The sequence below is a fragment of the Bos grunniens genome, chromosome 11 (genome assembly GCF_055505025.1).
Source record: "Bos grunniens cultivar Pamir isolate PY7600 chromosome 11, Bosgru_T2T1.0, whole genome shotgun sequence".
NCBI classification, from domain to species: domain Eukaryota; kingdom Metazoa; phylum Chordata; class Mammalia; order Artiodactyla; family Bovidae; genus Bos; species Bos grunniens.
The window spans coordinates 77,044,675-77,188,853 of NC_141175.1; the positions used below are offsets into that span (position 1 = coordinate 77,044,675).

Consider the following 144,179-nt stretch of genomic DNA (forward strand, 5'->3'; position numbering starts at 1 on the left):
TCCCTGGGATTCTCCACTGGAGTGGGGCGCCATTTCCTTCTCCAGTTCATGAAAGTGAAAAGTGAAAGTGAAGTCGCTCAGTCATGTCCAACTCTTTGAGACCCCATGGGCTGTAGCCCACCAGGCTCCTTGTCTTCCCAGGTGGCTCTGTTGTAAAGAATCTGCCTGCCAATGCAGAAGATACAGGAAATACAGGTTCGATCCCTAAGTCGGGAAGATCCCCTGGAGGAGGAAATGGAAACCCACTCCAGTATTCTTGCCTGGAGAATCACACTGGACAGAGCCTGGCGGGCTACAGTTCATGGGGTCACAGAAGAGTTGGATGCAACTTAGCGACTGAACACAGCAACAACAACATTAATCTCATGATGTGATGTAAGAATTAAATGAAATAAGCTATCTAAATGTTTGATTTAGTACTTGCCAAGTCTGTCAAGCAGAAAATAGTAAGTAGTTGTAACATTTCAGGTAATACCCTTCATAGATTACTAAATCAGATTCAGGTAGCTCTTAAAAAAAATTAAAAAGCCATTGAACTCCCAGCAAGTGATTTTCCATACCCACCCAACCCTCCCCAGAGAATATCTTTCTCTCCAATCTATCTCATATTCTGTAGGGGACCCACCTGTCTGATTTGAAGGGTTTTTATTCAACTCTCAGCTCTGAAGCTGTTGAATTTAACTTCTCATTTGCTCCTTACTAACAAATTTTTATTAGCTCCCTTACTCTGCAGTTCAAATAGGACAACTTATTTTTGGTTTGCAAAAAAGAAATTAGAATGTCAAGGAGCTTTTCTCTTGAAACTGTATGTTTCTTAGCTCTCACTCCACCCACCCTGCCTGCCTGCCAGTCGGAGGTATATGGATCTACTTTCTGTCACTATAGATTCCATTGCTATTGTTCAGTCTTTAAGTCGTGTCTGACTCTTTGGCACTCCATGGACTGTAGCCCACCAGGCTTCTCTGTCCGTGGAGTTCTGCAGGAAAGAACACTGGAATGGGTTGCATTTCTTTCTCCAGGGGGTCTTCCTGGACCAGAGACTGAAGTCACATCTCCTGTGTTGGCAGGTGGATTCTTTACCACTGAGCCACCAAGGAAGCCAATTACTTTTTTCTAAAGTTCCATGTAAATGGAATCACATAGTGTGTATTCTTTTGAGACTATTTTCATCTACACTGTTACTAGTATCAGCAGTTTGTTTCTTTTTATTTCTGGGTAGTGCTCTATTGCAGGAACTCATACTATATAAATATTTACCTATTGATGGACATTTGCATTGTTTCCCATTTTTGGAGCTTTTTTGAATATGACTGCTATGCAAGCTTACTGCCATGAATATTTAGGAAAAAATCTTTTATTTCTCTTGGGGGTAACACCTAAGAACAAAATTTCTGAGTGTTACAGGCTAAACTGGGCCCCCCTCCCAAATTCTTATCTTGAAGCACTAACCCCTAGTACCTCAGAATGACTGTATTTGGACATAGGGTCTTTACAAAGGGAATTAACCTAAAACGAGACCATTGGAGATGGGTCCTAACCCAATCTGACTGGTGTCCTTGTGAGATGAAATTTGGACAAAAAGGGAGAGCCAGGGATTCAAGTGCAAGGAGGAAAGGCCACGTGGGGTACAGTGAGAAGGCAGCATCTGCAGGCCAAGGAGAGGGGCCTCAAAAGGAACCACACCTTGCTCTTGGACTTCCTGCCCACACCTTGATCTTGGACTTCCTGCCTCCAGAATTGTAAGAAAATAAAATTTTGTTTCTAAGCCATCCAGTCAGTGGCATTGTATTGTAGCAAACAGCCCTAGCCGACTAGTACATTGGGCTATATAAGTGTATATTGAACTTTATGAGAAACTGCCAAACTGTTTTTCAAAGTGTTGGTGCCATTTTATACTCCTGCCAGCAACTACGAAGTTTATACTGGTTTTGTATTTTTAAATACACTTGGTGTTGTCCATCCTTCTAATTTTAGACCTTCTATTGGATGTGTAGCAGTATCTCATTGGGGTTTTAGTATGCATTTCTCTTATAGCTAATGATGTTGAGCATGTTTCCATGGTCTTATTGGCTGTTCATATGTATCTTTGGTTAACAGTGTGTTCAAATCTTTACCCATTCTTTACTCTATGTCTATTTTTTTTCTTCTTCTTTTTTTTCCTCTATGTCTCTTTAATATTAGGTTGTAGGAACTTCTTATATATCCTGAATACAATCCTTTGTCAGATATGCTTGTCGTATCTTCTCCCAGTGTGTTGTTTGCCGTTCCATTTCCTTAATGGTGTCTTTTGGAGAGCAAGTTTTCAATTTTGATGATCAGCCGACTTAGCAGAGCAGAGCAGCAGAGTTTATAAACCTTTCGTCCTCTTGTGGTTTGTATGTTCTAAATCTTTGCTTGTTCTGAGAGGTCAAAAAAGTTTTCTGTTTTAAAAAAAAAACGCTTCTAAATTTTACACTGTTAGCTTTAACATTTAGGTCAGTAATACTGATTTTAATAGATTTTCATGTATGGTGAGAGATGAGTTGAGATTCACCATTTTCTACGTGTATATCCAACTGTCCAGCACGATTTGTTAAAAAACAATTATCCTTAGTCCTTTCAGCACCTTTGTCAAAAATCAACTGCCCCCTGGATGGGAAGGGAGTCTGGGGGAGAATGGATACGTGTGTAAGTACAGCTGAGTCCCTCCACCGTTGACGTGAAACTATCACAGCATTGTTAATCGGCTTTCCTTGTTTCGCTCAGTTGTGTCTGACTCTCTGTGACCCCATGGACTGTAGCCCGCCATGCCCCCGTCCATGGGATTCTCCGGACAAGAATACTGGAATGGGTATACCCCAATACAAAATAAAATGTTTTTATAAAAAAACCAACTGCCTCTATATATGTGGATTTTGTTTCTGGACTATCCTGTTTCACTGAAATATATTAAAGCATACTCTTTATTATCATACCTTTAAAATCAGGTAGTATAAGCCATTCAACTTTTTAAAATGCATTTGGCTATTCTAAGTTATTTACATTTCCATATATTTTTATAATCAGCTTTCCATTTGCCTCAAAAAAGCCTACTAGATTTTGACTGGTATTGAATTGAATGTATATTGAATGTATAGGTGAATTTGGAGAGAACTGACATCGTAACAATATTTAAGTCTTTGGATCCATAAACACAGTGTATCTATCCACTTATTTAGATGTCCTTAGCTCTCTCAACTTGGCTTTATAGTTTTTATTGCACAGGTCTTGCACATTTCATTACATTTGCTCCTTCATTTCTTGCATACTAATGTAAATAGTATTTTTAAAAACTTCATTTTCCAAAATTTTGTTGCTACTATATTGAAATACAATTGATTTTTATCAATCACTGGACCTAGTATCCTGAGAGCTTGCTCAATTATTAGTTCTAGTAGCCTTTTGCAGATTCTTTAGGAATTTTTACATCTACAATCATGTTGTCTGTACAAAGCTGGCTTCATTTCTTCCTTTCCAAACACTATGCCCTTTATCCCACCTTCTTCTTCCTCCCCCTTATTTTCTCACCTTACCAAATTGGCAAAGAGGTCCAGTAAAACATAGTAGTATGAGAGGGGACACGCTTGGCTTATGCATAATTAGAGGGGACATGGTTAGCCTCTCACCGTTCAATATGATGTTTGCGGTAAATTTTTCACAGATGCCTTTTATCAGACCCAAGAATGTCAAGAACTGTTAAGGATGGGACTTTCATGGTGATCCAGGGGTCGAGTCCACCTGCCAATGCAGGGGACATGGGTTCCATCCCTGGTCCAGGAAGATTCCAAATACTGCAGGGCAACTAAGCTCGTGTGCCACAGCTAGCGAGTCCGCGAGCTGCGACTACTGAACCTGCGGGACCTGTAGCCCGTGCTTCCAGAGAAGCCCATGCGCTGCAACTAGAGTAGACCCCACTCGTTGCAACTAGCCCACGCACAGCAATCAAGACCTAGCACAACCAAAAATAAATAAATGGAAAAAAAAAGAATGGATTATTAAAAAAAAAAAAACACAACTGTGAAGGATGTGAGCTTTTACAGTACTTTCATGCCAACAAGCTTGTTTGCTACAGTTTCATGGAAGCTTGCAGAAAACATGACTCCTGGGTTAGAGACAAAGGAATTTATTACTCACAGCAAGCAACATGAGCTTCACACTCAGGGTTTGGGTCTGTTTTCCCATGGGGATGTGCAGAGCAGCCCAGTTGAATGCTGCTTAGGAAACCCTAATATTTTATAAAGGCTGCAAGCAAATGTGTCTGACTTTGCCCCAGAGGGAGCCATTATCTTTATTATACTGGACTGCAAACAAACCTGTCCTCCATTCTGAAGAAAGACACTTTATTTTCCACAGTTATTTACCATACATATATTCTTGAAAATAAAGTCTACAAGAAAATACTGCAATGCCTCTGCTTGCAAGACATGCAAAAGTGTGACACACCCTACTTCACCCCCATTAGGATGATTTAGGATGACTATTATAAAGGGAGAGAGGGAGAAAGGAAGAAAAGAACAAGTGCTGGAAAGGATATGGAGAAATTGGAACATTTGTACATTGCTGTGGCAATGTGCAGCTGCTTTAGAAAACTTTATTGTGGTTCCACAAACACACAAAAAAAACCCAAAACTGAACACAGAATTATCGTTATCATCTGGTAATTTTACTTCTAGGTGTCTACCCAAAAGAACTGAAAGTAGGGATTTAAACAGATACTTGTACACCAATGTTCACAGCCCCGTTATGTACAAGACCCAAAGGACAGAAACAACTGAAATGTTTATCAATAGATGAATAGGTAAGCAAAAGAAAAAAAGAAGAACAAACAAAACCCAAAGTCAGTAGAAAAAAAGAAATAAAGATCATAGCACAAATAAATGAAACAGAGACTAAAAAACAATAGAAAAGATCTAAAACTAAGATCTGGTTCTTTGGAAAACAATACTTTCAAAAAATAGCCTTTAAAAACATTCTGAAATTAAAACTTTTATCCTTCATCGGTATGATTCCAGCTTTGTAACACTGGAGGGGAAAGTGTATGTGTGTAGGAGTATGAAACCACCTACATCTGTATTACCAACCCCCAAAAGACAGAGAAAGCACAAAAATGTTATAAAACAACATTTATTCTGTAATACTTTATCAGAGTGAATTGCATCTCTTTGGTAAAAATAAACTTTATAAACAATTTAATAATCAGAGATTAGATACAAAAACTAAACGTTTGTTAAGTTGTTTTTAATATGAGCAAAGACTGGCAACTAAGAAGTGGTTCACTTGGACTTGTCATCTACTTACTGGCAGTTATAACTCAAACTCAGGGGGATTTTTATGCTACATTAGAAAAAAGGATAAGGACACAATTTAATAACTCAAATTTCTTAAATCAGAAACCTTCTTACACTTTCACTTAAAAATAAATAATAGTTACAATGAATTGGCAATTACACATTTTTATACACTATTTAATGGCAACATAATACTTTAAAATTAAGCACTTAATAAGAAATGTACAACAATTTTGACATTGGCACTGGCAGTCAGAAGCAAAAAAAATTGTGTGATTTAAGAAAAAATGGCAGGTATAACATCAAAATACTTTGTTTTTCAGAAAATAAATATTCTGACATCATTAACATATTGAAGCAAACTGTTTAAATCAAAGGTATATAACATTTCAAACCAAAAAAAAAACTATAATATATATATATGTAAACCAGAAAGCCTTAAAGTTTCTTAATTAAATGCTATGGTCTTCACAAAAGGTTGTTAAGCTACTGTAGTATTTAAGACAATAGTCTTTACAGCTTTGTGAAGTATTCACAACCATTGCTTAAATTGCTGAGAAAGGCCTCCTGGTCTACCAAGACACACACACACACACACACACACACACACACACACACACTCTCACACTCCCCCCTTAACACTTTTCTCTAGCTTTGAATTTGTGCTAACATATATTTAACTGACCACCTAGTATGATCCTTTACACAATGCCTCAGAGAATAGGAAAAGAAAGAAACATGTATATTCTAAACTTTACTATATACAAAGAAATCAAAGTTAAGAAACGCCATGTTGGTTATAAGGAGGATAGGAAAGGCTCAAGGGTGGAAAAAAGGAGGTGATCCATCAATTCATTTTCCATGTAATATTTTCTTTCTCTGAATTTGAAAAGTAAAATAAAACATGAACTAATTGAGTTATATATTGCACAAATAAATTTCAAAAATATATATTCATGAAACACTGATTCTATTTGGGATGGGAAAGATGAAGATAAATTGTTAAAACTTCTACTAGGGATCTGTCATAAACTGAGAGTGGCTGTTAACAATTTATATTGATGCAAGGCAAATTATACGTTAGCTTAAGTCACAATTTTAAAAGACAGAACCTTTCCAGGATTTCCAAGTTGTTTTTTATTACAGTAAAATTTGCTAGTAATATATTCTTAGAAATACAATTTCCAGTCCATAGGACTAGAAATGACTTCCCTTAATTGGGTGGTTATTAGCCATGTTTTTATCTCAATACACCTGAGGAATAGGATTATGTCTATGGAAGTAATTAAGGGGGATGGTAATTAAAAAGGTTCCTCCCCTTAAAAATAACTGCCTGGGTAAGTCAGCACACGGAAAGTGATACAGTGAATTCTATATAAGAATTCAATAAAGCATCCTGTAACTTATTCCTGTTAGCATTTAGTGTGAAAGTTCATTGACTTTGCTAGTGATGAATATAACTTTTAAATTTGTGGTAAGAGTACATGAAGAGGGAAAGAAAATCAAGTTTAAAAGTTATTGCTATTTATATTGACAAAAATAACTTTAAAGATCTTTATTTGAACTGAGAATGACTTTCTCCCTTCCTTATATCTTAGATCATTTTCCTTTACTTACAAAGACTAATGATCTAATGGACAAGAACCAGAGAGAACATTTGTAGTTCAGAATTTCAGTTAACAAAATAAATTGGAACCAGATCATTAAAACACTGTTAATAAGGTCTATCCAGAGGACCACAGTAAACAGCTTAAAAATATTTTGTTATTAAATGATTTTTATAATCTGTGTACTATTTGTGTGTATGTGCATGTGTCTGTGTGCTAGTCTCTCAGTTGTATTTGACTCTGCAACCCCATAGGCTGTAGCCCACCGGGCTCTTCTGTCCATAGAATTACCCAGGCAAAAATAATGGAGTGGGTAGTCACTCCCTTCTCCAAAGGATTTTCCCAACCCAGGGAGTGAAGCTGGGCCTCCTGCATAGAAGGCAGATTCTTTACCACTGAGCCACCAGGGAAGCCCCGTGTACTATTTATACTGTGATAAAACAATTTAACAATTTTTGGTGTTATATTCACTGTGTATAATAAAAGATGTTAACTTAGGTTAGCAATTTTATGCAGCAGATGTGATACATATGAAGAACAAAAAATTTAATACCTCATCCTGCATACATATTATCAACAAATTGGAAGATTATTATTTTCAACAGCAGCAATTCTATCATTGTGGCTATCCAGGTTCAACTACAGTTAACATGGAAACAGGACAGATAAAGTTGTTATCCCTGGCTTAATGTCTTGACAACTGAAAAAGACATTTTCATTAGGCTTCTCATTTGACAGTTTTGCTCAAATAAACTCTACAAGTTAAAAGAAAATTGTCTTTTTTTTTTAAATGCTTTATCATCATAGAAACAGCTGAAAGTAACAAACCAAAATCATAAGCTTATGTGTATATGTATATATGAAATCATCAGAAAATAAAAACAAGGTCATTGTCTATGAAACAAGATGCAGCATGAGCTAAGACTGAACTTTTAGAAAGCTGCTTTTGCCATTGTAAAAAATACATTATGAATAAGTTTAACTTTATTAGTATCCTTTGTCCTTTTTGAATGATATAGTCAAGCTATACAAATGATATGAAAAAATGTGTATCATATAAGCAGATTTGTTCAAATACTGAAAAAGGCCTTGGGCAATACACATTTGGAAGAGTAACAAAATCTTTTAGGATGGATTTAATGGCACGTAATTACACTGCCTCCTTAAAAGGATTTATAAAATTTTATACAAATTTTAAAATTCATGAAGGCATTTTGTCTCTATAATTTTGTTAAATCCTTTAACTTAACTGGGTGCACATACAATTTAATTCATACAAAGCTTGAATAGAAGTTTTTTCCTAAATGATCTACCTTTATTTATGATGACATAAATAACACATATTCAAATGTTTATATTAGATTACACTCCATTCATGTAATTTTCAGAATGCAGTACATTTAACAAGCCAATGAAAGATCCTCTTATTGCAAAAGTGTGCCTAAATGAGACTCCATGGCTATATCCTTTCATTGGATACTTTCTCCTCAGCAAAGACAGCTAGTGGCTAAAATCAAAATAATGGTTGCAAAGCACTTTGGCTGCAATAAATGGCTCCAATAAACACTATGGAATATCTCGGAAGTTAAAAAATTTGAAAAAAATAATATTGTAACAGAAACTGAAGTTCTTAGAATAAATTACATCACAAAATTGCCTTTTCTAAATCTTAGAACTTTTTGCTATCTCTTTGCCGATTATGCAAAAGGAACTTTCTGGACATTTAGGATCTTTTCCAACTTACATTCAACTTTGTTCATGTGTCAACAAAAAATAATTAAAAACAAAAATTAAGACAAAATAAAATATTCAAATCTCATCCTACTGGATTACACGTGTCAAGAGAGGAGTATGGGAGAAAGAAAGCAGCAAAATTTCTAGCTGGATTGGCAACTATAGTTAATTACAGATAGGAAAAGAAAATGAAAAAAAAAGTTAGAGTTGCCAGTTCTTACACTTGGACATATTAACAGAACAAAAGACTTCCCTACAAGTTTAAGACAGAGGCTTGGGACCTTTTTTTTTTTTTAACATAAAATTTCCAATCTTGAAGACACTTATCACAAAAATTATGCATTTAGGATTTCACATCATATTGATGATTGGGCATGATCCTAACAGCAACTATTTAATAAAAATTCAAAAAACAAAAATATTTTGAAATAAACAATTAGCACCCCTCCCCCACCCTAAACCAAAAGAAGTCCATTATGGCTTTGATATCCCTTGTAAAGAATTAAGTAGAAGAGTATTGCCACATTTAAAAATAATTTCACACTAGTAAGTATTTCTATTTTTTCCGCTGCTTTTGATTCTGTGTCTTTGCAGTACTTATTAGAGAACCTAGACATGTACGAATACCAGCAAGGTGAAGCAGAGATCCAGCTGCCTCTTTGAGCTCCTCATCAATTTCTTGACATGCTTGTTTTCGCATCTTTTTGTCTGGCTGCCCCTTTTCAGTGGTATCTGCACAAGCCTGCGATGCATAGCCACTGTCTCCAAGTGGATCATCTTCATAATCAACGTCTGTGTCTTCTTCACTGCGAAATCCTTCACTGCCATCACTTCCTACATGGCTACTCTTTGGGATAAATTCATACACCTCATCCACAGAAGACAGAGAAGACACACTAGACCTGGACGCACAACGCTGTGCTGCCATGCTACTTGCACTGTAATTGTGGTCTTCTTTTGGGTCAATGCTGGTGGCTAAAGAATCACTCTCATGTAATCGCATAGCACTGGAATGATTGAATGCATTGCTATAACTCCTCTTTTTTTGCATTGCTGTTTTAAGAGGCAGAGGCTTCTCACCTGTGGAAAATAAAGCTTCCATCAGTAAATCAAATGCATCTGACTGCAGAAACAGGCCATTTAAAACTATTATATCACTCCTGAATAAGTGCTTTAGACTGGTGATGTTTCGTGGGTCTTTAAATTTTATGCAGACCATCATCCTGTAGGAATCAATCTAAAATATTTTTAAACCATTTAATGGTATGTCTTGACCTTCCCATGGAAAATACAATTATTTCAAGCTGCTTGTAGAAAATGCCTCAATATTAATGTGTCACTGGTTAGCTAACAATTTACTTGTTGATATTTAGGTTGTTGCCAGTTTTTAACTATTACAAGTAATACTGCAATGAAAATCCTCTACATGCTTTTTCTTACACATATGGAATTTTTCTAGGAGAGATAAAAAGAAACAGAATTACTAAGTAAAAAATACATACATTTTAAATTTTAGTTGGTGTTTCCAAATTACCTTCCAAAATAGTTGTATTAATTTATATCCTTTGTGTGACAACACCCAGTTCCTATACTTAACCTCTAATATTATCAATCGTTTTAATTTTTCATAATCTTATGACAAAAAGATATTATCTCAATATTGTTTCATTTTGCATCTCCTTGATTTCTAGAGAAGCTGTATCTTTTCAAATGTGTGCTATCCATCTGTATATTTCCTCCTCTGAGGCCTAGCTATTCATATATTTTATTGAACCGTTTCCTTATTTCTTACCTACAGAATCTTTTTATGTTGTGCACATATGTATACTCAACATTATTCCTTTGTCTGCTATATACAGTGAAGAAATATGTCATCCCAGTACTATGCTTGTGTTACTTTTCTTACAGGTATCTGCTGTCGTCAGAACTCTAAATAAGAGTTTGATGTCTAATTAAATTTACACAAGCTTTTATGGATTTTGCACTTTGTATGTCAAAGATAGCTTTTCTCATTTCAAGGTTATAAGCATACTATGTTTTCTTATTCATAGCTTCATTTTTACTTTTATTCATTTCTTAAAAATATTTATTTTTATGTATTTATTTGGCTGCACCAGGTCTTAGCTGCAGAATGTGGGATCTTCAGCCTTTCGTTGCGGCATGTGAGATCTTTTGTTGCAGCATATGGGATCTAGTTCCCTAACCAGGGATTGAACCTGGGTCCCCTGCACTGGGAGCAGAGTCTTGTCCACTGGACCACCAGGGACATCTCCATCTTCACTTTTAAATCTTTAAGCTTAATTTCTAAACATGATATTTATTTCTTCATTTCTTGGTCAATGTAACAAGAAGTATCATAGCATTAACCTCAATTTCACAACTCCTCACATAAATTAAAAGAAAATAAAACAGAAACTAAGTTATTCAGATGAAAATACGACCTAGTTAGAAAGAAGTAATTTTGCCTGTCCTAAATGACATGTGAAAGGTGCTCACAAAAAAGAAAAGCATGATTTCTTACATTCCAAAATTCCTTGTTCTATAGAAGTGTTTAAAAGCATCATTGCAGTGGCAGCATCAATATCAGATTCTAAAAAAGGAAAAGAGTGATAATATTAATGTTCTTTATAAAAAAGAGGCTATTATAGTATATGCATGTACCCAAAGGTAACCAACATTAAGGTTTTGGTGTATTTTCTACTTACAAAAAAATGCATAATGTATATAACATATGTAAATTATACACACACATATATATAGATATCATATATATACAAAGACACAAACACATACAAATAAATGTACAAAACAAGACTTATTATTTTGTTATCTACTTTTGTTCATTTAAAATTATGAACAATATTTTATAAAGGAGAATTGAGAGGCACTAGAGATAATGAGAAGGCGATGGCACCCCACTCCAGTACTCTTTCCTGGAAAATCCCATGGACGGAGGAGCCTGGTAGGCTGCAGTCCATGGGGTCGCTAAGAGTTGGACACGACTGAGCGACTTCACTTTCACTTTTCACTTTCCTGTACTGGAGAAGGAAATGGCAACCCACTCCAGTGTTCTTGCCTGGAGAATCCCAGGGACAGAGGAGCCTGGTAGGCTGCCATCTCTGGGGTCGCACAGAGTCAGACACGACTGAAGCGACTTAGCAGCAGCAGCAGCAGCAGCAGCAGAGATAATGAAAGTTTTCCTCTTTAATTATTCACAATGAAAATAAGAACCCGACCTGCATTTCAATAAGGACTGCCCTTAAACAGATTAAATTAGCTAAGAACACACATAAATATTAGCACTGTCTTTAGTCATAATCACATGCAAGCCTATAAGTACTACAATTATGGATATTCCATTAGAAAAATGGATTTTAATAGGCTGGTAAAACCAGCAGGTTCTATTCCAGAGGTCATTACGCTCTCATATCTACTTTTGCACTAGCAGTTCCTCTACATCCTGGCAATCTGTTAGCCTTTATAACCGTAATCGAATAAAAGTAAAATGGTACAATCTAAAATGTGAAGGAAAAGTTAGAAAATGTTTACAAATTTTAAAAGATAGGTTATAAAGGATAATTTATATAATTTATATATCCTTTAATTATAAAGGATAGGTTTAAAACAAGACTCAAAAACATTCCATTTCTGCCTCAAAGTTGGAAAATTTTTATTATCCCCAAATCTTATTTTATTTATAATATCTAATTATAAAATTGTCTTAGATAATAAAGCCATATGGATAGTGACTTGTTTCCTCCTCATCTTGACCACAAACTCTGTAAAGGCAGGAAATGTTATGACCTTAAAAAATAGGTTTAAGTAAATCAGAAGATTGTTGCTATGAGAAAGCACATATTCTTCTCCCTTGAATAAAGTGCAATCTCATTAATCAGAGTTTCTATATGAATTATTTCCAATTAGACTGTCAGCTCCCTTAAGGTAAGAATCATGTCTTATTCTCTATATTCCATAATACCTGGAACAAACAGTAGTTCCCTGATAAATGAGTGAAGAATATATTGTATCTCTGCCAAATCTCCTTTCTTTAGATTAAGCTGATTATCACCAAATTACTAAACCCTTGACATGTTCTAAGTATTATTAACTCATCTCACTCTCATAAGTTTATGATGTGGTACTATTAGTATTTCCATCTTAAAGATGAGAAAATGGACAAAGAGGGATCTCTAGGAACGATAGAGATGGGATTTAAACCTGTGCAGTCTACCTCCAGAATCTAGGCCTTCGATTTGTAATCTCATCATCCCTCAAAATTTACCAAGTATCTATAATTAGAGTAGGAAATTTTGCAGGAAATTATTGAGTATAACGGAAATTCTCTATTTTGTTACTCATTCAATAAATTGAGTGTCCTATCTCACACTCCAGGCTGAAAACAAAACAGGAAAATCCCTGACTCTCAGAACACAAAGAAATACAACTTCTGAGAGATAAACACTAGGGAGAAGAAAATTGGAGGGAAGGAAGACAGAGAATGTGGGGAAAGGTAGTTGCAACTTTAAATACAGAGGTTAGGGAAGGCCTCAAGGAAAGGTAATAGTTGAGCAAAAACCTCAGGAAGGTGAAAGAAAGGAAACCATGAAGATATTCAAAGATAAAGCATTTCAGGCAGAAAAAAAAAAAAAAAAAGAAATCAAGTTAAGAAGAACTTGAATCAATGATTCCCACATGCCACAGCCATAGACGCTAATAAAACAAAGACCTCTCCAATTCCCATCTTTTAGAATGAGACTTGATTATGATAGAGTTCAGTATTCTAACATGTCTTTAAAGAAAAAAAGCTAGTAGAGCTCTAGCCCATATTGTATCTCTGTGTGAACTGGAAAAAAAGCAACTGGCCTGCAGGTGAATGCTTCGTAAACCAGGGCACACAGCTTGAGGACTGGGTGTGGTCCAGTCCTTCCGAAATCAGCCCATCACTGTCTCAGCCGGGTGTCCAGTGTGCAGGGCGCAACCTGCCTGGCATGATACTAACAGAGAGACTTCTGCTCCATGGAATGATTTTGTTTTCTTTCAATAAAAAACAAAAAACCTTTTTTTTTTTTTTTTAAAAGGGGGAATGGTGGTGAGGGAAAGAATCTAATACTGAAATGCATTATAACAAGTAAACAATTTCAGGAAATTTATTAATCTTGTAAATGAAGCACCTATAAAAGATTTTTAACTTTAAAAATTAGTATATCTTTATAGTGTGTATAGGGGCTTCTCTGGTGGCTCAGAAGGTTAAGAATCTTGCCCACAATGCAGGAGATTGGGTTTCGATCCCTGGGTTGGAAAGATCCCTTGGAGAAGGGAAAGGTAACCCACTCCATATTCTTGCCTGGAGAATTCCATGGACAGAGGAGCCTGGAGGGCGATAGTCCATGGGGTCTCAAAGAGTCAGATACAATTGAGCAACTAATACTTTCACTTTCTGTAACAGTAGAAATGACAGGAAAATTGTTCTTTGAATACAAATTCTTATAGGAATTTGTTAAGCCAAATTAGTTTGAATAGTCCAACATGAAATTACTTCTTTGCGAAAGGATTTTATCTACATCTGACTTTGTTTGATTTAGAACATTCGCTAAATATGCTTCCCACAACATCTTCTCAATTACCTCAAAAAAAGTTTAACTTCAATGTTAAAATAAGCACTAGAGAAATGATTCCATCTGGTAATCAAAAACACCTGATTATCCAACATGGTATTGGAAGTGTGAACCACTTCCAATACCATGAACCACCAGGGAAGTCTCCTATCCAACACTGTAAATCAACTATACTTCAATAAACACCACTACCACCTAATTATCAATGATTTGTCCAAAGTACATTCTTGAACTTCCTGGAACAAAAGCAACAAAACTGTGTAGATTTTACAATTCTTATTTATAGTACCAAATCAGTTTTGGTATTACAATTAAACTTAAGACTTACTTATTGTCACAGCTGAAAACACTTTATAATGTTTTTCTTATATTGTTTATAATGTTTATGTTTATAATTTTTTTTCATTAATAAGTATAGGGTTGGTTTGTTCAGGTTTTTCCATAACATCTTACTGAAAAATCCAAAAAAACTTTTTGGTCAACTCAATACCTTTTGCGATTTTAAAGATGGCTCTGTGTTCTCAATAAACATATTATTAGCTGTATTATCTAACATATTCAGAATGAAAATTTCATTTTTTTATAAAGTCTTTTGTATATATTTTCTCTGACACTATTTAATCCAATAATTCACTTCCAGCTTAAAGTCATTTGTCATTAGAGCCATGAGAGCCATCCAAACAGTAAGTTAAATAATAACAAAAATAACCTGTTATAAGTCATATTAAACAGCATTAAATAGTTCCCTTTTTATCCTTCATAGTTCTGACTGCTGCTGCTGCTGCTGCTGCTAAGTCACTTCAGTCATGTCCGATTCTGTGCGACCCCAGAGGCGGCAACCCACCAGGCTCCCCCATCCCTGGGATTCTCCAGGCAAGAACACTGGAGTGGGATGCCATTTCCTTCTCCAATGCATGAAAGTGAAAAGTGAAAGTGAAGTTGCTCAGTCATGTCTGACTCTCAGAGACCCCATGGACTGTAGCCCACCAGGCTCCTCCATCCATGGGATTTTCCAGGCAAGAGTACTGGAGTGGGGTGCCATTGCCTTCTCCAATAGTTCTGACTAGAGTTCAAAATATGCTACTGATTTAATAACTGGTTCAAATAAATCTCTGTCAAAACTGTTAACTTGTTCTTCCTAGTTTATATTTTCTTAGCCTTGATGCTAAGAAATTATTAACAATAATTGAGAGAAAATTAAAAAGACATCAGTTTTAACTATGTGAAAGTAAGAGTTATAATAAGACAAGTTTCTATTACCTGATTCTCAGTCCATTTGCTTAAGGAACGATATAAGAACCACAGTGGCAGAATTTAAATGATTATAAGCCAAGTATCAACTACAGCAGGATTTACTGCCTTTATCAAAACCAGTATACACAATTACAGAGCATCCAAACAAGGAAGCTGTTTCTCATGATTCTTAAAAGTAGGAGAGTGATTTCAATAAATTACTAGTACCTGAAGCTGTCTGAAGTACCAGTTTACTTTCACTTTAATTAAGATACAAATTGTGCAAATTTGTAAACTTAAATTTGAACTTAGATTTGCATTTAGTTCCTACCTTCATCATTAACTATCTGAATTTTATACTTGCTTGTAATACGCTACATATACTTTAGTGCTTAAGTATAAATACTAAAATTTACTAATTAGAATATGGTTCCATTTTTGTCTTCTTTGTTCACTGATGCATCCTTGGTGCCTAGAGCAGTGACTAGCATACAAGTGCACTCAATAAATATTTTTCAACACATGAATTTACTACAAACCCACACCAAATCAAAATATTGACCAAAAAAAGTTTTGTTCTGCTATCTCAGTATGAGATTTCTCTGCCTCCTGCTGCCTGTTATACAATACTGTAACATTGCTATTGGCCAGATGAGCAAAACAGAGGAGACTTTAAAAAGGATAATTCTATGAAGTGACAGATGAATTTTATATCGACTCTTGGGCTCCAAAGTCACTGTGGACAGTGACTGCAGCCAAGAAATTAAAGGACGCTTGCTCCTTGGAAGAAAAGCTATGACCAACCTAGACAGCATATTAAAAAGCAGAGATATTACTTTGTCGACAAAGGTCCATATAGTCAAAGCTATGGTTTTTCCAGTAGTCATGTACCAATGTGAGAGTTGGACCATAAAGAAGGCTGAGTGCTGAAGAACTGATGCTTTCAAACTGTGGTGTTGGAGAAGACTCTTGAGAATCCCTTGGACTGCAAGGAGATCCAACCAGTCAATCCTAAAGGAAATCAGTCCTGAATTTTCATTGGAAGGACTGACGCTGAAGCTGAAGCTCCAATACTTTGGCCACCTGATGTGAAGAACTGACTCATTTGAAAAGACTCTGATGCTGGGAAATACTGAAGGCAGGAGGAGAAGAGGATGACAGAGGATGAGATGGTTGGATGGCATCACTGACTCAATGAACATGATTTGGGCAAACTCTGAGAAATGGAGAAGGACAGGGAAGCCTAGCATGCAGCAGTCCAGGGGGTCGCAGAGTTGGATATGGCTGAGCAACTGAACAACAACAACAAAGTTAGAGCCAACAGTGAAATTTCAGTGATATTTACAAAACACAAAACTGACAATGTCACCTTATTCTTTAAAGACCTTCAGTAGTTCCCCTAACTTCTCATATCTGGTAGGAGTGCAGGCTCTGAAATCAGAGTTCCTTCTATACCATTTACTAGTTGTGTAACCTTAAGAAAGTTACTTAATCTCTCCAAAGTTCACTTTCTTTATTTGTAAAAGAGGGTAACAAAACCTCAAAGAGTTGTTGTAAGAATTAAATGAAATAATGCAAGCAAAACACCATAGTCAGGAACTCAATGTAAACTAATGTTACAGTTACAGGAAGAAGTTCCAACTCATTATACTAAAGAAGCTCTGCTTGATTTGGCTGCTGTTGCTGCTAAGTCACTTCAGTCGTGTCCGACTCTGTGCAACCCCAAAGATGGCAGCCCACCAGGCTCCGTCGTCCTTGGGATTCTCCAGGCAAGAACAGTGGAGTGGGTTGCCATTTCCTTCTCCATTGATTTGGCTAATGCCTGCTTAAACTTTTTCATTTGCCTTGCCCATGCTAAACGATCACATCTATAGCTACAGGACCAAGGCTACTTAGTCTTCTGTGCTCTTAGGTTTCAGCCATGCTTACCAACCTGCAGTTCCTAGCAACTGTCCCAGACCAAACCTCTAACCAAGGTTAAGTATCTGTCCAACTTTTGAGGCCCAGAGCTCAGGCATCACACTTTCTTCTCAAAGAGGCCTTTTCCGTCCTACCTCTAAGCTTAATTTGCCACCCACTTCCTTTTCTCCCAGTGTATTCTGTACAATTCTAATCAATTAAACATGAATTAATTCTTCAATTAGACAGTATATTTTCTGAGACTAGGGCCTGGGTCTCTTTCTGCATATCCCAAGGCACCCAGAATTCAGTGATTAGCAAAATGGATGAATTCAACAAGTACTTGAAAGTTTAATCAATTTATTGCTATATTTTTTCAAACTTTTTCCCTAGAAAAAAGATATCAAGAGTTAAGAAAAAGCAAATTTCCTCAGAGTCTATGTATATGTGCTAAATCAACCTGATTTAAATATAAAATTTCTTAAAGTTTTTGTGTGGTACAGTATTTCATTTTTCTCCTAAAACATTTGTATGAGAGATGATGGATAATACATACAACTCATTAGATGAAAAAATACCTATGCTCTCCTTGTGGAAGCTGATCCCCAAAGGAAGAAGCAGAATTTGGATGGAATAGAACAAGAACCAGAAGAAATTCTAAATAAACCCCAGAATTCAAGACAGAAAATGTTCTCAAAATGTGCATATGAGCTAAAGCTTAAAAGACTAAGGGTCAGAATTTACTGAAGTAATAAAAAGAAAAAGGAAGTATCAGCAATACCAAAACATAAAGAGAGCACATTTACTCATGTAGGTAACAGGAAAATGGGTACTTGCCTTATGTTCAGTCACAATATTATCTGAAGCAGACTAATTCCATTAACTTCTCTGCAGAGTTCTCTTAAGCTTTTCACATTCTTTCCCTCCCTTATTTTTACAGACCATCATCATATGTTTCCTAGGCTTGGCTTAGTGTAGTTTTAAAGAGCCAAATGTCTCTGATACACAGAGAGGCTTTTCATCTGATAATTTTTATTTTTATAGGTCAGAGTAACATCTGCAAGCTCCAAAGCAGCAATGTGAGGAAAACTTTTGTTAGTATATCACTAACCTATAATATTAACTTTGAGTAGAGGAAAAAACAACTAATTCAAAATTTTTATCTACTTTTTAAATGTCAGCCAAGTTCAAAAGTTAGTTTTGAAAGCTTACTGCTTTCTTCCTAAATTATAGTTCTTTCCACCTAATCTTGGAGAAGGCAATGGCACCCCACTCCAGCACTCTTGCCTGGAAAAATCCCATGGACGGAGGAGCCTGGTGGGCTGCAGTCCATGGGGTCGCTAAGAGTCGGACACGACTGAGCGACTTCACTTTCACTTTTCACTTTCATGCATTGGAGGAGGAAATGGCAACCCACTCCAGTGTTCTTGCCTGGAGAATCCCAGGGACGGGGAAGCCTGGTGGGCTGCTGTCTCTGGGGTAGCACAGAGTTGGACACGACTGACGCAACTTAGAAGTAGCAGCAGCAGTACACCTAATCTATAAAATAATTATGTAAAGCCATCCCTAACTCCAAGGCCATAACAGAAAGAGTGGCAGCCAGACTTGGCCACGGGCCATAGTCTGTCAACTATTCTAGTCCGACAGACTTGAAAAGATGATTTGGTACTTACTGCATTACTAAGAAATATTTCCCTATTTTCAAGGAAAAGTATACAATAAAAGGAAATGAAAACAGGGATATGAAATAGTATACACAGTATAATCCAAGTACCTGGAGAAAGAGTGTGTTTGGGAGGTGGTGGGTGGTATGTGCATGTATGGGCATGCATACAAACATATCTACTCTCGTGTAAGGCATAAAAAGGACCAAAGCAATCATATTAAAAATGTTAACAGCAGAGGGGCAAGATAGATAGGGTAAGAGATTAAGAGGTATAAACTACTATGTAAAAAATAACTAAGCTTCAAGAACATACTGTACAACACACGGAATACAGTCGATATTTTATAATTATAAATGGGGTATAACCTGAAAAACTGTGAATAACTATGTTGTACACCTGAAACATACAATATTGTACATCCAGTATAGCCCAATTAAAAAGTTAACAGCAGAATAAAGGGTAAGTTTTAGTTTCTTTTTTATAAATGTTTTTTATTTTCTAAACCTTCTATAATAAACAGGCAATATTTTTATAATTAAAAAATAATTAAATAAAAATTCTGATTTTAACCTGAGTTCTTATGATTTAAAATACTGATCTTTCACATACCTTTGAGAGTTCGCACCTGGTTCTGCTTGAGTACAGAGCTTAAGTAATGAGGTGATAAAGAACCACTGAAAAAAGAGATAAGACAAGCATACTTATTAAAAAAAAACTTTATTTCACATTTTATAAAACTTAGTTACAAATACAACTAGTTTGTACAATAAAAAAGTTTTTACCTTGTTTTCTTTGCTAATACTATTCAGTTTAGCAAGAGTCTGCCAAAGCAGAAAGAGTATAAGATCCAAGTTTAAATCACAACTATTTGGGCGTTCTTAGGCAAAATAATTAACCCTTTAGTTTCTTCATCTGTAAAACAGGAATAATTAAAACTCCCACATAGGGTTGTTGTGATAATTAAATAAGAACATTAAACTTAAAATGCCCAGAACAACAGACAATACATAATAGTTACTGTTTGATTCTACACTGGATGCTTAAGTTTGATAAGATATTAATATAGGTGTTACTACAGAAATGAAAGTGTTTATCAAAACAATGTTTAAAGAAGACTGTATGGTAATGACAAAAAAAAAAAAGTTCCTGATTTAATTAAAAATATCAATTACAAATCAAAATTTCTATATTTATGAAAAAGAGACCAGCAGTTTCTTTTTTTTAATTTCAAAAATTTTTAAATATTTTTGGAACAAACTTTCCTCTTCTTTGGAATTTGTGATAGTATTTAAAAAAAAAAATCTGTTTGGCTAACTAAATTAGTCTATTTCTTAGTCACAGTTTCATATACACTATATAGTTCATTCTCTTCCTCAGACTTAACCAATTATGGCATGAAAGGGCTACACAAAGGCATGTCAGATGGAACTGTCATTCTGTCCAACAATAACAAAGAGAAAATATTTCTAAAAATATTTTAAAGTCGAAGATTACAACCTCTATGCTGCTGTTTACCTGTTTTTAAGCCACAAAATCATCTTTAACATTTAAACATATAAAAAATGAAAACATGAAAATATATCATATCAAAGGCACAGAAAAGTGTATTTTTGATGGTATACAAAAAAAGTGTGCCAATTCTCCCATTTAATTTTTAATAAAAAATAGCATTGCTAAATAAAACATAAAAGCAGTATCAACAGAACTTACCATTAATTTCCCAACTACTGTTCTTTTAAACTAGGACATCTCATAAGCACCAATACTAAAGAAAGTATCAACTCCCAAACAATGAGAATATAAACTCTGATAACATCTTTTCAGAGTTTCATTTCATAAGGATAAACTAGTTCTTGTCACAATGATCCTTCTAATCTACTAATATGGTAAATAAGCTTAAATCTCAATAAGTATGTATGTATATATATTGCTGAAATTTCAACTTTAGGCTAATTTTTAAAACTTATCAGCTACAAACACTCCTCTAAAAGTTATATAATTTAATTCCTTAAACACTACATGAAATGTTAGTAACTGCTGCAAATGGGAGTTCACTCTTCTACTTTTGTGAATGTTTCAAATTTTTCAATTATTTTACTAAAAAGCTTTAAAAAACTTTTTATAGACTACCCTTAAAAGTATTTTGACAAAACTGTCATTTTCAACTCAAATGAATATATATAATAGAATTTAAAAATAAAGATTCTAAAGGCTTCTTTCAAAGGCAATAGTCAGATTTAAAGTCATCATTTTCAGATTTGACTTAAAATGGGAAAGCTTTAAGATCAATTTAATGATGACTGAGAAAACAAAAGGCCAAGGAAAAGTATATTTGCCAACAGAAACAAATCAAATAAAAATCCAAAGCATTATTTTACTTGACATTTAAAAATTTGAGACTTGAACATAATTTTCAAATATTAAACATGCTATGAAGGGAAAAAATCTTAAAATAGAAAAATGAATATAAGTGTATATATAAATGCTGCAAACAAACTACCTTATTTCAAAAATTTTAAATATACTTCTATTTTCTTGTGTCTTTAGGTCAGTATTAGTACTGCAGACAATGTAAATGATCTAATCTTTACAAAAAGGTTTCAGGTTATACCTGAATTCATATTATCACTATCTTCAGAGTTTAGTTAGAATACATTATTAATTATTAATACATTTTGCAGAATTTATGCTCTCAATTACCCAACATCTTGGTTCCTAATAAGTAAAAATGCCTTAGTCTAATGTCTTATCAGTAAATAATTCTCTATGTAATTCGAAAAAAAAAAAAAAGATGAAAAAAACCCCACAACTTTAAGTTATTCCATCTCATATAATGAAATCTTACATATTGCCACTGACATTTACATCTTAGATCTTGTACCTTTGTGGTGACGCAGGAGGGCTGTAAAATGTGGATTTTGAGGAGAAAGGTTGCTTCTTCAGTGCCTGCATAAGGTTGGGTTTATATTCTGGATCAACACACCATAAGGAACCTTTTCCATTAACCTAAAATAAATTACATAAGAATTAGTAATCTGGAATCAGACACAAAAAGTGTCTGAATGTCTTTCATAAATGTGTGGGGACACAAAACCCAATAGCACCTTTTGAATACAATGCAAACACTTAAGTAAACTTGCCAGCAATGAACTGTGTGATTAAAAGCCCTGGAGGCAGACAGCCTGGGTTCCTATCTCCAGCTCTGCCATTTACCCGCTGCGTAACTTTAGGAAGGTTAACTAACTTCTATTTCTCTGGGTCATTATTCCCGTATTTGGAAGGTACGGATAATAATAGTAGCTACCTCACAGGGTTGTTCCATAGATTTAATTACACGTAGAGTACTCTGCACAGTGCATGGTGCATAGGGCCACAAGACCACAACACTCTAGGACACACCATTCACATTTGCATCACAGTTTGTGAGAATGATACAACACCAAGCTATGCAGAGAACAGCATGAAGGGCTATGCATGATGGCCCTTCAATTAGGTGGTCATTCCCCCCAAAGTGCTAAACAATATGATACTGGGTGATGCATCCAAAAATAATTATTTTTATGGCATTAACACTAGTATTTATTTTCCCATTTAAACTGCTTAAATTCAAAGCAAACAATTTAATGAAGAGATGGCAAAAGTCTCAAAGAGTAAAATAAAAAACTGAGGGATGGAAAAGACTCTTGTAAAAGGTAAAAAAGAGGAATAAGTACCATCCCTATCCTCAATATGGTTAAGTTACAACATTTGAGGGCCTTTTGGATAATAAGGTAAAGGGTACACAAGCCCAGATTTCATGGAAATAGTCATAAGAATCTAAAAATAATAGAAATGTATGTTTATTGGAAACTAGAGAAAATATAAAGAGAAGTGCCCACTAAATGGCAAATGAGAGATGACTCAAAGAATGGCTTGCCTGCTCCACAGTTCCTCTAATATGAAGGAACAGCTCACCAGGAAGGTAAGCAGACAATATACCTGAAGAATATCACTAAAATGATCTAATGTGCAGGGGAAAGGCCAGACCAGGAGATAATTCCTTCAAAGAGGTTTGAAAAATGCTGCATGTTTTACCTCCTTTCTTCTTAGAAGGTCACACTACATATTAGCAGATCGATGGTGGTTTAGTTGCTAAGTCATGTCCGACTCTTGGGACCCCATGGACTGTAGCCTGACAGGGTCCTCTGTCCATGGGGATTCTTCAGGCCAGAACACTGGAGCGGGTTGCCATTTCCTTCTCCAGGGGATCTTCCCAACCCAGGAATCGAACCTGGGTCTTCTGCATTGCAGGCAGATTCTTTACTGATTGAGCTATGAGGGGGTTCTAAATAGTCTTGCTTTATTTAAACCTGTTTTGTATTAAAAACACTGATGTAACTGATGAATTCTTACAGAATATACTTTCCTAATGTTAACACTGAGAAATGTGGTTTTTTTTTGGTAGAAAAAACTACAAACATTGATTAGACCATGAAGAAAAATAAATCTTATTTAAAGGTCACTCTAGTGCAAAAAGGAAAAAAAAAAAAAAAACCCAACTGCAAAATTCTCTGACCACTTGGAAATTTACAAATGCTCTTGAATTTAAAAAGATATCCAAACTATAATTACAGATTGCAAAGGGCATAAGAAAAACATAAAAACTAAGTGGATGTGGTCAAATGCACAGACATTAGTTGAGCTAGTTAAATGAAATAACTGAAGGATTTCAGGAGCTGTAACATCACCTGCTAACTCTTCCTTAAGGATACATCTATCCTGTTTCTTTAGCTGAACATCCATCCCTATCTACCAACCTGAACAGTTTGACTAGAAGAACATCCCTACAAATGTACCACATGGACCCACAGCTTACATATAGAAGCCCACAGTCATGCAAGGAGGAGGTTCAACTGCAAACTCATCCCACTTCCCCAGAGCTAAACACCACTTGCACAGAAGTTAAGAGTACAAGCCTTGAAGAAGAGTACAATACCTACCTTTGGAAACCTGGCTCTGTCACTTAACAGCTGTGTAACCTTTAGAAAAATATCTATGGTTCTCTGTGTATTAGTATGCTCAAAATACATATAAAACAGTACCTTCTGGACATAAGCCCTTAATACCAAATACTACAATTGTTATGTTTTATGTTCATTTTCTTTGCAGTTTTAAAAACTGTTCCTCTTTCTTCCAGTCTAATATCATTGTTTTATTCTCCAATAATTTGTTTTTCTGCTTCTATTCCACTAGATACTGACATTAAATTTTAATAAATATTTTTGAAGATATTTAATCTTTTGAAGATATAAATATCAAAAGTTAAATATAAGGTATAACCTGAACCCTTCTCACCATGGTGTACAAAATTTCCTCACAAGATTAGTGAGATTCAAACTGCTACTAATTTTTGTTTTTACATCTTTTCTATTTCAAAAACCCCTTCTGAAAATTTGAATTATACCTCACAACATTAACAATTATCTAGACAACAGTAAAACTGACCCCTGCTCCTTTCTGCTTGTATAAAATCCCATATGATGTAAGCTATTATGATTGCTGAAGATTTAATATGATGAATTCCAGGGTGCTTCCATTTCCTGAACTGTTTTCAAAGTAACATTAGTCTATTACTGAGGTTTTTTTTTAATCTCTGAATATCATGTCATAACTACTATAGCAGAACAGTATAATGAAAGAATGGTTTCACAGGTTTTAAAAGTGAAATATTAAAACACTGCTTACTGACTGGCTACTGACATTGGACTAATAATTTAATCTCTATCTGTCCTCTAATTCATATTTTATCTGTAAAAAAACAGACCACTTCACTGAGTTGTGATGAGATTCAAATAAGAAAATTTTTATGTAAGTGACAGAGCTGCAAAGTAAATGAATACAAGAGGTTATACTGAAAATGGCAGAAAGTCAGTTTATGTTCCTATTCTTTTCTTCTAAGAGATGAAGGACTTTTAAAAACATAAACAATAAGAACAAAAATTAATTAATTTTGAAATGAGACAAAAGTTAGAAATAAACAAGAATTAAACTGATAAGGGAAAAACACTTTCGTGTGAGGAAAAGTATGGTAATTGAGTGTAAGGCAGTTTTTAACATCCCAGCAACTTAAATATATTGGACAAGAAAAACCATGGTGTCATATCATACTGTAATACAGAAAGTAACGTACCATACTATCAGATGAAACTTTTTCTGGCCTGTGGCAGCAAGATATCACATGAACTACATTGAAATTTTAAGTTTTTTCCAAAGGAAGTCAAATTTCTACCCATGTATTTTAGAATTAAGTGATGGACCATCCCATCTTAAATTAGATGTAATTCCAATCACTTGGCCTAAGTGGTAAGTGTATTCTGAAGATAGAGAAATAAAACTTTAAAAGTGATAGCACCCACAACATCCTTTGTCCCCAAACCACTTCAGTTTCATATAGAAAAGAAATACATAAATTATTTTTCATATATAGACTAAGACAATTATTTTAATGATTCTAACCATGTTCTATCTTGGTATTCCTGAGATTATACTCCTAGAAACTGTTTGGTTCATAAATCTACTTTTAAAATTCTATTGTGAGAGAACTGCAAATTGTTTTGATCACAGAAGAATTGGTATTTCCTTGAAACAGCAAATTGGAAGCACTAGTACTGAAAACTTGCAGTTCAGGGCATTTAAGTATCTTGAGTAAGGTCTCCAAATAACCGTCTGTTTTGTGTTACCATGGCAGCACTTCCGTTCACTGAGCCTGTTCACAAACTATCAGTAACAAGATAGAATTATGTATTTGCTAATCTATGTTTTAGAGTCTAAAGCAAAAAACTTATTTTTAAATCTAAGTCTCAGTTAAAAACTATGTCTCTTTATTGTTGTGCTTAGATGATAGAACACAAATACTAAAGAGTTTAAGAAGTATTATTTTAAAGTGAATATGACTATTACAAGAAATGCTTTTTTGTGCAGTGGAAACAGGAAATGTGCATTCTCTCATGTACTATTTTGCATTTTGAAACTCTAAGGCTTTTGGACATATTTGGTAAAGAACCACTGAAGGTTCTGAAGAAATAAGGAATATACTGAGACTTGAACTTTTAAGATTTATCTTAATGGAAGTTGTAAAGAACATTGGAAGAAACAAAGTTCACTATTCCTGGAATGTTTTCATGTACCTGCACTGTACATTTTAATATTTCCCCCCCTTGACTACCTTTTTCAGTGGTTTTTAGAACCACTGAATTTAAAAGGGCATTCATAATTCTTGCTCATAGTGTGAATTTTCAATGGTGGCTTGCACGACTTCATTTCTTGGGATTCAGCTATTGAAGCAAATCACACTACGAAAATGTACAGCCTGAAATTGTACAGGCAAAACTTATGATTTCACGTTCCCCAGCTAAATTCTCACATTAAATATTTTAGTCTGGCTTTTATAACAAAGTTCGAAAAGCAGATTTTAAGACTTCAATGTTAATGTTCAAAACATAAAAACAAAACAAAAACACCTTGTCTAGCTTTTCTGATTTTAAAATTCATAAATAACAAGCCAAGATTCTTAGGCCTATCTTTTGAGAGTGGTAACTACGGTATGGATGAGGGCAGGGAGCTAAGCAGCAGCCATAGCAGGTGACTAAGTATCTGTATCAACCTGTGGTTTGACCTGGACCTTTGTCATCTTGCTTTCTTTTTTGAGATTATCATCTCCAGACAATTATTCATCAGAAAAAGTGCTTTTCAAGGTTGCCAAACCTAATGGAAGTGAGTATAACTTACTTGCCTTTTGCACGTTGAAAAAGGAAAAAAATCAGTATTTTGAGGTACTGATTCAAGCAGTAGTTTATTAAAAAAATAAAATAAAAACAAACCACAAGCACTCCCAATCTCACTTGAATTTATCACTTTTTGTCCAAATTTTGCACTTAATGACATAATGTTGGCAGCTTGAAAATGGCCACGATAGAAATATTTATATCATGGAAATTGGCAAAAGTGATACCTTCACCCTCACCCAATTGTTAAATATTTAGCAATACACCACTGTTCATATATTTTTAATTCTAATCTTTTGGCTGCTACTTGATGCTAATCAAGTTTTTTTCTTCTTTCTTTTGGCTGTGAGATGCAGCACGTGGGATCTTAGTTCCCTGACCCATATCAGACCTGCACTCCCTGCAGTGGAAGTGTGGAGTTTTAACCCCTGGACTGCCAGGGATATCCCCATTTTCAAGTTTTTTTTTTTTTTGCAACATTTGACACTGTTGCTCATTCACACTTAAACTTACCCTCACTGGCTTCCATTATACCATACTTTCCTTAGACCCTTCTACTAAAAACCAATGCTGATGACTAGTTTCTTTTATATCTTGCCATAAGCATAAATACAATAGGTCTAAAACTAGAAAAGAATTAACTGATACAGTTCAAAAAATAAAATCTAATGATGCATAGTAGAAAGAATACATACAAAATTTTCAACACTTTCAGTCATTTGAAAGGAGAGCCTGACTGATAGGGGAATGCGTTTCCAAAATGACTTACTCATATGTATATTGAGTCTGATTTCCTTGCCATACGGGTCTCTCCACAGGGCTATTTAAATGTCCTTATGATATAGCAGTTGACTTCCCATATAGCTAACTGGCCAAGAACCCAAGATGGAAGCCATGTCTTTTATGACCTGGATTCAAAAGGCACACTCCATTTCCATAATATCCTCTTGGTTACACAAACCAGCCAAATTCCATAGTGAAGGGGGACTCTGCTGCTGCTGCTAAGTTGCTTCAGTTGTGTCCAACTCTGTGCGACCCCATAGACAGCAGCCCATCAGGCTCCCCTGTCCCTGGGATTCTCTAGGCGAGAACACTGGAGTGGGTTGCCATTTCCTTCTCCAATGCATAAAAGTAAAAAGTGAAAGTGAAATCGCTCAGTCGTGTCCGACTCTTTGCGACCCCATGGACTGCAGCCTACCAGGCTCCTCCATCCGTGGGATTTTCCAGGCAAGAGTACTGGAGTGGGGTACCATCGCCTTCTCTGAAGGAGGACTCTACAAGGGCACAGATACTGGAAGGCAGGGCTCATTTGGGGGCTACCTTGGAGGCTAGCTATAACCGACTGATCCTTAAAAATTGCTGAGGCTTTTTAATGGCTGAGCACATAGCTGGCCTTCATAAATATTCCATGTGTAGTAAAGAATGTGTTAAATAGCAATTTATTACATAGCAGTAGATAACTAATACAATCTCCTTTAATCGTAAGAAAATGATGTGTCCAAATGCCTTGCTACCCAGGGTGTCTCATGGATTAGAGGCATCAGGATCACCTCAGAGCCTGTTAGAAATTAGAAAGCCTCAGTCTCCATCCTAGATTTGCTGAAGAAGAATGTGTATTTTAACAAGATCCCCAGATGATCAGTAGATACTTTCAAGTCTGAACAGCACTGTCCTATGAAATCCTTCAGTTATCTAAAGATTTAATTACTTGCTTTTTAAACTTTTATTCCAGAATTTTTATATCAGAACTTTCTGCTGCCACTTGGGTTACAGAAAACTACAAAAGAACAACACTCCTAGATTAACAAGAAAAAAACCAAAATAATCTACAAAACCATAATTTTTTATGAGCCTGAGAATTTAGACTGCAAGAAGAATTGATTTTGAGGTGTGACAGGATCCGTGAGGAGGGATGAAACATAAGAGCTGTTTCACTTTTGGTACAGCATGGAAAAAGTGGCAGTTACGATAAAAAGTAAGAAAACAAAATACTCAAGGAGACCTAAGGAAGACACCCTTGGAGATGGAAATAGATGTGTTGAGCCGACTATGGTCTGTGGTTAGAGCAAGGATATCAGGCATAGCTCATTCATGCTCCAGGCCCTGAGTGAGTATAAGGTAAGATCAGGTGTCCCTCTGGGAGATGCACTAAACCTGCCTAAACCCTGGACAAAGCAAACAAGAAGCAAAAGCTGTCTGCCACTGAGAGAGAGAAAAAGTACCCTCCCTCACCCCAGTCACCAGCAAAAGACAGCTACTGTTGGAAGAAAAGTACAAAACCCAGTTATCCTCACACTTTACTGATACTAGGCAATGCAGTATACATCATGTGGAGAAAGACAGGAAATTAGCTCATGCTCAAATGCTCCAAAGATACAAAGCAGAGATCTGCTGCCACTGGGAAATGGTCACTCACTTGTACCCAGAACTTCCCACTGATATTAGGTAACATTTACTTACCATGATGGGAGTGGACAAGAAACTGGCCTGAATGCTGGAACAGTGCTGTTCAAAAGGAACTTATACAATGACAAAGTATCCTATATTTGTTCTCTCCAGTATACCAACCACTAGCCACATGGAGGTCTCTGGCTATTGATAAGTGCAGCTCTGGACTTCACTGGGTGGATGGGAGTCTGCTCATGGAAGAGACAGGGCGTCCCACACTTGAGGCACGGGCATACAATAAGCCTGCCTGACACTAAAACTGGAGAAGAACCAAGAAACCTATCCTGTTCACACCAAGAACCTTGCACCAAGTAACAAGGAAGAACGATCTACTGCTAAGGGAGGAGTAAGCTTACAGAGAGAAATATTTAACTCCCCTCCCACTTCTAAGCTAAATGTGTCACAAACTGACAGATAAAGGTGGAGCACAAAAGCTAAGAAAAATCACCTGACATTCCAGGCCTCACACTAAATACAAAGTATCAGCAGTCTCTCCATAGTAATGTAAAGACTATGGTATATCAAAGGTAACTATGACAACCACAAAACCCACCCAACTCAACTATTAACTAGATTGATCAATACCTGTCCATACTAACAACCTGACAGGAGTAGAGTCATATCTATTTCTTGATAGAAATATTCTTTACTCCAGTTTCTACCATTTTTTAACAAGCAATGTCTGATATTTAATGCAAAATTATGTGACACACAAAAGCAGGAAACAAAACAATTAACAAAACCAGACTCAGAGATGGTCCAAATATTGAAATTATCAGACAGACACTGTGACTATGATTAATTTGTTTAACAGACCTAGTGGGAAATTTTTAGCAGAAAGTTGGAGACTTTTTAAAGGAAAATGAAAATACTTAAAAAAAAAAATGAAGATTTTATTAGGCTGATCAGCAGAATGGATACAAGAAAGAAAAAAACTGTACAAAGATCAATAGAAATTATCCAAACTGAAACAAAGAAAAAAGAGTAGGAAGAGGGATAGAGCAATCAAGAGGTGAGACAACAGCAAATGGTCTAACATATTTTCATTGTAGGTGGTGAATCACAAGAAATATTTGAAGAGATAATGAGGAAACAAATTTCTAAGTTTAATGAATGACAACAAACCACAGATCCAAGAATGTCAGAATAACCAAGGCAGGATAAAATAAAGAAAAACACACTTAGGCACATCATAGTCAAATTGCTAAAAAGTAGTGATAAAGATAAAAATCTTGAGGACAGTAAGGAAAAAAAAACTACAAACAAAAGAACAAAGAAAAGAATGCCAACAGACTTCTCATCACAAACTATGCTACCCAGAAGACAAGAGAATAATGTCTTAAAAGTATTTAAATAATGCAATAACAGATTTAAATCCAACTGTATCAATTACACTAATGTAAAAGATCCACATTCCAATTTTAAGGCAGACACTGTCATATTGAACAAATAAGAATTTATAAATACAGCAACAAGAACATTACAGAAACTAAAAACAGAAAGTTGGGATATTAAAAAAACTAATTAATTATAATCGAACCACTTTTTTGTATACCTGAAACTAATGCAACATTGTAAATTAACTATACTTCAATTTTTAAAAGTTAAAGAAAATAAAAAGGAAATAATAAACTCCTAATTTATACCTAATTTGTACCTTTAGTAGACTGAACATAATTCTGCTAGATTTATATCAATACTGAAGAAACTTAAAAACATCTGAGATGAAAGCAAATGGTGAATAAAATTAAGTTCAAACTGAAGTAATCTGACTTGACTATTTTTTTGTCTTCCTTTGACTTCCTCATATTTTAAGATCTCCGTCCTATTTTCCCCCACCTCCCTAAATATAGCAACATTCATAAACACTGACCTTGCCATGGCTTCTTTCCACTTTCTGAAAACATTTATTCAGGGACAGATTATGTCGAACAGAATTCTTCCAGCCAGTTGGTGCAGTTGCAAAATATGGGAAGCGGTTCAGAATCCAGCTATAAATTTCTTTGACTGGCAAACACTTATTTGGAGAGTGTTCAATAGCCATATAAATGAGAAGACTAAAGGAGTATGGGGGCTTTGAAGTTGCTGATTTTTTTTCTTGGCTCTGATAGCACGACGGTCCAAAGGATGGCACATCATCTCCTTCTATGTCATACAATGGACTAACAATTGGAAGACCTTCGCTTCCAAAGCTGAAGTTTGTTAGGAGATTAGTACTTTCGTGAAGCCAGTTCAAGTTTGTGAGTTCATCATCTGCTGACTCATTGTCCACTAGAGTGGCCTTTGGCCTGGCAGCATCAACAGCTTCAGGCAAGCTTCCCATTTTGTAAATCTGGCTCAATCCTGCAACCTTTTCAGCTCCTGGAGTTTCAGCTCTCTTTTCTGGAGTCATTCCAATTACTGGACCCATTTACTCTTACAGTTCTGTAACAAAAGAAACAATTATCAACCAATGTTATACTTAAGATTCATAAGCACATGGAAAAAGGAAACACAAATTTAAATATCCCCAAATCAGAGAAATTTTATAATCAATATCCCATATAATATTTAAGTATATTTGCATAACAAATGCTAAAGGTTATAATACAGAATTTATTTCATGTTATTTGAAATGGCTATAAATAAAATGCCCCACTATAGCACAATATGTACAGGTGATATTAATAAAGCTGAATGTATTCTGAATACTTATTACAGTCCCTAGCCCATAATAACTGCCTAATAAGTAATGTGTGCTATTACTAAAAATGAATAATTATATCTTTGAATTCTAAAATTCTATAATCTATTCATCTATAATTTCACTATAATTACAGTGAAATTAACAGTCATACATAAGGCTCAAAATAGATAATAAATTTAAAATAAGCTCAAACAGTAATTCCAAATAAACTTTCCTCAAATATGATTATAATACTATAAAGAAATAATTTCTAATATTTTTATAGTATATCATACTAAAAAGATAACATTTCTTAATCACTAAATTCATTACTAGCAAAATCATATTTACTACAGATTTATTATTATAAATTCCAGTATTTCAGAGAGCTGAAACTCCAGTATTTATTATTGTAAATTCCAGTATTTTAACTCTTCCTTCTATATACTATCTCATCAAGTACTGATGGTGAAAGGTTGACATTCTTAGTCAAGTTTGAACTGTCACTGTATTTTCAAGGGGAGGAAAAAAAGCTGTTTCTAAGCTATCCTTTTTTATTTCTATTCTCTCAATGATTTTTTTTTTTACTTCTGAAACATACTTCAATTCAAACATCTTACTACGGAAGAATAACTGACCAAAAGGGAAAGTGGCAGAACTGAAGTGCCATTTAATTCATTTTCCATGGTTCATCAAGGTAACTCACTTCCGAGTTCTGTGAAAAACCCTCTACGTATACTATTATTCTAGTCAAACTTCTTATATTTATGTAAGTGAAATAAGAGAAGCAACCCCGGGATTTTATTTTATTTAAAACATAGCTGGCAGGTTTCTCTAATTATGAAAACTGGTCAATGTTGGATATAAAACAATCTGGATTCTTGTAGCTATTAGATGTAATCTCAGAATACCCAATTATCAGTAACATCCATCAGCTAATATTTGGGGTGTAAGCCATTGTACTAAATACTACATATTGTATCTTAAATGACTATCAATTAAAATGCATAAATTTTATTTACACTATTACTTAGTTCTACATATGGTCCTTTTCCTCCCACTGTGAATCCCATGATAAGAGTCTTTAATACATCGTAACAAAACATTGGGCATAAGGAAGCACTCAAATTATAATTTCAAATTGAAATGAACTTATAAGCAACAAATACCAAGTGCTGTGCTACCTGCTTTTAAAAGTTACTTTATTTTTGAAACAAACCATTAATGCTAGGAAATATCCCCACTAGTTACAATAAGAAAGTTGAAAATCCCTGTTATGGAAGCCAAGTAAGTAAACTGCCTATGTTCTAAAGCTAACAAAAAGTGAGGCCAAAATTACAAACTACGCTGAGTTCAAGATTCAAGCTTCTTTGTCCATTCGAGTACACTCAATTTCTTCAGGAACGTTCATTTTTAGCAACACTACTTAAAACAGATACTGTTGACAGTCTCATCAGAAACTAATTCAAATGGTTGCAAATATGTCATCCTCTGAATCACAAGTTTAGAATGAAATCCCATTACTTTAAGATGCAAGACAATACTATGGCAGCAAACATGCCAAAGATTACATAAAGCATTGCTTGCTTGGTTACTTTGCCTCAGTTGTGTTCAACTCTTTGCCAGCCAGGACTGCAGCCTGCCAAGCTCCTCTGTCCATGGGATTCTCCAGGTAAGAATACTGGAGTGGGTTGCCATTTCCTTCTCCAAGGGATCTTCCCCACCCAGGGACTGAACCTGCATTTCTTATGTCTCCTGCATTGGCAGGTCGGTTCTTTACCACTAGCACCACATATAGCCAAGCAAAGTTAAAAAATCAAGTTGAAAGACTGACATCCTCTTAGTTAGGTTTCAGTTGTTACTGTATTTTCAAGGAAAGAAAAAAAGCTGTTTTTAAACTATCCTTGACGAGTACTTTAGAACACCAAGTCCACCAAAATAAATAGGCAAATGACCTTTCCCTACAAATAAGTACATAAATAACAAACATATGTATTAGAAAATATTCAACTTCACTGATTATTAAAAAATACAAAACAAAAATGTGACATTAAGTATGATAATGTACTTAGAGTAGTGTCTGATAAACACAAATAATTAGTAACATTATACAAGTTTTGTTGCCTAATGTCAATGGTTTCATGCTAATGCTCAGTTGTTCACTTTTTGTGAACTCGTGGACTATAGTCCACCAGGCTCCTCTGTCCATGGGATTTTCAGGCAAGAATACTGGAGGAGGTTGCCACTTCCTTCTCCAGAGGATTTTTCCACGACCCAGGGATCAAACTTGCGTCTCCTGCATTGGCAAGTGGATTCTTTACTACTGAGCCACCTGGGAAGCCCTATCACCAACCAATTAAAAAAATTTGTAATAACACAATTTTGGGCAAGGACTTGGGGCCATTTTGAAAAACAAGATGGCAATATGCACCAAGAATCATTAAAAATGTCATATTCTTTGATTCAATGCTTCCACTTATGAGTTACTCCAGTGAAATAATCCTAAATCAGAGAAAATATTCTCTCCTTATCTTTTACACACACACAAACACACGCACGCACACAGATGTTTATCCAGGAATTATGAAAAAGAGGAAAACTATAAAGTTTATATATTTTATTACAGAGAAATAGCTAAGTAAATGAAAGCGCATCTATTTAATATTTAGCAGTCATTAAAAATGAAAATTATGAAGTAAAAACTGAAGATTGTGAAGTAAACAAAAAAGCTTACTAAAAACTGGCAAAAAAAAAGTAGGAAATATACAAGAAGCTAACAGTGGTTTATACAGTGGAAGTGAGAAATAGATTTAAGGGCCTAGATCTGATAGATAGAGTACCTGATCAACTATGGAATGAGGTTTGTGACATTGTACAGGAGACAGGGATCAAGACCATCCCCATGGAAAAGAAATGCAAAAAAGCAAAATGGCTGTCTGGGGAGGCCTTACAAATAGCTGTGAAAAGAAGAGAAGCGAAAAGCAAAGGAGAAAAGGAAAGATATAAACATCTGAATGCAGAGTTCCAAAGAATAGCAAGAAACGATAAGAAAGCCTTCTTCAGCGATCAATGCAAAGAAATAGAGGAAAACAACAGAATGGGAAAGACTAGGGATCTCTTCAAGAAAATCAGAGATACCAAAGGAACATTTCATGCAAAGATGAGCTCGATAAAGGACAGAAATGGTATGGACCTAACAGAAGCAGAAGATATTAAGAAGAGATGGCAAGAATACACAGAAGAACTGTACAAAAAAGATCTTCACGACCCAGATAATCATGATGGTGTGATCACTGACCTAGAGCCAGACATCCTGAAATGTGAAGTCAAGTGGGCCTTAGAAAGCATCACTATGAACAAAGCTAGTGGAGGTGATGGAATTCCAGTTGAGCTATTCCAAATCCTGAAAGATGATGCTGTGGAAGTGCTGCACTCAATATGCCAGCAAATTTGGAAAACTCAGCAGTGGCCATAGGACTGGAAAGGTCAGTTTTCATTCCAATCCCAAAGAAAGGCAATGCCAGAGAATGCTCAAACTACCACACAATTGCACACATCTCACACGCTAGTAAAGTAATGCTCAAAATTCTCCAAGCCAGGCTTCAGCAATATGTGAACCGTGAACTTCCTGATGTTCAAGCTGGTTTTAGAAAAGGCAGAGGAACCAGAGATCAAATTGCCAACATCCACTGGATCATGGAAAAAGCAAGAGAGTTCCAGAAAAACATCTATTTCTGCTTTGACTATGCCAAAGCCTTTGACTGTGTGGATCACAATAAACTGTGGAAAATTCTGAAAGAGATGGGAATACCAGACCACCTGATCTGCCTCTTGAGAAATTTGTATGCAGGTCAGAACAGTTAGAACTGGACCTGGAACAACAGACTGGTTCCAAATAGGAAAAGGAGTTCGTCAAGGCTGTATATTGTCACCCTGTTTATTTAACTTATATGCAGAGTACATCATGAGAAACGCTGGACTGGAAGAAACACAAGCTGGAATCAAGATTGCCTGGAGAAATATCAATAACCTCAGATATGCAGATGACACCAGCCTTAGGGCAGAAAGTGAAGAGGAACTAAAAAGCCTCCTGATGAAAGTGAAAGTGGAGAGTGAAAAAGTTGGCTTAAAGCTCAACATTCAGAAAACGAAGATCATGGCATCCGGTCCCATCACTTCATTGGAAATAGATGGAGAAACAGTGGAAACAGTGTCAGACTTTATTTTTCTGGGCTCCAAAATCACTACAGATGGTGACTGCAACCATGAAATTAAAAGACGCTTACTCCTTGGAAGCGGAGAAGGCAATGGCACCCCACTCCAGTACTCTTGCCTGGAAAATCCCATGGACAGAGGAGCCTGGTGGGCTGCAGTCCAGGGGGTCACTAAGAGTTGGACACGACTGAGCGACTTCACTTTCACGCATTGGAGAAGGAAATGGCAACCCACTCCAGTGTTCTTGCCTGGAGAATCCCAGGGATGGGGGAGCCTGGTGGGCTGCCGTCTATGGGGTCGCACAGAGTCGGACACGACTGAAGTGACTTAGCAGCACTCCTTGAAAGGAAAGTTATGACCAACCTAGATAGCATATTCAAAAACAGAGACATTACTTTGCCAACAAAGGTTCGTCTAGTCAAGGCTGTGGTTTTTCCTGTGGTCATGTATGGATGTGAGAGTTGGACTGTGAAGAAGGCTGAGCGCCGAAGAATTAATGCTTTTGAACTGTGGTGTTGGAGAAGACTCTTGAGAGTCCCTTGGACTGCAAGGAGATCCAACCAGTCCATTCTGAAGGAGATCAGCCCTGGGATTTCTTTGGAAGGAATGATGCTAAAGCTGAAACTCCAGTATTTTGGCCACCTCATGGGAAGAGTTGACTCATTGGAAAAGACTCTGATGCTGGGAGGGATTGGGGGCAGGAGGAGAAGGGGACGACAGAGGATGAGATGGCTGGATGGCATCACTGACTCGATGGACATGAGTCTGAGTGAACTCTGGGAGTTGGTGATGGATAGGGAGGCCTGGCGTGCTGCGATTCATGGGGTCGCAAAGAGTCGGACACGACTGAGCGACTGATCTGATCTGAACAGTGGTTTATATAATAACTTGGTAATTTTTTTCTTTGTTATATTTTCCAGTGTTTAAGATGTTTATTACTTTTATAGTTTAAAATTAAAACAATATACTCAAGGCAGAAAAGGTTGTGTTAGATTATTTTTAGTTGTATTTCCATTTCACACAAAACAAAATCACAAAACAGTCAGTCTGATCAAAGGCCTCTAGTCAAGAAACAGAAGCTACCTCTCATATTCTTAGTACAGTTTACTTTGTTACTAAGCTTTTCTGTAACACAATTTAGCTCACTGGTATGTGGGTAAAAGATTTTAGTACAATGTGAGAATCACATAGGTTTGTACATGATTTTTCTCAGCCTATGTCTTTACACTACTAACTAATAAAAGCTAAACCTGAAATAAGCTAACATAGTGGAAAGCAGTAAGCTGCTGATGATACAGAACTGTACACAATTCTCTTTCAACCCATTTTCCTCCTCTTGGCACAGCTTGGCCACATGCATTTTCTAGAAAATACTTAATGAAATCTCCTCTCCAGATCTTTATGCATTTTACTGCCTCCATAACCCTGTAGCTTCAATCTTTCCTTGCACACCCTTCAATCAGGCTATCTTAGTTTTTTTTTTTTTAAATCTCAGGTTGACTGTAATATTTCTTTACTTGTAATAGATTTAATGTATTTTTTAAAATATTCTAGCATTCTTATTAAGATTTACTTCTGTTAGTGTTCTGGTTACAAAGCTTTGCAAGTTTTGGGTGTGACCCATATCACCTGCCCATAGTGTTTTCAGAAATATGTAATATGTAACACTGTAACAAAAGGTCTATATATTCTACACCAAAATCAAGAAAACTTTTAGCTTTAAGTTTTTATGAAACTACTTCTTAAAATGAACTGAAAATATTCAGTAGCAGATAATAATATGCATGGAAGTTTGATTCATAAAGCAAAATAAGTACAGAAATAAAAGGAAATCTGGACTAGTGATGTAATACTTCCTTTCAGTAATCTTTTAAGAACAATACTTCAATCAACCAAATATAATTGTTATACATAATAAATGTCACTCAAAATAGGCAGTTAAGCCTAGAAAATGTGGGATTTGAAAAATATATCCTAGGCTTCCCCTGGTGGCTCAGGGAAAGAGTGGTTAACAGTCTACATGCCAGTGCAGGAGACAGGGGTTTGATCCCTGACCTGGGAGGATCCCACATGTCTTAAGGAGCAACTTAAGGCCGTATGCCAAAACTACTGAGCCTGTGCTCTGGAGTCTTGGAGCTGCCAACTACTTAGCCCATGTGCTGCAGCTACTGAAGCCTGCATGCCCTACAGCCCATGCTCAGCAACAAGAGAAGCCTCTGCAATGAGAAGCCTGCCTGCACACCACACTAGAGAGTAGTCCCTGCTTGCCAAAACTAGAGAAACCCTGCGTGCAGCAATGAAGATGCCGCACAGCCAAAAAGAAAGAAAAATGTATCCTAATTTATTAGGTGTGGAACTAACATAACTCAAATAATGAATACATTCACTATCCGATTTCTAAAACCAAGACACTGCTACAAAAAAAAAAAAAGGAAGTAAATGTACAAGACAATTTAGCAAAATACACATTTCTGACTCTAAATCTACACTTCAGGAAAGAACAGAATTTTCTCTCACAAGGACAATTTTTAAAGTGGAGAGTTCAAATAATCCCAGTATTATTTGAGCCCCTGCCTAGAGTTTCACTGTGTATCGGTCATGCAGTATCTTGAGAAGAGGGCTCAGTATTAAAATGCACCACATTTTTTTCAACTATGCAGCTCATACATCTCTAAAGGTGTCTAACAGGGAACTGCATGTCTGCATATCGTGTTCAATGATACAGTGATACTCAACTTCAGGGCAAGAAAAATAAGATTTCATATTGAAATTCTTAGATCACATCTCAAAATGTTAGAGGAGAGCACTTTTGCTTAGGTTTGTATTATTAATAATACTTGTCTGAGAGGAAATGCTTGACAGAGAATAAATAAGGGAAACCGAGGCAGTGAATTTTCAGTGTTACAAGATGCTGAATTAAAGGTATTAGAGATCACACTGAGAGCTTTTTTGTTGCCCAAAATAACTAAGAAACCTCCTAAACGTACAGTGTTGTTTAAAACCACGTAGATTTTTATGACTTAATCTGTTCACATTTTAATTGACTGTATCAAAGACAAAGCAAATGAAATTTTTTTCCTTTATAATTAGAATCCTTGAATATTTATTACTTAGCCCTCTAAATTTTTCACACATCTTACAAAATTGAGTTGTACTGAAGCTTGTTTTCCTGTCCACCAAATTCATTAACATTACTGCAGCAGTAATTCATTCATTTTTTTTACAGATGACTTACATTCTACTTTATGAATATACCACAATTTATTACACTCTTTAGACATTTATGTTTATGTTCGGGGCTATTACAAGTAGTATTGCTAAAGAATGAAACTGGACCACTTTCTAACACCATACACAAAAATAAACTCAAAATGGATTAAAGATCTAAACGTAAGACCAGAAACTATAAAACTCCTAGAGGAGAACATAGGCAAAACACTCTCCGACATACATCACAGCAGGATCCTCTATGACCCACCTCCCAGAATATTGGAAATAAAAGCAAAAATAAACAAATGGGACCTAATTAACCTTAAAAGCTTCTGCACATCAAAGGAAACTATTAGCAAGGTGAAAAGACAGCCTTCAGAATGGGAGAAAATAATAGCAAATGAAGCAACCGACAAACAACTAATCTCAAAAATATACAAGCAACTCCTACAGCTCAACTCCAGAAAAATAAACGACCCAATCAAAAAATGGGCTAAAGAACTAAATAGACATTTCTCCAAAAAAGACATACAGATGGCTAACAAACACATGAAAAGATGCTCAACATCACTCATTATCAGAGAAATGCAAATCAAAACCACTATGAGGTACCATTTCACACCAGTCAGAATGGCTGCTATACAAAAGTCTACAAATAATAAATGCTGGAGAGGGTGTGGAGAAAAGGGAACCCTCTTACACTGTTGGTGGGAATGCAAACTAGTACAGCCACTATGGAGAACAGTGTGGAGATTCCTTAAAAAACTGGAAATAGAACTGCCTTATGATCCAGCAACCCCACTGCTGGGCATACACACTGAGAAAACCAGAAGGGAAAGAGACACGTGTACCCCAATGTTCATCGCAGCACTGTTTATAATAGCCAAGACATGGAAGCAACCTAGATGTCCATCAGCAGATGAATGGATAAGAAAGCTGTGGTACATATACACAATGGAGTATTACTCAGCCATTAAAAAGAATACATTTGAATCAGTTCTAATGAGGTGGATGAAACTGGAGCCTATTATACAGAGTGAAGTAAGCCAGAAGGAAAAACATAAATACAGTATACTAACGCATATATATGGAATTTAGAAAGATGGTAACAATAACCCGGTGTACGAGACAGCAAAAGAGACACTGATGTATAGAACGGTCTTATGGACTCTGTGGGAGAGGGAGAGGGTGGGAAGATTTGGGAGAATGGCAATGAAACATGTAAAGTATCATGTGGGAAATGAGTTGCCAGTCCAGGTTCGATGCATGATGCTGGATGCTTGGGGCTGGTGCACTGGGACGGCCCAGAGGGATGGTATGGGGAGGGAGGAGGGAGGAGGGTTCGGGATGGGGAACACATGTATACCTGTGGCGGATTCATTTTGATATTTGGCAAAACTAATACAATTATGTAAAGTTTAAAAATAAAATAAAATTGGAGAAAAAACCAAAAAAATAAAATAAAATAAAATGCAAAAAAAAAAAAAAAAAAAACAAGTAGTATTGCTATAGACATCCTTGTTTATATCCCTTGGAACACAACTGTAAACAAGTTTTCTGAAATTCTAAAAGCACAATACATGTGAAGCAGCAGAGTCACTGGGTCAGAGTATTCTTTTCTTCAACTTTAACTGCTAAGGACAGATTACTACCAGGAATGTACAAGTATACTGTTTGCTCCATGAACCCATCAAAAAAAATTTTTGCCAACCTGATGACTGTGAATTTGTATCTCCTTGTGGTATAATTTGCATTGCCCATATTATTAATGGAGTTGACTATCTCTTCACATACAAAAGAAACCTAGAAGGCAAACGTGTGTGTGTGTGTGTGTGTGTATATATATATATATATATATATATATATATATATATATAAAATTTTTGTGTGTGTGCCCCTTTCCATTAAGTGTCTACTGAAGCCATTTGTATTGTTTGGATACTAATTTTTATATGTAATGCAAATATCTTTCCCTATTTATATGGCTTGTCTTTTTGTTGCCTATTAATGAAAAGGTTCTCAACTTTAACAGGGTGAATTAACTCTTTTCTTTATATAGTTACTATAGTGTTTCTCATTTAAGAATTTCTTCTGTATACAAAATTCATAGAAGTTTTATCCCATACTGTCTTCTATATGTATTATAGCTTTTACCTTTCACATTTAAGTCTTCAGTTTCACCCCCAAAATGTATGGATGTATTTTTTTAAATTCAATTTCATTTTTTACATATGAATACACAATTGTTCCAGCATCATTTACTAAAAATTTTGTCTTTTCTGTTGGGAGAACCAACCCATCATTGGCTCTTAGCACTCTAACATTCTCACTAGGCATGCCAAGAATGAAAGACCTTTATGTGACCCATTTCTCAGGATTGTGTTTGCCACACGCAAAATTGAGGAATGACTTAACACTTTCTAGACAAAGGGCAGCAAGAGTTCCATTAACATTTCCTTTTTCATATGTAAGTTATTTAACAGAATATATTTTAATTTCCATGGGATTTTTTTTCTTATTGATTTCTAACTTTAATGATTTATAGCATACTAACCCTCTGAAATTTGTTGAAACTTGCTTGATGGTCCAGTAGGTGTTGATTTTCATGATGATTCAGCTGATGTTTCTACAGTGATTGGATGCAATATATGTCCATTGGATCAAGCTTGTTAACTACATTGTTTAAGTTTTCTATATTCCTGATTTTTTTTGGGGGGGGGGGCGGTTTGCTCTCTTTACCAATTAATGAGTTAGATATATTACAATCTCCCACTACACTGGTGAAATTTGTCAATTTTTCCTTGTGGTATTAATATATTTTATTTGTGGTTTTCAGTATTAGTTGCATACAAATTTAAAACTTCTATATATTGATGGAGAAGTGAAACATATACTGTTGTGTATCAACTCTTTTATCTCTAGTAATTCTACTTGCCTTAAAAGTCTATTTCAAATGACATCCCCGTTTTCATTTCATTAATATTTGCCTGGAGAAGGCAATGGCACCCCACTCCAGTACTCTTGCCTGGAAAATCCCATGGATGGAGGAGCCTGGTGGGCTGCAGTCCATGCGGTCGCTAAGAGTCGGACACGACTGAGCAACTTCACTTTCACTTTTCACTTTCATGCTTTTGGAGAAGGAAATGACAACCCACTCCAGTGTTCTTGCCTGGAGAATCCCAGGGATGGGGCAGCCTGGTGGGCTGCCATCTATGGGGCTGCACAGAGTCGGACACGACCGAAGTGACTTAGCAGCAGCAGCAGCAGCAGCAATATTTGCCTGGTATATCTTTTTCCATCATTTTACCTACAACATGTTTTCCTTTTGTTTCTTTGTTGTTTAGTCACTAAGTCATGTCTGATTCTTTGCAACCCCATGGACTGTAGCCCACCAGGCTCCTCTGTCCATGTGTCTCTCCAGGCAAGAATATTGGAGTGGGTTGCCATTTCCTTCTTCATTGTTTCTTTGTAGTCTGTACTAACTCCCATATAGCTAAACATTTTAAAATGTAAGGCACTGATATGAGATTTACTTGTATCATCTTATTATTGCATTCTGTTTTCTTCTCTCTTATCCCGCTTGCCTTCTTTGGGATTATTTTTTTCTGGTTCCATCTTTTCATCATCTACTAGTTTGGAAGTTATGTATTTCTATTACTTAAGTGTTACTTAAAATTTTCTACCACACATACTTATCAAAATCCAAAGTTACTTTTAATCTTCTCCTCAGTAATAAAAAGATCTTTTGAATACTAGCTCAAATCACCTCCTCCCAGTTTATAAAATAACTGGCATTTAGTAGATAACTAAAATAACTGCTGTTTTCGTTCTAGCTTTTTTTAACCCCATCAGTTCAGTTCAGTTCAGTCGCTCAGTCGTGTCCGACTCTTTGCAATCCCATGAATCGCAGCACGCCAGGCCTCCCTGTCCATCACCAACTCCCGGAGTTCACTCAGACTCAACGTCCATCGAGTCCGTGATGCCATCCAGCCATCTCATCCTCTGTCGTCCCCTTCTCCTCCTGCCCCCAATCCCTCCCAGCATCAGAGTCTTTTCCAATGAGTCAACTCTTCCCATGAGGTGGCCAAAATACTGGAGTTTCAGCTTTAGCATCATTCCTTCCAAAGAAATCCCAGGGCTGATCTTCTTCAGAATGGACTGGTTGGATCTCCTTGCAGTCCAAGGGACTCTCAAGAGTCTTCTCCAACACCACACTTCAAAAGCATCAATTCTTGGGCGCTCAGCCTTCTTCACAGTCCAACTCTCACATCCATACATGACCACAGGAAAAACCACAGCCTTGACTAGACGAACCTTTGTTGGCAAAGTAATGTCTCTGCTTTTGAATATGCTATTTAGGTTGGTCATAACTTTCCTTCCAAGGAGTAAGCGTCTTTTAAGACACTATTATTGTTGTTTATACAAGTTTTGAAAATTAAATTACACTTCTTTAACATACAGTTACCACTGTCCTTTGATCATCATTCCTTCCTGAATCTCAGACTTTCAATGACCATTTTCCTTCTATTTTAAATGGTCTGCTAGGGAGGTGGGGGAGGGACAGCATGAGAGTTTGGATTTAGCAGACACAAATGATTATATACAGAATGGATAAACAAGGTCCTATTTTATCACACAGGCAACTATATTCAATATCCTTTCATAAACCATAATGGAAAAGAAAATGAAAAAGAATATACATATATGTACACCTGAATCACTTTGCTAAAAAGCAGAAATTAACACTGAATCAATCATACTTCAATCTAAAAAAAAAAAGCGGTCTGCTAGTGATCTTTCAAATTTCTCTGAGCATGTCTTTACTTGGCCCTTGTTCTCAAAAGTTATTTTTTTTGCTAGCTATAGAATTCTGGGTTGAATTAGAGTAGTTCAATGGCAACCCACTCCAGTATTCTTGCCTGAAGAATCCATGAACAGAGGAGCCTGGCAGGCTACAATCCATGGGGTCGCAAAGAGTTGGAAATAACTGAGGGAGTAACACTTTCACTTCAGTTTCAGAGTAGGTCAGTTTCTAGATTTATTTTCACTGAGTTTATTAGTTTCATGGTCTCTATTTCCATTATTGCTATCGAAAACTGATAATCCTTTCAAAGCGCTCCATGTTTTCTCAAATATTTCCCCTTTACTAACCTCTTTTATAATTTTCATTTTCTTGTCTCTCTGTATTTCTTCAGGTTTATCTTTTGTTATATCATTTTTTTCTCCAATGGGGTCTATTTGCTTTTATCTATCCCTTGTATTCTAATTTCAGTTACTATATATTTCCATTTCTAGAACTTCTGATTCTTTTACAAAATGTTTGCTCTTTTCCTCATTGAACATATTAGATATACTTCTTTTATATTTTATATCTGATAACCCCAAGACATGATCTAACTGTAGGTCTGAATACAGATTCTCTTACATTGTGCCCTATTTCCTTAGATGGTTTGTAAACTTTTATTTTAAGCATCTCATTTTTTCATTAAAACTTTACCAACAGGAATTCTTTCACGATTATGATTTGTGCTACTTCTGTCAGGCCCCTGGGAGTAGCAACAATCCAGGATCAGTTAAAATTCTTAGCTTGCGGTCAAATGTGAATTCAAGCTGCAAACAAGTGTCAGGGCTGGTTTGTGGTAACAAATTTTCAGTAGAGATTTATTTTTCCTGTTCACAGCAATATTCTAGAAAGATAACTTTCTTTGTTGGGAAAGAATTTCTAGATCACTCTTATACCTATGGTAAAGCGCTATTACCGGGGAAGACCTAAATGTTTTTACTTTAGCTGGCTCTGGGTTTTGATTCATGATCCCTGAGCCCCCACAAGGCCATGAAAACAGAAGCTCACTTGACTTGGTAAATACCTTCAAGGCAACAGCCAGCTTCAGTACTCAGCTTACCTCACTGGGTTTCCAATTAATATTTGGTTTAAACAGTCTTTACTTTTGGGCATGAGCACTGATGAATTTGATCCAGCATTTTAGGTTGTTTTCAGCAGAAAGGCTGCTCCAGGTACTTAGTTCGCCATGTCGCTGGAAACACATGTTAACATTAGTTTCTGATGGAAATATCTCTGAAGTAAATTATCCCATATTTCAGAGCACTGGTTCTTAAGTTTCTTCTGCTTCCCTACATTTGGGAACTTTGACTTACTATCACTAAGAGTTGCTCGTAATGACAGTGATTGCCAGCTGGTCGTAGGTAGAAGACAGTTCCCTGGAGGTGAAAGGTAGTAATTAAAAGTCAGGTGTACATTTTTTGTTCAAGAGGGTGCTTCTTCTCATCCCCTTTAAAAATCATACTTTTTAAATATAGGAAAAACATTTTGACCCCTTAACTATGATTCACGCTGGGGGCCCGATCCTCACTGGGGCCCCCACTGGCAGGTCTTGACTCAGTCTACCTTTGTGTCCTTTCCTCTAATGTCCCTCATAGTTGAGGCAGATCTAGAAGCCTTAGGAGTCAAAGGGAAAATGTGGTTCCAAGTGGAAGGTGAGGTTTAAGCCCCACTTCAATGTTTGTATTGTTTCCATGGCAGCAGGTCACAGAACACCAAAGCGAACAGGGGCCAAGAGATATACTCCAACCCTTTCATTTTACTGTGGAAGAAAGAGCCTCAGAACCAGTGATTTTGCCAAAACCATTTCCTGTGAGGCAGTGCATCCAGGACAACACCTGCGTTTTCCGAAGCCCACTCTCTCCATCCCAACCCTGCTCCACTTTCCTCTCACCTCTTCATCCAAGTGCCAGGCTGTCTGGCACATAGCAAAAACACTCAAAGTGTTCAGAAATGCTTGGTGGCTTGCAAGAAAAATCTTAGCCTTCCCAACTCCACTAATGTTTGTATATCTCCTAGTTGCATATATGAAGGGCTTCTCCCGTGGCTCAGCAGTAAAGAATCTGCCTGCAATGCAGGAGCCACAGAAGATGCAGGTTTGATCCCTGGGTTGGGAGACTCCCTGGAGGAGGGCATGACGACCCACTGCAGTATTTTTGCCTGGAGAATCCCATGGACAGAGGAGCCTGGTGGGCTATAGTCCATAGGGTCACAAAGACTCGGACCCAACTGAAGCGACTTAACACATACATGATTCAAGCTATTGTAAACAAAGATTTGGCAAAGAATAATACTCACAGGGATTGTTCAAGTATATAGGACTATTTGCCACTTTCTCAGTATTTCTCAATTAGTATGCGCCATGGATAAACTCTCGGGGACACAAGTTTTAAAAATTTTCATTTTGTGCTTTCATTTCAGAAGCAATATAAAGGAAAAAAAGACAAAAATAAACTTACTTCAGATACTAAAGTCAGTGATTCTAAAAATGGAATCTATAATTATTTTCTTTAAAAGAGATCTATGTATTATTCCAGTTACAAACACTGCTTTACACTGAAAGGTCTCACATTTGCTATGCTTGAGTTACTGGACTAATCTTAGTTCTATATGCTAGTTCTCAGTTGTACTGTAGTCACTGTATCTGATTACACAGGTATATGATCCCTTATCTAATATCCTTGAAGGCAGATATATTTCAGAATTTATAGAGTATTTTGGATTTTAGAAAGAGACTACGATGTATATGTGATATGTTATACGACGTGTCATTGAGGTCTGAGACAGGACCCCATAAGAAAGATGTTAATATTTCTGCAGAAAAATGTATATTCACACTAAGAAGGGAGTAAATAAAGACCATCAATAGTCTTCTATCAGTTCATATTATGTTTTACCACTCAATGGGTTAAAAGAAAATTTGGCTTTCAGAGCATTCTATTAAAAACATGGAAATACAATTATAGAAACATTATCTGCTATAGACTGGAAAGCCAGCTAAGTTTCATTAGAATTTCATACAGATTTGATAAGGGCAAAGAGTCCACATTAAGGTACATGAATTTAGTGCATAAACTTTGAAAGTTTCTTCCCAACTACTTAGGAGACCCTTTTTGTCTACTTATAATTTAACAGTTGAGGATACAGAATAAATAATCTCCTGTTAAGCAGGAAATATACTATAATATGAACTTTAAAATGCCAGAAATACCTAAATGCATATAGGAATTTTAAATATATTCCAAAGATAACATATTAGCTATATTGGATTATGAGTATAATGTCTTTACATAAAGTAATGTGATAAAAGAGAAAAAGAGAGGTATAAAAGTTATACTATTCAGAATGATCTCTCCTGGTCCTTCAAGAAGAAACCTTTTATTCCTACTACACTCACAGGTCTGTTGTCACAGTTGTTAGTTATATGGTAAAATAGTGTACAACTATACAATGAAAGGCTTCTTCCTTGAGAAAGGAATAAATGTATGTAATACTAGAAAATAATGAATAGAAACGTGAGGAGGCAGTACATTTGAAGTTAAAATTGTGAAAGATAAGACAATTTCATATTATAAGTCATAAAATAGAAATCATTATTATTAATATTAGAATCTGGTGGCAGTGAAGCAGAGGGTTTAAGAGGAAGCATGAGTTGTGAAGAGATACTCCTGGGTTCAAATCCAGCTCTGCTACTCAACAGACTAGAAGACCTATCAATGTAGAATTCTAACAGTACCTACTTTCATAAGATTGTCAGTACAAACTAAATGAGAATATAAAGGACTTAGAACAGAGGTAGAGAGTAAGGACACAATGAATACTAGCTGGTAATTAATACTAGATGCTTTACTGTCTGAGCCACCAGGAAAGTCTAATTATTATTACTATGATTAATTTTTAAACTATTATTAGCTTTCTTTCTAAAGCAGTATATATATATAAATGTTGTATCTCTCAAATTTAAAAAGTAGAGTATAAGATCCATAACAATATTTTATGTTCTAAAGTTTAGAAGTTTTAAAAAAGTTCTAGCATTAAGGAGGGCCTCCTTCTAAACTAATGACACCCGCTGGTATGGCACAAATTAGGACTTCTCAGAAGAGTGCTGCAATAACAGTTTCATCATGTTCTTTATGATGTGACTTTCACTTCCTTTTACTGTTTCCATGAACTCTGTTATGTCAATCTTTTACCAATCGTGCCGCATGACAGAATCTTTCTTCAAATCTTTCTAGTTTAATAATCTAAAAGAATTTAAACCATATATAAACTTTCAGAACTTTTTAAAGTTGATTGCTATTAATAGCCCCTGAAGAGTTTACGTTCCTTTATTAACAGCTCTGCCTAATGCTAACATTCTAATACACAATAATTTATATATAAAAACAAACAAACCAAGTACACTACCTATGAAATGAAGTATGCTAAGCTTTCACTAGTAATGACATTCTGAATAATAAAAGAGGCAGTGGCAATATAATGCTATAATCAAACAGGACAATAATATACATACATACATGTCGTTGTTTAGTCGGTAAGTCATGTCCAACTCATGCAGTCCCGTGGACCATAGCCCATCAGGCTCCTCTGTCCATGGGATTTCCCAGGCAAGAATACTGGAGTGGATTGCCATTTCCTTCTTCAGGTATCTTCCTGACCCAGGGATCAAACCTGGGTCTTTGGTATTGGCAGGTGGATTCTTTATTACTGAGCCACCAGGGAAGCCCCATCTACATACATAGCTTTATTTATATCCAACTAGTTCAGAATCTACTATCCTGAATCGACAGAATTCTCACCAAGTTAAAATATACAAAATAATTTCTTTCAAGATATTACTATATTGTAAGTTTCTGGATAATATCTATAGTACCTTAAAAATATGGACTCATGTATATAAAATTAAACAACCCCCAAAATCAGGCTCTCAGTCCAGCAATTCCCATGAACATAAAAGCTTTTTCATGTATACCTTATTAAAATAAATCCATGGCAAATAAGGACTTAATTGCAATTAATTCAGTTCTATAAATGTGTTTAATAATTTTTAAAAGTCCTTTTCAAATTATTCTAGAGTTTCATGTTACATTTTTCAATTTTAATTAAGTTTTTATCTTACCTATATCATAGTTCTTAGAACCCTATATCTGTAAGTTGTTTGTAAGACAATTTTTAATTGTAAATTTATATTTAATTCATTATATCATATAATAATTGTTTTTAGGAAATGAAGAGTAGTATTGAAAAAAGATATCAAAAAATAGCTAATTTTTGATGTGCATTTGTGTTAGTTGCTCAGCCATGTCTGACTCTTTGTGACCCCCATGTACTATGCCAGGCTCCTCTGTCCATGGAATTCTCCAGACAAGATAATTGAAGTAGGTAGTCATTCCCTTCTCCAGGGGCTCTTCCTGACCCAGGCATCAAACCTGGGTCTCCTGCATTGCAGGCAGATTCTTTACCATCTGAACCACCAGGAAGCAAATTTATCACAATTTATTTTTTTCTTATACCCCTGAACATCACTGAATATTTCTTTCCTCATTATACAGAAAGGATAAATGAGAAAAATCATTTTGCTGTTTCTAAAAAACTTTTACTACACTGGAGTGAAAAGGAACCACGCCATCTGTTATGTTCTACTAGAAATGGAAAGAAGTTGAAACCCTCTTGAGCAATCATACCAAGAGGCCCTGAAGAAGGCTTCCAGTCAGTCCCATGCTTAAAGCAAGGGATGGATAATCTCAAGCTATATGGCAGCATCTGAACTACAAACAAAGCTGTTTCTCACCATTTTCACCCTACTAGTCTAGCTTCCTATTTAAAATCAGTCTCACTATAAACATTTTAAACATCCAAATTGCTAAAACTTGTGACAAATGAGTATAATATTTGGTTATATTTAATTTTATACACGTACAATCTCTAATTATGTCTTTTTACATGCTCTTAAGACATTTGGAAACATGTCTATTGACTTGTCATTTTACCTCTCACCAAGAACTTATTGTTACCAGTAAATTAAACAATCTTAGAAGTGTCAAAAGAGCAAACAGAGAGTAGGCCCCTTCTCAGACTTGTGGCTTTTCCATCCAATCACCTTAAGGTAACCAATATAAAACATCATCTGACAGGCTATGGTAACCCTAGCAAGGGGAAACAAGCTGTCATTCACTTAGCTCAGATGACTAAACAATGCTTTCCACAGAAAACATATACCACAGAGTTAAGGTATAACACAGAAATCCAAGATGTTTATGAATTTTATCAGAATTGCCTGGCAGTTACTTCAGTTATTTACTGTGATTTAAGCTTGGTCTCTGATTAAGATATGCTATATAATAAAAGGAATTTCCATTCAATTTCCCCTCCTTTCCTCATCTTCATCTCCTTAGGAATAAACCATTTTTATTAATTAGCTATAAAATGTACCACTACTCAAGACTGGAAGCCATAGTACTACATTTACTAGATTGACTCAGCAATACAATAAGCTTACAACAAGCTCATCATTAAATATTTTAGCAGTTTACAGATACTATTTTCAAAATCTCAAGTTCATCATTTTTAAATCACGAAAACAATTTTTTTGCTAATTTACCACACTGGTAGTAATAATACTGTAACACTTATTGAGCACATACTATTTGCAAGGCATTGTGTAACAAATACAATGCTAAAAACTTTAATATTCTACTAGCTCACAATATCTGATAACTTTGGTAACTCTTAGGTAAGAAAAAAAAATAAGCCATATTGAAGGAACTCACAACCTTTTCCTACAATACATTCTTTGTTTTAAAGGTTCTCTGTTATAGACTGAGCGACTGAACTGAACTGATCCTGTAAAATCCAATATTGAGAGTAGAGGATAGGTTCAAATCCCTAAAGTATGACTGCAAAAAGACGCATGTTTGATTATAATGCTACATGATGTCACATATCCAGGACAACTGAAGCATTTCGGTCTCTGAGGGATAAAACTGCCTCTTGGTCATAGATTTAGGTGACACAGCATGTGATCCATTGTCTCTAAACAAAAAATGTGTGCAGCTGCATTTTCCAGTCAAGAAAGGGAAAGGGAGGGGAGGACACAGAATACAAAAGGGTCAAACATTTGTCTCATAGGGAAACTTTTTCAAATAGGGATTAAAAAAAAAAGAAAATTGAATGAGGGAAAAACCTTTGACCAACTCATGCTAAATAAATGGCAGAAAACACTAAAATCAGGGAGGGGAGGGGGAACTGTTGTGGTAATCTTCCACCAAATCCACTTATCCCCTAAATCAACTTGCCCAGATACACTGCGTAAACCATGGTTCAAATGCCACTTCTATCTGAACAATTCTGTGCTATCTGCACACAGTATAGAGTTTCCATACACACTGTTGCAGCACTTATCTTTAAAACATTAAAAAGGGTCTCAGTTGTTCATTTCTTTCTTGAAGATGTTAAAATGAAGCAATAGCTTTATAAGTTAAAAAAAAAAAAAAAGAAAGAAAGGTGTTAGCTTCTAACCAGTAAAGAAACCTGATATTCTCTGTATAAAGACCAAATTACCCTTTTTTTTAAATGAACCCTAGCATATAACCCGCCTTTCACAGAGAAACACTGGTTTCAAAAAATAGTTCCACAATTGATCTAAGTTGAGTGAAAATTTTCTCTGTTGAGAAAAATAGGTATTTCTAACCCTTGGACTGCAAGGAGGTCCAACCAGTCCATTCTAAAGGAGATCAGTCCTGGGTGTTCTTTGGAAAGACTGATGCTAAAGCTGAAACTCCAATACTTTGGCCACCTCATGCGAAGAGTTGACTCACTGGAAAAGGCTCTGATGCTGGGAGGGACTGGGGGCAGGAAGAAAAGGGGACGACAGAGGATGAGATGGCATCACTGACTCGACGGATGTGAGTTTGAGTGAACTCTGGGAGTTGGTGATGGACAGGGAGGCCTGGCATGCTGCAATTCACAGGGTCGCAAAGAGTCAGACACGACTGAGTGACTGAACTGAACTGAACTGAATAAATGCTTTTAAAGGCTTCCCTGGTGGCTCAGATGGTAAAGAATCTGCCTGCAATGCAAGAGGCCCGGGTTTGACCCCTCATTTGGGAAAATCCCCTGGAGAAGGGAAGGCTACCTACTCCAGAATTCTCACCTGGAGAATTCCATGGACAGTTGTAGCCTGGTGGGACTGTGAGTCCCAGTCCACGGGGTTGAAAAGAATCAGATAAGGTGATGACAAAATAATTTGTAACTTCTATTAGTATCTAAAACACAGCACAAGTGTATCTTACATGTTATGAAACATGATAGAAAAAAAGCACTACTAGCTTTTGGTGTAAATCTAGCTTGGAAGACCCATCTTCTCAACCTTTGAGATGACGATCAATGTCACGTCTGAAGAAAAGTGCATTAGAAGCTGAAAAAAACAGTACAGAAAAGTAAATAAAACACAAATGGAAGGAAATACCTTTACCATGTAGAATGAGAAGTAATATCACCATATTGTAACCAGGAAGCCAACAGGCACTTCAGCTTTTCGATAGCACTATAACTGTACTTGAAAAGCTATTTTGAAAGGAACAAAGTTTCAGAAACCTGAAAAATCAACAGATCAAACATCCTAAAGTAAAAAGATAAATTTGGTTGGCATGGGAATACAAACAGGTGGTAATCTTTGTCACCAAAATTTATTTATGGGTAATATGGCTTTCAGTGCTTTGAATATAAGCCATAATTAGTCAGCCATGCAGTAAGTATACAGTAAGTTAAATTGTTCCACTGAAAATAAGCATCTTTTAAAAGCACATTCATGATCAAAATAAATTTAATAAAGGCAAACAGTGATATCTTACATTACTAATGCCCCCATAACAAATTTGGAAAGCAAAATTAGAACTTAAAGACTGTATATGGCTGATTTGATATACTGATTTTTTTATGTAATTCTAAAAACAATACAGGGGCTCCCCTGGCGGTTCAGTGGTAAAGAATTTGCCTACCAGTGCAGGAGACATAGGTTCAATCCCTGATCCAGGAAGATCCCACGCACACAACTAAGCTCGTGTACCACAACTGCCTTAGCCCGTCCTGGAGTGCTGGGAGCCTCAACTACTGAGCCCACATGCAGTAGCTGCTGGTGCTCGGGCTCCCCAGAGCCTGTGCTCCACAAGAGACGCCACTGCAGTAAGAAGCCCGCACACCACAGCCAGAGAGTAGCCCCTGTTTGCCACAACTGAAGAAAAGTCCATGGAGCATCGAAGACCCAGCAGTTAAAAATAAATAGGTAAATAAAAACAAACACCCCCACAAGAGTAATAGTAAGTTAACATAAAATTAAGTCCTCTTTAAAATAGGACTAAACTAAGCTTATATGAACACTTACTAAAGTCAGATATATTTATGCTAAATTATTAAAGATACACATTATTAAATAGAATCTTTCTCTTGCAACATCTGGATTGTTTACCCTCCCTACCACTATTCAGTCAAAACCCTAATGTTTATGGCCTCATTTAATGACAATTCCTCCATGTAATTCCCACCTGAACTTCTCTTAGGGATTTTCAGTCTCTCTTACAATGTTCTAAATGTGTTTATACGTCCTCTTTTTACAGTAGTTATTTGTGTCAACAGTGCAAAAGAAATAATCAACATGAAATCCCTTTATAAACACTGAAGTTCTATGTTATAAAGTAAATAAAAAACTAATAGAACCCAGAAGAGACTAGGAACTAATGGGCTCAACACACCTAAGAATACTTCAAGCAAGTACAACTTGGTTCTAACTTGCTGCCACTAGACAAGAAACACAAAGCTAAAATTATATTTAAATTATACTGCAATGATAATATTACGTTAGATACTATGTTCCACTATGCTCTGTGATCTTTTCACTTCCTAAATTTCACTTCTCTACTTAAGAAATTTTATCACAAAAGAAAACTTTAAGACATCAATTATTTTAATTCCATGTGAACAATATGCTATTTTGAAGTTGCAATTAAAGGAAGCTTACTGTTAATCCATTTGTATAAAGAACTACCAAAGGAAAAGTCTGACAAAATAGGGAAAATGAGTTATTAAAGGTACTGACACAGCATTAATAAACCCCCATTATGACTATAAAACCCACCTCACTCAATCCCATTCCTTGGGGAAAGTTCTTACTCTGTGTTTCCACAGCACTAGAATCTATGTCTAGAAGCGCATGTCTCATACTGCAATTATTTACTTACATGCATCTGATTCTTAGTATTTAACCCAATTTTTGCTCCATAATTTAAGAATGGTTCTAGGCATATCACTGTATGGTAACCTAAATGTAGGTTAGCTTTTAAATATTGGAAAAAGCTAAAGCATTAAAAGTCAAAGCACAAACACTTGTACATGTACAACAGAAAGACAAGCCCATGACCCTGTCACAATTTCCCAAAGGATCTTTAATAGATTCTTAAAGGTTCTCTTAATTACAAAGAAATAATCAGGGCAAAACAACAGGTTCAGAATTTCGTGACATGTACCTACAATCAGTGGACAGTATTAAGTGGCAATAATTTCAGAAGAAATGAAAGTTTTTTGTTAAGATTCGAGGGGAAAAAGACATGTGCACTCCCCAAATTAAATTAGGAAAAGGATTTTGAGAAGATGTTAACTTTGGTGGTAACAAATTTTGATTCCTTGAAAATCTTCACATAAAAACAGAGTGAGCAACTAGAGAGCAAACCCCAAACCCACAGGTAATACGGATATCTACAAAACTATGTTTAACAAAGTCTCCCCACCAACCGCAAAATACAAAGGGCCTAAACAAATCACCAACAGTCCACAGTCTTACTTTCTGTCAGTGTCTAGGTGAGAGAAGACAGAGGGAAGCAAGGAGGGACTTGAGAACAAAACAACAAAATAGCCAGTATTTGCTGGAAACTACTGACGGGCAGTTTGTACTGAACGAAAGCTGAAACTATTTCAAAAGTAGGTAAATGCAAGGAGACCACAGTAAGGCTACAGTTCCTATAAGCATGGAACAATGTAGTCCCTTTGAGCATTCAAAACTTGACATTTGGGGCTCTCTTCTAAGACAAACTCTAAGCTTAAGAGGAAGTACTAGGAATGGCAAAAAAATTAAGCAGGATAGGGAAAAAAGAGATAAAAGAGAGTCCAGACAGAATACCAGAGTAGAACAGAGCCGGGAAATCTCAGAAAGCCATTCACCATTTTTAAAATCATGAACAACAACAACAAAAAACACAGGACTGTGAAGTTAAAAGAGGTATTAGAACCAAGCCTCCTCCCAGAAGTTCAAGAAAACTAGTTTCATGTAAAGAAATGATGAAAAGCATTGAGAAAGAATATCACACAAAGTTACAATAAGAGAAACAGAAAAATAGTTAAATTCAGAAGCAGGGGGGAAACAGGGACCATCGGTAAAAGTTTCCAGCACACAAGATGAATACGTTCAATACTAGAGATGTGCTGTACAACAGAGTTCCTATAGTTAACAATACTGTATTGTACACTTAAAATTTTAAGACAGTAGATCTCATGTTAAATGTTCTTACTACAGTACAAATACAAAAATGAGCTTAAAAAATTACATAAGACATGAAAAAAAACATATATCAGAATTAGAAAAGCTCAGAAATAAAACAGAGCTCAAGAATCTGAAATAAAAGAAGGGGAAAAAAACCTGTTTCAGAAATGAAGTAAAGAAATACGAGAAAAAATAAACAAACAAAGCCTTAAGAGAAACAGAGGATGAAAAGGAAGAAAAGTTAATCAGAAAGAAATAAAGAGGAAGCAGGCTACCCATACTGTATAAGAATACATAGTTGGGAAACTTAAGTGATTTTCAGAAAAGCTAGAATACTGGTTACTCTTTGAAGAAAGAGAGTTATGCTTTGGAATAGGCATGTAAAAGGGCATCTAAAGTGGCTGGCAAAATTCTATTCCTTAACGTGAAAGATGTTGGCCTTAGAATAATTCACTAAGCCACACATTTCTTTGGTGGTTTTTAGCATGTACATTTTAACAGTAAAAAGCATTAAAAATTTTAGAAAATAAAAAACTATCAGTTCAGTTGCTCAGTCATGTTTCTTTGCGACCCCATGGACCACAGCATGCCAGGCTTCCCTGTCAATCACCATCTCCCAGAGCTTGCTTAAACTCATGTCCATCGAGTCAGTGATGCCATTCAACCATCTCATCCTTTGTCATCCCCTTCTCCTCCTGCCTTCGATCTTTCCCAGCATCAGGGTCTTTTCCAATGAGTCAGTTCTTCGCGTCAGGTGGCCGAAGTACTGGAGTTTCAGCTTCAGCATCAGTCTTTCCAATGAACATTTAGGACTGATTTCATTTAGGATGGACTGGTTGGATCTCCTTGGTGTCCGAGGGACTCTCAAGAGTCTTCTCCAACACCACAGTTCAAAAGCATCAATTCTTCAGTGCTCAGCTTTCTTTATGGTCCAACTCTCACATCCATACATGACTACTGGAAAAACCATAGCTTTGACTAGACGGACCTTTGTCAGCAAAGTGATGTCTCTGCTTTTTTTAACATGCTGTCTAGGTTGGTCATAGCTTTTCTTCCAAGGAGCAAGCATCTTTTAATTTCATGGCTGCAGTCGCCATCTGCAGTGATTTTAGAGCCCAAGAAAATAAAGTCTGTCACTGTTTCCACTGTTGCCCCATCTATTTGCCATGAAGTGATGGGACCAGATGCCATGATCCAATGCCATGCATTGGAGAAGGAAATGGCAACCCACTCCAGTGTTCTTGCCTGGAGAATCCCAGGGACGGGGGAGCCTGGTGGGCTACCGTCCATGGGGTCGCACAGATTCGGACACAACTGAAGCGACTTAGCAGCAGCAGCCATAATCTTTGTTTTTATATTACTACTTCTAGCTATCAGTACAAAACATAGTAACAACAACATCTTGGAATAACCTTCAAAATGACTTAATAAAATTACAGGACAAACCAAGAGACAGGCTTCCCAGTGTTTCATCCTGATGTTTGGCAACCAGGACAATGAATTAAAAAGTCCACCATCTTATTATACAGAACTGATGTGATCTGTTTTTTACATGTAACACATGCTCTAAAAGTATTTGACATTTACTCATTCTTAGGATAAACTGCAATACTTAAAACATGCAAAAGATTTTTTCCATTGAGAGATACTCTAAAACTGCCAAGAAAACTCACCTTTGAGAAAAACAAACATGGTAATTTAAAAAATAAACATAATTAAATTCAACAAGCATTCACTCAGCATGTGCTATGTGCGCATGTGTGCTAAGTCACTTCAGTCACGTCTGAATCTTTGTGACCCTATGGACTGTAGCCCGCCCAGCTCCTCGGACCATGGGATTCTCCAGGCAAGAATCCTGGAGTGGGTTGCCATGACCTCTTCCAGGGGATCTTCCCCACCCAGGGATGGAACTAGTGTCTCCTGCATTGGCAGGCAGGTTCTTTACCGCGAGTGCCACCTGCGACGCCCATGTTATGTATGAGGTGTTTACAATTCAGTTGAAGAAATAAGCAACACAGATAAGAGAAAGCTATATACAGTAAGTGCTTTGAGAAAGGTACAAAGTACTATGGGAGAAAAGGACAGAAGAAGAAAAGGACATCCCGCCTGCTTAGTATTTTAACCAGATGCCTCTCATACTCCTCCAATTCATCTTCCCCAATACTGGCAGAATGATCTTTCAAAGACCCCAAATCCTCTTTTAAAAAGAGGATTTTTTTCCCCCTTTTTAAAAGGGATTTCACAAAATAACAGTACACAGCAGACAATTCAAAAGCCTTACAAGAACCAGGCAGGCAACAAACTGTAAAGCTGGTCTTCTGTAAGAAAGATGGAGACTGCCAAAAGAGGGCAGTTACTTATAAGTTTCAGCCAATCAAAACTATGAAACCAATGCTGCCACAATATTCGTTTTTTCCAAGGGACAAAAGAACTCTAGATTTTTGTGTGAAATGCACCAACATTTAAATATTGGCAAATAGGCGGGAAAAAGGTGTTTTGTTTTGTTTTGTTTTTTTAATATTTCAAGCCCAACAAAACACAGCTGGAGGTAAAGGTTGCAAACTTTGGCTTACAGAAATGATACTAACATTCCAATAAAGGGCCCCTACTGTCCTCAAAATTGAATTATGGTTGTCTTCAAATTCAAAGGAAACAATGAACAATTTTCTCATAACGTTTTCTTCAAACTTTAGCACCTGCTTCCATTAGTCTGCTGGCAATAGCAAAAATGCAAGAAAAAATAGAAAAGGAACGTTTGATAGTCACCTCAAAACTGCTTCACCATTTTTTGGTTGTGATCAACAGTTGTGCTCACACCATTTTATACTATATACCTGTTACATGGTCAAATTTTCTGTTCCTAAAATTGTTTCTAGATTATATGATAGAATCAAATATATTAATCTATCTGTTCTTTAGCAAAAGAATGCCATGAGACTTCAGAAAAACCACGGGCCTAATAAAATCTAAAATCTTTAGCATGGTGGCTGACAATTCCATACAAAATTTGGCTTCTGTCTGCACCTATTTCACACCACCCAAGCTTCCTGAATATCCAGTGTTCTCTTTATTCCTTTATGTCTTAAGATGTATTTCAGGCTCTCCACCCTAAGTTCTCTCTCTAGCAGCCTTCCTTGAATTATTTAATTTTTCCAATCGTGCTTCCTCAGCATCCTATTTAGAGTCCTATTACAGAACTTGGGCTTCCCTGGTGGCTCAGACATATAGAACTTACTTGCTACTTCTGATTATTCACCATTATTATTCAGGCACTAGACCAGTTTTCAAACTTTTGATGCTATCCCACAATAAGAAATACATTTTTATAAGAGAACCATGACATGCTTGCATATATAACTGAAACAAAATGAAATAACACTTTTACCCTTACCACATACAACACACTGACATTTTCTATTTGATTGTATTTTTTTAAGAAATATTGGTCACAATTTACTATATTGATTCTCTATCATCCATTTAAGAAATGCTGTACTAGAATATAAATCCTTGGAGGCAGAACAAAAATACATTCATTTTTATGCTCTGCCACACACCATAACATTTAGTAAGCAAATGTTTAAATGAGTAAATAAAGCAGTATTCTGTACTAGAAAAGTAAAAGAGTAATAAGGCTTTGAAGTCAAGCAGACCCATCACCTACCAACTTACTTATGCAGTCTCTGACAAATGACTTCACCCCTTACATCCCAAGGAATAACACTACTTATTTAATTCACTATGAGAACAAAGTAGTGGCCTTCATGTCACAGAATGTGCTAAGTCACTTCATTCCTGTTTGATTCTGTGTGACCCTACGGGCTGTAGCCCATCAGGCTCCTCTGTCCATGGGATTCTCTAGGCAAGAATACTGGAGTGGGTTGCCATGCCCTCCTCCAGGGGCTTTTCGCAATCCAGGGATGGAACCTGTGTCTCCTGCATTGGAAGGCAGGTTCTTTTATCACTGGAGCCACCTGGGCACAGAATAAGCATTGTATAAATATTAGTTTGCCTGTATTCTTCCTTATTTTCCTGGGAAAGAAACATCTATCTCTTCCTGGCAAACATCCATTTTTCAAAGACCTAGGGTCACAGCACAAAGAATATGAAATTTTAAAATCTGACAGACCTGGGTTCAAACACCCAGCTCGGTATTTACTTAACTTCTGTTTCTTTATAAGAATAAAATATGTCCTACCCAGTCATTATGGATAATTATATATTCATGTGTCTAATATAATACCATGTCAGAATATAGCAGGCACTTGATAAAAGGTAGGAACTGTTGCTATGATTATTAGTAAGTGTTGCTCACTCAGCACAGATGAAGAATTTAACCTGAACTTTTACAGAAGAATTGGACAGAAACTTAGGGCAGACAGACAGAACAGTAAAATCTCAATTCACAAAAAATCTCTTCCTTTTTTCCTATATTTCCTCTTTTAAGACAAATAAACCACAAGGATGTAAAGTCCATCAATTTCCTCCATTTTCTACTTCTAAGGTTATATAAAAAATTCAAAATAACTACTCTGTGTCAAAATTCTAATTTAAATAATAAATTATACTCAGTCAGCTGAACATTGTAAAATGTGAAAAGTGTAAATGTATTAGCAATGCATTTTAGAGAATTTCAATAATGTAAAAATGCTTTCAGTTAACCCAGTTAAGTAGTAAAAATTAACTGAAATTCTTATTTAACATTATCTTTCAAATCACTTCTGAGAGGGAAAAAAAAACCTCTAAGTAGCAAAAGCAGCAAATATCTATGAAAATACAATCAAGAAGTCAAGAATTTTCTTATACAATGTGCAAACTTGAAAAGATATGAAGATAATAATAATAAAACTATTCTGCTAACTTAACAGTACTACACCTACTTGGAGACAGTCAAAATATTTTTCCATTATTCATGTTGGTAGCAAAAAGATGGGTATTTTAATAGTATACATATTTAACTTTTACAATAGCAGCATATTTCTACATGGCTACTTAGCTTTATTTAGCCGTTTAGGCTTACAATAATACTATGTTTACAACTGTCAATGAAATAAGACCTATATAGGTGAGCAGATATATTCTATTTTATGTTCACATCAGGCTGACTCCAAAAGAGTAGAATGATGTCTCTTGTTCACCACAAGAGATATACTTAAATACAGTAGATGCTCGATATACTTAAATACAGCACTTAAATACAGTAGATGCTCGATAAATATCTGTCCAAATTTAATGTTTATTTATGGACAGGAAAATTAGGTTGAAGGAAATAAAAAAATACACAAATCAAAATTAGGTCAAGGCCTTGATCATGAGCCTTGCCTGGCAATTTGACTCCAAACAGCAGAGTATAAATGGGTGGGGAATGAAACCTGACAAAGACCTCAAACAAGCAATCAAAGCCTGTTAACATTTTCAATTTTTTGTTGTCAGTATGTACGCTTGATATGCTGTGATGAGAATGGAATGGCACTTCACCTCTGTGGTCTTCCTCCCTAAAACCCATTACCCATGTCTACTCATGAGGAAAACATCAGGTAATTTTCAATTGAGGGATATTCTATAAGCTTTCTGACTGGTACTCCTAAAAACTCTCACAATCATCAAAAATAAGAAAAATGTGAGATACTAGAATTCTGAAAGAGAAGAAGGACACTTGGGAAAAACTAATGAAATCTGAATTAAGTATGCAATTTAGTTAATAGTAAAGTAGCAACTTTGTTTCCTTAGTTGTGACAACTGTACCATAGTAATGTAAGAAGTTAACAATAGGGTACACTGGGTGAGGTATACTCTACTGTCTGGCTACTTTCTGTAATTGTAAAACTATTCTAAAACCAAAAGTTTATTTAAATTTAAAAAAAGGGCAAGAGAAATAAATATATAAATCAAAATCCTTTGGAAGTGAATGGTGATAAACATTCTTCTGGATCCTTTATATTTGGTAGCACTCTCATACAGTGGAAATTAAGGTTCTGAACAAGTCTACAGTATTAATTATGAAGTCACATATGACCAAAGCAGATGCTCCTTACTTTTGTTTTCCAAAGCATCATTCTTAGGCCTCCATACTTCAATTAGTAACTCTGTAACAAAAAATTGTAACATTAGCTGTCACCTCTATACTGAATGAATTATCTCACACCTCTAATCTCTAGTCATTAAAGGTTATATTCACCTTGATATCCTCTACTCACATTACCCTCTAACTAAACTCACCATCTTCTTGATTATGCTCCCTTTCCAAACCTCATTCTCAAAAGTTATTCCCCTTCTATAGTCAATAACTAGCCTTGCACAACACTGTCAAATGAACCTTCCTCAAATAAGGACTTTATCCCCTCATTCCCAGGCTTAAATGCCATCTTTTTTGGGGGGGGGGGGATTAAACCATGTTTAAATTCAGAAGTGATGTTTGCAAGGCCATCCATAATTGGTTATTCTTTCATACCCTTCATGCACACCTTCAATCCATCTCTCTACCTTGTAAGTGCTGCCTTTCCTTTATTCAGAAAATAATCAGATACTCACTAAGCACCCATCTGGGGGCGGTGGGGGGAAGACTCCTCTGGGTGGTCAAAGACTTTGTAATTTTCTTGGGATGAAAAATAGGGAATCTGTTTTGCAAGGCTGTAGCCTTAGTTCCCATAACAGTGCCTGGCAAATGGTAGGTGCTTGAAAACTATTTATTAAAAAAAAGCACACAAGGTAGTATAGAATGCTACAACCCAAGAGAATAAGACTTTTCCGTTGGAGAGGTGGAAGGCAGGTCTAAAATGATTCCAAGGCTCTCAAGACAATTAACATTTTAACCAAGCCTCAAGTTTGAGTAGATTTTCAGTGGTTAAGAGGATGTGTGTAGGTGCATTTCCAACAGAAAAATGTTGCATTAGCCAAGGGAAAAAGAAGTAAATTGTTATACCATATTGAAGTAGTAAATAATGAACAGTTCCTGTGGAAGATAAGATGGGAGACTAGGTCCAAATTTCAAAAACTCTTGAGAAGAAATTTGATATTACTCTTGATCTAAGAGGTTTTGGTCATTAAAAGTGATATAATCTTTAGGAAGATTAATCTAGGGGGACTAACATGAAGGTAAGGCTTCTGAAAGCAAAAAACTTACTCTATCTAAGAAGTTACTCCTCTGTCTCACTCAAACCTTCTAATTTCCTTCTCAACTCTTACAGTACCTGCATGCATCATACAATTTAACTCCTAATTATATCATCTCACACTGTAAATTTTTTTTCACATGTATTAATCATGTCTCTTCAACCCAAGAATAAGGATCAAATCCTAGAGCACTTTTTCTTCCCTAAGCAATCAACAAAGAATTGGGCCCTTTATTCTGGAGGACCTTTTTGCAAGTATGCAAAATCCAGTTGCGAAAATGACAACAATCCAAAAGCAAGGCACACATATACAAGCTGCCACAAGAACAAGATTAATCCTTGTTTGGATGGCACTTTGTAAAGTTTTATTTGATAGCTACATCCCATAACTATTAATGTAGTTATCTCCCAGCATATGCTTTCAGTGTTTCCTCCATTATATTAAGTACTTTTTCATCTCATTTAGTTTTCTTTCTCAACTATGCATTGGTCTCAGTGGTCACCCCACATATTCACTTCTCAATTGCATTGTCTTTTCTGAACTGAAGCCTCTCCAATCTTTTTAGCTATTAGCTTCCCTGAAAACCATTATTATGGCATATTAAAATTCTAATGAATGGTGCTGCTATAACTTTTCCACATAATTCTAAATTTTTCCTGTGGTTTAGCACTCTTCAAATAAAACTGATGCAAATAAAAATATATGTTACAGAAATAATTCAAATTCGCCAAAACATTTACAAAATTTAACATGATGAAATCAAAGATTGTATGTACTTAAAATTGTATGTATTGATACCTAAATTCTGAAAACTCCAAACTGTCCAAATATCTATCTTCAACATTTTTTAACTTATCTTACTTTAAAATCATTTAATAATATATTTATTTTGCTTTCTGTTATTTTTGATCTTCAGCCCTTGGCCTCTTACTTTTATATATTCTAAAACAGTTTCATTTCTTTTAAATCTGTTGATGTTAACATCTTTACTAGCTGTTAATACTTTCCTAAAAAAAAAAAGTTCCCATGCACAAATCAAACAAAGTATTTTATCTCTGAACAAGTATTTCCACTAGTAATACATCTTTTCAGGTCATAATGAAATTATCAAAAAGAAATCCTGCAGAATGTTATTACTTTTGTTTACATTAGAAATTTATTAACCACTCTGAAATTCAAACGGATTTTTTTCCCCAGAGTTGAGAAACTCCATAATGTACTCTTCTGTTCCCCATCACTCCTTAATGGTACCTAATACTACTTAGATTTTAAATACGAATCATCAAAACAGGAGAAGGCACCTTACACGGACTGCAGGAAAACGGAGAAGTCGACTTGGTTGGAACAGAGATAGAGAAGAACAATTCAGCTTTCTCCACTTCCCCATCTCAGGAAACACCAAAATGTGGGTCCAAAGCAACTGCAGGGCTACAAAGCCCCTGGCTGCCACTGAAGCCTCTGCTCTAGAGGCGCTAGGGCACTCAATGACACTCAGTCGGCCACGTGGCTGTCACAATCAGAAGACAGGATTAACAGTGTAAACTAACCTGGAAATAACAATCGACCTCTTCCCACAACCTCAGAGTTGGGGTGAAAGAAAGAAGTTGTGTGTCATTTCCTTGCACGCTAAGGCTTTTTTTCTATAAACAGAAAACGAAGTACTGGGGCTGCTTTAAAGAGCCTTTAAAGCAGAAATCAGGTCCCAGAAGATTCCCGAGAGTGTGCCCCCAGTGAATTAAGACACGCTAACTCTCGTGAGCGGCGATGGGAAGAGGCATTCTGCAAAGGGGCAATGGGGTGGAGTTTAGTAAAATGGAGCACTACACACATGGGCGGCTTTCCCCTGACTCCCACCTTCTTCCCGGGTTCCAAACTCCCGGCTTTTGCCGCGGGGCGAACTCAGAAGGGCTGAGGGACCTCGCACACGCCCTCACGACCTCTCGCCTTCCCAGTAAAAAGAAATGAAGGGCAGAGATGGAGAGCCCAAGAGAAGCGGCGAACAGGAAGTGTCCATATTGCAGAGCAGAAACACTCCCACCCCGAGATAGCACCCTCGGCGGACCCCCGGGCGCCCGCTGGAGGAAGGGCCAGAGCGTGCCGAGATCGGCCACCCCCACATCCATGACACAGCCCTGCCCACCGCAAAGCTCGGCCGCCCGGCTGTTCGGAGTTCACTGCCGGCCGCGCCCGGCGCCTCCCCGGGCTCTACTTGGCACGGCCCAGCCAGTCCGCCCGGGGCCGGACGAGAACTCCACGCCCGGCACGTCTCGCTGCACTTCAAGCCGGGGGAGGGGGGGGGGGTTCCGGCAATGACTCTCGACGGGCTTGGGGCGCTTCCCTCAACAGTAGATTCGCCCCGAGTCGAGCCCGAAGAGTCCTCGGGGCCACCTCCAAGCCTTTCCGAAGTGCCGGCAACACTAGCCGCGGTTTCCGCCGTGGACACCCGCTCCCGGGCCGTCATTACACCCCTCAAGAAAAACTCCTAACTCCTCACCGGGCCGCACTACCCTCAGTTCGCCGCCCCCCGGGAGCCCACAAACCACCCAGCCACGCGCAAGGGAAGACTCCCCTGGCGGCGCCAATTCATCACGGGACAAAAATGTCCGGGCGCGTCACGGGACAGCCGCCTCCGCGCCCCACGCCCGGCGCCTGCCGCACGCGCTGTCTCCGAGCCCGGGAGCCGCGGCGCGGCTCGGGGCAGGGAGCACGGATGCCGGGCAGCGCCGGCTGGGGAAGGCGCCGCTCCACTCGGGACTCACCGTCAGCTCGGCCGCCGCAGCGGAGGGGCGAGGGATGGGTAGGGGAAGACACAATATGGCAGAGCACCACAGCTGCTCTCGGCCGCTTCCAGTAGCCGCCTCCGGGAAGACGCGGCCACGAGCAGGCAGCGGCAGCTGCGGTGGCGGCCGCAGCAGTACCACATCCCCCTCCCGTTCGCTTCCTCCCCTCCCTCCGCCCTCCCCCCGCTGCCATGGCAACGAGGCGCCAAGGCGATTAGCCCCGCCCCTCCCTCCAGTCCCCGCCTCCAGCGACTCCTCGGAGCGGGGCTCCGCCCTTCCCTCCCACTCCCCTCCCACCTCCTACCCGAGGTCCAGGCCTGGGAACCGGCAGGCTGCTGAGGCGGCGGGAGGCGGAGGAAGGGGGTTGCGGTGTCCGGAAGGGGGGGCTCGCACGCTAGGGAGGGCGGTGATGTTGTGAGCCAGTCAGGTTTCGGGCTGTGGAGGGGCTGGAGAAGGCGGGAAAATGGAAAGGCCTCGCTTGTCCGGGAAGGACCTATAGGAGTCAGGCGGGGCGCGGCGCGGCCGCTGAGTGGCCGAGATGGGGAGAGGGCGGGACGCAGCTGGGCGGGGCGAGGATGGACGCCAGGCTGGACAGTCAGAGAAGCGAGTGCTGTGAGTGCATCGACCGCCCTCTGTAACCCGAACTCTGTGTGTTTCCTCAGGAGCTTTCCGCCATTGGCCAGGCTTTAATTGAAAGAGCTCTAGAAACGGTAAAGCACTAATAGAAATTTACAGTAGTATCACCCTCGCTTAACTGAAAGTTTATGTGGAAACTAAGCTCAAAGTGAGATTAAAAAAAAAAAAAAAAGGGCTTGGGAATCAGACCCAAAATTTAATAAGGAGCTCCAGAACGCGCACTAAGTGCTATGGACTGGGCTAAATTCTTTTCACGGTTACATTGTTGTAACCGTAATGCTAAAATAGTATTGCTAGATAAAATACAAGTGTGTCTAGTTAAAGCCGAATTTCAGCATAAGAATGTTCCATTTGAGAAATACTTCCTACTTTGTTTTGTTTTTATACGAAATCTGCCAACCCTCTCCTAACTCCTAATAATTCCCGCTTTACAGTTAAGGAAACTGAAGCATAGAAAAATAACCTGTCAAAATGGGTAAGTGACATAAGGCTCCATTTTACCGTTACCACTTCGATCCTGATAATTAAAATTATGAATTCCTATACTACATCTTCAAAAACTAGAGTAGCAATACCTACCTCGTAAATGTGTTGAATGCATTTTTTTAGAAGAAGTGAAGTGAAGTCGCTCAGTTGTGTCCGACTCTTTGTGACCCCATGGACTATAGCCTATCAGGCTCCTCCATCCATGGGATTTTCCAGGCAAGAATACTGGAGTGGGTTGTCATTTCCTTCTCCAGGGGATCTTCCCTACCCAGGGATCGAACCCGGGTCTCCTGCATTGTGGGCAGACGCTTTATCCTCTAAGCCACCAGGGAAGCCCAAGGGTATACATGGACAGTAACTGAGGCACAGTAGGTACTAACTGAAGTTCATTTCCTTCCTGAACAATGAATGTTAACAGTATATGAGCCAGGTTCTAAGTATAAAGTGGGCAGAATATAAAACAAGCTGCCTGCTGAAAACAAAACAAGCCAAGCTGTGGGGATGACAGAGATACAGAAGAATTATAGGAATCACCATATATAGTAAAAAATGAAAATGCTCCCCTCATTCCACGGATGAAAACATTTTTTATATGATTTGTTCAGTCATCTACTAGTTCCGCTTGCTTTTGATTACACTGTCCTAGAGGGCCTCTTGGCTGCATTCAGAGTTAAAAGACCACAGGTAAATGTACAGCATGCTTCAGTTGAAGAAATAGTTGCTTCGGTTGCTCCCTTCAGTGCAATCACTGTTGCCCCCTCAAGTGGGCAAATTCAAGGAAGTTTTAGAGGAAGAGTATAGCAGAAAGGGAAGAGAGGTAAGCAGGAAGTTTGAGAGAAGATGGCTTCTGGGGAATGACAATCTTCTCAGACCTCAGTCTTGTTTTATCTCTGCTGGTCATTGTCGTGGTGGCCACTGACATAGGTCTTCATCTCCCTACAGATTATTGTACTAGTGTTTTACTTGAAACATGGGACTTTAGTTTCTCTTTTTCCTTCTAATCTCTTTTAAACCCAGATGACCAAACAATCCTCCTCAACTCCAGGAGAATTACAGAATAAGAACTGGAAGTTATATATACTTTAGAGATATTTCATCTAGGAGCTCAATCTATCATAGATGGGAAAACAAATCCAGAAAAATGATGTAACTTGTTAATGATCAAATAATGAATCTACTGCATCAACATTCAATAAGTTTTCTCTACTTGTCCTCTCTACTGATTGATTCACCCCAGAGAGGCTGGAACATTTAAATAATCTCTGTGGGTGAGGCTCTCTTAGGAACTCTGTCATACTTAGTTCAGAGTCCAGGGACACTTGTATACTTTAGTGGCTATTTTGGAAGGCTTTGAATACCTACCAAGGAAAATCTCTGATTAAAAATAACTATGATTCAGAGTGAGTAGCTTTTCCCCAGGAGCTTACAAGAGTAAAAAGGCTAAGAAACCAGAGCCTAACTCTTTAGGAAAAAGAGAATCTTGGCATTTAAGATCTCCTGGGTGGTGCAGTGGTAACAGGAGACGCAGGCTTGATCCTACCGTCGGGAAGATCCCCTGGAGAAGAAAATGGCAAGCCATTCCAGTATTCTTGCCTGGAAAATTCCATGGACAGAGGAGCCTGGTGGGCTACAGTCCATGGGGTTGCAAAGAGTTGGGCACAACTGAGCAACTGAGCACACAGCACACACAAAGCTTGTATTCTTCTTTCTCCAAAATATTTTACAGGAACATAGTCATTAATAAACTTTACTGAAGACAAATTTTAAAAGTATATTGTTTAAAATGTCCTCATGTTTAGGTTAAAAAGTGACAGTGATCTCGGATGGCCTCAGCCTGCAGCAGCTTGAAGTAGGATTTCAGTTGCTAGCCAGAGTTTGAGGTCAGACAGTGTCAGGGAAAATGCTGAATCCTAGCCACTAGACCACCAGGGACCAGTTTACAATGACAAGCTGTGTAGAAATGAATTTCCACATAGAAATGGAAAGTAGTGAAGCAAGTAAAGAATTTATTAGGAGAAAAGAGAATACAGTATGCTTGGATAGACACATCAGTGGGCTCAGAGAGAGTCGCACTCTTCTGATGGTTTGACTCACTTCTGTGGGGCATATCTAACAGGTTTCCTTTGACCAATTTTCTTGCTTTGCCTGGTTCTGAGTCTGTATTTGGTATATATCAAGGTCCTCCCTGTGTGCACACACACATCTCTAAGCCAAGATGGATTCTAGTGAAGAGGCCCATGAGTAGTTGATGTTACTATGAGGTGACACCCTCTCCCTTTTTGACTTCCAAGGAGTCTTTCTGCACATGCGTAGTTAGGGAGTCTCTTCCTCCATCATCCTGCTTTTATAGGTTTCTCCTATTATGGAATTTCTGTCCACAGAGGAGAAACTGTTCAGCCTGGGGCCCATCTATCTCCTGCCTCAATAGAAACTCAAACATACACGTTTATATTTTAAATGCTTCCCTGATAGCTCAGTTGGTAAAGAATCTGCCTGCAGTGCAGGAGACCCTGTTCCTGGGTTAGGAAGATCCCCTGGAGAAGGGATAGGCTACCCACTACAGTATTCGTGGGCTTCCCTTGTGGGTCAGCTGCAATGCGGGAGACCTGGATTTGATCCCTTGGTTGGGAAGAGTCCCCGAAGAAGGGAAAGGCTACCCTCTCCAGTATTCTGGCCTGGAGAATTCCATCATCTGTATAGTCCAGGGGGTCGCAAAGAGTTGGACATGACTAAGCCACTTTCACTTTCTTTCATTATTACATCATGTATATTTAACAAGAGACTTTTTGATCACGAGTTGATGAGTCCAAAAATAACCAGTTTACCAACAAGGGCTCTAGACTTCAAGCCCCTTGAGGTCAGTTATCTTGTCTTCTTCATCCTTACAATGTAATTTCTTAGAATAGCTTTCAGAACAGAGATGATGTTTAGTAGTGTTTGTCAGTAAAAGAAATAACTTTCCTCAAATGATATCAGAACTAGGATACAACATTGATAAATACTGGTCTGCCACTTTGACTCAAAAGTCAAAGTGAGTGAAATTACAATTGTGAGTGAAAGTCTATTTTTTTTTTCCTTTGAGGATCTTTTTCAATGTACTTCTAAAAGCAACTACCATGGTGGTCCAGTGGTAAAGACTTAGATCTTCCAGTGCAAGGGTTTGATTACTGGTTGGGAAACAAAGATCCCACATGCTGTGCAGTGTATTCAAAAAAACAAAAGCAACTACCTATGTTTAATTATATCTACATTTGTATAAGCCCTGATATTGGCAGTAATTTGGACCAATCCTTTTACTGAGGACACTAGAAAAACTCAGCAAAGTATTTTAAAAAACCAATTCAAAGGCATCAGAGAGCTCACAAGATAGGAATTACCAGGCTATGAATCTGAAGAATGATGGAGACCCAGGGACATCCATTTATCCATTCCATAGAGTGAAGCTAAGAGGATGAGCAGGGATGAGTCAGGGTGTACTAAGGAGGGAGGAGGAGAGCTCTGTTGAAGCTCCTGTTGGACTAGGAATCCAAATGGCTACGCCCTAGAAGTAAAGGGGTGACATCTCATTTTCAAAGCATTTAAATCCTGAGGTTGGATTAAGATAATTCCTTTGCGCTAATGTCCCTAAGCACTTGGTGGAGGCAAACTAAAATCATACTTGGAGTAAAGTAATATGTTAGGCCTGAAGTCATCTCAACAAATAATTTTGCAAATACAGTTTTTAGTACACAATTAAAAGTAAATCATACAAAGAAAGAAAAACAGCAGAAGCAATAAAAAAAAAGTCACAAAAGGGGTTGAGACAGTGAAATTATCAATTAAAAATAACAATGCTTACTATATATAAATAAATAAAACATAAGATTTAAAATTTAGGCAGATAACCAGAAACTTGAAAAAAGAATCAGGAAATACCTGACAGTCCAGTGGCTAGGACTACATGCTCTTATTGTGGAGAACCCAGATTCAATCCCTGGTCGGGGAACTGAAATCCCACAAGCCTGGTTCAGTTCAGTCCAGTCGCTCAGTTGTGTCCAACTCTTTGCGACCCCATGGACTGCAACATATCAGGCTTCCCTGTCCATCACCAGCTCCTGGAGCTGACTCAAACTTATGTCCATTGAGTTGGAGATGCCATCCAACTATCTCATCCTCTGTCATCCCCTTCTCCCAACTTCAATTTTTCCCAGAATCAGGGTCTTTTCAAATGAGTCAGTTCTTCACATCATGTGGCCAAAGTATTGAAGTTTCAGCTTCAGCATCAATCCTTCCAATGAATATTCAGGACTGATTTCATTTAAGATGGACTGGTTGGATCTCCTTGCAGTCCAAGGGACTCTCAAGAATCTTCTCCAACACCACAGTTCAAAAGCATCAATTCTTCAGCACTCAGCTTTCTTTATAGTCCAGCTCTCACATCCATACGTGACTACTGGAAAAACCATAACTTTGGCTAGATGGGCCTTTGTTTAAAGTAATGTTTCTGCTTTTTAGTATGCTGTCTAGGTTGGTCATAGCTTTTCTTCCAAGGAGCAAGCGTCTTTTAATTTCATGGCTGCAATCACCATCTGCAGTGATTTTGGAGCCCCCAAAAATAATGTCTGACACTGTTTCCATTGTTTCCCCATCTATTTGCCATGAAGTGATGGGACCAGATGCCATGATCTTCATTTTCTGAATGTTGAGCCTTAAGCCAACTTTTTCACTCTCTTCTTTCTCTTTCATCAAAAGGCTCTTTAGTTCTTCTTCTCTTTCTGGCATAAGTGTGGTGTCATCTGCCTATCTGAGATTATTGATATTTCTCCCAGCAGTCTTGATTCCAGCTTGTGCTTCGTCCAGCCCAGCATTTCTCATGATTTGAAATAGCTCAACTGGAATTCCATCACCTCCACTAGTTTTGTTCATAGTGATGCTTTCTAAGGCCCACTTGACTTCGCATTTCAGGATGTCTGGCTCTAGGTGAGTGTGAGTGATCACACCATCATGATTATCTGGGTCGTGAAGATCTTTTTTGTACAGTTCTTCTGTGTATTCTTGCCACCTCTTCTTAATATCTTCTGCATCTATAGGTCCATACCATTTCTGTCCTTTATTGTGCCCATCTTTGCATGAAATGTTCCCCTGGTATATCTAATTTTCTTGAAGAGATCTCTAGTCTTTCCCATTCTATTGTTTTCCTCTGTCTTTTTGCATTGATCACTGAGGAAGGCTTTCTTATCTCTCCTTGCTATTCTTTGGAACTCTGCATTCAAATGGATATATCTTTCCTTTTTTCCTTTGCCTGGTAGCGTGACATAAAAAAAAAAAGCAGATGAAAATTTTAGAACCCCCAAATTACCCACTCCAGTACTCCTGCCTGGAAAATCCCATGGATGGAGGAGCCTGATAGGCTGCAGTCCATGGGGTTTCCAGGAGTCTGATACAACTGAGCGACTTCACTTTCACTTTCATGCATTGGAGAAGGAAATGACAACCCACTCCAGTGTTCTTGGCTGGAGAATCCCAGGGACGGGGGAGCCTTGTGGGCTGCTCTCTATGGGGTCGCACAGAGTCAGACACAACTGAAGCGACTTAGCAGCAGCAGTAGAAGCAGCATATTAGCAGAGATATAAAATTAGTGAACTAGAAGATAAGTCAGAAAAAAATATTCATTATGAAGCACAAAGAAAAATAAGAAAGGAAAATGTAGAACACAGAGGAAGAACATAGAAGATACCATAATGAAGTTTAATAAGCATGGAAATGGAATTCTAGAAGGAACAAAAAGACAATATTGAGCACAAATAATATTTCAATGAACGAATCCCTAGCAGGATAAAAAATATTTTTAATTGACACATAAACACATCATGAAAATGTGTGTTTATGTGAGCATTCAAAGACAAATAAAAATCTTAACTGCAGCTAGAGAAAATAAGAATTAACCTTTAAAGAAACAAATTAGACATAACTAACTCTTTAATAGAACTATCTTAATCCAGAAAATGATAGAATGATAACTTCCAAGGATTAAAAGCAAATATTTTAAGAACAAAGGTGAAATTAAGAGTTTTTCAAAATAGAGTATTTGTCTCTATAGAGTATCTGTCTCCAGCAGGTTGAAAATGGCATTCTTCAGGCAGAAGGAAGTGATCCCAGTTGTTAAACAAGAGATACATGAGGAAATAAACATCAACCAAAATAGTAAATATGTGGGTAAATCTATCTGAATATTGATATTGACTATTTATATCGATTGTAGTAATGTCTTCTGTATTTAAACGTACACAAATGGTAAATGAACTTCCCAGGTGGTTCATGGCAAAGAATTCACCTGTCATGCAGGAGATGTGGGTTCAATTCCTGCGTCAGGAAGATCCCCTGGAGAGGAAAATGGCAACTCATTCCAGTATTCTTGCCTGGGCAATCCCATGGACAGAGAAGCCTGGCAGGCTGTAGTCCATGGGCTCACAAAAGAGTAGAACATGGCTAAATGACATAAAATCAGGAGAGGGGAAATGGAATCAAGTGTTCTAAAATCTGTGCATTGTCTAGGCGAATGGGAAAAGGTAAAATTAATAATAGACTAAGTTAAGAATACATTTTGCTATCACTAGAATAATCACTAAGAGAATAAAGAGAATAATACATACTATGTGTATTAGTCAAGTTTCTCCAGAGAGAAAGAACTAACAGAATGTGGGTGGTGGGGAGCGGAGAGAGAGAAAAAGAGAGATATTTATTTTAAGGAACTGGCTCAAGTGATTATGGAGGGGTTTGGAAGTCCAAAATCTGCTGGGTATTCTAGCAGGCTGGAAGCCAAGGATGAGTTGCAGTTTGAGTCCAAAAGCAGTGTGCTGGCAGAATTCCTTCTTGCTCAGAGATCAGTCTTTGTTTTATTAAGGCCTTCAGCTGAATGGATGAAGCTCACCCTTGTTATGGAGGGTAATCTGCTTTACTCAAAGTGCATTAATTTGAATGTTGGTCTTATCCAAGAAACACCTTCACAGAAGCATCTAGAATAATGTTTGATCAACTATCTGGACACTATAGTACAGCCAAAATGACACATAAAATTAATCATCACATCATACAATTTCCAACCTAAAAGGAGAGAGAGAATGGAGTAATAAAAGGTAATCAATCTAAGTGTGAGAAAGGAGAAACATGGTATTATGTAATAGGCACGACAAATAGAAAGTACTTAATAAGATGGTGGATTTAAACTCAAATATCTCACTGATTACATTAAGTGAAAAGAGCTCATAATTTAATGAAAAAGTTTTTTTTGGTTACCTATTGCTGTGTGACAAACTACCCCCAAATTTAGTAACTTTAAACTACCACCATTTTATTATATTTTGTGATTCTATGGGTTGGGATCATGGATAGAACACAAAGGGAATGGCTCATCTCATCTGTGGGTGATTTCTACTGGGGCTAAAACAGCCCAGATAGCTTCACTCTCATGTCTGGTACCTCAGTTAGGACGGACCAGCTTAACTTAGATCATATGTATAGGACACCGGTTCTCACTGTTGATTGGATTCTTTGATTTTTGTATAGTTTCATGACTTCCTTTCCATGTGCTTCTCCAAATAGTCTCTCCTGGGAGAGAGGCAGACTTCTTATATACAAACTCAGGGCTTCCAGAAGGATTAGGCTTGGAACTAGCACACTGGCACTTCTGCCACATTCTACTGGATAAAGTAAATTACAGGTTTATACCAGAGTCAAGGGGAGAGAAATAGTTAAGGACATAAATATTAGGAGGTATGATGAATCTGGGGCCACTGGCCTTGTAACCAGCTAGCACAGACTGTCAGCCTCAACAAAAATTCAAAATCCACCTATGTGCTGTTTAGAAGGGATATAATCTAGACTCTAAAAATGCAAAAGAAAAGGGATGGAAAAAAACTAAACTATGAAATACTACCAAAAGAAAGCTAGAATAGATTAAGTAGACTAAAAAAAAGTAGTACTAGAGATAACGGGAGAGTCTTCATAATGATAAAGATTTAATTGGCCAGGAAGATTTTTTTTAATTCTAAGTTTGTGTTGTTCTAGTAACGTAACCTCATGGCACATAAAGCAGAAATTACAGAATAACAAGGAAGAATAAAAATTTACAATTTTGGTGGAAAAGGGTAACATATTCAGTTACTGATAAAATAGGCAGACAAAAATTTCAGTAAGAGTTTAGATTTGAACACTTTTAGCAAAACTGAGTGTAAGAACATATTGAGGCCATTTCTATAATCCTTTGCATATGAACAAATTCATCACTTACATTATTTCTGTTTGGGCTCCTGAAGCTGGAATGGACATCCAAGGATCCTAAGCCTTTAGACTGATTGGAACGTATCTATATTTTACATATCTGTGTACCAGTGTGTACCTTTACCTCATTAATTAAGTCAACATATAAAGTTGACTTATAAAGTTCTTAGTTGTCGTATACATATAAAGTTCCTACTATATGCCAGGCACCACGCTTAGCACAGAGATGAAAGCTATAGTTAAAATTACAGACAAGCAAATCAAAAAATATGATTTGGTACTAATAAGTGCAGTGATAGAGCTGCACATAAGAAGTAATGGAACTGAGTCCTAACTCAGCCACAGATGATGCCTAAGCAAAGTGACACAAGAAAAGAATATAGAGTAGAAGTGACAGTGTGGGGGTGGCAGTGGCAAACCTGGTTGTACGAGAGATGACTGTGCAAGTCAGAGAATTGCCAGTCATTTGGAATGTCTAGAATATAAAAGACTGATGGAGTTAAGGGTTATCTAGTTGCAAGAAACAGAAATTCATGCCAGCTGGCTAAAGGAAAGGAGGAATGAATATAAAAATAGGCAGGGATTATATGAGACACAACTGTGGGGAGCACAGCCAACTTTGCAAGAACTCTCCTTCCCCACTGCTCTCTCTCATGGTGGTGTTTCTTCACTTGTCTGCTTCTCTCCACAGATTGGCTTCTCTGCTTGTTTTCTGCTTGCATGTGTCCCATGACTGTCTCAAATAGTGATCCCAGTTCTCCAACCCTGGCCCCTTCCCAGTTTGCCCAACTTTACTGCTTAACAACCCAGTTATTACTTAACTCAGCCGCAGGGTTCCAACTCCAAATTCCCAGGGACTGTAATCTGACTGGTACTATCAACAAGCATGTAGATCAGGGGTCAGCAAGCTACAGTCTGAGGCGGGGTTGGGATGGGACGAATCTGTCCTGTCTTGGGCTTTTAAAATGTATATATATTTAATTAATATATTTATTCAGGCTGTGCAGGGTCTTATCACTGTGCCTGGGCTTTCCCTAGTTATGACGAGCAGGGGCTACTCTCAAGTTGTGGTGCGAGGGCTTCTCATTGCCGTGACTTCTCTTGTTGTACAGCACAGGCTCTAAGGGATGCAAGCTTCACTATTTGTGGTGCATGGGCTCAGGAATTGTGGCTCTGAGGCTCTAGAACTTGGGCTCAGTAGTTGTGGTGCACCGGCTTAAGCTGCTCCAAGATATATGGGATCTTCCCGGACAAAAGATCAGACCCCTGTCCCCTGCATTGCAAGGTGGATTCTTAACCACTAGACCACTAGCGAAGCCCCTGTCTTCTGCTTTTAGAACACAGCCAAACATATTCATTTACATGTTGTCTGTGACTGCTTTGGCATTTACAAGGACAGTGTTGGGTAGTTGCAACAGAGAACCTATGGACCACAAATCCCAAAGTGGATACTATCTAATCCTTTCAAGAAAAACTTCTCTGACCTCTGCATCAAACAGTTGGATGTGGAGATACAGGGCTATATAGTGGCTTGAGTGGCACATGGTAGGCGGGGGTGGTCAGCTCTGGTAACAAAGTTCTTCTGAGAGGGGATAATCACCCCCCCACTCCCCACCCCACATGTAGAAAAAGAATAATGTGGAGAAAAAGTAGTCTAAGAAAAATTTGAGAAAAGGACTGTTTAAATGTTCTAGCACAGGAAAGAAAATAATCAGTCTAAGTATGTGCTAAATTTTTTACACAAAGGATGGGAGAGTGCAAGACAGTTACTCCTTAATCTGGAGAAGTTCATTAAGATGCTAAATTTAGAAGAGCATGTCACAGTAACTACCTATATATAACTGGCTTGTGGCAAATTTCCCAGACCCTCCATAGTTAGCTCTTCTTGAGATGAACTGGTTGAGGCACAGTGTGTACATATAACGATTTTAAAATGCATGTCCACAAGGTTATATATTTACCTTTCAAAAGGAGAAAGAGAGAGAAGAGGCACGGAGAGAATGAGACCGATAAATGTAAAGACAGAGGCAGATGGACTGAAGCTTTCAGGGGAGGGGAAGATGAAATCTAGAAAATCAAAATTTACCATTTTGGGAAATGATCTTAAATTTACCATTTAAGATCATTGTGGGGAAAATCTTTCCTAAGCAGTCTTTTGGGTTGAACAGAAAAATTATTTAATATTAGAGGTTAAACCATCTTAGAGCTAATTCTAATCCTTGCAACTCAAAGTGTGATCTGAGCTCACTCAGTATCATTGGCATCACCAGGGAGTTTATAGAAATGGAGAATCTTAAGGTCCCACCCCAGGCCCACTGATTAAGATTATGCATTTTTAAAATATTGCCCAGATGATTCATCTACCTGTTGAAGTATGAGAAGCATTGAATTAGAACAGTAGTTTTTAGACCATTCAAAAAAGAGCAGTTGTAGTTTTGGGTTTGTGTTTTGTTTTTTTTTTTTTTTTTGAGTGAAATCTTACATGGAGCCCAACTCTATCAAATGATCAAAGTATACCTTCTCTGGTTGAAGATGGGTGAATACTGACATGCAGAGAAGGACCAAAAAAGCTCAGGCATTTCCAGCCAATGTACCCCCAGTACACAATTTGAAAACCCACTGATCTAACATAATGAATGGAAGTAATATCCGAATCTTCAGGGCCAAGCTCTATTAAACTCCCAGGCCCTCTTCCACTTCCACCTCACTGAGAACTTCTACTACAATGAATCCCTGTTAGTGATGGAATATGTCCTGCCTTGAGAGAGTTGGAATTTTTAAAGACTTTAAAAATCACTGACCTAGATTCCTTCTCTCAGATTAAAGATGGGGAGACTCAGGCTCAGAATATGACCAATGAAACTTCATTAAAATATGGCCACATTTAAAACTACACTGATTGCTAACAAGGTAGCTCTTGTAGGCAGATGGTAAAGCATCTGCCTACAATGTGGGAGACCTGGGTTTGATCCCTGGGTCGGGAAGATCTTCTGGAGAAGGAAATGGGAACTCACTCCAGTACTCTTGCCTGGAAAATCCCACGGATGGAAGAGCCTGGTAGGCTACAGTCCGTGGGGTCGTAAAGAGTCGGACACGACTGAGCGACTTCACCTACCTACCTACCTACCTATGGGCTGATATCTGTGTCCCCTCTAATTAATCTGATTGACTCCTAATGCCTCAAGTAATAGTTTTAGGAGGTAAGAACTTTGGAAAGTGATTAGGTCATGAGAGTAGAATCCTAAGGAATGGAATTAGTGCCTTTATAAAAGACCTCTCTGGGCTTCCCTGGTGCCTCATATGGTAAAGAATCTACCTGCAATGCAAGAGACCTGGATTTGGTCCCTGGGTTGTGAAGATCCCCTGGAGAAGGGAATGGCTACCCACGCCAGTATTCTTGCCTGGAGAATTCCATGGACAGAGGAGCCTGGTGGGCTACAGTCCATGGGGTTGCAAAGAGTCAGACACGACTGAGCAACCAACACTAGAAAACCTCTCAGAGTTCCCTTACCCCTTCCACCATGTCAGATTACAGCAAGAAGATGGTAATCTATGAACCAGGAACCAGATTCTAACCAGACACCGAACTGTGGGAATTTCCAGACTCCTGAACTGTAAGAAATAAATGTTGTTTGTAAGTCATCCAGTTTATTATATTTTGTTGGAGCATCCGAAATGAAGAAAGACAGAGATAGTTCTGAAGCTTCAGTCATTCTCAGAATTAAGAAAGTGCTAAAATGCCATTTTCTTTTTATGTAGCAATGAAGCAGAGAGACAGTGTGTGCAGTTTTTAAAGCCCTAGATTTAGACAGGCTCAGGTTTGAATCTGGATCTGCTACTTCCTAGCCCAGGCAAAATAGTTCAATGTTTTCTAAATCTCTTCATGTCTGATATTATTTTTAAATAAACAACTGAAAAGTCAACCTACTTCAGCTTTAGAAATTGCCTAAAATGATTGCACGTGTAAAGGCAAATAAAACCATTTTCCACTGCTAGAAGAGTAAAGTAAATTTATCTGCAGTAAATAGAGTTTCTTCAAAATTAAATGCTGCAGTTGTGGAAATAGTTCTTGATAAATGAAGCATATGTTTATAGAAGGCAGAGAGCATTAAAGAGATTCCAAATCATAGTATATGCAACTTTTAGATCCATAGCAGTGTTGCATTTAGAGTCAGGCATTTTTAGTAACTATGGTCCATTTTCACTCTGGTGCCTCTATTTCTTTCATAACTTCAAAATATCTCTAGACTCTGACCCCTTCTCCCCACCTCTACTGCCACCACCTTGGTCAAAACCACAATCACCCCTCACCAAATAACTTAGCCTCCCAACCCTCTACACCTACTCATGTCCCCGTGCAGTATTTTCCTACCACAGCAGTCAGATTAATCCTCTCAAAAACTGGCAGTTCATATTACTCCTGAGCTCAAAACTATTCAATGGCTTCCCCATTTCACTTAGAAGAATGCTGAAGTCCTAATAGTCCACCAAGTCTTTCATAATCTCGCCTCATCACTACCACCACCATTGCCTTCCCTGCTTTTTCTTGACAATGCCAGGCACACCCTGCCCTATGACCTTTACTCTTTGCCTGAGATGTTCTCCCAGATATCTATTTAGGTAACTCTCTCACCTTCTTTAAGTCTTTGCTTGAATTTTACTTTCTCACTGAGACTTGCCTTGACCTTCTAATTTTATAGAAAAATTACCCCAACCATATCCCAGGAATCCCAATCCCCTTTCCCTGGTTGTATTGTACTTTATTTTGCAACACATTAGATAGCTGATTTCTTATATCTTGCTTAAATATGCACCCCCTCCACCACACACACACACACACACGAATGTAAGCTGCAGAGAGGCAGCAGCCTCTGTTTTGTTCATTGATGTGTTCTAAGTATCTAGAACACTGACATATATACACACTCAACAAATATTTGTCAAATTAATTAGTTTTGTAGTTACCGGTCTTGTGTGTGTTTGTTGCACTGCCTTATTTTGAAAAGACTAAATTAAACTGACAATAATTTAACAAATCTAATAACCGCACAAGTTGGGGGTTTTCCATTTTCTTTTCATTTCTCTTTGTTTCAATTTCTTCTTCATGCTGTGATTAAAAAAAACAAACAAATAAACAAACCCAGAAGTTTCAAATACAACTCTATTTTAAGCTGATGTGCTTGTTTCTTCACCTAAGAATCCATATTCCTCAGGTTGTATCAATGCCATTTCTATTTTCTCTCTAGTCTTCAGCCACACCCTGCTGCTGCTGCTGCTAAGTCACTTCAGTCGTGTCTGACTCTGTGTGACCCCAGAGATGGCAGCCCACCAGGCTCCCCTGTCCCTGGGATTCTCCAGGCAAGAACAGTGGAGTGGGTTGCCATTTCCTTCTCCATCAGCCACACCCTATCAATGCACAAAACAGAAATTATGTGTCTAAAGATCCATTATTTTTAGGACCTCCTGGTCTAATGTATTGGCTAAGAGACACTCATCCTCAGACCAATAATCTGGGTTGAGACTACAGCTATAAAGAATGGATATAGGATGATAACTGATAATAGGAGCAGTGGTATGTAGAGGAAGATCTGGAGGCTGGCCCCTCTGTGGGAAAATGTTGACTCTCTGTTAGCCCTTCCCCTATAGGACAAGAGAAAGAAGACAAATTGGAGTGGGGACATTAATAAAATTGTGTGCTCTACGCCATGGTTTATAAAACCCTCCCTTGGCTCCTTTACAAAATCTTCAGAATAATCTAAATTGCTTTTAAGTATTTGAAGGGTGGGTTTTCTTTGGAAGGAACTTGAATATATTCTGATTCCTACTTTAAAGTTGACATGGGGCCAAAATGGAGGCTTTCTGGACAGGGTTACATAAGGAAAGTTTTAAGGAGTATGATTAGCAGAACTAATAAAGACCTGTTCAAGTAACTGAGAGATGTGTTGGGAAAGGGACCATAAAAATGACAAAAATTCATATAATTAGAGCCCTCCTTTTGGCTTAGGAGACTGTCTCTTCAAAATATCTGTTTCAAATGTCTAAATGTTGACTAGGAAGGGAGATATTAGTAGGGTCTATCCCATTTTACACTTACACACTTGAGGTTAGTTAGCTTCTTCAATTAAAAGGGAACAAAGCCTTCAGAGAAAAAGTAAAAGGAAAGTATTTGTAGTTTTGATGGAACAGGCATTTCAGAAATGTTTGTTTGTTTGGAGGCAAAGCATACTGCCAACAGGTTTAAACAAACATTGGTACCACAGTGTACACCCTGACAGTGAGGAGAGGGCATGGTTAAGGTGCTGTTCCTTTGTGTGACAGGCTGGTCATATTCTACTCAATTTCATCACATTTTTGCCTAATGTAATTCTTGGCCTACCCTTTTATGATCATGGATATCCTCATCTCCCATTGTATGTTATTTCCAATGAAAATTTTGATCTCATTTAAGTAAGTTCTCAATAGTTTGGAGCCCTATTTTTTAAATTGTTGATTAGACTTATATAATATAAGGCCAATTATTAAGCCATGACTAGGAAGAAGGCAATGGCACCCCACTCCAGTACTCTTGCCTGAAAAATCCCATGGATGGAGGAGCCTGGTAGGCTGCAGTCCATGGGGTTGCTGAGGGTCGGACACGACTGAGCAACTTCACTTTCACTTTTCACTTTCATCCACTGGAGAAGGAAATGGCAACCCACTCCAGTGTTCTTGCCTGGAGAATCCCAGGGACGGGGGAGCCTGGTGGGCTGCCGTCTCTGGGGTCGCACAGAGTCGGACATGACTGAAGCGACTTAGCAGCAGCAGCAGCAGCAGGAAGATAAAGAAATAAAAAACACAGGTGCCTAGAGTGGCACCTGGGTCATGGGGGAATGTAGAAGGTTGCATTCTACCCGCATCCTCCAGCAGGAACACGGGTCCCCGTCGAGTAGGGGTTGGAGGTCAGTCTGGCACATACCTGCAGCATCTTGGGGCAGGCATGACAGTGGCCCATCTTTGCCCTGAGCTGGCAGCATCACAGTGCATTTGATGGATGCCTTAACAGGGGCAAGCTCTTACTCCCCTATCTGGGTACCGAAAGCCTCCTGGAGTGGAGGTTGCAATCCTTTGGGGATTGCCCCTCTGCCATGGGTTTGGGTGGCATGCCATGGGAAGGAAGGTTGACTTCTGCTCCTGCCCAGGACTCAGCTCCTAACTCCTACACCTGTGAGAGGTGAACTTAGCAGCTAATGAATGGTGAGTACACACATTTGTGGAATGGTGCCCCAGGGTGCTTTTGAGTGGTGCCTTGAAAGTATCCCTGTGCAAGGAAGCAGGACATTAAGTGGCTAATAAAAATACACCATGATGAGGTGAAAGAGAAGAAAATTTAAAAATGTTTTATATTTTGGTATCTTTAATATTATAGTGAGTTGGCACTTTTTCTACTTTTTGAACAAGGCACTGTATTTTCACTTTTCACTGGACCCTGCAAATAATGTGGCCGGTCCTGTCTGTATGCATTTTGCAATTTTCTTTTCTAAGTAACAGGTTATAACATCAGACATGGTGATGTGTCTTCCATTAGTGAAAATAAGCCAATTTTTACAATCTTCAATTACCTTTGATGGGTTTAGTAAAGAGGAAGCAATTTTTCCATACTCATACGAATTGCTCTATCGTTAAATTCATTTTATTGTATGAGTTAAAATTAATAAACAGGGAAGGAAATTTAGTAGTTGTCAGCAGAATTTCATTTTAAATTGTGGTAATTTCTTTTCTGGATGTTCTTGATATCCAGCAATCATGATATAAAATGCTGCTTCTGTATAGATATTATATTACATAGGAGAATTTATTTTCAGTTCTGAGGCAGACAAGTCTCCTAAGAATAAAATAATCCTCAAAAATAATTGAATCTTTGATATGCGCATTTTCTATCTCTTCTTTTGTTAGGGAAGTAGTATGGTTTAGTCGAAAGAACCCAGGACACTGAAATAGAAGAAGAAAATGGGTGAGTTATTTAATTTTCTGGTTCTCAATTTTATCTTTGTTAAATAAAGACCTTGAAGTAACTAGAAAATTTCTCAGGTTTCTTCCAGCCCTGGAATCCAGTGAAGTTTGAATAGCATGTTTAAACACACACACACACACAGACACACACACACATGCTATTTGAATACTACTACTATGAAACTATCTTTAGTAACTATGGGTCTTGAAACATATTTGCCTGAATAAATAGAAACATACTGAATTTACTCAAGTAAAAATTTGTTTTTTCTATTTGAGAAATTGTGTCATATAGAACAAGAAGGCACAAAATAATATGTATGAGTACATATTCAAAGTAACTATAACAGGGAGGCCTGGCTTGCTGCGATTCATGGGGTCGCAAAGAGTTGGACACGACTGAGCGACTGAACTGAACTGAACTGAACTGAACCACCACCCAGACTAAGAAATAGAAAACTGCCATATCCTGCTGCTGCTAAGTCACTTCAGTCGTGTCCGACTCTGTGCGACCCCATAGACGGCAGTTCACCAGGCTCCCCCGTCCCTGGGATTCTCCAGGCAAGAACACTGGAGTGGGTTGCCATTTCCTTCTCCAATGCATGAAAGGGAAAAGTGAAAGTGAAGTCGCTCAGTCGTGTCCGACTCTTACCGACCCCATGGACTGCAGCCTACCAGGCTCCTGCGTCCATGGGATTTTCCAGGCAAGAGTACTGGAGTGGGCCATATCTTAGAAGCTCCTTATCTGCACCTCTCTGAACACACACTTGCAGAGGTAACTGTTACACTGCTTTTCAAAATATATTTATTTATTTGGCTGCCCCAGGTCTTAGTTGCAGCGTGTGGGATCTTTAGCTGTGGCATGTGAACTCTTAGTTGCGGCATGTGGGATCTAGTTCCCTGACCAGGGCTGGAACCCAGGGCCCCTGCATTGTGAGTGTGGAGTCTTAGCCACTGGACCACCAGGGAAGTCCTATACTGTTCTTTTGAGATAATCATTCTCTTGTTATTCTTTATAGATTTTACCATCTGTACAGGTGGTGTTAAATAATATGTAATTTTTAAAGGAGTTGTTAAAATAACACTGCATGAGATAGAAAATCTTACTGGCCAAAATGGCTTATTTCTCCTTAGTCGGATGTCTACCTCTGATCCAGTCAATTGTGGCAGAGGTAGAAAAACAGCCACAACAGTTCCAGTCAGCATTTATTCAAAGGTTACATACATTGTTCAGGAAATAGCGAGATACAATGTGTAATTCAACCAATGATGTCATTTTAAACAAGTCTGAACTACCACTGGCTTTATTTTCACATTAATAAATACTGCATTTTACATTCTGTTAAAAAAAACTTCAGATCTCTAAAAGAAAAAAATGCTAACCTTAATTCAGTTGACTGGTCATAGAAAATAATTCTCCCCTTTATTTTATTTAATTGTTACTGGATGTTTCTTGGGTGTCTGTGTTGTCAATTAATGGAGAAATTCATTGAATCTCACCCATTGCTACCCTGCCATTGGTCTTATGTTCTCAAGCCAGGCCCATATCTTCTTCCTTTTCTAAGCCAATTAAGAATATCAAATGCCACTTGTTGAATAATTAACATGATGGAATGAAATGCATTCTTTTCTTTTTACTGCATAATTTTAGGCATAAATTGTGTGTTAGAGACACAGATCATTGATTCTACCCATCCTCTATTCTAAAAGATTCTGACCCTTGCCTCCATCACAACAGAGCCCTTGCTGGCCTGTTTGTGCTATGTGATCCCACCTCTCCTCTGGACTTCGGCAAGTAAGTAATGGGCAGACCTTGGTTGGCCCAAGGAGATGCACCCTACCTTGCAGTTAAACCGATCAAATTCTCCTTTTTGAACATTTGAGAGTGAATGCACAGAAACCTAGAGAGTGGTTAGCTGCATCATTTTTCACAGGGGAGCTAGAAAGAGTGACCATCCTGCTTCCACCCCTCGATTTCTCCTTGAATTCCATAAGATCAATATTTCTTAAATAACAGATCAAGAGAATGATAAACACTTGAACTAACTTGAGTAGGCTATTTGAAATAAACTTGCTCTAAAACAAATGGAAAAAAAAATTTTTAATATTTTTCCTTAAAACAACAACAACAACGAAGTTATTCCCTAAAAACAGTAGTTCTCAAACTTCACCACTCCTTGAGAAACAATGCCTGAGGAATAATTATCTAAGATGACCATAACTAACATAACTTTTTTTTAAAACCAAAAATTGAGATTCCTCAGAAGAGTATAATAATTATGAGATCGTATCTTGGATGAAGCCAGATAACCTAGGTCTAAACTCTGGCTCTGCCACTTACAAAGTGGGTGAACTTGGACAAGAATCTTAACTTTTCTGTGCCTCTTCATCTGTAAAGTAGATAGTCTAATAGATAGTATCTTTAGGCAGCCTAGCACTATTTAATTCCGGGGATCCCATTGTTACAGACCACAGTGTCAATGGCATCCCCTAAAATTGTGCAAAAGTTTATCTTGTTATGAGTAGTTACCTCCTGGAGTTGTGATTAAGATCATTGTAAGGATTAAATGAAGTGAAATGCATGTGAAGGGTTTAGAACAGTGCCAGCCATGGTGAGGGTTCATTAGGTGCTGACTATTAGAAAATGGTCCATGTCTTGGCTAGGCAAAGGAAATACTGAACACGTTGTTGAGGTAACTGTATCCTTAGCTAAGAAATAAAGGCGTACAGGTACCACTGTGCAGGTATAGTAGATTTTTGGAGAGCACGGAAGTGACAAAAGAAAATATGCTCCTAATTCTCCCAGGGTACAAAACTACCCTTTACCCTATATCTAGGGTATGCTAAAATTAAAGTAAACAAATAGTCACTTCTATCCCTAAATTATATTTTAACTCCTACAACATTAAATACTCTATCAAGAGACAGTACTCTGTACAGATTGACCCTAATTTTTTTTTTTTAATCAAGTCTATTTATTCTCCTGGAGAAGGCAATGGCAACCCACTCCAGTGTTCTTGCCTGGAGAATCCCAGAGACGGGGGAGCCTGGTGAGCTGCCGTCTAGGGGGTCACACAGAGTCGGACATGACTGAAGCGACTTAGCAACAGCAGCAGCAATTTATTCTCCAACATACTGTGTTCTGATTTAAAATATTACTGAAGGATGTAGGTGGTAAATTGCACAATTTTATTTGACAGGATAAGAAACTGTTTTAAGCAAGGAAATGGTTAAAAAACCAAAGTTGTATTTGAAACTGTAGCAATAGTAAAAGCTGGGTGAACTTGGTGCCATAAGAAAAGTCCTTTGAGACATGTGTATGTGAATGTTCACAGCAGTATTATTCATAAGAGCCAAAACCTAGAAACAGTCCAAATGTCCATCAACTGGTGAATGGATAAACAAAATGTGGTTTATTTGTTATCATTGCTATGACACCAAATCACCCCAACATGTAGTGGCTGAAAACAACAAATGTTTATTTTCTTACCATTCCTGTGAGAGATCAAAGGGTCAGGAATATGTACCTTGCTTAGTTGGGTAACTCTACTTTATTCTCTCCTAAAGCTGCAGTCAAGGTGCTGGCCAGGGCTATAGCCTCATCTGAAGCCTGGACTGAAGAGTGGGGGGTATCTGCTTCCATTATCACTCACATGGTGTTAGCAGGCCTTAGGCTTTCATTGGCTACTGGCCAGAAACATCCGTTCCTTGCCATGTGGATCTCCCTACAGGGCTGCTCAAAAATTGGCAGCGAGAGAATGAGAGCCTCCAAGATGGAAACCATAGTCTTTTTATTTTTAATTTTAACCTCATTAGTGAAAATGAAAGTTGCTCAGTCATGTCCGACTCTTTGTGACCCCATGCACTATACAGTCCATGGAATTCTCCAGGCCACAATACTGAAGTGGGTAGCCTTTCCCTTCTCCAGGGGATCTTCCCATCCCAGGGATCAAACCCAGGTCTCCCACATTGCAGGTGGATTCTTTACCAGCTGAGCCACAATGGAAGCCAAGAATACTGGAGTGGGTTAGTCTATCCCTTCTCTAGTGGATCTTCCTGACCCAGGCATTGAACTGGGGTCTTCTGCATTGCAGGTAGATTCTTTACCAACTGAACTATCAAGATTTTAACCTAATCTCAGGATGACAGCCCACTACATTCTGTTCATTAAGAGTGAGTCATTAGATCTAGCCTATACTTAGTAGGAAGGAATGACACAGGGGCATGACTGCCAGGAGGCAGGAATCATTGAACATCATCTTAGAAGCTGCAACCAATGTGGTACATCCATCAGTGGTACTATTCATCCATAAAAAAGAACAAACTTCAGGGCTTTGCTACAAATGTATGAAACTCAAAAACATTAGGCTAAATAGAAGAAGACAGGCATAAAAGACCACATTCTGTATGTTTCTATTATTAGACATTCTGAAAAGGCAAAATTATAGAAACAGAAAGTAGATTAGGGGTTACCTCAGGTTAAGGGGGTGGGTGGAGAAAAGGGAATTTTTTAGAGATGATGGACATATTTATAAAAATGGATTGTAGTGATGGCTACAGAACTCTCTATAATTATTAAAAATCAGTAAATAAATACAAAAAAAGACAGCATGGGATACAAAACAACTGTACTTTTCAAAAAATGTCATTATTCTGCCTTTCATGAAAGGCAGAGGTATTATGTCAGATTAAAAGAAACCAAAAAGTCATGCCAACCAACTGTAATGCATGATCCTGGATTGGCTACTGAATATAGTGGGGAGGGCATGGAAGAGATGTCATACAGACTTCATCAGGAAACTTGGAGAAATTACATATGGACTGTAGATTACATAATATTATTGTATCAATATTAAACTTTCCAAATAAGTATCCTGTGGTTATGTAGGAGAATGCCCTTGTTCTTAAGAAATATTTGCTTTCCAGGGGTAGAGTCACATTTTTTCTGCAACTATGGATGATGAGGTCCCACCTCCAGGTTGTTACCAGGGCATGGACGTTTTAAAAGTTCCTAGGTGGTTGTAATGTACAGCTCAGGTCAAGAACCAATGTTCCATGTGTGGCCATTATGGTTTTACCAGTAGTCATGTATGGATGTGAGAGATGGACTATAAGGAAAGCCGAGCATCAAAGAATTGATGCTTTTGAACTGCAGTGTTGGAGAAGACTCTTGAGAATCCCTTGGACTGCAAGGAGATCCAATCAGTCCATCCTAAAGGAAATCAGTCCTGAATATTCATTGGAAGGACTGATGTTGAAGCCGAAACTCCAATATTTTGGCCACCTGATTCGAAGAGCTGACTCATTTGAAAAGACCCTGATGCTGAGAAAGATTTAAGGCAGGAGGAGAAGGGAGCGACAGAGGATGAGGTGGTTGGATGGCATCACCGACTCAATGGGCATGAGTTTGAGTAAACTCCTGGAGTTGGTGATGGACAGGGAGGCCTGGCGTGCTGCAGTCCATGGGGTCTCAAAGAATAGGACATGACTGAGCTACTGAACTGAACTGAACCTCTTAACTTGTTTAGGTGGGGAAAATGCATGTATAAGCAAAATGCGGAGGAGTGATAGAGCAAATATAATTAATTGTTAACAACTGGTGAATCTGAAGGACCTATAAAAATTCTTCATATGTTCTTGCAACTCTTTTGTAAGTTTAAAATTATTTCAAACTAAAAAGTTTTAAAAACCCATACATTTTTGAATGAAATTCTCCTTCTGTCTCTTAGCTTCCAGCCAGGATAGAATACAGCTACTAACACAAACAGAAAAAGCAACCTTAGAAAAAAGAAAACAAATGATTTTTTATCTATTACTTACCAGGTACTATTTTTGTTTTATTTAATTCTTTTCACACATGGAACACTGGTTCTTGACCTCAGCTGTACATTACAACCACCTAGGAATTTTTAAAACTTCTCTGCCCTGGCAACAACCTGGAGGTGGGACCTCATCATCCATATTTTTAAAGTTCTCCAGGTGATTTCCATTGTACAGCCAAGATTGAGATCTCTGCCTTGGACCTAAAGCTTTGTCACCTCCTTCTTAGAACTGTCAAAGTTGAGGCCCAGTGAGATTCTGTAATCTGCTCAGCTTGCAGAAATTGCAGAAAGGGTAGATGGAAATGGGTACACAGAAAAGTAGGCATCCATGTGACCTCATTTTTAGGCTCTTATCACCACACCTTTTGGCCCTCTTGGGTCTTCACCCTACTTTCCTGAGCTTGGTCTGCAGAAAAGTAGCTGAATTGGATGCTGCAAAATATAATCATACTTGTTTTGAATTTTAAGGACCTTACAGAATGAATACAAATGTATAAAAGATGAGTCTTTATAGAAAAAATTCTATAAAAGCACATAACTTCTTTGTGAGAGGCTGAAATCTATCTGGTGATGGGAGTAGGTTCAATCCAGAAAGTCTTCTTTGATAAATAATCAAGAAAGAGAAATGCACATATCTAGAGACGCTTTCTCATGATAACATAACTCCTTTCAAAGCAGACAAAACAGATCTTTTAATTTTGATTGTTAAATAAGAACTTTCTAAAAGATTTCACTCCAAATTTAGAATAGTAAAATATGCTTCTTTTAAGCCATGCTTCTCAATAACTAATCACTAGAAAGAATTATGTCTCATTTTAATTCAGTCCCATCTATTAATTTTTCATATTGTTGAACAGATAATATTCATGTGCGTGCGTGCTAAATCATTTCAGTCGTGTCCGACTCTTTGGACCCTGCCAGGCTCCTCTGTCCATGGGATTCTCCAAGCAAGAATACTGGAGTGGGTTGCCTCTTCCTTCTCTAGAGTATCTTCCCAACCCGGGGATCAAACTCACATCTCTTACGTCTCCTTTGTTGGCAGGTATGTTCTTTACCACTAACGCCCCTGGGATACCTGGGATATTCATGTAATAAACTTTAATTGTTGCTGCTCCTAGGTTTCCCAGACACTTAGAAAATAAGGATTTTTCAAGTGATGTTTAGGCTGAGGAAGAGGAAAATTGACCCACAGTTTATCATTTAGCTTATTAGCATACTGATAAGACTACAATTTGTATTTGACTAGAGGGTTGTTTTTTTACTCTTGTAATCTTTGTTGGCAGAATACTATGGTTTGGTTGATTTTTAAAACAAATTGACTATTTACACTAGGGAAATAAGATGGTGTTAATGCAAGAAGTGAATTAATTGCTCTGAAACAATTCCATGTTGGCTTAGCCTCTTAGGTGGTATTTGCACGGCTCTAGTGGCTAATGATCAGTTCGCCTCGGCATTTAAACAAAATCAACCCTAAGACATTTCTCACACTTCCTAATGAATGATTCTTTTCTTAGTCTCAAGTTATCTAGTCCTACGGTGATTTAGGATAGCTCTTTTATTTGATAAGTAAAAGATTTTTCAGGTCACTAATTCAGAATGAACTAGCTATTCTCTAGCTGCTTACCCTTCAAAGAATTTACTTTGATGTAGATTCACATAAGAAAGAAATTAACTGGACTGTGTTGAGTCGATCTTACTGGTATTGAGATTTTTATTATTTTAAAAAAGTAATTAAATATTCTAAGTAATAACATTATTCTAAAATAGTCTAAGAATATTTTAGAGGGCCTGTAGTAAAAAGCACGTTCACTGTTGAGAAAGGCAGACCATCTCTGGTGTATTGATGCTGTTTTCTGTATGTCCCAAAGACTGAATGTTTGTGTTCCCTGAAAATTCATAGACAGAAACCTAACCCCCTAATATGATAATATTCTGGAGTGGGGACTTAAGGAGGTAATTAGGTAATGAGGGTGTTCAGTTCAGTTCAGTCGCTCAGTCATGTCCAATTCTTTGCAACCCCATGAACCGCAGCACACCAGGCCTCCCTGTCCATCACCAGCTCCTGGAGTTCACTCAAATTCACGTCCATTGAGTCAGTGATGCCATCCAGCCATCTCATCCTCTGTCACCCACTTCTGCCCCTAATTTTTCCCAGCATCAGGGTCTTTTCAAATGAGTCAGCTCTTCGCATCAGGTGGCCAAAGTATTGGAGTTTCAGTTTCAACATCAGTCCTTCCAATGAACACCAGGTCTGATCTCCTTTGGGATGGACTGGTTGGATCTCCTTGCAGTCCAAGGGACTCTCAAGAGTCTTCTCCAACACCACAGTTCAGAAGCATCAATTCTTCTGCACTCAGCTTGCTTTATAGTCCAACTCTCAAATCCATACATGACCACTGGAAAAACCATAGTTTTCACTACATGGACCTTTGTTGGCAAAGTAATATCTGCTTTTGAATATGCTATCTAGATTGGTCATAACTTTCCTTCCAAGGAGTGTCTTTTAATTTCATGGCTGCAATCACCATCTGCAGTGATTTTGGAGCCCCCCAAAATAAAGTCTGACACTGTTTCCACTGTTTCCCCATCTATTTGCCATGAAGTGATGGGACCAGATGCCATGATCTTAGTTTTCTGAATGTTGAGCTTTAAGCCAACTTTTTCACTCTCCTCTTTCACTTTCATCAAGAGGCTCTTTAGTTTTTCTTCACTTTCTGCCATAAGGGTGGTGTCATCTGCATATCTGCGGTTATTGATATTTCTCCTGGCAATCTTGATTCTAGCTTGTGCTTCTTCCGGCCCAGTGTTTCTCATGATGTACTCTGCATAGAAGTTAAATAAGCAGGGTGACAATATGCAGCCTTGACGTATTCCTTTTCCTATTTGGAACCAGTCTGTTGTTCCATGTCCAGTTCTAACTTTTGCTTCCTGACCTGCACATAGGTTTCTCAAGAGGCAGGTCAGGTGGTCTGATATTCCTATCTCTTGAAGAAGTTTCCACAGTTTGTTGTGATCCACACAGTTAAAGGTTTTGGCATAGTCAATAAAGCATAAATAGATGTTTTTCTGGAACTCTCTTGCTTTTTCGATGATCCAGTGGATGTTGGCAATTTGATCTCTGGTTCCTCTGCCTTTTCTAAAACCAGCTTGAACATCTGGAAGTTCACTGTTCATGTGTTGCTGAAGCCTGAGGCTGAAGCCCTTATTAATGGGATTAGTGCTTTTATAAAAGAGACTTCCTTAGGGCTGCCTACCTTCTTTGGCCATGTGAAGACACAAGAATAGAATGGTGGTCTATGAAACAGCAAGTAGACTATCACCAGACACTGAATCTGTGAGCACCTAGATTTTGGAGTTTCCAGCTCAGAATCATGAAAGTAAATTTCTGTTGTTTAAGCTCCCTAGTCAATGGCGTTCTGTTATAGCAGCCTGAGTGGATTAAGACAGTATGTGTATCAGATATCTAGTGTAAGGAGATATAGATACAGGTATAGATATATATGGGCTTCCCTGGTAGCTCAGCTGGTAAAGAATCAGCCTGCAGTGCAGGAGGGAGAAGGCAATGGCAACCCACTCCAGTACTCTTGCCTGGAAAATCCCATGGATGGAGGAGCCTGGTGTGCTGCAGTCCATGGGGTCGCTAAGAGTGGGACACAACTGAGTGACTTCACTTTCACTTTTCACTTTCATGCATTGGAGAAGGAAATGGAAACCCACTCCAGTGTTCTTGCCTGAAGAATCCCAGGGACGGGGGAGCCTGGTGAGCTGCCATCTGTGTCCGCACAGAGTCAGACACGACTGAAGCGACTTAGCAGCAGCAAGGTAGACCCCAGTTCAATTCCTGTGTTGGGAAGATCCCCTGGAGAAGAGCATGGCAACCCACTCCAGTATTCTTGCCTGGAGAATCCCCATGGATAGAGGAGGCTGGCAGGCTACAGTCCATGGGGTTGCAAAGAGTTGGACATGAATGAGTGACTAAGAACAGCACATAGGTATATACAAGTGTATTTATTGGACACATATGTATTTATTGGATATTTTTATATATGGGGAAAAACATTTCATTCCTTTTAGGAGACAATCAAATACTCAGTAGGTCCCTTAGCCCAGCAGGTAAGATTGTCTTGTCTATTGAAAAAGTGTCCCTTTCAATGCCTCACTATATATAAGGTTGGCCAAAAACTTCGTTTGGGTTTTTCTGTAAGATTGTGCAGAAAACTCAAACAAACTTTTTGGCTGACTCAATATTTACCTTGGTAACAAGTTTGTATCAGATTTCTCTGTCCTGGGACAAAGTGCCTAATCAACTTCTTTATGGTGGACAAGGGACTTACAATAGCTGTCAATTAGAAGTCTAAATTAATTAGTAGTGGTAGAACTCTGAGATGAAGACAAAAGGGAGAAAGGAGAATGAAATAAGAATAATACTAAGAGTTACCAAAGCACACACTATATGCAGGACACTATGGTAAATACATTTAAGCCATGTTGACCTATTTCATTCTCTCAGCCACTGTGAGAGAGGTACCAAATTCCTCACCTGAAAAATGGTGAAGGTTTAATAACTTGCTGAACACAATAAAGTGATAGAGTGGAGATTCAAACACACTTTGAAGTTCTATCCATTTCAAACCTGTTTTCTTTTTATAACACCATGCTGCTGTCAAAATGAAAGAGTTTTCAGCAAATTCTGACAAGAAAATAAATCTGAAAATTTGATGCACTATGGGGGGAAACACAAGTTTTGGGGGTAGATTTGGCCCAGGGGCATAAGGCACAAGGGCATGTTGCTCAGGACATGGGAAAAGAGACTAGAAGATAGCTAGAAATAGATAGCAGAAAGAGAGTGAATACTTCTCAAGGACCTAGGACTTAGAATAGAATGTGCTTGGGTAACTGACCAGGCTAAAGACTCTCAGTATAGATTTTTTCTAAGTTGATCAAAGATGAACTGTGAGTGTGACAGTGTATGTATAATATATGTAAAAATTATATGTAAAAAAGTATGTATAATATATGTAAAAAGTATACATATAATATATATTAAAAAGCATGTAGAATATATATGCTGTATAAAAAAGTGAAAGTCAGTCAGTTGTGTCCCAGTCTTTGCAACCCATGGAATTCTCCAGGCCAGAAAATTGGAGTGGGTAGCCTATCCCTTCTCCAACAGATCTTCCCCACCCAGGAATCGAACTGAGCTCTCCTGCATTATAGGTGGATTCTTTACCAACTGAGCTATCAGGGAAGCCCTTTATATATGCTTTATATTCTGACCTATATGTAACTATAGTTTTCAAAGAATACTTTATCACTTACAGTGGCTTCAAGAAGATTAGCCTGTACTTGTTGCTGTTGCTGAGAATTTACTAAGAGGATTATAAGAAAAATGAGGGCATTTCTCTAAGATATATACAGGGGAATGAAATTACTAGAGCAATGAGTGTGCAGATCTGGATCTTTTTTTTTTTTTTTTTTAATCTCCATTTTAACTAGATATTACCAAAATTGGGGGAGGGTAGCTATTCCTTGGAAGTCACTCCAAGAATATGATCTGACCTCTCTGGGGAGGAAAAAATGTTATTTTTAAAAATAATTATTTGTTTATTTGGCTGTGCTGGTTCTTCATTTCTGCCTGGGCTACTCTCTAGTTGTGGTTCATGTGCTTCTCATTGCGGTGGCTTCTCTTGTTGCAGAGTACAGGCCCCAGAGTAAACTGGCTTCAGTAGTTGCAGCGCATGGACTTAGTTGTTGCAGTTTCCAGGTTCTAGACCACAGGCTCAGTAACAAGATGTTACAGTGAACTTACGCATCAGTTTATAGGAAAATGAGTAGATGAATTGCAACATATTCATCCACTGGAATATCTATGAAACAACAGTTAAAATCAGTGAAGTGGAGCTATAAACATGAATAAAACTCAAAAACAATGATAAGGGGCAAATTGCAGAGTATATTCAGAATGATATTCTTATAAAGTTTTAAAAACATGCAGAACAGTGTTATATATAACATATATAAAGTAAAAATATACTACAATATTACATGTCAGTGTGATAAAAAAATAACACTCACAGTAATGACAGTAACACTGACCCTGACAGGGACAAAGTTGAGTACAAGTGGGACAGGGCCTTCAACAGTTTGTGTAATAATTTATTTTTAAAATGGTGTAATGGATCCATGAGGGCTTATTTTGTCAATTTCTAACATTTTTTATGGGTTTCCCTGGTGGCTTAGAGGTAAGGAATCTGCCTGCCAATGCAGGAGATACGGGTTTGATTCCTGGGTCAGGAAGATTCCCCTGGAGAAGGAAATGGCAACCCATTCCAGTATTCTTGCCTGGGAAATCCCATGGACAGAGGAGCCTGGTCGGCTACAGTCCATGGAGTTGCAAAGAGTCATACACAATTTAGTGACTAAACAACAACAACATTTTGTATGCCTGTAATGTTTCAACTTAAAAGTACTAGAAAAGGTAAAAAGAAGATCAAAAAGACACACAGTGGAAAAAAAAAGACACACAGTGAAATGCTTAATAGTATTTGTTGAGGATTATAAAGCAAATTAAATTTTCTTCTTTATTCTCTATATTTTCCAAAATAAATATATCATTTTCAAGTTTTATAAATGAAAAAAAAATTTTAAAGCAGAGTACATTACAGAGCCATGCTATTTTGCAAGAGCTTAGAATAGTAACTGGAGTATATTAAAGTATCAGTAAATATTTACAGAGTGAATGAATGAATGAAATACGTGGATGAATAATTGAGGCTTTACCAATACAGGCCAGTGGAGGAAGAGGAAGTAGGAATCATGGAAGCAGGCTATTGCCTGAAGCAGATAATTCTATATGGTACAGTGTACAATGGTCATAATTCTTGTTTCTAAGTGAAACCAACTCAGGTATAATGAGGCTGGGCAAGGGCAAAAATATAAACCCAATCACTTTTCCCCAGTCTTAACCAACTATTCCTACCTTCCTTCTCTTTGCCACCTACCTGTGTTGCTGAGACTCATTCCTTGCACCTAAGCGTGCCTATCACCATTTGTAGGACAAAAGGAAATGTCTAAATACAAATAGTATCCATGGTTGAAACAACTAGCCTAGGTAACTTGAGTTGTATCCAGACATGGAATGGATAAAAACTAGTCAAAATTTGCACTAGCATTGTCTTAGTTTGGGCTGCTGTAACAATGTATCAAAGATTGGGTGGCTTATAAACAACAGAAACTTATTTCTCACAGTTTTGGAGTCTGTAACTCCAAAATCAGCCTGCCAGTGTGTCAGGTTCTGGTGAGAGCCCTCATCAGGGTTGCAGACTGTTGACTTATTGTATCTTCATACAGCAGAAGGGGCCAGGGAGCTCTTTGGGGTCTCATTTACAAGGGCACCGATCTCATTCATGAAAGCTCCACCTTCATGACCTAATTATCTCCCAAAGGCCCTGCTGCCTAATCTTATCACACGAGGGGTTAGCATTTCAACATGAATTTGGGTGGTGGTGATGGTATAAATATTCAGTCCATAATAAGCATTAAACTCCCAAAATATCATCTCAAATATTTCACTAAATGGGCTGAGGCACCACAGGCAGATTATACGCATCCAGCAATACATTCCCTTGCTTTAAATGAGTGCATATTTATATTTGTACCAAGAATTATAGACCACTTCGTAAGAGTCTACTTATTAAACTGATGAACAAGGTAGTTCTTTGGGCCTAGGTGATTTGAGAAAGACAGAGCATGAATCTGCACAGAAAAATAGCAGTAATCTTCTAAATGCAGCCAAGTCAATTGTATTTGTTGTGCACTAACAGAAAGACTCCTGGGTTTTAGTAGGTAGCCCGCTATGCAATCATCCTGACTGAATAGCCTCAGATACTTTGTTTTGAGGAGAGTGCAGAAATCCTGCAGGTTTAATTGCCAATAAATCAGCATGAACTCCACTCCCTGGCATTCTTTTTCTACAATGATCTTTTCAACCAGAAAATGAAGAGATGGATTTTACAGTGTGTGTGTACTGCGTTTGGTAAGATAACAGAATTACACTTGCCGTTTTCTCCATTTCAGGCTACACTAGATAATGAAGGACTCTATTAATGACATGTTCTGTTCGCTTTTAGGTTATTTTCATCTTGTATTATAGTCATTCCTTTTTGTTATTATGGAGAGCTGTCTTTCTTTTTAAAAAAGATCCATCTATCATCAGTGAGTTCAATATTTTACTGTTACCAGAGATTTTATTTCCGAGTTAATTCACAAGAATTTGCATTAAAATATTCTGGCTCACTCAAAAAGCTATTTATGAACTGATTGAATTGGGTGTTACTCTTAGCTGATTTTCAGATTTGGTTTAAAAAATAGCTATTTTAATTAATATTTCCAATTCATGACTGTAACTAATACAAACATTTTATCACTCATCCATATCCAAATGTAACATAAACCTGCTGTTTGTACTGTTGAATTGTTTGTATTTAATATGTTGATATTTATTTTAATTTGAATGACTAGTATTTTGCAGTATATATTTAGATTTTTATATGAATACTATAAGAAAGCATCAAAATTTAAAACTACAATTAAATTGTAGTTCTACTTTCTGCTTAATTTCAGAGTGCTACTGCTACCTATTCTAAATTTAGGATGATACTTTCCTTACCTGACCACAGAGTGCTGGACAGATGATTCCTTGAGGTTCTGTGCAGCTCTAAGATCTCTGATGTGACCTGCTGGGTCAGGAAGCCATCTTCTTATGGACTGTTTGCTGGACAATGTTGTTGTGCTTTAAGTATACATTTAAAAATCTTTTAGGATTGAGAAAATTCTAGGATGATGGCAATAGTGACATAGTTTTTTAATCTTTTCAAATCCGCATATAACACTAGAGTCATTAGGTAGCATTTCCCATAAAATTAGGTGATAAGGTATCCCCATAAAACTCAGACTTCCCTGGTGGTACAGTGGATAAGAGTCTGCTTGCCAATAGACGAGGGGACGAGGATTCAATTCCTGGTCCAGGAAGATTCCACGTGCCACAGAGCAACTAAGCCCGTGCACCAAGGCTACTGAAGCCTCTGTGCCTAGAGCCTGCGCTAGGTAGGCTCTAGAGAGAAGCCACCACAATGAGAAGCCTGTGTACCACGATGAAGAATAGTCCTTGCTCACCACAACTAGAGAAATCCCGTGCCCAGCAACTAAGACCCAGTGCAACCAAAAAAATAAATAAATTTTAAAAAGAGAAAACAAGTCACCAAAATTCACAAGACCTTCCATTTGTGTGGGAGAAAGCAGAGGACAGCAGTAGGACCTCGGATGAACCTGAAAACTGTGAATAGATATTTACTGGAAAGGCAAAAATTTATTTTCAGAATAGCAGCTGAGGTATTTCCCTTAGCAGATGAATATGAGAGGCCTACAGGGAGGGTAGAAGGGACTAGAACAATAAACTCATGAAGCTACCAGCTAAGGCTCCCTTCCATAATAGAACCTGACCAAGACTTCTGAGAGTAGAATCAAAATTGGTCAGGATAAAGACAATATAGACAAAGGAGAGAGAAGATCCACAGCTAAGAAATCTCAGACAGCAAGAAGTTAATTTTTTAACACTTCATGGAAACAAAAGAGGGAGCTCTGTGAAGTTAGCAAAGCTACCCTGAACCATGCCTCATTCTTAAAATTCAGAAATCTCTTTTTACATAAAAATGGACAATAAATCAGTTACAATACTAAAACAACAACAACAACAACAATGGTGCTTCTCTGATCCCTAGGTTGGGAAGATCTCCTGGAGGAGGCAGTGGCAACCCTCTCCAACATTCTTGCCTGGAAAATCCTATGGACAGAGGAGCCTGATGGGCTACAGTCCATGGGGTTGTGAGTTGGACACGACTGAGTGACTATCACACACATACTAAAAAAGGAGAGTGGAGAGCTAAGAAGCAGAATGACATCACTTCAAATGATGAAAGCACATCACAAACATGTGTTCACAGAATGCCTCAAGATCATAACCCTTTTTTTGACATGATACTGCTATATTTATTTTTTTCAATTTATTTATTTTTGGCCGCTCTGACTCTTTGTTGCTGCCTGCGAACTTTCTCTAGATACAGGGAGTGGGCACCACTCTCCAGCTGTGGTGCACGGGCTTCTCATTGTATTGACTTCTGTTTTTGTGGAACACAGATTCTAGGCACATGGACTTCAGTAATTGCAGCATGCAGGCTCTGTGGTTGCAATTTGCTGGCTTTAGGGTACTTAGGCTTCAGTAGTTGTGGCATAGGGACTCATTAATTGTGGCTCATGGACCCTACAGCATTCAGGCTTCAGTCCTTATTTATTTATTTGGCTGCCTCTGGTCTTATTTGTGGCACATGGTATCTTCATTGCATCATGTGGGGTCTTTTTGTTGCGGCACATGGACTCTCTAGTTGTGGCTTGCAGGTTCGGTAGTTGTAGCACATGTGCTTAGTTACCCCAATGAGTGTGAGATATCATTTCCCTGATTAGTTTTTCTGACTCATTGGAAAAGACCCTGATGCTGGGAAAGATTGAAGGCAGGAGGAGAAGGGGACAATAGAGGATGAGACAGCTGGATGGCATTGGTGACTTCATAGACATGAGTTTGAGCAAGCTCCAGGAGTTGGTGATGGACAGACAAGCCTGGCATGGTGCAGTCCATGGGGTCACAAAGAGTCGGACACAACTGAACGGCTGAACTGACTGATCAGGGATCAAACTCATGTGCTCTGCACTGCAAGGCAAATTCTTAACCACTGGACCACCAGAGAAGTCCCAAGACCATAATCTTTAATTTCACAATAATCTAAAAAGCATTAAAAAAAAATAATCTACAAGATACTGACATTTAAAAAAATCACATTTTATCTTAAACTTATAATAAAAATAAAAGGAAAATCATTTTAGAAATGAAGTCTTAACTAAAAAGAATACATGAGAATATATAAGTAATATCTTAAGAGAAATAAAAGATAAAAAGAGCAAGAATTTTTAAAATGAAAAAGAAGTTAAAAGATTTAGAAACAATTTAAGATAGAGTGACAAATTAAAGGCAAAGAAGATTCAACACATAGATAGTAGGAAGTCCTCAAAAAAGAAATCAAAGTGAAAGAACAAATCAAATACTAAAAAAAACATAATTCAAGAAAACTTTGCTGAAATAAAAAAGAAAAAATAACTTAAATTACTTGTTGAAAGATTACACTGTGTACCTGAGAATATTCACCAGGACAACCCCAAGACATAGTTTTATAAAATTATTGGACTTTAAAAGAAAAAAGGAAAAAAAAAAAAACTTTTAGGTATCTAGGCAAAAGGAATGTGTGATTTATATGACAAACACAATGAGATTATCATCAAACTTGTCAACACTTTATGCCAGACAGAAGTGGAGTAATGTATTTGAAAGTGAAAGTGAAAGTGAAGTTGCTCAGTCATGTCCAACTCTTTGCAACCTCATGGACTGTGACCTACCAGGCTCCTCCGTCCATGGGATTTTCCAAGCAAGAATACTGGAGTGGGTTGACATTTCCTTCTCCAGGAGGTCTTCCCTACCCAGGGACTGAACCTGGGTTTCCTGCATTGTAGGCAGATGCCTTACTGTCTGAGCCACCAGGGAGCTCTAAGGCACTCAAAGAAAACAAATGTGAATCAGGATAAGCTGCAAAGCTTACCACCAAGTATGAAAAGCACAGGTAAGAGTTTATCAACATCAAGCACTCTGGGAGTATCAATTCTCATCTCCCCTCTAAGGAGTCTATTAGACAATAAATTTAATAATCAAAATTACTAAAGAGACACTTCTATTAGGCCTGCTCATGAGCATTAAATAAATAATTACATAAATAAATAAATAATTACATGTAGGACTAAGATTATATAAGGATTAAAAGGGAGAGTAGGGTATGTAATGGCTCTCTGACAGTGTAGATACAGTACAATTATTAAAACTGGGAGGAGAATGGGAGAGGAATATGGGAAAAATTTTTGTCTGTTCTCAGGAATTCTATTTGTATTTTTCTGAGCCTGTGATGTGTATAATACAGGGTAACATGAACAGCAGTTATAGAATATTCAAATTCTGTTTTACCCTTTGCCCTTGAGTACCAGGATTTCCAGTGTGGAAGACTAAATATAGGAGGGGTTACATAAAAAGCCTATTGTCCTGAATTTGAGTTAAAAATATCAGTATTAACTTAGAAATATTATGTTTAAAATGTATGTTTTTCCATAGCTGTGTATTGTCTTATACTAGAAAAGTTGTGTTTTTTTTGAATTTTCTTTTTACGTTTTCATGTCTTCATCTATTGAAGAGGTCATGAAACAGTGACAAATCCTGTTGTTTGTTTAGTTGCTAAGTCATGTCTGAGTCTTTTGTGACCCCATGGACTGTAGCCTGCCAGGTTCCTCTGTCCATGGGATTTCCCAGGCAAGAATACTGGTTGTCTTGCCATTTCCTTTTCTAGACAAACCCTGTAGTCATGAGTGTTTCTAGAAACCAGACTGTGGTCTTGAAAATATCATTTCTCCTAAAAGAAGCCCAAGATTCTTAGGGAAATGGTTCCGCTGCTGCTGCAGTAGCAGCAGCAGCAGCAGGACTGCTGCAACAAAATGCCACAGCTGAGTGACTTCAATGACAGAAATTTATTGTCTCACAGTTCTGGAGGCTAGAAATCAAAAATCAAGGTATTGGCAGGACTGGTTCGTTCTGAGGATCTAGAGGGAAGGATCTATTCCAGGCCTCTCTTCTTGGCTTGTGGATGGCCATCTTTCCCTTATTTCTTCACATTATCTTCTCTTTGGATGTATCTGTGTGTCCAAATTTCCCCTATTTTTCATAAGGACACAGTCACAGTAGATTAGGGTCTACTCGAATGAACTCACTTTAACTTAATCACCCCTATAAAGCCCCTACATCCAAATAGAGTCACATTCTGAGGTACTGGGTGTGGAATATGTGTGGTTAGGACTTCAACATATAAATTTGGGGTGTGGGGCAGTGGTGGTTTACAATTCAACCTATTGCACGTGTGCATGCTAAGTCGCTTCATTCGTGTCCAACTCTTTGCAGCCATAGACTGTAGCCCGCCAGGCTCCTCTACCCATGGGATTCTCCAGGCAAAAATACTGGAGTGGGTTGCCGTGTCCTCCTTCAGGGGATCTTCTTGACCCAGGAATAGATCTCCTGAATTGGCAGGTGGGTTCTTTACCACTAGCACCACCTGGGAAGCCCAACTCAACCTACAGTAGGCAGTAAATATACTGGATAAATGTCAAACGCCTTGTTATACCAGATAGTGAGGAAGTTATTAAGACTTACCAAGGTCATACCCAAAGGCCTAGTAGCCAAACTAAAGAAAAAAATAGGACAATTACAATTTTAAGACAATCACAAATTTACAATAAAATTATAATTTTTCATTTCTATTAAAGTTGTCTCCTTTAAGGGTTGATTGGAAAGTAATTCCCTGCCTTGAAAATTGACAAAAACAACTATTTATCTTTCTTTTCCTATATGAACAGTACCACTGTGTTACTTAAAAGGTAAATGAGGAGAACCATCTTATTATAAAAGCATTTTATATAATCTAAAAAGAAATAACAGATTCAGAGTATCACCATTTTTCAACCCTCAACAAATAAATGGGTATAGTCACTGAGTATCAACACATTGCTGACATCACACAAGGAGAGCTAACAAGACAAGAGCTAACAAGACAAGAGCTAACAAGCTAACAAGAGCTAACTAAACTCCTAGTTTAGTTCAGTTCAGTCATTCAGTCATGTCCAATTCTTTGCAACCCCATGGACTGCAGCATGCCAGGTCTCCCTGTCCATCACCAGCTCCTGGAGTTTACCCAAACTCATGTCCATTAAGTCGGTGATGCCTTCCAACCATCTCATCCTCTGTTGTCCCCTTCTTCTTCTGCCTTCAATCTTTCCCAGCCTCAGGGTCTTTTCAAATGAGTCAGCTCTTCACATCAAGTGGCCAAAGTATTAGAGTTTCAGCTTCAACATCAGTCCTTCCAATGAACACTCAGGACTGATCTCCTTTAGGATGGACTGGTTGGATCTCCTTGCAGTCCAAGGGACTCTCAAGAGTCTTCTCCAATACCACATTTCAAAAGCATTAATTCTTTGGTGCTCAGCTTTCTTTATAGTCCAACTCTCACATCCATACATGACCACTGGAAAAACCATAACTGACTAGACGGACCCCAGCAAGATGGTAGAAGGGGCGAATTCACATTTAGAATCAAACCCCATTCCCACCAGAGACTCTAAGAGGGCTCAAACAAACCTTGTGCACACCAGGACCCAGGGACCCCCTCAGAGACTGAGACAGAACTGTGTCTGAGCATCTCCTGTGGAGGTATGGGTCAGCAGTGGGACAGGGGCTCTGGGTGCAGCAGACTTGGGTATGGCATAAGCCCTCTTGGAGAAGGTTGTCATTAACCCCACCATAGAGCTGCCAGAACTTACACAGGACTGGGAAAAAGACTCTTGGAGGGCACAAACAGAACATTGTGCACTAGGACCCAGGAGAAAGGAGCAGTGACCCCACAAGAGTCTGACCCAGACTTGCCTGTGAGTGTCCAGGAGTCTCCAGTGGAGGCGTGGGTTGGTGGCGGCCTGCTGCAGGGTTGGGGACACTGAGTGTAGCAGTAAATGTGTGGGATCTTTTGAAAGAGGTCACCATTACCTTCATTACCTCCACCAGAGTTTGGCCCCAGGTAAATAGCCAAATTCAGACTTAAATTGAAGAAAGTGGGGAAAACCACTAGACCATTCAGGTATGACCTAAATCAAATCCCTTATGATTATACAGTGGAAGTGAGAAATAGATTTAAGGGACTAGATCTGATAGACAGAGTGCCTGATGAACTATGGATGGAGGTTTGTGACATTGTACAGGAGAGAGGGATCAAGACCATCCCCATGGAAAAGAAATGCAAAAAAGTGAAATGGCTGTCTGAAGAGGCCTTACAAATAGCTGTGAAAAGAAGAGAAGTGAAAAGCAAAGGAGAAAAGGAAAGATATAAGCATCTGAATGCAGAGTTCCAAAGAACAGTGAGGAAAGATAAGAAAGCCTTCCTCAGTGATCAATGCAAAGAAATAGAGGAAAACAACAGAATGGGAAAGACTAGAGATCTCTTCAAGAAAATTAGAGATACCAAGGGAACATTTCATGCAAAGATGGGCTCAATAAAGGACAGAAATGGTATGGACCTAACAGAAGCAGAAGATATTAAGAAGAGGTGGCAAGAATACACAGAAGAACTGTACAAAAAAAAAGCTTCACGACCCAGATAATCACGATGGTGTGATCACTCACCTAGAGCCATACATCCTGGAATGTGAAGTCAAGTGGGCCTTAGAAAGCATCTATAAGAAATAAATGTTGGAGAGGGTGTGGAGAAAAGGGAACCCTCTTACACTATTGGTGGGAATGCAAACTAGTGCAGCCACTATGGAGAACAGTGTGGAGATTCCTTAAAAAACTGGAAATAGAACTGCCTTATAACCCAGCAATCCCACTGCTGGGCATACACACTGAGGAAACCAGAATTGAAAGAGACACGTGTACCCCAATGTTCATCGCAGCACTGTTTATAATAGCCAGTACATGGAAGCAACCTAGGTGTCCATCAGCCGATGAATGGATAAGAAAGCTGTGGTACATATACACAATGGAGTATTACTCAGCCATTAAAAAGAATACATTTGAATCAGTTCTAATGAGGTGGATGAAACTGGAGCCTATTATACAGAGTGAAGTAACCCAGAAAGAAAAACACCAATACAGTATACTAATGCATATATATGGAATTTATGAAGATGGTAACAATAACCTTGTATGCGAGATAGCAAAAGAGACACAGATGTATAAAACAATCTTTTGGACTCTGTGGGAGAGGAAGACGGTGGGATGATTTGGGAGAATGGCACTGAAACATGTATAATATCATATAAGAAACGAATCGCCAGTCCAGGTTCGATGCAGGATACAGGATGCTTGGGGCTGGTGCACTGGGATGACCCAGAGGGATGGTACAGAAAGGGAGGTGGGAGGGGGGGTTCAGGATTGGGAACATGTGTACACCTGTGGTGGATTCATGTTGATGTATGGCAAAACCAATATAATATTGTAAAGTAATTAGCCTCCAATTAAAATAAATAAATTTAAAAAAAAAAAGAAAGCTTCGAACAAAGCTAGTGGAGGCGATGGAATTCCAGTTGAGCTATTTCAAATCCTGAAAGATGATGCTATAAAAGTGCTGCACTCAATATGCCAGCAAATTTGGAAAACTCAGCAGTGGCCACAGGACTGGAAAAGGTCAGTTTTCATTCCAATCCCAAAGAAAGGCAATGCCAAAGAATGCTCAAACTACCACACAATTGCACTCATCTCACACACTAGTAAAATAATGCTTAAAATTCTCCAAGCCAGGCTTCAGCAATACGTGAATCATGAACTTCCTGATGTTCAAGCTGGTTTTAGAAAAGGCAGAGGAACCAGAGATCAAATTGCCAACATCCACTGGATCATGGAAAAAGCAAGAGAGTTCCAGAAAAACATCTATTTCTGCTTTATTGACTATGCCAAAGCCTTTGACTGTGTGGATCACAATAAACTGTGGAAATTTTTGAAAGAGATGGGAATACCAGACCACCTGACCTGCCTCTTGAGAAACCTGTATGCAGATCAGGAAGCAACAGTTAGAACTGGACATGGAACAACAGACTGGTTCCAGATAGGAAAAGGAGTTCGTCAAGGCTGTATATTGTCACCCTGCCTATTTAACTTCTGTGCAGAGTACATCATGAGAAACACTGGGCTGGAAAAAGCACAAGCTGGAATTAAGATTGCCAGAAGAAATATCAATCACCTCAGATATGCAGATGACACCACCCTTATGGCAGAAAGTGAAGAGGAACTCAAAAGCCTCTTGATGAAAGTGAAAGAGGAGAGTGAAACAGTTGGCTTAAAGCTCAACATTCAGAAAATAAAGATCATGACATTTGGTCCCATCACTTCATGGGAAATAGATGGGGAAACAGTGGAAACAGTGTCAGACTTTTTTTTTTTGGACTCCAAAATCACTGCAGATGGTGACTGCAGCCATGAAGTTGGAAGACGCTTACTCCTTGGAAGGAAAGTTATGACCGACCTAGATAAGCAGAGATATTACTTAGCCAACAAAGGTCCGTCTAGTCAAGGCTATGGTTTTTCCAGTAGTCATGTACGGATGTGAGAGTTGTACTGTGAAGAAAGCTGAGCACCAAAGAATTGATGCTTTTGAACTGTGGTGTTGGAGAAGACTCTTGAGAGTCCCTTGGACTGCAAGGAGATCCAACCAGTCCATTCTAAAGGAGATCAGTCCTGGGTGTTCGTTGGAAGGACTGATGCTGAAGCTGAAACTCCAATACTTTGGCCACCTGATGTGAAGAGCTGACTCACTGGAAAAGACCCTAATGCTGGGAGGGATTGGGGGCTGGAGGAGAAGGGGACGACAGAGGATGTGATGGCTGGATGGCATCACCGACTCTATGGACATGAGTTTGAGTGAACTCCGGGAGTTGGTGATGGACAGGGAGGCCTGGTGTGCTGTGATTCACGGGGTCGCAAAGATTCAGACACAACTGAGTGACTGAACTGAACTGAACTGAACTGAACTGAAATAGCAGGGAGGGAACACAGCCCCACCCATCAATAGAAAATTGGATTAAAGATTTACTGAGCATGGCCCCACCCACCAGAACAAGACCCAGTTTCACCCTCAGTCAGTCTCTCCCATCAGGAAGCTTCTGTAAGCCTCTTATCCTTCTCCATCAGAGGGCAGACAGACTGAAAACCACAATCACAGAAAACTAACCAATCTAATCACATGGACCACAGTCTTGTCTAAATCAATGAAACTATGAGCCATGCTGTGTAGAGCCACCCAAGACGGATGGGTCAAGGTGGAGAGTTCTGACAAAATGTAGCCCACTGGAAAAGGGAATGGCAAACCACTTCAATATTCTTGCCTTGAGAGCCCCATGAACAGTATGTGCCTTCCTGTGAAAGAAAATGTCATCACGTATTGTCTTAGTCCACTAGGGTACTGTAACAAAATATCACAGACTGGGTGGCTTATAAACATCAGAAATTTAGCTCTCACAATTCTAGAGGCTGTCAGTGTGGTGGGTGAGGGCCAATTTCTGGGTCACGGACTTACTGTTGTGCTTTCATGTGGTGGAAGGGACTAGGGAGCTCTGTGGGATCTCTTTTAGAAGTTATAATTACACTCATGAAGGTTTCCTCCCTTGACCTAATCCCCTTCCTAAAGCTTCATCTGTCAATACCATCATTTTAGGGGGTTAGAATTTCAACATATGAATTTGGGGAGCGGGACACAAATCTTCAGACCATAGCACCTAGTCTTCCCAAAGAAAGCTTGAATCTAATCATGTCTCTGGATCCAGTAGCCAATATAAGGGAAATGAAGAAGACAATACCTTGTTGAACCATGGGTGTACAGTCAGTAATGTTTAGAGTGTAAGTGAGTGTACAGGTTAAGTGATCTGGGTTCCTTAACAGATAGGGTGTAAAGGAAAGGATTGGAGGAGGACCCTATAGATTAAAAGAGACTTAAAAGAAGAAAATTTCTCAGCAGATAAGACTAAATAATGGTCCAGGAATGTACACTTGGATGTCTTTTAAGACTTGAGTGATGATACAGTAAAGAAAGAAAACATTGCTTTAATACTCAGAATATTGGCTACTTTTGTTGGGAGGGGAGGTTATTATTAGCAAGGGTATATGGAGGGGCTTTGGTGGGGGTTGGAATTGGCAGAGTTTTATCAATATTTCTTGGCTTGAATTGTGGTTACACAAGCGTTTACCTTGTAATAACTCATTAAGCTATATATTTGTTTTATGTGTTTTTCTGTAGCTGTTTTGTTTTTTCAATAAAAAGTTTGTTGTCTTTTTGTTTTTTTCATAAGAGTAATGCAAAACATGAAGAGCTTCAGGAGAGACTTGTGCTGTGTGGTGCTTTCATTTCAGGACACTTGTCAATGTCTTCCAAAAATCCTAGAGACCACATTTTCCCATTAAATTCAGCAAAACCTGTTCTTGGCATAATAAACAAACGCACATTTCTGTCTACAATCTGATTTAAGAACAAGATAAGAAGAAAGCAGTGAAAGGCCAGCAAAGTTAAAAAGAAAAATGTTTTGCCATCCAAACATCATTTCTGCAAAACACAATATTAAGCAAAACTGGGAAAGCATAGGTAGGCACAGGCATGGCAGCATTAGTAGGAGGGTATCACAAAACCTCTCTGAGAAGCTGTGGAGTCCCTCACTGTTCAAATGTACAGCCTCACTCCATTCAGTTTAGACAAAAGGGCTTTTATCCATTTGATCCACTGAGTTTTTGACTTGAAGCTACAGAGGAGAGAAGTTTGCAGCCCAAATCAGTCTTTAAGTTGTCAACAAAGATCTCTCTGAACAGTTTCTTGAAGTACTAATTAAAGCAAAGAACAGGAGTCAGCTGTACAGTCAATGACACATTCCTTGTGACAAGTGAGAAGTGGGCCATGAAATCTGTATCAGACAGGGTCCAAGTGTGCACTGAGCAGAGGTTTTTCTATGGAATCCCAATTTCACATACGGGGTTGGAGCTCCAAATATATGGACACTACACCTGTTTTACAAAATCATTCTTTGTCTTCCTTCCTCTGCTCTTAACGAAAATCGTGCTGCACTTGCAAGTAGATCTGACAGATGAATTTAACACATCCTTAAAAATTTAAATTATTGGAACCAGCCCAAGAAGTTTCGAGAATATACCTCAGAACCCCTAAGATACCAATGGAGTAGGAGGATTGATAAGCAAGCAGTTATTTAAACCTTATTAATTACTTAAGGCCCAGCTCAGCATCATCCTGCAATGCAGGAGACCTGGGTTTGATCCCTGGGTTGGGAAGATCCCCTAGAGAAGGGAAAGGCTACCCACTCCAGTATTCTGGCCTGGAGAATTCCATTGGGTTGCAAAGCATAGGTCACGATTGAGCCACCTTCACTTTCACTTTCAGCATCATCTCTGTTTTCCAAACCACTTAAGAACATTATAGGCTGAACCACTCACAAGCTAGCTTTCAAGATTATTTTGCCAAAACAATAGTGGTTTTATTGCCACTATTGCATATTGTCCTCCAACTACTTTATGACTAACTTTGTGTCTCTATCTGATTATAAAGCATCCTAAAGGCAGCAATTACGTCTTATATTTTTCTGTATTCTCCACCACATAGAGAAAACAGTTATTACTCATTGATCTCATTCACTGATCCTTTAATTCACACATTTATTCAATTAACAATATTTTTTAAGGACCAACTTGTGCTGACCTTTCTGCGAGGTTTATAGCTTTGAAGTGAAACTTCCATTTTAATGGTTGGCATAAGGAAAACCCCAGGTATTCCCCCCAACTCTGCACCCAAACTTCAGACTCCAAAATGACTAACTTTCCAGTAGTAGCAGGGACTAAATTCCCTATGTCCAAAAAGAATTCCTAGCCCATTCTGCTGCTCAATAGTAGGCAAAGTAAAAGAAAGGAAAAAACAAAACAGGTTTAGCAGGTGTGAATTCTTCCTCACTGCTCTCCCCTTCACTGAGGCGCATTCTTCAAAAGCCAAGTAGAAGTTTTCAAAATTCTGGAGTAGGAGGAGATTCACAGAGTTTCTCTTTGACTGCTGGACTTCTCCCCATTACTTTCCCTCAGACATACACTATTTTATATAATATATACATATATGTGTGTTTACATGTGTATCTATGTATATACATACATATGTAGGCATATAAGCATATGTATACATGTATCTCTCAGTTCAGTTCAGTCACTCAGTCATGTCCGACTCTTTGCGACCCCATGAATCGCAGCACGCCAGGCCTCCCTGTCCATCACCAGCTCCCGGAGTTCACTCAAACTCACGTCCATCAAGTTGGTGATGCCATCCAGCTATCTCATCCTCTGTCGTCCCCTTCTCCTCCTGCCCCCAATCCCTCCCAGCATCAGTCTTTTCCAATGAGTCAACTCTTCGCATGAGGTGGCCAAAGTACTAGACTTTCAGCTTTAGCACCATTCATTCCAAAGAAATCCTGGGGCTGATCTCCTCCAGAATGAACTGGTTGGATCTCCTTGCAGTCCAAGGGACTCTCAAGAGTCTTCTCCAACACCACAGTTCAAAAGCATCAATTCTTCGGCGCTCAGCCTTCTTCAGAGTCCAACTCTCATCCATACATGACCACAGGAAAAACCATAGCCTTGATTAGACGAACCTTTGTTGGCAAAGTAATATCTTTGCTTTTGAATATGCTATCTAGGTTGCTCTATGTGTGTGTATAATGAAGGTTGTCCCTCATCCCCCCTTCATAGTGTTTCAGGGTGACTTTTAATTTTAAAGCAGTAATCACCCTAGTGCCCTTTGCCCTCTAGAGTGATTTCTCAAAGGCAGGGCAGTGCCAAAACTGTAAACCTTTGCCTTGCCTTTGTTGTTCTTTTTTTTTTTTTATGCTGGAGCTTTCTCACCTTTTTGTTTAAGCAATTCCCAGGCTTCTACAATTCTGGGAATCTGGCAACTACTTAACCATTGTCATTTATTTCATCAGTAGTGTTGAGGTGGCAACTTGTATACTACTGTGACAACAGTAACATTGATTCTCAAAGTAGGTGTTTTCCTGACTTTAATTGTTTTGATAAAATAATCTTAGACTGAAAAGAGAACTAAATACATTTGCCCTAGGCCAACTGTCCAAGATTTATAATACATAAAATATAAAAATGATAAAACTCTGCCCTTAAAAATAATTATAGTGCAGGTTGATATAATGCTGCAGACTATGGTAAAACTTAATTGATAGACACATAGATATAAATACTTTTCTGAAGGAAGAAAAAAGTGAAAAACTCACAGGATCTAACTTCAATAAATAGAAAATCACCCCTATATCCCACTGCTATATATCCCAGGCCAACAAATAGTGAGCACAGTAAAACTTGTTGAATGAAGGATTTCAGTTCACTTCTTCTATCTACCATTCCCAGATCCCTGATACTTAAAGTGGATTAACTATGAGGATAAGCAAACTTGTTATGAATGTAAAGAATGATAAGATTATAACAAATCATGCTTTTAAACCAGTACATTGTTGTTCAGTCACTAACTCGTGTCCAACTCTTTGTGACCCCCATGGACTGCAGCACATCAGGCTTCCCTTTCACTATCTCCTGGAGTTTGCTCAAACTTATGTCCATTGAGTCAGCGATGCCATCCAACCATCTCACCCTCTGTTGTCCCCTTCTTTTGTCTTTAATCTTTCCTAGCCTCAGGGTTTTTTTCAATGAGTTGGCTCTTCGTATCAGGTGGCCAAAGTTTTGGAGCTTCAGCTTCAGCATCAGTCCTTCCAATGAGTATTCTGGGTTGATTTTTTTTTTTTAGTATTAACTGGTTTGATCTCCTTGCTGTCCAAGGGACTCTCAGAAGTCTTCTCCAGCACCACAGTTTAAAAGCATCAATTTTTCAGTGTTCAGCCTTGTTTATGGTCCAACTCTCACATCTGTACATGACTATTGGAAAAATCATAGCTTTGGCTATACAGATCTTTGTCAGCAAATTGACACCTCTGCTTTTTAATATGCTGTCTAGGTTTGTCATAGCTTTTCTTCCAAGGAGCAAGCTTCTTTTAATTTCATTGTTACAGTCACGGTCTGCAGTGATTTTGGAGCCCAAGAAAATAAAGTCTGCCACTATTTCCATTTACCATGAAGTGATGGGACTGTATGCCATGATCTTAGTTTTTTGAACATTGAGTTTTAAACCAACCTTTTCATTCTCCTCTTTCACATCCATCAAGAGGTTCTTTAGTTCTTCTTGCTTTCTGCCATTAGGGTGGTATTATGTGCATATCTGAGGTTATTTATATTTCTCCTGGCAATCTTGATCCCAGCTTGTGATTCATCCAGCCCAGCATTTCGCATGATGTACTCTGCATGGAAGTTAAATAAGCACAGTGACAATATACAGCCTTGATGTACTCCTTTCCCAATTTGGAACCAGTTTGATGTTCCATGTCTGGTTCTAACTGTTGCTTCTTGACTTGTGTAAAGGTTTCTTAGGAGACAGGTAAGGTAGTTAGTCTTGTATTCCCATTTCTTTAAGAATTTTCCAGTTTGTTGTGATCTACACAAAGAGTTTAGCGGTAAAGCGTCTGTCTACAATGCAGGAGACCCAGATTCAATCCCTGGGTCGGGAAGATCTCCTGGAGAAGAAAATGGCAACCCACTCCAGTGTTCTTGCCTGGAAAATCCCATGGACCAAGGAGCCTGGTAGGCTACAGTCTGTGGGGTTGCAAAGAGCTAGACACGACTGAGCGACTTCACTTTCACTTTAATGAAACAGAAGGAGTTGTTTTTCTGAAATTCCCTTGCTTTCTCTATGAGCCAATGGATGTTGGCAATTTGCTCTCTGGTTCCTCTGCCTTTTCTAAATCCAGCTTTTACATCTGAAAGTTCTAAGTTCATATACTGTCGAAGCCTTGCCTGAAGAATTTTGAGCATTACTTTCCTAGCATGCAAAATAAGCACAATTGTATGATAGTTTAAACGTTCTTTGGCATTGCTCTTCTTTGTGATTGAATGAAAACTGACCTTTTCCAGTCCTGTGGCCACTGCTGAGTTTTCCAAATTTGCTGGCACACTGAGTGCAGCCCTTTAACAGCATCATCTTTTAAGATTTGAAATAGCTCAGCTGGAATTCCATCACCTCTACTATCTTTGTAGTATTGCTTCCTAAGGCCCACTTGATTTCAACTCCAGGATGTCTGGCTCTAGGTGAGTGATCACACCTTTGTGGTTATTCAAGTCATTAAGAGTTTTTTTGTATAGTTCTTCTGTGTATTCTCGCCACATCTTAATCTAAACCCGTATCTCTATGGTCAAAACTTCATGCTATAAGCTAAGGCTCTTGTAAATAATTGTTCACTCTTTGTACATTTGTTTGAATAATCCAATTATAAACATATGGGAAGATAAAAGTCTACAGAAAAGCAACCAGGAGTATTTTTCTTGTGAAAATGCACAGACATTCTAAATACTTCCAAGGTTTGCTTTAGGTGATCCATTCTTAATACCATTCTTAATTCTCAAAGAATTGCTGTCAGGAGTGTTGCTGTTCCAAGGTGGGGCTAAGTGTCTTTAAAAAGTATGAATTAATGGGTTTTCGTGTGGGGTGATTGTTTTTATTTGTCCAAGTAGAAAGTGCATGTGGGCAGCAGATGGTTGTCATTTGGTACAGAATGGCTCCAGATGACTGTACTGTTCCCAAGTTGAGCTCTGAGGAAGCGCAAACCAAGCTGCTGTGGACAGCCAATCAGTGAAACTTGTGGTAACTGAGGAGAGTCTTTCCTACATGGACTCCGACCTGAACTTCGTGCTGCCAGTATCTCTTTGTGTAAGAGAAATTTGTTTACCTCTCAGGAGGCTTTTGAAATGATTCAAAGTCCTAAATAACTAAAGGATTCTAGTCAAACAAGTACAATTTGTGTCTCTTTTTCATACCAGAAGTGACAGAGAAGATATCGAAATTCTTTAGGTTTCCTCTGTATTTGTACAAATGGAATGACAGTAATGCAGTGACCCTGTAGAGCCTTAGGTTGAGTTAAACAGGTTGTCTTATCAAAGCAGTTTCTCTAACAGTAGATCATTAGTGGTGAGGGAGCATATTTCTACCCTTGACCATTAGAGCTTACAATCCTTGAAGTAAGTATAGGACAATTAATACTACATTAATATGTTACTACTGACCTGTGAACTCAAGCTATAATTTTTTCATATAACATTTTGAAAAAGCCAACATGGCCTCTCTCCACAACCTACAAAGCTAGAATACTTTTTCTGATTTGTCTAACAAATGAGTGGAGCCTAAAGTTTGGGGACAAGAAGAATTTGTAGCCTGGTGAGATGCATAATGCACACTGATTACTGAATTATCAGGGAGATCAATAAAAGACTGTGTAAATCAAAAGTGTTTAACTTGAGAAATAAATATGCATACTCTTAAATAATAGGTGTCTCTAGATTTGCCCCTACTTTTTGAGCTATGTTGAGTCATATTCTTTCATGTAAATAAATGTGTTTAGCAAATATTTATCAAGCTCCTACAGTGTGCTCAGCACTGAGGTAGGTACTTGGAATATCACAGTCATTGAAACAGATAAAAACTATGAAGTTTATCCTCTAGGGTATTTAAGGATAGTGATTCAGTATATGAGCTGCATTCACGGAATTAGGTCCAAGATTGCTCCAACTGACTCATTTTTAGTCTGTCTCTGACCACTGTTGGCTCTCAATTGTTTTTCAGGTTTTTTTCTGCCTAATCATTTTAGTTTAGCACACTGATTGACAAACTTCCACTTTGTACTTCATATTCTTTAATTTATTCTTAGTCTTTCAAAATCTGTCTTTTTCTTCTGATATGTCCCCCTTGAGAGCAAATGCCCAGTGATAAGCCTCCTTGTATGCAACTCTCAGAGCCTACCACCTTTCTGTCAGCTCACACCAGAGATGGCCTGGGCCGTGAACAGATGCTAGACAACAGACCTGTGTTTTGCTCTGAGTTGCAGAGTGTGTGGTTGCGCACAGTAAGGAATATTTCTGAACAGAGCTTCTACTTAACTCGCTCAGTCGTGTCCGACTCTTTGCAACCCTGCAGACTGTAGCCCGCCAGGCTCCTCTGTCCATGGGATTCTCCAGGCAAGAATACTGGAGTGGGTTACCATTTCCTTCTCCAGGGGATCTTCCCAACCCAGGGATCGAACCTGGGTCTCCTGCATTGCAGGCAGATGCTTTATCCTCTGAGCCACCAGGGAAAGCCACCAGGGAAGCCCACTAGGGAAGCCCTCTACTTAACCTGGTGGATACTAAAAATAAACAAGGTAGTACCTGGCAAAGTTAAGAAGCAGAAAAAATGATTCCACCACTCTGTGTTTTTTTTCCTCTTTTTACTACTTAGTAAAATTTTTCTATCTTTTAACATCTGCTTTAGTCACTTTAGGAGCCAGCCACAAAGAATGTCTCTCTTGTAGATCTGTCCCTCCTCCTCACAGAAGGAACCCTGGCTGCAGCAATTTAAGGACTTGTACCCAAGAGCTACTAGAAGTGGGGAAAGTTGCCTCGGGGTTTCCTTCCCTGAACCCCTAACTGTACGTCTTCATTCATTATACTATGCCCTGAGCCTCCCAGACACCAACTATCCTATGTTTCTTTTTTCTTTTTTGTTTTTGGCCACACTGTGTGTCTTTTCAGATCTTAGTTCCCACCAGGGATTGAACTCAGGCCCTCAGTAGTGAAATCATGGAGTCCTAACCACTGGACCTCCAGGGACGTCCCTTGTAATTTCTGCATAATAGTGATGACTAGCATTGGTTGAGTGCTTACCATGTGCTAGGCTCACACTAAGTAGTTTACAATGTATTATCCTCCTGAATCCTCCCAACCTGATCAGATAGGCACTGCTATTACCACAGGGTAAACTCAGAGCAGACATTTCTTTCTACTGCTAGGCAGGAATAAAGTGCAGACTCTGGGGGCTGAGGTTCAAGAGAGAGAAAGCATTTGGTATTAGTTATATATTGCTGTATAAACCCAGAGATACCTCAAACTTAGCAACTTGAAACAACATACCTTTATTATCTTATACTTTCTGAGGATTAGGAATCTGGGAGCAGCTTAGATGGGTTGGTTCTGATTAGGGTCTATCACGAGGTTGCAGATTAGATGTTGGTCAGGGCAGTAGTCACCTGAATGCTTGACTAGGACTGAAGGATCCACTTCCAAGATGGCTGACACACATGGCTCTTGGCAAGAAGCTTCAGTTCCCTGCCTGATCCGTCTCCTCACATGGCTGCCTCAAGCCACGGCAGCTGGCATCCTCCATAAAGACCGATCAGTGAGACAGCAAGGCAGAAGCCACGATGTTTTTTCATAACCTAGAAAATCCCATGGATGGAGGAGCCTGGTGTGCTGCAGTCCATGGGGTCGCTAAGAGCTGGACGCGACTGAGCGACTTCACTTTCACTTTTCACTTTCATGCCTTGGAGAAGGAAATGGCAACCCACTCCAGCGTTCTTGCCTGGAGAATCCCAGGGACAGGGGAGCCTAGTGGGCTGCCGTCCATGGGGTCGCAAAGAGTCGGACACAACTGAGCGACTTCACTTTCACCACATCTTTTGAGCTTCCCAGGTGGCGCTAGTGGTGGTAAAGAACACCCCTGCCAATGCAGGAAACATAATGAGACACGAGTTCAATCCCTAATTTGGAAAGATCCCCTGGAAGAGGGCATGGCAACCCATTCTTGCCTAGAGAATCCCATCGACAGAAGAACCTGGTGGGCTGCAGTTCGTAGGGTCGCAAAGAGTTAGACCCAATTGAGACGACGTAGCATGCATGCAAGCACCACATCTTTTAAAGCTAAAAACCACAAACCAGCTTTCTTCTGTATTAAGAAAACAAAGACTTGAAGTGTCTCTGTTTGGCGAGCACTATCTGGCCTTAATAATTGGGTGTTGTATAAGTGTTGGGCTGGCTGGCAGTGGCTTCTGCCCACTTAAGTGAAGTGACTACTCAGGATTAGAGCTATTGGTTGTCTTTGCTGTGTACATGAGATACCAACTAGGGATTATTGTATCTGTTGTTATTTTAGCAGAAGTCAAGTCTGTACCACTGTCAGCTGGCCATGTCAAGGGTTTGTGACCCCCATTTTACAGGTGTTGGGAACTGAGACATTTGCTCAAGGTAATACTATTAGTCAAGGGGGCAAGGGTTCTGATGCAGGTTGTCAGACTGCAGAGGCCACCTTCATAACCAGAATTCCATAGGGCCCTATCCTCAAAGGGTAGGATATGCTCTCATAGTCCCTTCCAGCCACCAGCCTAAACCCAAGGAACAGAAAGAAGAGGAGCTAGGACAGGAAATGGGGTACAGCCAGAGTGCTACTCAAGTTTCCCTTGAGGATGCATAGATAGGGCATCCTAGAAGATTCAAAGGAACCTGTGTAGTGAGATCCAAAGAATACCCAGATCTGGAGATGGAATTAGAGGGTTGATAAAAAAGGATCTCCTGCTTCTAATGGGCTGATAAGGTCTTTATTTTTGAATAATGTGTGAAAGTGACATAAGAAATCTGGTATTAGCAAAAAGTATCACAAGGATGCTTTTCATTAGTGCTCAGTAATTGACAGAATGAAAGGAAGAGATACAGACACTTGCCTTGGCAAGGTAAAAGGAACACAAATTAGTCATCACCATGAAATGTTTGCCATTTGTGTCTTGCTAATATAATCACACTGAGGAATACATGCCAGGAAATCATGGTTTCTGAAGTACAGCTTAGGAGATGCTAAGAAAGTCTTCCACTGGATATTTCTCTTGGGACTGGCTCTGCCCTACCTTCTCCTTTCAAACTTTAAATAGAAAGTAACTATTCTGTTTGAAAAAATGATATTTTCCCTGAAGATGCCATGAATGCTCAACCAGAAGACTGCAATCATATAAGAATTCTCTTTCAGATGACAGCAAATTAAGAAGCTCATATGTGGCTCCTTCTGCAAAGCCTTCCTTGATTTTGCCATGGAGGTCCACTCCTTCTTCCTCTTGTCCAAATGGGAGTTTGGACTAAGGATGAGGAAAGAAAGGACGTTTGAAAACATAGAGCACTAGTAGGGGACAGGCACTGGAAGGAGGAGGATTACTGGGGACTCTATAGCTCTCTTCTCAGTTAGATTCTCCATAACCCAGTGCCTTGAACCTCTTTTCTCCTCATTGATCTGAGAAATTCAGTTTGCTTTCTTTTCTTTTCCACGTTGTTAGCATCTACTCTCTTTCTTAGGTCTCATTTTTTTCCAAGAGTGGTTGGATATGGAGTGGGATGGATGCCTATCTTGCTGTGCCCCAAAATAAGTACATAGCAAAGGCTTTCTTGGGGGTCACTGTGGGGAAACAGAAGGGGAAAAAATTAATAACATGAGGAAGTTATAAAGTCTCAAAAACCTCCAACTTTATCCTTATCTGAAGTGTTGGTGGCTCCCCTTCTGATCCTGAGGGTGGAGCTCTCAGCTGAGCTCCTCCTTTCTGGACAGCTTCCCTCTCCCTTATCTTTCCCCACAGACTCACCCCTCCTTCCAATAGGGCCTGTCTTTCAAGATGTGTAAGTACAGTTGGGTGTGGACACATAGACTTTCAAATACTTCCAGAGCCAAGGAATCATTTACTGTCAGAGTCACTCCACCATGGTTTTCTTCATTGCTCTCAAATGACTTCTTCAGGCCATCTCAGGAGTTCTTCACTAGAGCTAAGAGCATGAATGGGAGGAGCAAACTTGTAGGTTTTGGGGAGGTGACAAAGACACACGATAGCGACTTTGCTGAGGATTCCTGATAGCTGAGTCCTCAGCAAAGTCCTGATAGACACATGATAGCTCTGAGTGCTCCTAGGACATCATTTCTTAGGGAAGCATTTAATAGAATGCTCTGAGTGTTTTCTTGTAAATGCAAATCTAGAAACTGCAGGTGTTAAAGAGTATGAATCAGAAGAATTCAACCTGGTGTAACCAGGAAGTCAGTGCTCTGTGGGAGAGACCAGTGATGACTCCCACAACTTGATAGGATCACATGTATTGTCATACAAGGACAAAATTGAGCTACCTTGATTTGCTAAATGAGAATCAAAAATACTAGTTATTTCCTATAGCAGAAGAGAGAGTGCATTCAAAGTTAACTCTTTAAAATACCTCCAATTGTTGGGTGCTTAAAATGTTTTCAACAAAAACTTTAACAAAATGTGGAAACTGGAATATTGGTGTTACTTCAAAGGACTCAGAAATAGTTAAGTAACTTAGATTAGTTTAATCTTTAGTGAAATGAAATATACTTTATGTGAGTCACCTATTGAAGGTTGCTCATATAGCTTATATTCTCACTTATGTTTGAATAACACAGTCATTCTGCTGAGTGACTCTTGACAGCATCATGATAACTCAGACTGGTTTCTTAATTTCTTGCTCCTCAATGTGGGGGCAGTTATATTCTGTCTGCATCCAGCCTTAGAAGAGGAAACAGAGGTAAGTTCAGAGACCAAAAGGATTCATAATAATAAATAAACTATATTGAAAGCACTCTCTCTCTCTCTATATATATATATATATAACTATGCATCTTTAAAGCTATTTAATTTGGGGCATATTTTTATGAGATAAAACTTTTATATGATATATATTTTTAAATAAAAAATTATTTTAAAAAACCTAATTGGAGAAGGCAGCTGATGACATGATTGTTTGGAGAAGTTAAAAAAAAATTTAAAAACTACAAAAAGAAAACCCACTGAAGGAATTTGAGAAACTCCAGATGGATTCGGACATGGAGGCAATAGACAGCAATATGACAGAATAGGCCTGACTTGTGTACCTGAAATTTTCAAATGAAAGCTTGAAATCCTCAGATAAGCTAAATTTGCTGAAAGAGAAAAACTCTAGAATTCATAATTCTCTCTCCATGAATTTTGAAGAACTATTTATGAGTATGGAATAGCCTAAGGGCAAACTGGGAGCAGTGGGCTTGTTGCCCTGTCCAAGACAGCTAGACCTTCCCTTCCTATCCATATGAAAGTGGTTATAGGTCCCTGGATATGCCATCCTGTGAGCCCTCCCCCCACATTCTTGTCCCTGTTTTTTTTATAGACTTTTTTAAACAGCAGTTTTAGTTTCATTGTATCCTTTTTGTATCCATCCTTTATTTTAAAATCTAGTTTATTTATTTATACATTTATTTATTCCCTGTGCTGGGCCTTCATTGCTGTACAGGCTTTTTCTCTAGTTGCAGCACACGGGCTTCATATTGTGGTGACTTCTCTTGTTGCTAAGCAAGGTTTATAGGGTGCACGGGCTTCAGTAGTTGCAGCTCCCAGACTCCAGAGCATAGGCTCCATAGTTGCTGTGCATGGGCTTAGTTGCCGTAAGGCATGTGGGATCTTCCTGGACCAGGGATTGAAACCACGTCTCTTGCAACTCCTGCGCTGGCAGGCAGATTCTTTACTACTGAGCCATCAGGGAAGCCCCCTGTCCTGTCTGAACTCTGTTGGGTTCCCATGGCACCTTATACTTTCCTTTCATGGCAATTAACACAGTTTGTAATTAGATATTTATTTGTTTGATAATTTGATTGCCCGACTTCATCATATTGCAAACTTCAAGAACAAGGACAAGCTTCAATAACTATTTTGTTCAGAAATGTATCCCCAGTGCTTGCTTAGTACAAGAGATCTGGTAGTAATCAATAAATATTTTAACAGATGAATAAATGATTCTTTTTTGTCTGCTTGGAATGTCTTCCCTCTTCCTGTTTGGCTGGTATTCTCATATTTATGTTTTTTTCATAACCTAGCTTGTATCACCACTCCAAAATACTGCTCCTGCGGAGGAAATTATAGCCTCCTTTCTCTCTACATCTTCTAAGCACGTGGGTTGCTGTACTCACAACACTGTCTTGCAGTTATTTGTTTACATGAGCTTCTTCTCCAGCGCCACAGTTCAAAAGCATCAATTCTTCTGCACTCAGCTTTCTTTGTAGTCCAACTCTTACATCCATACATGACCACTGGAAAAACCATAGCTTTCACCACATGGACCTTTGTTGGCAAAGTAATGTCTCTGCTTTTTAATACACTGTCTAGGTTGGTCATAGCTTTCCTTTCAAGGAGTAAGTGTCTTTTAATTTCATGGCTGCAATCACCATCTGCAGTGACTTTGGAGTTCAAAAAAGAAAATAAAGTCTCTCACTGTTTCCATTGTTTCCCCATCTATTTGCCATGAAGTGATGGGATTGGATGCCATGATCTTAGTTTTCTGAATGTTGAGCTTTAAACCAACTTTTTCACTCTCCTATTTCACTTTAATCAAGGGGCTCTTTAGTTATTCTTTGCTTTCTGCCATAAGGATGGTGTCATTTGCATATCTGAAGTTATTGATATTTCTCCCAGCAATCTTGATTCCAGCTTGTGCTCCATCCAGCCTGGCATTTCTCATGATGTACTCTGCATGTAAGTTAAATAGGCAGGGTGATAATATACAGCGTTGACATACTCCTTTCCCTATTTGGAACCAGTCTGTTGTTCCATGTCCAGTTCTAACTGTTGCTTCCTGACCTGCATACAGATTTTTCAAAAGGCAGGTAAGGTGGTCTGGTATTCCCATCTCTTTCTAAATTTTCCATGGTTTGTTGTGATCCACACAAAAGCTTTGGCATAGTCAATAAAGCAGAAGTAGATGGTTTTCTGGAACTCTCTTGCTTTTTAAATGATCCAACGGATGTTGGCAATATGATCTCTGGTTCCTCTGTCTTTTCTGAATCCAGCTTAAACATCTGGAAATTCATGGTTCACATACTGTTGAAACCTGGCTTGGAGAATTTTGAGCATTACTTAGCTAGAGTGTGAGATGCATGCAATTGTGCAGTAGTTTGAACATTCTTTGGCATTGCCCTTCTTTGGGATTGAATTAAAACTGACCTTTTCCAGTCCTGTGGCCACTGCTGAGTTTTCCAAATTTGCTGGAATATTGAGTGCAGCACTTTCACAGCATCATCTTTTAGGATTTGAAACAGCTCAACTGGAATTCCATTACCTCCACTAGCTTTGTTTGTAGTGATGTTTCCTAAGGCCCATTTGACTTCGCATTCAAGGATGTCTGGCTCTAGGTGAGTGATCACACCATCGTGGTTATCTGGGTCATGGTGAAGAAGACTCTTGAGAGTCACTTGGACTGCAAAGAGATCTAACCAGTCTACCCTAAAGGAAATCAGTCTTGAATATTCTTTGGAAGGACTGATGCTGAAGCTGAAACTTCAATACTTTGACCACCTGATGCAAAGAACTGACTCACTAGAAAAGACCCTGATGCTGGGAAAGATTGAAGGCCAGAAGAGAAGGGACTGACAGAGGATGAGATGGTTGGATGGCATCACTGACTCGATGGACATGAGTTTGAGTAAGCTCCGGGAGTTGGTGATGGACAGGGAAGCCTGGTATGCTGCAGTCCAAGGGATCGCAAAGAGTCAGAGACGACTGAGTGACTGAACTGACTGAACTTATGAGTTTCTTGACACAGTTTCTTGACTGAGCTCCCTGATATCAGAGACTGGATCTTATTCATCTTTTTATTTCCAGTATCCAGAAGAATATAGTAGGCACCCAAAGATGTTTTGGAAAGAAGTGAGGTAATAAATCAACCTTGTCTTCTAGCTACCTTGACAAAGGAGAAGCCCATTTAGGAGCAATGGTGAGTTGCAGGTCAACAGTTCAGTGAATGTACAGGACACCAGTGAAGCCCTCGGGGAACACTGGTATTGCTTCTCCTACCTTTAGACCTTTACCTTTTTTCTTCTCATTTCTCCCAATGGAGCTTCCCAGGCCACTATGGGACAAGTCCATGATACAGCAGGAACAAAGAATTTCTCTTGGTATTTTCTTCTAATAGTTGAGTAATAGGTAGCAGTTCTTTCCTCTCTGTTGGTGCTAATATCAGATCATTCCCCATCACTTGTTGCTCTTTCTTTCTCACAAAGTTCTTCACACTTATATGTACTTCTGTTGTCTCTCTGCCACGTTGAGCAAAGTTCTGCCCAATTCTCACGACCTAGGCCACTGTCTGGCACAGAGTAGGTCCCTAGTAAATGCTGAGTAAGTGAAAAGAGTTATAAAAAAGACATTTCTACTAAATAAAAGTTTAAAAATGCAAGTTGTGTCAAGTCAGGTTTTTAAGGCCTTTACATTACAACAGAGTTATGCCATTCACTGAAAGCTTTCATCCATCCCTGGCAGCAGCCTCATCACCACAAGGCTGGTCCCACCTGTGTGCCTTACTCTATTACATTTAAGCATCCGTTATGCTATATGTTGGAGAAGGAAATGGCAACCCACTCCAGTGTTCTTGCCTGGAGAATCCCAGGGACGGCGGAGCCTGGTGGGCTGCCATCTATGGCGTCGCACAGAGTCGGACACGACTGAAGTGACTTAGCAGTAGCAGTATGCTATATGTTACTCTCTACTGTGTATCTTTTTGTTTTCTTGTCTGCATTCCCACCCCCCACCCCACCCCCCCCACCCCCCCCAGAATATGCCTTGAGGGCAAGATCCCTATATCTCTGCATCTTAGATTCAAGAGATAGTGGTTAAATAAGTAAGCTTCCTTTTCCTGAAATTGTTAAAACCGAATCCATTTCTTAAACATGCTGTAGGCGGGATTAATCAGGAGCAAAAATTTATAACATTTTGATAAGATTTCCCTCAATGAATATTTGTTGAAGACTGTTAAAGTATTCATCCGTTGCAATTAGTGTTTTCAAAGGTCTCTAAGAGCCCATTTCCTGTTCTGAGTAAACTCTATTATCTTCTGAGATCTAACTAAGCATTATTTCACAGGAAAATGAGGGAGACTCTTTCTGATGGCTCATTGAATAGTGGTGGTGAATTTCATTGAGAGGATTGTTTTCCTGTTCTCTGAGCCCACCTTCCAATTTTTCCCTCTAGTACTCTGTCAGGATTCTACACCATTCAATAATCCCTCACTTCGTCATGGCCTCACTTCCCTGCTCTCTCACCCTTTTTACCTGGTCCCACCCTACATTTCAGTTCAGTTCAGTTCAGTCGCGCAGTCGTGTCCAACTGTTTGTGACCCCATGAATCGCAGCATGCCAGGCCTCCCTGTCCATCACCAACTCCCGGAGTTCACCCAGACTCACGTCCATCGAGTCTGATGCCATCCAGCCATCTCACCCTCTGTCATCCCCTTCTCCTCCTGCCCCCAATCCCTCTCAGCATCAGACTCTTTTCCAGTGAGTCAACTCTTCACATGAGGTGGCCAAAGTACTGGAGTTTCAGCTTTAACATCATTCCTTCCAAAGAAATTCCAGGGCTGATCTCCTTCAGGATGGACTGGTTAGATCTCCTTGCCGTCCAAGGGACTCTCAAGAGTCTTCTCCAACACCACAGTTCAAAAGCATCAATTCTTCAGTGCTCAGCCTTCTTCACAGTCCAACTCTCACATCCATACATGACCACAGGAAAAACCGTAGCCTTGACTAGATGAACCTTTGTTGGCAAAGTAATGTCTCTGCTTTTGAATATGCTATCTAGGTTGGACATAACTTTCCTTCCAAGGAGTAAGCGTCTTTTGATTTCATGGCTGCAGTCACCATGGGCAGTGATTTTGGAGCTGAAAAAAATAAAGTCTGACACCGTTTCCACTGTTTCCCCATCTACTTGCCATGAAGTGATGGGACCGGATGCCATGATTTTCGTTTTCTGAAGGTTGAGCATTAAGCCAACTTTTTCACTCTACTCTTTCATTTTCATCAAGAGGCTTTTTAGTTCCTCTTCACTTTCTGCCATAAGGGTGGTGTCATCTGCATATCTGAGGTTATTGATATTTCTCCAGGCAATCTTGATTCCAGCTTGTGTTTCTTCCAGTCCAGCGTTTCTCATGATGTACTCTGCATATACGTTAAATAAGCAGGATGACAATATACAGCCTTGACGTACTCCTTTTCCTATTTGGAACCAGTCTGTTGTTCCATGTCCAGTTCTAACTGTTGCTTCCTGACCTGCATACAAATTTCTCAAGAGGCAGATCAGGTGGTCTGGTATTCCCATCTCTTTCAGAATTTTCCACAGTTTATTGTGACACAAAGTCAAAGGCTTTGGCATAGTCAATAAAGCAGAAATAGATGTTTTTCTGGAACTCTCTTGCTTTTTCCATGATCCAGTGGATGTTGGCAATTTGATCTCTGGTTCCTCTGCCTTTTCTAAAACCAACTTGAACATCAGGAAGTTCACAGTTCACGTGTTGCTGAAGCCTGGCTTGGAGAATTTTGAGCATTACTTTACTAGCGTGTGAGATGAGTGCAATTGTGCGGTAGTTTGAGCATTCTTTGGCATTGCCTTTCTTTGGGATTGGAATGCAAACTGACCTTTTCTAGTCCTGTGGCCACTGCTGAGTTTTCCAAATTTGCTGGCATATTGAGTGCAGCACTTTTATAGCATCATCTTTCAGGATTTGAAAGAGCTCAACTGGAATTCCATCACCTCCACTAGCTTTGTTCATAGTGATGCTTTCTAAAGCCCACTTGACTTCACATTCCAGGATGTCTGGCTCTAGGTCAGTGATCACACCATCATGATTATCTGGGTCGTGAAGATCTTTTTTGTACAGTTCTTCTGTGTATTCTTACCATCTCTTCTTAATATCTTCTGCTTCTGTTAGGTCCATACCATTTCTGTCCTTTATCGAGCTCATCTTTGCATGAAATATTCCCTTGGTATCTCTAATTTTCTTGAAGAGATCTCTAGTCTTTCCCATTCTGTTGTTTTCCTCTATTTCTTTGCATTGATCACTGAAGAAGGCTTTCTTATCTCTTCTTGCTATTCTTTGGAACTCTGCATTCAAATGCTTATATCTTTCCTTTTCTCCTTTGCTTTTCGCGTCTCTTCTTTTCACAGCTATTTGTAAGGCCTCCCCAGACAGCCATTTTGCTTTTTTGCATTTCTTTTCCATGGGGATGGTCTTGATCCCTGTTTCCTGTACAATGTCATGAACCTCATGCAATAGTTCATCAGGCACTCTATCTCTCAGATCTAGTCCCTTAAATCTATTTCTCACTTCCACTGTATAATCATAAGGGATTTGATTTAGGTCATACCTGAATGGTCTAGTGGTTTTCCCTACTTTCTTCAATTTAAGTCTGAATTTGGCAATAAGGAGTTCATGATCTGAGCCACAGTCAGCTCCTGGTCTTGTTTTTGCTGACTGTATAGAGCTTCTCCATCTTTTGCTGCAAAGAATATAATTACCCTCTGCATATCCGTAGTACTGCTCTCTCCTTTTACTGTATTCACCTAACAAATCCCCAACTCTGATACTGTCGATTTCCCACCTTCTTTTGTGAGATGTGTCCTTCCCACCATCCACACATAAACCCATGCTGACTAGTTTCACTTTAAATTGTTCACCATGCATGCATGCATTTGCTAAGCCACATCAGTTATGTCCGACTCTTTGCGACCCTATGGACTATAGCTACCAGGCTCCTCTGTCCAAGGGATTCTCTAGGAAAGAATACTGGAGTGGGTTTTCATGCCATCTTCTAGGGAATCTTCTGATCTAGGGATCGAACTCAAGTCTCTTTAAGTCTCCTGCATTGGCAAGTGGGTTCTTTACCACCACTTATGGAACCTAGGAACTGGAACCTAGGAAGCCCAAAATTCTTCACCGTGAACCTTAATTAGGCCCTCAGTACCCCCACTGTCTACATCTATACTTGGGCACCAGATCCCACTCTTTTCCTCTCAAAGACATCCCCTTCCTTTCTTGTATCATTAAATTTTCCTTCTTGATTAGATCATTTTCTCTACCATCCATAGCTATTTCTCTCATCTTAAAAAGCAAGCTAAAACAAAAATACTCTCTAATAGCTTTCCGTTTTTTCTTTCCTTTTTGTTTGTATCTCTCTCCAATTCCTCTCCTCCCATCTTTTTTTTTTTTTTTTTTTTGTATTTGCCTGTATGTGTGTGTTTGACTATGCCAAAGCCTTTGACTGTGTGGATCACAATAAACTGTGGAAAATTCTGAAAGAGATGGGAATACCAGACCACCTGACCTGCCTCTTGAGAAATTTGTATGCAGGTCAGGAAGCAACAGTTAGAACTGGACATGGAACAACAGACTGGTTCCAAATAGGAAAAGGAGTACATCAAGGCTGTATATTGTCATCCTGCTTATTTAACTTATATGCAGAGTACATCATGAGAAACGCTGGACTGGAAGAAACACAAGCTGGAATCAAGATTGCCAGGAGAAATATCAATAACCTCAGATATGCAGATGACACCACCCTTATGGCAGAAAGTGAAGAGGAACTAAAAAGCCTCTTGATGAAAATGAAAGAGTAGAGTGAAAAAGTTGGCTTAATGCTCAACCTTCAGAAAACGAAAATCATGGCATCCGGTCCCATCACTTCATGGCAAGTAGATGGGGAAACAGTGGAAATGGTGTCAGACTTTATTTTTTTCAGCTCCAAAATCACTGCCCATGGTGACTGCAGCCATGAAATCAAAAGACGCTTACTCCTTGGAAGGAAAGTTATGACCAACCTAGATAGCATATTCAAAAGCAGAGATATTACTTTGCCAACAAAGGTCCATCTAGTTAAGGCTGTGGTTTTTCCTGTGGTCATGTATGGATGTGAGAGTTGGACTGTGAAGAAAGCTGAGTGCTGAAGAATTGATGCTTTTGAACTGTGGTGTTGGAGAAGACTCTTGAGAGTCCCTTGGACTGCAAGGAGATCCAACCAGTCCATCCTAAAGGAGATCAGCCCTGGGATTTCTTTGGAAGGACTGATGCTGAAGCTGAAACTCCAATACTTTGGCCACCTCATGCAAAGAATTGACTCATTGGAAAAGACTCTGATGCTGGGAGAGATTGGGGGCAGGAGGAAAAAGGGACAACAAAGGATGAGATGGCTGGATGGCATCACTGACTCGATGGCCATGAGTTTGAATGAACTCCAGGAGTTGGTGATGGACAGGGAGGCCTGGCGTGCTGCGATTCATGGGGTCACAAACAGTTGGACACGACTGAGCGACTGAACTGAACTGAACTGACGTGTGTGTTTAGTCACTCAGTCATGTCTGACTCTTTGGGACCTCATGTACTATAGCCCACCAGCCTCCTCTTGTCCATGGGGATTTTCCAGGTAAGAATATTAGAGTGGGTTGCCATGCCCTCCTCCAGGGGATCTTCCCAACCCAGGGATCAAAGCCAGATTACTATGGATCCTTTACTGTCTGAACCACCAGGGAAGCCCAAGAATACCATAGTGGGCAGTCTATCCCTTCTCCAAGGCATCTTCCTGACCCAGGAATCAAACTGGGGTCTCCTGCATTGCAGGCTGATTGTTTACCAGCTGAGCTACTAGGAAAGCCCCATTTGCCTATATACTCTCATTTTATAAAAATAAATATAAAAAAGTGAAAAAAGATCAGTTAACTATGTCGATTCCTATCTGAGCTTTTCAAAAAAGGTGATTAACTTAAGATGATGGTAAGTATCAATAAATGTCTATTTTTCCTCTGGAATAGTTGAAATCTAAAAATAAAATTATAAAAAATAAAAATACCTAATATAGTCACCCCTCCATATCTTCATGTTCTGCATCTGCAGAATCAACCAACCAAGGGTTGAAAAAAAAATTTTTTTTAATTCCAGAGAGTTTCCAAAAGCAAAACTTGAACTTTCTGCATGCTGGCAACTTTTTACATATCATTTACATTGTGTTAGGTATTATAAGTAATCTAGAGATTATTTAAATATACGGCAGGATATGTTTACATTATATGTGAATAGTAGACAATTTTACATAAGAGACTTCAACATTTGTGGAGTTTGTGGAGGATATTGGAACCAAGGGACAACTGTGTATCTGCTAGACCTTTGGTATGTACTTTGCTTCTCTTGTGGCTCAGCTGGTAAAGAATCTGCCTGCAATGTGGGAGACCTGGGGTTGATCCCTGGGTTGGGAAGATCCCCTGGAGAAGGGAAAGGCTACCCATTCCAGTATTCTGGCCTGGAGAATTCCCATGGACTGTATAGTCCACGGGGTCACAAAGAATCAGACACAACTGAGCGACTTTCACTTTCACTCACTTACTAGGTACTTCAAATATATTATTTCCTTTCATTTTTACAACTCCATTTGGAAAATACTAACATACCCCTTTTTTATAGATAAGGAAATTAAGGTTTAGAAAATTTATGTAGTTAAAAGCTACTTTCTCTCAGCTGCACGCCAACCAAGCACTCACTCCCACCCTACAACAAAGCAACTCTTGAAAAAATCGCTACTGACCTTCATGCTGCTAAATCCAATGGTCCAATCTCAACTCTCATCCATTTTGACCTGTCATCAACATGACACAATTGCCCACCCTCTCTTCCTGAAAACAAGTCTTTTCATTTGACTTTGAAGAGTCTCTTGGTTCTCCTTTTATTTCTGTGCCTATTCCTTCTCAGTCTTCTTTACTGGTTCTCCTTCATTTCTCTAACCTTTGACTATTGGAATAGCCCCAAATACCCCGTGACTCAATTATTAGACATCTTCTACACTAGACTCTTTCTTGGAAATGTCATCCATTGTCATGGCTTTGAACCAATACAAACCAAGAGCTTTCAGCTTACATCTGTAACTGTATTTCTACCCTGAACTCTGGATATTTATATATAAGTTAGTTGATATTTCCATATATATCTAACAAAAATCTTGAACTTGATGTGTACAAAATCAAATGTCTGATTCCTTGCCTACCCCCAACTCAAACCTGCTCTTTTAACAGTTTCCCACCTTAGTAAATGCCAGCTCCATGCTTCTAGCTGTTCAGACCAACAACTTGGGAGCCACTCATGACTATTTTGTTTTCTCTCACACTTGATATCCAATCTATCAGCAAATCATGTTGGTTTCATCTTTAAAATATTTCTAGAATATGACAACTTCATCTGCTGCCATCCAGTCCAAGTCAATCAATCTCTCTTGGATTATTGCCAAAGTCTTCTAATTGGTGACATCATTTGCACCCTTGCCTCTTACCATCTTCCCAACAGAGCAGTCAAAATGATCCCTTTAAGACCTGTCAGATCATGTCATTCCTCTATGCAGAGCCCTCTAGTGGCTTTCATCTCACATACCAACGTCCTTGCTGCTGCTAAGTTGCTTTAGTCGTGTCCGACTCTGTGCGACCCCATAGACGGCAGCCCATCAGGCTCCCCCGTCCCTGGGATTCTCCAGGCAAGAACACCGGAGTGGGTTGCCATTTCCTTCTCCAATGCATGAAAGTGAAAAGTGAAAGTGAAGTCACTCAGTCTGGCCTTAACCCCTGCTACGTACTGTCTTCCTCCCAACCCCCATCCTTTCCTCTTCCAGTACTCTTCCCCTCCCTCCTCCTTCCTAAACTACACTGTCCTCCTAACACATAGCGGCATGTTCTCACCTCAAGAACTTCAGTCAGTTCAGTTCAGTCGCTCAGTCGTGTCCAGCTCTTTGCGACCCCATGAATCGCAGCACGCCAGGCCTCCCTGTCCGTCACCAACTCCTGGAGTTCACTCAGACTCACGTCCATCAAGTCAGTGATGCCATCCGGCCATCTCATCCTCTGTCGTCCCCTTCTCCTCCTGCCCCCATCCCTCCCAGCATCAGAGTCTTTTCCAATGAGTCAACTCTTCACATGAGGTGGCCAAAGTACTGGAGCTTCAGCTTTAGCATCATTCCTTCCAAAGAAATCCCAGGGCTGATCTCCTTTAGGATGGACTGGTTGGATCTCCTTGCAGTCCAAGGGACTCTCAAGAGTCTTCTCCAACACCACAGTTCAAAAGCATCAATTCTTCAGTGCTCAGCTTTCTTCACAGACCAACTCTCACATCCATACATGACCACTGGAAAAACCATAGCCTTGACTAGATGGACCTTTGTTGGCAAAGTAATATCTCTGCTTTTCAATATGTTATCCAGGTTGGTCATAACTTTTCTTCCAAGGAGTAAGCGTCTTTTAATTTCATGGCTGCAATCACCATCTGCAGTGATTTTGGAGCCCCAAAAAATAAAGTCTGACACTGTTTCCACTGTTTCCCCATCTATTTGCCATGAAGTGATGGGACCAGATGCCATGATCTTCATTTTCTGAATGTTGAGCTTTAACCCAACTTTTTCACTCTCCTCTTTCACCTTCATCAAGAGGCTTTTTAGTTCCTCTTCACTTTCTGCCGTAAGGGTGGTGTCATCTGCATATCTGAGGTTATTGATATTTCTCCCGGCAATCTTGATTCCAGCTTGTGCTCACTTGCTTTTACCTTGGCCTCCTCCATGTCTTCGCATAGGGCTCCTTCTGCCCCTACTTTTAGTCCTCTGCTCAAATGCCAATATACTAGTGAGGCCTTCTCTAGCCACATATAAAAATTAGTAACATTCTTTCCCTCATCCCAATCCTCCCTTTCTTTTCCCCTTACCCTATTGTTTTCCAGAACCTTTGTTGCTGCTAAGTCACTTCAGTCATGTCTGACTCTGTGCGACCCCATAGACGGCAGCCCACCAGGCTCCGCCGTCCCTGGGGTTCTCCAGGCAAGAACACTGGAGTGGGTTGCCATTTCCTTCTCCAATGCATGAAAGTGAAAAGTGAAAATGAAGTCACTCAGTCGTGTCCAACTCTTCGTGACCTCATGAACTGCAGCCTACCAGGCTCCTCCATCCATGGGATTTTCCAGGCAAGAAGAGTACTGGAGTGGGGTGCCATCGCCTTCTCCGTCCAGAACCTTTACCTTTACTATACTCTAATATATTATGTATTTGTGTGTGTGCTTAGTTGCTCAGTCATGTCCAACTCTTTGCAACCCCATGGACTGTAGCCCACCAGGCTCGTCTGTCCATGGGGATTCTCCAGGCAAGAATACTGGAGTGGGTTGCCATGCCTTCCTCCAGGGGATCTTCCCAACCTGGGGATCGAACCCAGGTCTCCTGCATTGCGGGCGGTTTCTTGACCAACTGAGCCACTTGTCTATGTATTCATTGACTATCTCCTCTAAGCTTCATGACAGAGGAACCTTATCTTGTTCACCTCCTTATTTCCAGCACATTGAACTGTGTTTGGCACCTAGTATTTAATAGACCCCAATTGAATAAATAGTATATGAATTGCAGCTTTTTTACTATAAAATATGTTATCACTAGTATTGTTATGATAACTCAAATTTTTCCTTGTTTAGCAGGCTAACTTCTGTTTACCCTTCAAGATTCTTCTTAGGAATTCCAAATTCCAGGAAGCTTCCTTCACATCTCCATGTCTGTGTTAGGTGTCCCTTCTCTGAGCTGCCATGACAGTCTGAGAGAGTCTCTGTTAGAGCCTTGGTCACATAATCAAGTCTGTTTATCTGGGCACATCTCCGCTGCTGGACTGTGATCAGGGTGTGGTATCTTTTCTTTGAGCTTCCTAGGGCCTCAATGTTTGGCACATGTTACGTAGCCTACAGATGTTTGAAGGAAGGAAGTAGGGAGACGTCAAGGAAGAAAGGAAAGAAAGGAAGAATAAAGAAGAGAATAAATAAAGATAAGCTTTGATTTTCATTTCTGATTTAAAAAGATCCTTTACAAATTCAGTTAACACCGTGCAGGAATACTACAGACTTCCTTTTTTTTTTTTAAGAAGTATGGTTGTAAAAAAAAACAAAAATTTTTAAAACTGGTAAAATACATAGAACAAAAAGCCGTCTTAGTTCAGTGGCATTAAGTACATTCGCATTTTTATGCAACCATCTTTAGAATTCTCTTCCTATTGTAAAACTGAACCTTGGTACCTATTAAACACTAACTCCCTATTCTCCCTTTTGTTGTTATTGTTTAGTTGCTAACTCATGACCTACTCTTTTGGGACTCAATGGACTGTAGCCCAGTTGGGCTAAAGGGACAGTTTTCTCCGTCCCTGGGATTTCCTGGGCAAAAATACTGGAGAGGGTTGCCGTTTCCTTCTCCAGGCGATCTTCTGAACTCAGGGATAGAACCCATGTATCCTGCATTGGCAGGCAGATTCTTTACCACTGATCCACCAGGGAAGCCCTATTTCACCTTTACCCTAACCCTTTTGGCTGTCACCATTCTACTTTTTGTCTCTGAGAGTTTGAGTATTATAGGTACCTTATATAAATGGAATCACACAGTATTTGTCCTTTTATGACTGCTGCATTTCACTTATCACAATGTCCTCAAGGTTTATCCATGTTATAGCAAGTGTCAGAATTTAATTCCTTTCTAAGGCTGAATAATATCCCATTTTATGTATATACCACATTTGTTTATCTATTCATCTTGTTAATGGACACTTGGATTGTTTCTACCTTTTAGCTATTGTGAATAATGTTGCTATGACCATGGGTTCTAGTTCTTGCTTTCACTTCTTTTGGGTATATACGGCTGGGTCATGTGGTAATTATATTTTTAAATTTTGGGGGAACTGCATACTGTTTTCAAAGTGGCTATGTCACTTTATATTCCCACAGTTGAACACAAGGGTTATAATTTCCCCCATATCCTCGCCAACACACTTGTTATTTTCTTTCTTTGTTTCTCCCTTCCTTCCTTCCTTTCTTCTCGCTTTCTCTCTCTTTTTTTTTTTTTTTTTTGATAGTAGCCATCCTATTGGATGTGAGGTGCTGCAGACTTCCTTTTAAAATCTACGTACATCTGCAAATACATTTAAGCCCCCAGTTATGGGTCTTTAGTCTGAAAGGCAGCCAGTGGTGCTGAGGTGAGCTTCTGGAATTTATTCACCAGCTGCACACACACTTATTCCTCTTTCTCCATCTGCTCACTCCTGGAAGAGCCCTATCAACCACTGTTGAGCACCTTCAATGATATAAATTCTTGCAATTCCTGGGGCCCAGCTGCTCAGCAGCATTAAATACACACTGCGAACCTTCCTCCACTCTCTCCTCCTGAAGCTGTAGTGCATTCTCTCTTCAGGCTATGGATTGTCTCTCCAAACTCCTTGTAGGTCCCAGCTCTTCCTTAAGAGTCTGTAGTTCACAAAAGGCAACTGAGGGGAGCAATTCAAGGTTTACTCACAGGAAAGAGATAGCACAAAAATAATAAGCAATTTGAGAGAGTTGTAAAATAAGAGAATGAGGACAGATTCTGAAGACCTCTTGTAGTGCAGGCAACAGAGCCGAGTGAGGGAATGCCTGGCAGGCTCCCCTTCCCCCAGCCACACACCCCATCAACCCATCACCCCCGGAGTCCAGCTCTGTTCTTAGGGAGACTCTGTGCAGATCATTTCCCCATATTGCAGATAATCCTAAAAATATTTCCAAAAACTTAATAGAAGGGAAGCTATGCTTTAAACATTTTAATTTCACAATTAACTGTTACTCTGGGCAAGTCAGTAAACCTCACCATGCTTATTTTTCTCAGCTATGAAATGAAACTCTTGGACAAGAAGTCTTTAAGGGCCCTGGCAGCTTGAAAATTTTTAATTCCAAAACTTTGGATGATTTATAAAACATTTCCATTAGTTTAAGAAATGTTGTGTGTGTGTGTGTGTGTGTATATATATATATATATATATATATTTACCTTGGATATATTCATCTCGTAAATATTTTGCATAGTCTATGTTTAAATAAGTTAGTATTTGCTAAATATAACTTAGGCAGAATAGGTCACTTGGGGCTAAGCTGGCTGAATTTCAAGGAAACAATAATCTGCCAGGTGGATAATTCACATATGGTCAAGAACTGGCAGGCTCCCACCAGTTTTTAATAGATCTGAGAGTCAAAGCAATTCTGTCTTATTCTTCCCTCAGCGGCAACCTCATTAATAATTGAGTGAATCTCTGAAAACTCAGAATCAGATGTTTGTTGCTGTTTGTTGTCTACCTGGTAATCGTAAACTTGTGTGTCTGTGTTTGCTGAGAGCTGTGACTTCTCAGACATTTGCTCTCTTACCCACCACTTTCAACTGCTTCTTTTCTAAAAGCACACGCAAAAATGTCACTGGATTAAATGTTATTATGAAAGGCTGCCTCGGAAACAAACATATTAAGGGTGTGCTCAGTGGTACTCAAAGGCTATAACTGCTCACGTGGCACTCCCTTTTACTCACTCACTCTCAAATTCACATTTCGAACAACGTAAAAAGAGACAAAATCCAGAATTGTCATCTCCCACAGGATTACCATGATTGGCCGTTATTGTTATGGGCCAGGAGATGTTTTAATGGGTTTCTCAGCCTGTTGAGAATCATTTCATGTTACTGAATTGAGGAGAGTAAAACCTGGAATCTCTCAGTTATTTCCGTCATACTTTACTATGGAGGCCCACGGGCTTTTCTTAGAGAGTAGAATAGACCACTGTGCCCTGCCAGTCATGTTTACTTTCATCAGGTAAAAAATATATTAGTTTATTGAAAATAATCCCTAATACCTATTCATTCACTCATCGTATGTTTTGGAGAAACTTTAAAAACAAAGTTAAACATGCTACCCCTGAGCCCAGCCTGATGCTCTGTGATGAACTAGAGGGGTGGGATGGGGGTAGGGGGTGGGAAGGGAACTCAAGAGGGAGGGGATATATATATATATGTATATATATCCCATATATATACATATGTATATATGTATATATAGTTATGACTGATTCATGTTGTTTCATGGTAGAAAGCAACACAACATTATAAAGCAATTATCTTCGAGTTACAAAATAAAACAACAACAACAAAAGAAAACAAACAAAAAACCATTCTGCCCCTGATTTGGTGTTTATGTTTTGACATGCCAGTAGTTGTTAGCACATGCAGAAGAGGAGCTCAGAGATGATCCTCAATTTTTAAGCCCTTTACCACTTAACCTTGATAGCACACATTGTATAGGAGAGACCAAATAAATAAAATTACTTTTATGATTCTAAAGTAAGATTTGCAGTTTCCCTATGTTAAAAGTTCATGTTATCAATTGTATCAGTAAAGTTTGGTAGTAGAAAACAAACCACTGCCACAGGAGCATTTAATACAATAGATGCTAATAGAATTATTGAGGAGATTGGTAAGAATGGAATAAGCAAGGTCCTTTCCAATGACCCCTAGAACATCACCACTTAACTCTCCAGCCAGAAGGTACCACAAGTAGGTGGAGATTCAGGAGCTCCCTCTGGAAATGTTGAGTCTAAGAATATACCACCGAGATTGGGATCCCTGGGGTCAGGAAGCTGCCTCTGCAACTGCCTTTGGGCTTCTGTGAAGCTAATCTCTGGACACTGGGATGCTGTTGCAATGACTATGACTATCAGCAACAACAGCTAAGAACACGAGAAGCTGGTGCCTGCCCTTTCTGCTTTTCAAATCTTGCTTAATGCACTGAATTGATGCAACCAGTTTCATACCTAGAACCAGTTGCAAGAAGCATGAGAGGTGTAAAATATTTTTGTTAGCACAAATAATCATTAATTATTATTGTCATAAGTATCACAAAGACTTCCCTGGTGGCTCAGATGGTAGAGAATCTGCATTTAATGCAGGAGAACTGAGTTTGATCCCTGGTTTGGGAAGACCCCCTGGAGAAGGAAATGGCACTCCAGTATTCTTGCCTGGGAAATCCCATGCACAGAAGAGCCTGGCGGGCTACAGTCCATAGGGTCACAAAGAATTGGACACAACTTAGTGACTAACACACACTAAGCATCACAAAGGCAAAGGACAGAATAGAAAGATAACCTACAATGATGTTGTAAGTTATCTACACACTTGAGTTGTGGGAGTCAGAGACATTTTTCTGCTGTATTTTTATAACAAATTACACACTTTCGTCTATGCCTTGCCTTTTTGCTTAATAGAATATCTTGGATATTATTCTATATCAATACATAGTGAGCTTTTACATTCTTTTTTTTAATGACTGCCAAGCAGTCAACAATGTAGATGTATGTAATTTATCTTACCGTTTCCCTCTCAGTGGATAGGTAGGCAATATCCAGTCCTTTACTATCACAAATAATGCTGCAATAAATGGCCTTGTATCTATATAACTTGACATATGTACAAGTATATTCATAGAATAAATTCCTAAGAGTAGTAATGCTCAGTCAGTGGGCATGTTGTTTGTAAGTTTTAAAAGAGAATATATTTTGTTTTATTCATTAGCTCATTTTATGAATAGCCAGTACATGCACAGGGGAGAAAGATAAATTAAAAAGGGACAAAAACTAGAGAGTGGAAAGTAGATTTCCTTTACAATCCATCCAGAGATAGCCTGTGTATATACAAGTACATGAGCTTCCCTGGTGGCTCAGATGGTAAAGAATCTGCCTGCAAAGTGGGAGACCTAGGTTCAATCCTTGGTTTGGGAAGATCCCCTGGAGAAGGGAATGGCAACCCACTCCAGTATTCTTGCCTGGAGAATCCCATGGACAGAGGAGCCTGGAAGGCTACAGTCTATGGGGTCACAAAGAGTCAGACACAACTGAGCTACTAAGCACATCAAAGTACATAGATATACATAGACACCCACACAGAACATATGAACATATAGATTAACATGTAGGATTTCTCTTCTTTGGGCAGATGTTTATTATTTTCTGAATTATAGTCTATGGGGGCCAAGAGAGCTTTGCCGAGACATAGAGAGACCCCAGGTTTCTGTGTACCATTGTGTTAGAAAGATCTTTTGTTATGGTTTCATCAGACAAGGCAATGGCACCCCACTCCAGTACTCTTGCCTGGAAAATCCCATGGATGGAGGAGCCTGGTAGGCTGCAGTTCATGGGGTCACGAAGAGTCGGACACGACCGAACGACTTCACTTTCATGCATTGGAGCAGGAAATGTCAACCCACTCCAATATTCTTGCCTGGAGAATCCCAGTGACAGGGGAGCCTGGTGGGCTGCCGTCTATGGGGTCGCACAGAGTTGGACATGATTGATGCAACTTAGCAGCAGCAGCATCTTTTTTGGCCATACACGGGCTTCACTATGTCTGTGTTGTTACTCTGGAGGCAAGGACAGCTATTAATCTGGGCCCTCTACAGTTTTGAGCATCAGATTTTCTAAAAAGATCTTCTGTGCTTTGTGTAGCACAGGCATGTGGGGTCCATCATCTCCATCATCTGACAGTTTCCCTTTGCCTCACTGTGTTGAATCTCCTGTTTAATGTGGTCCATATATTCTTTCTTGCTTTACTCTCTTCATTTAATGGCGTATATTTCCTAGCAGTTTTCTGAAAAAGGGCATGTGGACGGTAAATTTTTTGAGACTGAATGTCTGAAAATGTTTTTATTCTACTTTTCTGTTTGATTAATAAAGTAACTGGACATAGAATCCAAGATTAGGAATATTTTTTTTCTTCAGTTTTGAAGGCTTTACTCCATTGACTTCTAGTTTTACATGCTGCTGTTGAAAGATCAGAAGCTCTTCTAATTCCAGCTATGTGGCCAATTTTTTTAAGTAGGATATTCTCTTTGTTCCTGGTGAAATTTCATAATGACATGCCTCTGACTCTCATTTCCATTCATTCTCTTGGGCATCCAGTAGGCCCTTTCAGTCTGAGTACCCTAGGTAGTCTCTTGATTTCTTCATTGCTACTTTCTTCCCCTCTGTTATCTAGATGTTGGATCTCCGGACTGGGCTCCTCTTTTCTCATCATTTCTCTCTGATTTTCCTTCTTTTGGTCTTTTTGTTCTATTTTTTCTGAGAATTTTTCCAACTATATCTTCCAAAATTTCTACTAAGTTTTTTTTTTTTGAATTCTCATCATGCTTTCAGTTTCTAAGAGCTCTTTTTTTGTTATTGTTCTTTGAATTTTTTTCATAGTATTCAGTGTGCATACTTCTCATCTGCCTAAGGATATTAATATAGATTAGTTTTTATTTTTCCTAAAATAACTCTTTCCTCTAAGTTCCTTTTTTCCTATTTGTTTCTTTTGGTCTTTATCTTCCATATTGGAGGTTTTCCTCAGATGTCTGGTAATTCTTAGTTGTCTGTTCATGATTTAGAGTTAGGGACTGATTTTCTGGGGAACTGAAAATGTTCCATATTGTGTTAGGGGTGTGAGTTACACAGATGTGTGCATTTACCAAAACTGCTCAAGTACATTTAAAATCTGTGCATTTCAATACTATATATAAATTATACCTCTCCCACAAAATACCTGTTTAAAAAAATCAAAACTAAGTGAGGAATAAAAATACTGGAAGCTCTGAGTAAATGGTTGCTGCTGCTGCTACTGCTGCTAAGTCACTTCAGTCGTGTCTGACCCTGTGTAACCCCATAGACGGCAGCCCACCAGGCTCCCCCGTCCCTGGGATTCTCCAGGCAAGAACACTGGAGTGAGTTGCCATTTCCTTCTCCAGTGGATGAAAGTGAAAAGTGAAAGTGAAGTCGCTCAGTCGTGTCGACTCTTTGCAACCCCATGGACTGCAGCCTACCAGGCTCCTCTGCCCATGGGATTTTCCAGGCAAGAGTACTGGAGTGGGGTGCCATTGCCTTCTCCAGAGTAAATGTTTAAGACTTAACAATTAGAGATTTATCTTTGGGACATCTACAATTAGAGATTTATCTTTGGGACATCTGGGTGGACCATTTGTTGGTATAGGATCTAGCACTCAGAGGAACCTAGCATTCCCCAGTCCTGACATCTTCTTTTACCTCTGTAGGTAAGAAGCCCCCAGGATCTGCTAGGACAGAGGGCAGTCACCAGCACTGTGGAACAGGGGTGGGGTTTGAAGGATCTGTTACTCAAACACTTTCACTCACTCCTCCTTATTTCAGCATGATGCCCCTTCACCCCAGTTCCAGCATTACCCAGTACCATGAGTTCTTGAACCTTTTGAGAAATCCTACAACATAAATTTTATGTTTCTTTGCTTCCTCATTGCCACTATTCAGCTGCCAAAATATTATTGTTCTTGCCTCTTGTTTTCCATGCTCCAGAGGGTTTATGTCTTAAAAAAATCTTTAATTGTACTTTTTGTGTTGTCTCAAGATGAAGCAAAGTTACATGTGTATATTTAATCAGCTAGTTTAACTCTGGAGTCAGGAAATGAAAAATATGCTTTTAAATTCTCTAGCTTCTGCAGTACAGGAAGGCTCCTTCTAAAGAGTTTGGAATAGATACGGAAAGCCACTCACCAAAGCCATCACGGTTCACCCTTTGACCATTCAGCATTTATATATACTCTTCTTCCTGTACTTTAATTTCTAAACAACAGTAACAATCTGGACATGTTTTCACCTAACAAAATGTTATGATCCTTTGTACAAATGAAAGCATGCTTCGTATCTCTCTGAAGGGGAAATTTTGAAATCCCCTTCCTTGGACCTTTCTCTGGTAATGTTTATTCTTCCTGTTTAGGAACAATCTCTCCTAGACATCCTGTCAGCTAATAACTAAATTATAAAATTAACCACCACCAGTGCACCTTTACAATTTAGTAAGGAAGAAGGGGTACTGGTTATTATCTATAATTTGTTAGGAAGAAAATAGGAGAGTTATTACAGTCCTTGTTTCTGAAACTGCTCATAAAGCCACAGTTGGTATTTCTAATTTTCTTCCCTTGTACCAGCAATTCAGCTATTGGGGTTCAGTTTGTCTGTTAATTCCACTGGTGGCAGGGCTAGATATTTTGGACTGCCAACAAGAAAATTTTAGATGGGTCTTCCCTTATCGTTTCTTACTTTCAAAATGCTGGTCCCCAGCCTTCTGGCACTGCAGGGATAGTCTGATATTTTTGATTCCTATGAAAAGAGAAAAGAAAACAAAGGTCATGTCTTGTACTTTCTGTGTAGATAAGAGTCTCAGTTTGACAGCTGATCACTTTTAGAAAGTCAAGGAAAAATGGATTCATTTACCAATGGAAGGAAGGTGAACATGCCTTAGATTGAAGGCTACCAAGTATCAAGGTTGCCACTGTTCATAATCCAAATTGTGAAGCCTGACCTTGTATTCAGAAAAACCACCAGCTTCAAGGAAGAGATGGTCAGCAAGGGAGAATGAAGGTAGACCTCAAAGGGCAGCTTTGGAAGGGTAATAAAATTTGCTTTGGTGCCTCCTTGCTCACTTATCAGCCTCAGCTTTTCTTCTCTCCTTCCCTGTATTGCATTTGTCCCAATTTCTGCTAAAATATTAACTATTTATGTCATTTGATAAAAGATTGGTATGATCCCTTCAAAAGATATTTGAATTTCAATTCATCAAAATCAAAAAGTTTTAGAAATTAAAGAGCATAACTTTACTGATAGAATAATAGATGATGGTATTAATTTGCTCTACTCCCATCTGATTTTGAGCAGAAGCTTCTACTAGCCTATAAAACCATTTCACTGAATTGATCCACGATATAGCTTATAGTTAGTGCTGAGGACAGGGTTATATCTGTATCTTCTGGTATCTGGCTCACATTCCAACCCTATTGTCATTGAGCTAGCAAGTGACACTTTATTAATTTATAGTTTTATCATTTTCAAGCTCAGAGTACGTGGGTAGTGATTACCTTGGATGTTTAGAACATATTCTAGAACTCTAGACTGTCAACACAGTTTACAGATCAAACTATCCAACCACCTTCCAAATTCATACCTGGTCACTAGGAGCATTAGCTTGGGAACCAATTGCAGTGTTTTCAGATCCCATTTACTTGGCGACTTAAAAACCCTTTTTGGTGCTGTTTGCACACTGGGAACCTCTTCAGCAAGATTGAGTTGAGAAATCAGTGTATTTTAGGTATGAAGTAGCTTGCGTTAGATTGGGGATTTTCCAGAGGAGAAACAAGCAAATATTAAGTAATGTCTCAGACTCCAGTGCCCGGAGAAGGGAGTGGTAAAGTATAAAAGGACTACTTTAGGATTTCTGTAGGAGAAAGGAAGCCTGTGGTAGTTCTCAGGAGAACTCATGTACACACCAACCTTTATCTCCAGGAGGTCAAAGGAGGCCTCCAGCCCTGAGATTAGTACCCACTAATTTAAAGTATGTAATCTTTTGACTCTGTCTTTGTGATATCTATGAGAATAAGATTTATTAAACAACTGACAAAAAGAGAGGTTTTCAGAGGGAAGTAGTGAAATCATTTTAGAGAATGAACTCTTTCTATGCAGGAACAATTGATATACTACTTAAAATGAATGCTGTTAATTATAGGAAGGACCTAGAAGGCCCTTCCCTTGAAAAGCTTTATGAGTTTTAAATGTAGTTACTCTGGTGCTGCTGCTAAGTCGCTTCAGTCGTGTCCGACTCTGTGCGACCCCATAGACGGCAGCCCACCAGGCTCCCCCGTCCCCGGGATTCTCTAGGCAAGAACACTGGAGTGGCTTGCCATTTCCTTCTCCAGTGCATGAAAGTGAAAAGTGAAAGTGCAGTCGCTCAGTCCTGTCGGACTCTTAGCGACCCCATGGACCGCAGCCTTCCAGACTCCTCCATCCATGGGATTTTACAGACAAGAGTACTGGAGTGGGTTGTCATTGCCTTCTCCACATAGTAGTTACTCTAGGCACTCACAATTAACTATATTACACCTCTATGACTGAGTCTGTAATTCGTACCTACCCCTGTTCCCCAATAAGCAGTTCAAAAAGTGGAATTCTACTAAAAGTTATGAAATGAGACCATGTGCTGCAGGCCTGGACTGAAGAAAACACTGATCTTTGCTCAAGAAGAAAGAGACTGGTGGTAGCAGTAAAAAGCCTTCAGTAGGAAGGAAGCAAATGACTTAGGTCGAGTACTTGGATGGTCTGTCAAATAAAAAACCAGAGGAAATGGTGGGGTGAGTCAGGAAAAAGGCTAACTGAAAAGGCCTTCAAAGCGACATCAACAACCCATAGAAGTGAATGTACTTGTGTGTTTGGGTTGCTGTGAGGTGGATATCTCATGAAAGTGAGAAATGGACAAGTTAAGAATTTAAAACACCAAGGAAATCCATGCTTTTGAAAGAGGCTCATTGTTTGGTAATCTTTAAACCTTGCAGGGAAGGATGGCCTCAGAGAAAATGAATATAGTAGAAGTTCACTCTGAAACTTGCCATTAAAATGGAGATGCATCAGTATTAGCCTACCTGCGTAGTAGGATGGGAGCCTTGTTTTACGGTAATGTGATTCCACCAGTAAACACTCCCTGTTATCTTGGTCTAAACACAGCCTCAGTTTGATAGCTATTAGCTCAACTTAAATGCTATTAGCACCTTTAAATAGACGTTTTATTAAAAGGTGAAATCAAAGCAAAATGAAACAAAAACCATTGTAATCACTGTTTGTATCTATGTGGATGCTTTGCTCATAGTTCATGTGCATGTAAGTTCAGCACAAGCCTTGTGCCAAGGAGGTGGGGCAGAGAAGAGACTGAGGGAAACCAGGGCATTTGCTTGTTAAAAAGTTTACTCAAGAAATAAGTTTAATAAACAAATCTGGGTAAAGGGAGACAGAAAAGAATCCCTTGTTTTTTTGCTTATGTTTCAGGTCCAAGAGTCTTTACTCATTTCTGTTATAGAAATGCCTGTTGATAATGTTGGGAATTAATTATGTTCACTGCATTTAAAAAATATTTAAAATGTGTGATTTTTCCATTTGAGACACTTTATTTTTGGCCCTGAAATTTTATTCATACCTGCTGGCGTGTTTGGTTCACAAATATCTCTTTACCTGCTAGGCTGGACATTGCTTGGGGGTAAACTTCCATCCTCTCAACCCTTAACATGCTTTGCTTTTTCCCTTCCCTGTAAATCAACCACAGATATCTTTGGATAGTGCTCTATCTTTGGATAGCCTCCAGTTTTGGAGGTATTGTTTGGTACTAGGAATTGCTGGAAGTTAGACAATTTCCCAAAAGAGCAAAAATAAGCTAACATCTGAAATTGTCACTCAGACATTATTCTCATCATACTAGAACGCTAAACTCTTAAACACAAGGAAATATAAGAAAAATGCGAGGTAACCCTCTCTCTAGGGGCGTGTGCCAAGATGCAGATGCAAAGGAGGCTCTCTTTGTTTGCCACCCAACACCACTGCATATGACATCCACTAACAGATGCCTCAGACCTGGAAACTGGCACCCCCATGGGCTGTGTGTCTGGAAAACACTCTAGTAACACCATTGTCTCTAGAACATCCAGGGAATAAATGTATTTCAAAAACAGTCCTTGAAGAAATACAACTATGCACTCTGTTTCAACTTGGAAATAGAGACAACAAATGCCAATAGAGAGAATTGCACTCAGTGTTCTGAAATCATGTAAATTAGATCAGGCGCAAATCTGAAGGGTCTGAATGGCTTTCGGGGTCCCCAACTGATGATCCTAGAGGAAGTAAGGGCCATCTGGAAGCCCAAAGACAATTCTGTCAGGTAAATAGAATGGGTGGAGTTAATTACAGCAGTGAACAGTTCAGAGCGCCTGATTCGAAGGAGCCATGCTGAGTGGTACTTCATGTCTCTCATGGGAAGCCAGGTGAACTTGGTTGTGTGGCTGTTTCATTAGTGATGACAGTGATGACAGCAATTTTATTTTCTCTCTCTGTAGCCAGATTGGCTGTTTTGGAGGAGAACTGATGAAGTCAGCTCATATCATAAAGAATATGCTTATGGTGTGGGAGACCTGGGTTCAGTCCCTGGGTTGGGAAGATCCCCTGGAGGAGGGCATGGCAACCCACTCCAGTATTCTTGCCTGGAGAATCCC

At 38.8% G+C, this 144,179-nt stretch overlaps 1 protein-coding gene across 6 annotated transcripts; it reads right to left on the reverse strand.

Annotated features, from left to right (window-relative positions):
• Positions 1-5,126: 5,126 nt before the first annotated feature.
• On the reverse strand, positions 5,127-66,151 carry FOXN2 (forkhead box N2). 6 transcript variants are annotated; one of them, XM_086327071.1, is made up of 7 exons: positions 65,605-65,823; positions 61,768-61,818; positions 31,146-31,696; positions 21,943-22,067; positions 19,671-19,735; positions 11,169-11,237; positions 5,127-9,727 (listed from the first exon to the last, which is right to left on the reverse strand). In XM_086327071.1, the coding sequence occupies exons 3-7, from the start codon at positions 31,680-31,682 to the stop codon at positions 9,204-9,206; spliced, it is 1,320 nt and encodes a 439-aa protein (XP_086183197.1). In that variant the 5' UTR covers positions 31,683-31,696; positions 61,768-61,818; positions 65,605-65,823; the 3' UTR covers positions 5,127-9,203. The 6 variants fall into 6 exon arrangements, with proteins under 6 accessions (XP_086183197.1, XP_086183200.1, XP_086183199.1 ...); XM_086327074.1 differs by lacking the exon at positions 61,768-61,818 and adding an exon at positions 45,266-45,397 and having other exon boundaries at positions 65,605-65,794; XM_086327073.1 differs by lacking the exon at positions 65,605-65,823 and adding an exon at positions 64,152-64,352.
• Positions 66,152-144,179: the final 78,028 nt, after the last annotated feature.

Bases quoted from the DNA above. Each gene is read 5' to 3' on its own strand.
- FOXN2 (XM_086327072.1), bottom strand. From the start codon at position 31,682: ATGGGTCCAGTAATTGGAATGACTCCAGAAAAGAGAGCTGAAACTCCA. The intron at 19,736-21,942 runs GTACAAGATCTA...CTCTTTTTTCAG, and splicing joins CCTCCTGCGTCACCACAAAG to TGGTTCTTTATCACCTCATT. The intron at 11,238-19,670 runs GTATGTGAAAGA...TTCCTTTTTTAG, and splicing joins CCAGGTGCGAACTCTCAAAG to AATCTGATATTGATGCTGCC.